A 141,564-nucleotide genomic window follows, 5' to 3' on the forward strand; every position below is an offset into this window, starting at 1 on the left:
TAGTACAAACAAATACAGCCTTTAATACAACAGTCTTTTCACATTAAGCTTCTGAACAGGGAATTATCCTCCTACTCTAGCTTCTAATTTCCTCTTCCTGTCCCATATACAAAACATCTGGGTGCGGTTGTCTGATGAGACCAGCTGCCTTGGTCTCCCAAGCTATTTTACCTCTTCCTGCCTGTTGCATGAGCTCTGCTCATTTTAGAGGAGGAGGGTGGTGAGTAATTTTTGGTCTGGTTTTTCATGTCTGTTTTAATCTCAATGTTTCTAAGCCCTCAGAAGTCAAATGAACACTGTATTTGTAGAATCAGAAAATTTGAAAAGAAAATGCAGTAAGGAAGGAGCAGCAACTCAAAAGATGCTTAAAGAAAAGCCCCAGAGCTGAAGCCAGAAGAAGGCTCTTTGTAATTTGCTTTGCCTTGGAGTGAGGCAAAGCTACCTAAGTGTGATGAAGAAAGGAGGATTTTCAGCCAAACTGCAAAGGAACGAGAGCTATGGGGAGTTTCAGCTCTGAAAATTAGACCTGATCTGAATGTGAAGACTAAAGACCTTAAACCAAAGAGAATCTTCTTCAATATAAGACACAAGGAGACTAGTAATCATGTGGTGATCATGACTGAGATCCAAGAGACTGGAGGGAAATGCTTAAAATAGAGGAAGGAGGAAGAGTATGCCGAAGTTATGCTGGGTTTTAGCTGGTGGCTGTGTATACATTAGGTTTCAGTGATGCTGATAAAGATTCTGTGAACGTGGGGAGTCAACAGAAAAGTCTTTAATCTTGAAATGAGGCCAAAATTAGTTAAAGAATAGCATAGTTTGATGTAGTACGAATCAGAAGTCCCAGAGAAAATGGAGGAAAGAAGGGGAGAGTCCTTCTAAAGGATCAGTTGAAGAAATAAGACAATTGGAATATGAGGATGTCACTGAAATTAGGGGTTTGAGGATGTAAATATTTACTTGAACATATGTACTGGAGAGTGTTAAAAATAATGAGACATGGAGAGAATGAAAATGGAACAAGTGTTTGTGAGATTTGTCTAGGAAACAGTCTCTTGAGACTCTAATGACATCATCTTTATTGAAATGTGAGGAGGAAAGCCACATTAGAGAGGATCTTGGCTGGAAGGGGTGTGAAAAAAACCCTATGTAATGGTATTAACATCACAGAATGAGCCTAAAGGAGATTAAAGAAGTCAGTTGCTGTGTTTCTGCGTGGTTGGGTTTTTGGAGCCTGCATTTTAGGAGGAAGAGTTCATTCTATATTTTAGTTTTAAGAGAGTAAAAAAGAATGCAGCTAGAGCCTGAGGGGTAGGTTCAGAAGGTGGTCATGAGCTGGCTGCAGGAAAATAGATGAGAAACTTGCTCACCTGCAGTAAAGACCATGTGGAAGGGATGTGGGGGTAATCACTAAAGGCAAACATAAACTCGTGAGAAGACCAAGTCATGATCCACTAAGCTGCTTTTGAGAGCTTGCCACAGCCCAGTGCAGTGAAGAGGGAAGGAGAGAAAGGCAAAGAAAATCTGAATTGACGTCACTAAAAATTGCAGTCCAGAGACTTATTTGTGCTGGGAGAGGTGTTCTGCTGAGGCAAGACCATAAGAGGGAAGGATAGGCTTCTGGTGGGGAAAGTCATTCTAATCACAGGCTTTTGCCAGATACATTCTTGAGCACAAGAGCAGGGGTGGAGGAAGCAGATGTTTGAGCGACTTGGCAAAGTGGACAAAAATGTTGAGGCACAGAAGACTTAGGAGAGGGGGAAAGAGGGAACAGCATGCAGTGAGGATCAACAGCAATTGGAGGGGAGCTTGAGAACAGATGTACAGTTGTCTGCCCTTTGCTGATACTAGGCAGGTCCTGCCCTTGAGAAATGTGATTTAGTAAATAATAAGAATGCATCCAGATGGAATGCAACTTACCAGCATCTGCTTGGAAAAATAATTGGAATCAGAAGGATAACTTTACAACTGTCAGTGCAACTCATTATACTGTCACCAAAGAGCCACGTTAGGGTGTGTGGGAAGAGAATCCCGGAAACGTTTATTCATTCCTGCGCTTTCCAGCAGACTCCCATGCCAGAATTTGCCAAAGGGGCAGAGACGAGTAGGAAGCCCTGGCAGCTGAGGGTAGAACAGAATGGTCACTTTAAAATAATTAAAAAAAAAAAAGGGGGGTGGGGGGCAGCCCATAAAAGAGCATCCAGTTTTCCTAGGGGAGGTCTGTTATTCTTGCACCTAGTGAAGCATCCAACTGAGATGGGGTGCCCCAGATGTGGAAAAAGCTAAATAAATAGGGTTGCAGCTGCTTTTTCTCCCTGCCCTCTAATTTTGTAGAGGTAAACAACAGTCTCTAATGACATCATATGATTTTTCTTCACTTTTTTTTTTCCAATTTTACAACATGATGGTATTTCTTAGCATTATGTTTCCCATCCAACATGGATTCCCATTTTATGACCTCTCCCACATTTTACTGAGAGAAACAAGATTTGGAAAGAGTTTTTAGCAGAAAAGCCAGTACTGTCAAACACATCTGTAAACATTCAGCTCTGCTTCACACAAGAGAGTTTCATCTGTGAATGCTGCATCTAGGAATCAAATGCAGAGATAAAGCAGGATAGTCTCAGCACCTACTTATAGAAGAATGCATAAAGTGCTGTAAATTCTGCCACATGTGACAATAGCCACATGACCCAAATACTAAACTATTCACATGAGCCCATGCAAACAGCAGAAGCAAAGCAAACAGCTTAAACCCAACATAACTGAAGATGAAAGCACCATCAGGAAACATGACAATGAGTCCTGTGTCATTTCATGTTTCGTGCAACACAAATGTGTCACCTTATCTCTTAGATTGCTAGATATTAATAAAACATACTGCCACACTTGAAAGGATAATGCTATTGAAGGAGAGAAGCATTTTGTATATTCACTGTGTATTCTTTAAGAACTGCAGACCAAAGTCATGAATGGCATCTTAAACCATTTTTCACACGAGGAGCCCATGTGTCACACAAGATTTCTTGTTCCATACCGTACTGTCCTTTCATGTTAGGCTGCTTCTTTTTCAGTACAAGGATATCCTTTATTATGAGGCGCCTTTTTTTTTTTGAGGTTACTTTTGGGTAAAAGAATGGCTTTACTGAGCTCCAGTGCTTTAGCATTGTGTATTACAGAAGCAGCTCTAATAGCTTTGTATGCATTTTAAGTTCCCTGTCCTTTCCTTCTGACTTTGCTCTGTGGTTTCCCTAGGAGTGTGACAATTCCTGACGAGACATAGTGAAGCTGGGAAAAAATCCTGGGTTTATTCCTTGAGAACACTTGAAAGGGATTCAAACACGTGCAAAGTCAGATAGAACAGAACAGTGTCTGTTCTGGTGGCTGGGATTTGTTAAGAGCAAAATTAGGGCAAATCCAAAATATTTCATGATGATTCTAGCTCTCAAATGCTTAAGCCGTGGAAAAGCAAGTTTTTGCAAATTCCTTTTCCTTTCTCATCACCCTGCGCTCCAGTGTCTGGGTTCTCCTTCCTCAGTCCCCACCCTCCTTCTTTAGGACAACCAGATTGAAGCCTGGAAACTTACCAATGCCTATGTGATGATATCTCTGCTATCAACATTCTGGGTAAGGCACGATGTGGTCCATGATCTGGGTTTCACGTGTCCCTGTTGAGTCTCTGCAAAACATCACAGAATAGTTGCTGGAGGATGTGGTCCATAGCCTTGCCTGGCCCTGGGATTGCAGACATAGATTATTTCTGAAGCCTGTCTTGCTTTAGCCTGGTGAGTTTAAGCACAGGCTCCTCCAATCAGTTTGTATGCTATGCAAGTTAGGATGACAGCAGGGGTTCAGACTTTAAATACAACCAAGACTGGGGGGCCTCTGGGTCCTCCCTACTTACATGTTTTTCCCATGGTTCGGCTTCTTCAGTGGGGAACTCCCCCAAAAGAGATATATGGCCTGACATTTAGCAGAGTGGCAGGCAAGCCTGTGGAGTCTGCTAAAACATTTGTGGGAGTCTGGAAACACTTTAGAGGCTGATAGATAAGAAGTTAGAAACATCTGAAGTTTTGAGGAGGAAAACGTGATTTATGGTGACTATGAAGAGCAGGAAATCAAAACTGTTAAGAAATCAGCTTCAGGTCATCATAAAGTTTTGATCCCTAGTTTCACATTAAGAAACAGAATACTACCAGAAAATCATGCCTGTGGTAATAAATAAAATTAAAAATTAGCTACTATATACTGCTTTTCATCTATAGATTGTGGCGATAAGAAGAACACAGTGAAAGTCTAATTTATTGCAGCTAAATAGTTGACTGTTAAACATTTCTTTTTGTGGGACTGTAAATTCTACCTGTTGACATGAGCTCAATCTTAGCTACTTTCTGGACTGGATTGCTTTATCGTTTAGAATTAACTCCATGCAGGCATTTTGAAGAGTTATTGTTTCTTGCAAGTGTATTATGAAAAGGAGAAATCCCAAAGGAGAAAAAGAAATAAATTGGCAAAAGGTTTTGGCACTAATTGTAGCCATGGCTGCATTTATTGTTATACAAATCAATTAGGACCATATTTTGTGAATCTTAATTGAGGAAAACTGCCATCTTTCTCCTAAAAAACTTGATCTTAGAATATGTAATTTTTTAGTGACATCATTTGTCTACCACTACAGGAAACACTTTCTTTAGTATACTCTGAAAATATACGATGCTGCAAGTGTACGTACTGTACGTCTTTTTAATATAAGTAATAAAATTCTAAAGTGCTTGTTGAAACAAAATGCTAGTGAGAATCTTTGTATTACTTAAAGTCTTGGGAGTTTGTCTTATATTTACCCACAGATTCTGGCCTTAACTCTGAAGAATTACTGATCCTTTGTTTTCATTGTCCCAAATGACACCATTCAACTGGGCTTGGGGTTCATGCAATGAAGGGCAAATTTGAAAATTAAGTTCTTTACAATTCTCCAAAATTGGTTTCCCAAGTCATTGGTCTGAGTTGCAATATATGTTTATAAATATATTATCTATTTTAATACCTAATGCAAGAGTCCAAGTTGCTACAAATAATTACTGGAAGCATGAAGACTTGTAGGATGATGGCAATGTAGTGGTGTGGGTTGGTTTGTTTGAACAATTAGTAGGGATATATGTCCCTAAATGTGGCTGGAAGCTACACTTGGAAGCAGGCCCGAGCCCACATGCTTAGGCATGTCTAATGGTTCAGTGGATCATAGAAAACAGACTGGTGACCCTTAGCTGTTGAATCTTTTTAGAGAACTGTGGGAAAAAAGGAGGCAGATGGAAGCATGGTACAAATCTTTGATTTATTTGAGTCATTGGTATTTTTTTGCCAGATTTCTTCTTCATCTGATGAGAGTCATATGGAGAAGAATATGTCCTTTTTAATTTACATGTGACATGGATACCGACTGGTGACAAGACTTATTTATTGTGGCTAGAATCCGAAGCCAGCCAGATGGTTTTGGAAAGTTTGGATATGAATGTAAACTTCAAAGCCCTGAGTTATCATTAGTGGGATAAAGGTGTGCTAATGTACTTTGTACAAGAAGGACTTCTTAAAAAATTTAGATCGCGGGATTTCCCCTGGCATTCAGTGAGGTCATCCTGGCAACCAAAGTGATTGGGCTGATAAAAAGGAAAAGCACATGTTTATTGCTGTCCTTAGGAAGAAGAAGCTGAAAGGGACGAGGGTGGCAGGGATCTCATGGGGAAAAAGAAGGTTTCTTGCGAGCACAAAAGGAGAAGGACTGCAGGAGGTGCTGCTCTGGTAGTCTTTTGGGGGGAGGGGTTGAAGGGAAACTTCTAAAAATAGTAAAATATGATCGTCCAGTACTGGCTCTTGTTCCCATCACCCCCTTGAGTTCTGCTTTCAAGATTTATTATATCACTCTTAAATCTCTTGGAGTCATTACAATCTTGCCTTTCATCTAGTCTGTATATAAATAATTGATCATCATAAGGATTGAAAACTGTGGAAATGAAGACAGCTTAACACAGATATTCTTTATGACATCAATTACAGGGGGAATCATTTGATGAGAACAGAGAATATTTCAAATGGTACAATAATGCTAGCTCCTAAAATTACTTTGTATTTGAAATGAAATGTGTACACTGATTGGTTCTGTTGCCAGTTTATGGAGAAAGTATATTACGGTTCAATGAAAAAGATGGTTAATTATCTGCACATAGGCCCCTCCCCTACTTCTCTTTTACACTAGTGTAATTCTGTTGAAGTCAGCTGTGTACAAATGGTGTAATGCAGTGATGAATCAGGCCTATATTTTGTAAGTAATTTATTGCAAGCATTTACAGTACTGATAGAGGAAACATTCAGGCGTGTTTGCTGCTGAGATTGAAACTCCCTGAGCGTGTGTTCTGTTGGCAGCAGTAACGTGCACTGGGCCAGGAGTGTCATAGGGTTAAACACTGAGTACTGCAACAGTAGCTTAGCCCAATTATTGTATTAAAAACTGATAAGATGCTAAAAATATATAATTAAGTGTGTTGAAAAGAAGTCAAAGTTCAAGTGAGGTGGGGTTTTTTTAGTGTAGTGTTGACTGGTGAATTTATATATTTGGCTTGACTGGAGAGGACACTTCCTCTTGTTAGCTGTCATGGTGACATTTTGTGTTGTTCCACTCTTCATCTGTGTTCAGGCAATGGGTGGTTTGGACCAATATTCAAACTGAAAGGAAGTGTAGCAGTATTCATGCTGTTCTAGGAAGTGTGTAATGGTGTCTGGAGGACTTGTCTCCAGTGCCTCTGGCAGCTAGGAGCATGCCAAGCTTGTGCAGAGCAATAAAGCCATCTCATTTTATCTGTCTGTGGAAAGAATGCCATGCCAAAAATGAAACCCAGTGTACTTTAATCTGTGTGAGCAAGTGATAGCAACTTTGTTGTTAAAAGTTCTGGGGGGAAAAATCTTAAATGTTTCATTTTATATGGGCCACTTCTAGAACTAGACATCAAACAGAAATACTTTCCTTTATGGTGGATAGTCCCAGGAAATTATAGGAATTGAGCTGTGAAAGCAGAGTTAAATGGTAAGCTTGAGTTGCTGTGCATTTGCAGTCACTGGAGAAGGTCCCAGTTAGCAGGAGTGAGAAAGGCAGTATTAGTTCTGGGATTGTTTCATGTGTTTTTCAGGAGTAAGAACTCTAGTTTGAATTAAGATATGTCTGTTCCATTACTCTTTAATCTTTTGCAAGAGTTGGTGTGGTTATATGTTGTAACTGCAAAGACTGGAGAACTGGAATGTGAGAAATTGCAAAAAACCTTCTTTTCCTGGTGATAGTTAAACATTATCATTTGTCTTGCTCAGAATTCAATTCAGAAAAATACTGAAGTGTGTGCTTTGAAATCATAAGGTCTTCAAACTGAAATATTTCAGTACCAATTTTCCACAGATACTATGTGAATAATTTACATACGGGTTGTTATGGCTGCTCTTTCTGTCCTTTGACTCTTGACCAAATTATCACAATATGCCTTAATAGTTCCTTTTCTTATTACTACTTGTTAATTTTAGGGGAGACCCCAGTAGCTTGCATTACTTACACTGTCCATGTACTAGTGTTAGTAGGTACAAAACATTTGGTTTGCAAGCAGAACTGTGCAGGGATTTGCAAATAGCGCTTGGATGTGTAAGGAGTTTGAAGGAGATGTTTGATTTTGTGAAATATTTCAGACTGATATAATATTTTATATTATAGGGCTTTTTTTCTTTCCCTGTTTTTGCAGAAGCTTTTGTGACCTTGTTATAATTAGCATATCGCTGGGGAGGGGGAACCCCACAACCTAGTGTTAGCAGTGAAACCTGCATTTAGCCAGGCATAGCAAATGAGCAGGCATGCATCGTCAAGATAGTAAGTTAGAAGGAGGGCTGGACATCTAGAGGATCAAGAAGACAGAAGATAAAGGAACTTCTTGGGACAAAGAGAAGTTCGGAGACAGAGTAGGCAGCAGAATAGGTTGCTTGAACTGTCTTGGAAAGAAAATGGTGCTACCATTTAACAGTAGCAGCCATTCTGAATATCGCTTTCATGCACATTTTTCAGATCAGGCTTGCACAAATCACAATCTGAATAAATTTTCAGATTTTTGCATTTAGGTGGTTCTTAATTGTAATTTTACATAAAGAAAGGTAAATTGCATATGATTAATGATAGGGTTTCATTTTCAAGAGTTTGATCGCGTTAAGTTAATGGGAACCACGAAGTGTAATACAATATCTTGTTGATTTAGACAGTAGATTGCTTTCTGTATTTCTTCATTTGAGAGACACAGGTATGAAGAACAGATGTGCAGATGTTAGCCTGGTGTGTAGTGTGCCCAGAGGGAGAAATGTAGGTCAGGGATGATTTTTAAAACATATTTCTTTCTGAGGTGTGGGATACAGTACCTTTAATTGTTGTATTTCTGAAACTTCTAGATGACATTTCTAAATTGCTGCTGAGAAAACAAGCCCTTCCATGGCCATAATATCAAAACGAAGCTGTGCCTAAGGAGTAAATGTAGGATTTATTCCCACTGCTGAAAGATGTAATTTTTGTTTGTTATTTTGGAAAATGTTCAAGGTTGGTTTTCCCTTACAAATCATAGCATAACCTCTGGGAAAACAAATATAACACTTTTAAAGTTGTGTTGTTATAGTTACTGAAATGTAATGCAACCAAAGTCAAAGGTGAGGAAGCTACAGTATGTCAAATTGATTATGAATAGTGATGGACATTCATATGTAAGGACATATACAAGAAGAGATTTGAAGGTGTGAAGTAGAGTTGGTCTATATAAATTCAAGGACAAGTTACATCTGGTGACAGTAAGTAGTAAATTTTGTCAGCCATTCACTTAGGCAGCTTAATCTAACTGTAATAAACAGCCTTTCAAGTTCCTTTAGTTATTTCAAACCCTGTATTTGTACTCAGTTTATAAAACATAGCATTATTTTATCAGTTGCTGTGGTGTATGTGGGCCCAGATCATACTAGGACACTGGTTAGGTGTCCATTACATTAGGTTATTTGCAGATGGTACCAAACCAGAAATTATACTCAAAGACAGCACTGCATGCTAGTGCAATGCCATGGCAGATTGTACAGCTCTCTGCTGTCTGGGACCACATGCAAACCTGGGTAGAGCTAGATGGAGGTCTTTCATTCATTGAAAATTTGTCCTGTCTTAAAATGATTGTTAAGTCACGCTCCTAAAGTGGGTTTCATGCCATCAGCTTCAGCTGCCTGCAGTTTGTTGTCCTGGAACATGTTCTGAAATTGAGGGATGAACTAGGGGCACACTGGCAGTGCCTTGATCTCTCCATTTATGCTAAAGGAAGGATGCTCAGATGGGACTCTTCTGTTAGACAGCCGGCATTAAGTTAACCTCACCCTACCTGGGTAAAATGGGACCAGACTCCAGTTATTTCATGCTCACCTCTTTTTTTCTTTTTCCCTTTTTTTTTTTTTTTCTTTTGACTGTCCATCTTGTTTCAGACCTTTCCTGCCTCCAAGGACTGATTGCTTTCCTTTCCTCACTCAATATTGATTACTTGGCTGGCTTACTGTGCTTCCAATCTCCTGGAAACCCAGGGTTTTCAGACAGGAAGGTATCTTTTAGCAGTGAACTGTGCTGGTCAATATTTTCCTCATGAGCAATGCCCTTACTTCTCCTTTTCTCTGCAGGAGAATGGCTTGAAGCCACAAGTTTCCATGTGGTGTGACTATATTGGCTATATAGTTTCTTTGCTGCAGCCTCTATGTTTTTCTCTCCCTCATCTATATTAAAAAGTGGGGGGCAATCATGGGTATAGCTCACTTTAGAGATGCTTTAGGCTAAAAGTATTAATGTTTTTAAGGCTCTTAGAATGCCTGAGCAGGTATAAACCTTGACACTGTTGTAGCATTTGTTGAGAGTTTGTGAAATTGAACAATGTAATTCTGTCAACAGTTTTTGTATTTAGAAAGTTGTGACCCATCACTAAATTCTTGTATGAAGTTAATTCTTAAGTGAAGAAAATATTTAAAGGTTTGCAGTTTAGAAATTTGATTGAACTCCTAGAGCCACTGGGCTAATAAGAACTTTCTCCTCAGCCAGCTCTTACAGCCGAGTTTGTTTAGATATCCACATAAAAATGTAACTAATACTTCTATAAAGAGGAAAGCTGGAGTACCTCCATGGCAGAACTTTTGGAATAGCTCTGCTTCCTTCAGTTCCTTTCCTATTAAAATCATTGGAAAAATCTGTTCTCGACTTTAAGGTGAGCAAGGTTAAACTAGCACAGAATGTTTTGAAAATTCCAAACTGGTAATTTAATCTTCAGATTTAACCATAGTGGCCCTTGCAAACTTTTTTTTTCCAAAGCTGCACTCAAAATAAACGATGTGTTAGTCTCTAATAAATGGTCCTTAGTAAAAGCATGTATTATGCTTCCTTTGAAAAGTCATTTATTTCTTGTGGTGGATTTCTGATTCAGCTGTCTCCCAGCATGCTGTTCCAACTTTTTTTCACTTCTAAGAGTTTGTATAAATGTTGCAACTTGCTGTGTTTCTGTACAGCAACACATGTGCATCTGTGCATAACAACATGAAGAGGATAAACAGCATGGTTGTCTTCAGATTGAAAAATACTTTCTGTAGGTTCATTTCTTAGAATCAGCTTCCTGATTTCTTGCTTATTAAATCATGTAGTGTTTATGAAATAGGACTCCCAGTCTGTCAGTCAGAACTCTAAAGCCTTTCACAGACCATAAATTCACATTCCAGTAGTTATAAATAGAAAACACTATTGCAATGGTTGTAAAACTCTCTCTCTGATGATTGTGTGTTGTACTGCACCAACAAATCAGAAAAAGAGATGGTTGGGATACTGTTGTCAACATCTTTTTGCTCAGAATTTCCACTGAGCCAATAAGTGAGCTTGTGCTGATGATTTGTAGTATCTGTTATCACCTTTCGTCAGACTCTGAGGAGAAAGGAAATACAGGATATTCCAGATGGGAGTCTGGTGCATGTGCACTGAGGAATCTGTTTGTTTCCTCTGATTGTTAGTGAAGGACAGTGGGGGTGCTGCTGCTCATTGCATTATTTCTTTTACTAATGACCATATTCAAGTGACTTCTGTTAATGTGCTATAATGTACAATTCTTGTGGGATAAAGTTATTTATATTTTTGGTAATTTTGACTGCTATTGGACACCTTGCAACACTGTAGATTAGAAGCTGCAGAAGTTACTCTGCAGAAGAGTACATTTCCTTTTTAATGCTGATCCAATGTTCCCCACCTTTTCCTTTACATTTTTACTTATTACTCTTAGAATCAGTCTCACTAGGTTACTAACTTCTGCAATGCCCTTGTTAATCAGTGCTCATACAGCTTTCTGAACATGTTTCCCAATTAAGTTTCTGGCCTCTTTATTTAAAAGAGAAGTATTTGATGTTGAGAATTAAATCTGCAGCACAACAAGGGTTTCTTACCTCTATTACTGCTGTTGTGGAATGGTATATATCACCTTTTGGGTTTGGTTATTCACTCATGAATCATTCATACTTCTCTCATATATCAACCACAGAACACCTGTACTGATGGTAGGAGCAATGGCAATGTATCAGAAAGGATAAGAATGACACAGCCTCTTTTGGGATGGGCTGTTTAGCTGAGAAATTAAAAAGGCAACACAACACAAGCTGAGATGCAGAAGCTGGACGAAAGTTCATTAAAAAGAAATGCCTGACTGCGTGAAACCAATGATCAGTCCAGCCTTCATCTGTCTCCAGCAGAAGCCACAAGTAGGAGGGACTATTTAGGGATAGGATACAAACTTGGCCACTTCCATGGTCTGTTCTCAGGTTCTGTCAGCATCATAGCTGGTGTATTACAGATATTAGGGGCCCCATACCTGCATAGCCTTTTTACTGTTTATGGACATGTTTCCCATTAACTTACCTCAGTATCAACTGTTCTTTGAGTGAGAATATCTGCTGATACCAACAGACTCCTGCGGCAGCAAGTTCCAGAGGTTCACTACTCACTGTGGAAAGTACTTTCACTTCAATTAAGTCGGTCTAATATTAGTTTCATAATGTCCTCTACTACTTTTTCTAGTATTGCAGATCCTGTTTGATCCTGCATGCATTCAGCTATCCCCTTTTTTCTGATGCTTTGATCATCTCATTTTTATCTTACCCCTTTCAACAGAAGGGTCCTAGACTATAACAGTGTATGAGATACTACATAGATGAGGTACCTTCTCTTAATCTTCTGTAACTTCAATACAAAATTAAAAGAAAACTCTTACCTATGTGCTAGAACAAGTATGTCAAGAGAGAATCTCCTGAACAACCTTAGCAGTAAAGGTACAAATAGTTCACTGAGTGTCTGTGGTGGCATTATCCTTTTTATGCCTTTGTCATCAACTGGTCCCACTAATCACAGGATAGTTTCCTGCTTTTGATGTGTTCAAAAAATGTTTTACCGTCGGTTTGAGCATCCTTTGCAAGTCACTCTTCAAATTCTTTTTTTAGACCTCCTTATTTCCTGTTTACATTTGAGCTACTTTGTTTTATGGGATTTTTCTGTCCTCACTTCAGAAAGCTTTCTGGTGGTTTTCTTGGGTTTTTGTTTGTTTGTTTGTTTCTGTAGTGCCGATCTTCTGCCTTGAAAGATTCTTTTGCTTTCCTATTGAGCCATCCATGCAGAGGGAGTTTGGACTACTTTGTTTTCTTAGTCTGTGTCACAAACATTATCTAAACTTCTAATATAGTGCATTTCATTCTACAGGCTTTATGTAGACTTCTTGGCTTTTGAACTAACCTTTTCAGAGTTCTCTGGAGGGGAGAGGGGGTATTAGGTTTTGCTTTTTTATATCTGCTAATTTTTAACAGACTTTTTTCTTGAAATTGAATAGTCACAAACTAAATGTATTTAGTCTTCTTTTTCTAATTTTAAGTTGTAGTGTATGATGATCACTAATTTAGAACACCTCTCCCATTAATAAGCTGTTGTCCTGTGCACCAGCTGAGAGAAGCTCCGGTATGGCTTTTAAGTAGCAAGTGTTTGTGTGTCAGAAAAATTAGATTTCTGTGTCTTGATTCAACTTTAACTCAGTCAGGTGAGGTTAATTGTAATCTCTTTGAGTTTGGATCTGACCTAAATTTTCAGCTTCTATTATTTCATGAAGTTTTTACTGTGTCAGTGATTCTGAGGTTGTTGGAATAGCTATGCTATTATTATCAATGTCCATGCTTTTCACTCACAAGGATTGCGCTTCTTTTTCCCCCCCATAATATTTTTATGCTTTGCCACTGTGTAATAACCTTCACATGCAGTGCCTCTACCTGATGTGGGTGTCCTATTCCACCATTCCTATCAAGTAGGTAATACCACATCTTATCCTCCTTTCCTCACATGCCAAGAAGCCTGTTATATCAGGGTTGTCCATTTGATGCCAAGCATTTTAGCTCTCTCTCCAGCTTTTCAGACGTCTAGTATTAATGTAGAAGAACTCCCAAGTATTGCTCTTACACCATTTCTTATTATTTTCTCTTCAATTCAGCTGCAATAATACGCAGCTTAATTTATCCTTCCTTACTTATGGACAGTGTGCTGCTTACTTTCCTGCTGATGCTTTCAGAAATGCACTTTACTTATGACCAGCTCATGGGTTGCATCACTCTGAATTGAATGTTTCTGCCCATATTGGCTTGTCCTCTGCTTCTAGGTTTGATGCTTCTCAGTAGCTGTTTTAGTTTTTGATAGCCATGTGCTGGGTTTTGTAATGAACAAGTAGCCCGTCCCTCTTGCAGAGGTTTGTCCTGTTCCAAACAGCTCCCTGGTTCCCAGTGTAGCCAGCTTACTGTTGTCTACACTGTCATGTCTTTCATGCCCTGGCACTCTGGATTTCCTGTCTTTTGGGCCTTGTGCACAGGTTTTTAGAGGATGCTACTATGCAGATCCTGCCCAACTCCTTTTAAACAGTCTGATTTTGAACCTTCACAACCCTTTTAAATCATGGTACCAAAATGGTTAGCAACTATAGGCTTTTCCCCTGCAGCATGGGTATTTTCACCTGGCAGACATTAGCATGGGGTCTTGGGCATCAGAAACAGATATCTAAGCATGAAAAAATAACTGTCTGCTTCTAGCTAATTCTTCCTATCTTTGACAATTCTCTTCTGGTGTAGAAGCATCCTGAGAGGACACAGTGACAAAGACTTATGCTGTGGATTAAGATGATAACATGGAATGCTTGGATCTGTTTCATTACTAAAACTAATTTCATTGGCTTCTCAGTTCAGCTAATACTGCAACACCACTGGGGAATAATGGTAGTTTGTTTGCCCATACAAGAGAGACTCCTGCCCAGATTGCCAGGCATTAGCCTTGGGCGATGCCTTCCAAATAACCCAGACTCAGGGCTGACAGTGTTGCAGTGTCAGGGGACATTAAGTTAGTTTTCTGCTAGCCTGTCCTAGCTGGTGCAAGCAGCAGCAACAGCAGGCTTGAAGGAAAGACATATTCAAGGGATCTCTGCAGAAAATTAAAGATTCACCACTGTCAATGGATACTGAGAAGAAGACTGTCCTTTTTTAAAAAAATGTCATAGAGAACAAGAAAAAAAGGGGAATTGTCTTGGTTTTCAGTATGAAAAGGAACATTTTTGGAAAGGAAAATTTTGGCAAGTCTTTTTCAAGGCAGATGAAGAAAACAAATCAAAGGATAAACCTGGACCTTCTTTGAGAGGAAAAAAGATACAATGTCAATTGGAATGAAAATGTATTTTCATTGCTAACATTGGAAATTTTTTTTATTTACTTTGAAAACTTATGTCATTATCTGTACTGGAAGCATAAAACACCAGATCTCTGAAGAGATTTAAAAGCTATGCAAATGTTTTCAGATTTTCATTAGAGGAGAGTTTCCACAGACAAAAGGGCTTTCAGAACATAAAAACCTTTGGCGCTTCAGTAAACCAAACTGAGTTTTGCTTGACAGCTGAAAGATATTCCCTGTGGGTCATTTATGCTCCTGTCTGCAGAGTTGATTGAGTAAATATGCAGCAAGAAGGAACATTCTTATACCCTCTGTCTGGCATCTTCTGGTTGATATTTTTAACTTAAGGCAGATACAGTTCGATAATGTAGCTTGCACAGCTTGCCAGTATTCATCAAATACGGAAATGACTTTGATAAATACACCTTGCTGCATCTTCAGTTTTTAGCAGCAGTCATGTTACATTTTAAGTTGGAAGAATTCAAGTGCAGACTTCTGGGAGGGTGTTAAATCACCACTGGGGCTCTGGATAAGCAGTCAGTTCCTAAGAGGGAGCTAAAACACTTTAGGCATAAGTCTACCTGAAAAGTCTATGAAAACTCTTTGGTAAGGTGGCAGGAGATTAAAATCAGGAGCTTTTTTGCTTTGAAAAGGGTAATGCTCTTTCAGTCTAAGCAGGTATAGTTGCCAGGGGTACTTGATCTATGACAAGCTGTGTGAGGGGTTTTCCTCTGAGGGCCAGAGGCTGGTGGACAGCTGGGTGGGTGGCAGGGGAAGAGAAGTGATCTTCAAGTTCTAGGGACATGTCGAATGAGAGCTTTACTTTCTCCCTGCTGCAGACTGTTTGATCATATTTTGAGTGTGACATCTTGGAGACCTCCTTTTGTGATAGAGGAATGTAAGTTGTCTTCTGCTTTCTGTAACCAAATGAAACTCAGTGCAGACATTTGTATCACTGTCCGAACACTGAAGACTATTTCCAAGATGACACATCTGCATTTTGGCCCCAGCTATTATTAGCTGATCCATTAGTGATGTTATTAGATACATGAACATAGTAATTAATTTTTTTAAATGTAACAATTCAGAGATGCCAATGATGTGTTCATGGTTTTTTAATAATGATTTTCACAAAGCTGGAGTTGTATTTGTTACAGGGATGTTTTGTGATCATGTTTGGGTGAAGAAGTGGATGATAATGCCAGAAACTGAAGGGAAAATGTTGTATCTCAAGCTGTAAAGAATTTAGGTTTTGAACAGCTCTCTAGTAACGCATTACATATTTCCTGTGGGGGTTGATGTTCGTGCTAAAACCTTTCACTTTTTGTGAATATCTTCTTGGATTTACAGCAATTACTCAACTATTTACAAGGGACAAAATATGACCCCCATTAATCATAACTAATCAAATTCAGCATGTTCACTCATAAAGTTTTCTGTCAATGTTTTCACTACTTTCATCCTTACTCATATTTTCCAAGCTAGTCATGATTCAGAAATTAATATTTACGACTACCATGTGCTGGTATCTGAGAGCTTGCTTTTTCCTTTTTTTTTTTTTCTTTAATAGACATTTAGTTTAACTAGTGTGTAGCCTGGAGAGATGAGCTACTCTAAGCTAGAATTGCTATCTTTCCATTAAATTAATGTTCACACAAATTTCAGGACAGACAGCTTCTGGAGGTTATAGTCTGTAGGAAAACTGGGGCAGAGGGAGCTTGCACTGTCTTGTAAGCGTACCTCAACTCTGCAGGGTTGAGGGAAAGGCGTAGACTTCATGTCACTCCTACTTAGTCATCTCAAACTGCGTCTAGGTAGCAGGTAGTACAGTGCAGTTTTTAACTTCTTGAAGTCATTTGTTAAAAAATAACTGTATACTCACTCCTGATGCTTTTCTCTGTAGCAGCTGTTAAGATACAGTAGGAACTTTGATTGCAACTTGCGAAGTTGTCACTGCAGGCTGATGGCTGGCTCCACTGGTGGTTTGAGGTCTGCATGGTGCTAAACAACAGAGGCATGCTGTGCTCTGGTGTGTACTTGAAGAAAGGCCATTAAGAGCTGAAATGTCAACAGTGACCCCACACACCTGTAATAAATGTAAGCTTTGTAATTAGTAGCAAGCTGTCTCAGAGGGCTAGCGATAGTTACTAAGATTAATTTTCACTATGGTGTGCCCAAAGTTCTTGTATGACATAAGGCAACCAGTTAATGTTGTCAGGAGAGACTATCAAGTTGCAGCATGTGTGACTTGATGATAGAGCAAAGCTCTAAGATTCTTGTGGCAGCAATTATCTTTCCATGTGTTTTTCTGGAGCTTACCACACCCTGCAAGAGCAAATAGAATACATATAGAGTCACACCTTCATTGTGAGTATTGTTCTTCTGCTTCATTATGGATCGAACTTATGTAGCAAACAATATTTACAGGGTAAAATAGTACCAAATTATGTATGTGTATATATATATGTATTACTTATAAGTACTGTAGGTGTAAGAAAGGGAGTCAGTGAACACACCCAGCAAAAGAATCATGCACTGAGGAACTCTTCTGCCTCTCTGTTTCAGGCTTTACTACTGCCTGTGAAAGGCAGGTGGCTCTGGGATCATGTAAAGAAGCCTCAGATGAGGGTAGCTGACACTGGAGCACACTTTAAGCAAAAAGACATTTCAAAAGGCATCCTAAAGCATGTCTAGACTGGAATTTGTAGTTGAAAGGAAAAACTATTATCCTCTAGGTTGAAAAGTGACCCATGGCTTTAGGCATTAGTGATTTTTGATAAATGACCTGGTCGGTCCTCTCCCTGGTGTGGGAGGCAATTGGTTTCCACTGTAAACCTGGACTGTAGACAATTTCCTTTATCGTATTTGTAGCAATGGTAGCATAGCCTAATACAACAGAAACGAGAGAGCTTTTGAGAATTTATTCCTGGTGCCTATTTGTAGAAAGAATCTGAAATAATAATATAGCCCTTCAAACTTAAACTTTGAATATGTTTACTAACATAGGGTATCTTTTTTCTCCTAGTTTATGAAGTAGTTATGTTTTCATGAAATACATATTAGCATGATTTTTGGCATGTTATAAATGTGACATTGCTATCGCATATGAACTGTTTTGGTCAAGAGCCATGTTAACTGCCCCATCAATTACACTTCTAAGTGCCTGTCACATTAAAAAAATGTGGCTCTGGGCCCCTTAGGGTTTTTCCTTCTTTTAGGCAAAGAGTTTTTTGTTTTCACTCACTACTTTTGATCTCCTTATCATTCTGGAAATGTTCTTGCTTGCATTTAATTTTGGGGGGGGTTGGGTTTTTGGTTTTTTAGTGAGAGAAATATCTTTGTGTGGGAAGCAAAAGGAGCATTGTGAGATCCCAAACTCCTTGGGATACTGAAAGAGCATTTAGAATTTCTTATGGATGGGTTACTATTGTGAAGAGAGCAGTTAATGTCTTAGACATAGTTGCAAAATTTCAAAGGTAATGGCTATTCTGTCTTATTCTGTATGTTTAAAAATGTTTACCATATTGTGCAGTGTATTTGTTAGCAAATATTGCCATTTCAGCTATGGTCAAATATATATTTGCATATAATTCCCCCTTAGTATATTTTTGTGCAGAACAACTTCGGAGAGCCTAAGAAAAAATATCTATGCCACTTCAGAACACACAGGTACTTAATTCTGTATGTTCAGTAGACCAAACATTATTGAAATGAATGTGGTGGAACACAGCTGGAGTTAAATGAACTTTTGTTCTCACAGGGTTGGCTAGATTAAAAACCATGAAAAAAAAAAAAAGTTAAAAATCCTGTGTTTTTAATAGCTCCAACTACAAGCCTATATCAAGACAAGCAGCTGGCAAACATATGACATTTTCTGCCCCTACAGATCTTATAAAAAGATTTTCATGTTCATCCAGCCATGTTTTTCTAAGGTTGCCTGCTGGCATATCATTCCTGAAGGATGCTGTTCATCTGGGAAGGTTGTTAGGGGGCTGGCAAGGCATAGACAATGCCCAGTGACTGGGAGCAAAACACCCCCAGGGAAAGCTCAAAGCTTGTACCCAGCCTGTAATGGGCAAGTGTTCAAACAGGAACCTGAAGAGGGTTCTCTGCAGCATTGCTGCATGTTCTTTCCCTCACAGATAAGCTACCAGCAGAACTCAGTGCTTCCTTCTCTACTTGTACTGCAGGACTGTACAACTGTATGAGAACCTCATGTAATCCTGAGAGCCTCTGTGTAACATTATTTGGCTTATACATCTTTTATTATGTTTGGCTGTTGGTGAGAGTCAGATGAAAATTATTTCCAGATTACAATAAAGCAACTTCAAACATAATAACTGTTGTTAGATCGTTGACCATATTAAAATAAAATTTTAAAAGGCTGTACATCAAGGCTGAGAGAAAACTGTTTAAAGAAGAAAAAAATGTGTAGCATTATTGCTCCAAACATACTGCTGAACTTTGGGAAAAGATTTGTGCCACGTTTCTTATGACAGTAACATCACAGAGGATATAAACCAGTCACTGGCACTCTCTCAAGAAACACATCACTGTAATTCATTATAACAATAGCACTGTGATATTTGTTCATAATATTTTTGAAAGCTAGGCTATGAAAACAGTATGCACTGACTGTCAGTGGTGATGTATCATTCTGTAAAAGAGAACATACATGACAAAATGTTTTAAATGAACTCTAAAAATATACTCATGAGTTAAAACAATTTGGCTGGTCTTGCACTTCATGCCAGGAGGGGCTTCCTGGGATATGCTTCTGGATGACCTTTTTGAGGACATATATCAAATAGTCATGTATTTATTATGGTCCCAGTCAGTCTTCAATAGCAATGATGAATGTTGTGCAGTGTACACAGTCATTACAGCTCTGTTTCCAGTTGCTTGTCTTTTCTATAGAAAACAGAGTGGCCTGTGTCATGTCAACCCAATAAACCCAACTTTTACCCACAAATGTTCTCAGTGGCATAAGGCTTTATCTGACCTGGCAGTGGGGTATGTCAGGAGCCCTGCAAGGAGGCTTCTGTTCTGCTTCCCCAGTTGTGTCTGGGCCTGGCAGAGTCTAGGGGAGCAGTCTGGCTCTTGTGAGCCAGGCAGCATTATAAACCCTCACAGCTTCCAGTAGCATGCTGGGATTCACTGCAGCTCTGACGTCAGTGTAAATCTGGATTTCTGGGCACTGAATAAAGAACCACCCTTATTCTGTGGCTGAATTGTCTTGATGACATGCCATTTTTCCATTTTCCCCATCAGCGTGGGGGGGAATATAAGCAGCATTTTGACATTCATTCTGACATTTGTTGCTACCAGACATGGGCTCGGTCCAGTTCCTGCTGAGAGGAAGTCTACAGTCCTGGAAAAACTAAAGAACAAAAGTAGGCTCCATTTTAAAGGTACTGAGATTAGGCTGAGACTGAGACCAGTGGCAGGCAAAGCACAGGTAAGTTTCCCTGTGTTTCTCACTTCAAAAACAGGTGAGATTTCACAGTAGTTTTGGAATGTAATTTCCAAGGAAGGGAAATAGAAACCACAACCCGTCTTCCCTGTCTCTCTAGGAAATCTTCCTCCTCTGTCTACTCTAGTTCATTTCTCCCCAGTCACTTGGTTGCTCACTGTGCTGGGGTGAGAAGGGAGAGATGAAAAGAAAATGGAAGGCAATTGCATCTTACCACCATCCACAAAGCTTCTAAACAGAATTCAAACTTGTCTGGTGAAAAAAGTGGACAAATCTAAAGTTACTTTTTAAGCTCAGTTTTCCTGGCTTCACTACCCATTGCATGAATGCTTGGATTTGAAAACAATAAATACCATCACCACAGGAAGCCCTAGATTTGAATCGTGTGCATGCACAGCTATTTATGAATGATACATTTCTACTTCACCACTTCCATCTAAGGTAGTTGGCTCAGTTTAATAATGAAATAGCCCCTCCAGAAGTCTTCTGCTAGATCAGCTTATTGTTCTTGGGGGAAAAAAAAAAAAAAGGGAATCTCAATGCAATTCTTCTGAAAGATTTTTTTTAAACAGAAATTACTTAGATAAGATAGATGCCACACTAGACTTACTGTGCTGTATTCAAGGACTAAAGGTTAAAAACATAAGAATGGAAAGAGGGGGAAAACTGGTAAACTGAGATGTAATAAAAAAAAATATAGGAAAAACAACTAAGGCCATGGATAACATGAAGGGAAAGATGAAAACTGGAACAGAGCTGTTTATATAGTATTTTAGGCAGAAGATTAAATTGTACCTTTAACTTCTTTGTCACTCTCCTTCCATCTCTCTTTATTTATACCTATAATTATATATTATTTATATATTATCCATTTCATCTCACAGGCTTTGAGGTCCTGAAAGTGTAACAATATTTTGCCACTTTTTTTCTCCTGTTTAGTTAAATCTCATGTCTATGCATTTCCTTAAATTGATATACCTCATTGACATGAAAATTTCCTATTCTCTTTTCTTACTGAGTGCATTGTTTACTTGGAAATATTACCAGCTATTAAGAATTTATGTGCAGGTACACACATTTTAATCATATGGAAGATGACTGATTCATGCTGGGGTTGCACCTATGCCAAAGGTTACATCAGTGATTCTACTAGATAATTTAGACATGTAATTTCAAGCACAAATAACTGTCCAGGCATATAATGAAGTTTCACCTGCAACACTAGAGTCAAGGCCAAGATGAATCTGGCCAGAAGCCAAGATTGTACCCTTCCATTTTATAGGTCTGGAGGAAATACAGGGTATTACTCCAGATCAGGGAAGTAAGAAATTCAAGACTCTTATTAGCACTTAGGAATTGTTAAAGAATCTCTCTGGTTGAAAATGTCAGCATCCTTGAAAAAAAAATTTAAAATGGAAACCAGTTTGGTAGCAATTTTGTTCCCATTTGAACGTTGATCAAGAAGACTCAGTAATCATTTTAACAACATTAGTAATTACTTCAGTTTGAATAATTAATAGGAAATATGATGTTTATATTGAAGTGTAAAAAAATCAAAGACTGATTTAAAAGTAGGATGTGGATTAAAAAGAAAAGACTGAACATCTTCACGTGGCCTAAATAATAGTTGCTTAATATTTGCATACAACTCAGATAGAAATTCACATATTGGATGATTTGTAGAGAGAGAATATATAAAGTAATAATTGAGATGTAAAAAACTCTGAATATAATTGTCAAACATATTGTAAACACTGTCCAGATGACGTTATGGGATCATCCATACTCTTGAATAAAAATTCTAAAGAACAGCCAACAGCATTTCAGTATTATCCAGTTTGAATTGTAATTCCAGTCTCAGTTTTTAGTTCTAGACCAACCCTAATCTATTTCTATGCATTGTTTTCTCAGTCTGTTTCTGATACTGATCTCAGTGATATAAGCAATTTTTTTTTTTTTTCAAAGCAGAAAGGGGAGGATATTTTTTATACAATATTGTATAAATAGCTGAGGCTGTGAAAAGTGTCTGTGTCACCGGAGAAAAACAATGGATGTTGCTGTTTGTTGTGAATATCAATAAACATTTGGAATAACAAATACTTAAAAGAGAAAGGGAGAAGGGCTTATGCAGAATTTTACTGTCAAACAGCATATCTAGCTCTGATCCACTAGAACATCTAGTCATGCAGACATTACAAGTTTCTTAGGGACTGTGTCATAAGCCATATTATTATAGAAATCTTTTAACCTGCAAGAACTGATGACTTCATTTTCCATTTCAAACTCAGAGGAAAGTTTGTTTTCTGAATGGGGAGAGCTGTGTTACTTCCAAGCTTCATGTTTTCAAATCATTTCTCTTCCAATGTCTTTGACCCGTCAACAACTGGGTAGATGGCCAGAATGCAAGTACTGTGTGATTCTTCACCTCCATCTATGCTCTTTGTGAAGGTTCTTTTCTTTCTTTTCTAATCTCTACAATAATTTATAACATTTCTTCTTTAAACATTCTACTTTCTTAAACGGCAAATTACATTTCCTTGACCTCTTCTGTATTAAGTGCAAAGGACAGAAAAAAAAGTTTTCCAACCAAATGAGTGTTCTGTCTCAACTGAATTTTAATAAATGCCTAGAGTTTATAATTGATACTTTCAAAATGGTCTCAAGGAATTTAAAACAATCCAGAATTTAACAGCAATCAACAGAATTGAGACAAAATGAAACTATTATGCTGAACTTATCGAAAAGCTGGGTTTAAATTGATGCTGCATATTATTCATTTTGACAGTTGCAAATTCACATTAAAGATAGCAGAGACCAAAAGACAGCAACTAGAAGAGGAAATGCTAATTTATTACTTGCAGAGAAACAACTCTGAAGCTAAGCTGTTCAGTTAAAATTATGAAATACTTTCCATTTCCAGTGTACCTTTGATCCACAGAAGCCCCAAAGCACTTTGCGAATTATAAATACAGTTTTAATTTCCTGTCGTAGTAGGTGATAGGCAAGTGTCTCGGGGTGGAAATGTAGTAGACATCACTCAATAGCAACCCTATCCAAAGACAAAATGAACAATTATTTTTAAGTAAAATGGCATGGAAAGGTTACATTGCTAAAGCATGTATCCTTATCATACTATGCCACTTGCATTGGAATAGTGAATGAAAAATTCCAGAATCAATTCCTGGGTGTAAATATCCTGCCTGGTGTATGATTGGAGACAAGTCTCTTAATTTCCTATGCTTCATTATAGAAAGGGAATAATACTGCATAAATTCAGTGTTGTAGTGCTGATAGCAAGAGAATGATGTAGTGTATTCCTTCTTAAAGGAATTGTATCACAGCATTTGGGAATGCTGAAGTAATACAGCTCTAAGAATGCTCTGTAGTATTATTTTAAAACATTCAAGTGGAAAAAAAACATGTAAACTGTGTAAATGCAGACTACTACATAATTTAGAAATTTATAGCAGAGGGATGTAAAGGCTGATGTTTTGCTATGCAATAATTTCAGTTGCCTATATAAAAATAATGTTACTTCCAGGCAGCTGACACTCTGGAGAGCTTTGTATACATTGAAAGGCTGAAGAGGAGTGTTACACTTGTTAATTGAGCAAAGTAGCCAGTATTTTTAAACTATTAAATCTCTAGTGATATCACTCTTTAATGAAAAACCATTAGATGCAAACACAGTGCCTTGTAATGATTGAAAAGAGAGTTATCAACTTTCTAAAACCCTTGAACAACTCATAACTTAAAGGCTTGATGGGGGGGGAGCATTCTGATGATATCATGCTTCTAATGTTTTGTTTCATGATGATGTCATTTAATTCCTAGCGTAGTGTAGATGAAAAGTCCTAAAACTCCGTTTTCTCTCTAGCATATTGAACAATCTCTTAACTGACATCTAAATTGATTAGCATTGTTGCTCAAGGTTCAATCTGGTATCTGTTCCCCTTAGCAGGTGACAAAATGTTACCTGGAGAGCAGCGAGGAGGGGGATGAGTCCCTCAGAAACCTATGGGGTGCATCCTTTCCCTTAGGAATATTTACAGGTACCATGCTAAAGACTGGGGATTTTGAGTTGGTTACTTTGGATAATGACAAATTACAGAAATTGTGAATCTAAATCTTCAAATATTACACTTCTGAGAAAGTGCACAGGCACCCCCAGGACATGTGCAGTCAGACATTAAGGCAGTTTACAGGGATAGTCTTGCATGGCTGTAAAGCTGAGACTAAATTCCTCAGACTAGCACCTTCTCATGGGATCAGAAGATATGACTGCCAGAGTTGGCTCAAGTATATCACAAAAAATAGGCCAAACCACTTCAAGAATTAATCAGCTGTATGATTTTAGGACTACCACGATTTATAGGCTAATGGATAACCATCAGAAGGAGAAAATACTGTATTAAAACAAACAGTAAGGAAATTTAGAGCCCTTATGTCTCTCCTGGCTTACACTGATGTAAATCAGGATTAGTTGCACTGAAGTCACTTGACTTACAATAATATAAGTAGGGAGAGATTGGGGAATTTATGCTCCCTTTGCAGTACCACACAGATAGAATTAAGTCATCTTTTTGGAAATGAGAAATGGATCATTTCTGAATCATTTTGCAGGGACTTAAGAATGGCAACCAGATGCTTCATTCAATGAGATTTTAGGTGGGGAAAAAAAAGCCTTGGGAGACTTTTACAGTATTTCTCAAGAGCATGTGCTATGCATTTGCAAGCTTTAAGTTTGTGAAATTTATATACACTGTGGACTATATTAATTTCCTAATAAATGAAAATTATACATAAACAGAAATTCTGATGGCTTCCTATAAACACTCTAAAGTAGGCTGTTTTCTACAGTCAGCCAAAAATGCAATAAATCTACAGCACAGCACAAGAACTTTTCTGCTTATCCCAGGTCATTCACTATTTTTCTGTTTATGAAACTACTGCTGAGTGAATCTCAAAAGGAGACCAACTACTCACACTGGGCGAAACTACTGCTGAGTGAATCTCAAAAGGAGACCAACTACTCACACTGGGCGAAGCACGTAAGTCTGGAGTCTTATTCTGTGAATTGACACCTCCAGTCAAGGCAAGAAGGAGGTGCCCAGCCATGTGATGCCTACTCCCCTCCAACACTAATTTAAAAAAAAAAAAAAATCCTCAAAATCCACCAGACAACCAAAAACACTTCAATAGAGGGTAATGAACTAGCTGATATCATACCTAGTGCAGTTGGAGAAAGAGATGCATCAATGCAGAGAGAGGCCTCTTTTGAGAAGTATTTTCCTAAATTGCTTTTGTATGCATCAAAACCTGGATTTTGCTTTTCTCTCCCACTGATGGACAGTTGCTCCTGCAAGTAAGTGCAGTGGTTTGAGGGAATCTGCTTTCACAAATACAGTCCCACAAGTAATCTATCAGCTGGCTGATGGATTATGCAACACACAGTTAACAAACAAGACACTGGAGCAGCCTAAATTCATATTTAATTTGGACACAACACTGGCCTCCAAACTACAGTTTTGTTTTTTTCATCTGCTTCCTAGACCATGAAACCAAAAATACTCTCTCCTGGAATGCACAAGCAAAACTGAATTCTCAGTAGATCCCAGGATGTGTTCGAAACTAGGAAATTTGTCTTAGGAAGAAGAATTATCTTACAGCTTGAAAAAGTGTGTCCTGTTGTGTGATTAATACCTGTTATTCAGGTAACTGGGACTCTCTAATGCTGAGCATGTTATTTTTCTTCTTTAATACACCAATGTGTTTTGGAAACCCATCATCCTCTGGAGTTCAGGAACATAGTGAAGGTGATTGTCAGGACCCCTTCATTCACACCTCTCAGTTATCACAGAAATGGGGCAGAGATGCATAATGAACTTCGGCTTTTACCAACAGATACAAGCCTTGGGCATCAGTTGTGCTTTTCCTGCCCCTAGTCATACATTATCTCCTGCTCTGGCACAGCTCGTCTGGGTAGCACCATCCCTGTAACTACTCACACTTTCACCTTTCAAGTGAGAGCATCCAAGTATCTCTCAGCATGGCTGAGTATTTTGTAATCGTTGCAGTTTATTTTGAAAAGTTCCTCACGAGCCAGTGTTATCCCCACCACTGAGTTTGAAACTATGCAAACACAGAGCTAGAAGGCAACTCCAGCTGCAGGAACCCCACAGTGTATGTGTGCAGAGAGAAATGAAGGAGGGAGCAAGGATGAGGCAAGGAGACAGCGTGATGCCCACTTTACATCAGGCCTTGCAGTGTCTGTGTCCACTCAGTGAAAGTGGAGAAGGCAGGAAGAGGTTTCATTAGGCAAAAGTGTGGTTCTGCACTGGTACCTCTCATCATGACTTTGCAACTAGGGACTAAAGCTTTTTTTCCCCTTTTTTTTCAGGGACCCCTCTCTTAACGCTTGCCTCCCAGTCCTGGAAAGCCTGTCTTCACCACTGTGGCTGCTCTGGTGAAAAACTTCTTGGAGCTTCTCTGCCACGGAGAAGTGAAAGGCAGAGCTGCAGGCAAAAAACACAGCATCAGCAGTCAGTTTTTTATGGCTTAAAATCTCAGAGTTGAAGAGAGATAGGACTTTCCTAGGTGGGGAGTCAGAAAATCACCTCTGAGAGAGATGCTGATAGAACAGAGGTGGCGGGATGGTTTACAGAGCAGCTCTATGCACCTGCCCATCCTGAGGCTGGATACTGGTTGCTCTGGGTAGCTCCCACTGCCCCAAACACATAGACTTTTGTTGCTTCATCATATGGTGGAGAGGCCAGGTGCCAGGAAATGATAAACAGGAACAAGCTAATTGCACTCCTTTGCCTCTGTTTAGACCAAAGTGCTCTTTGGAGTAGAATTGTGGAGGTCTAAGCTGAAAATCAGCAGTTCTCAAAGGAATTCTGTATTGGTATTCAAGCCTGTAGTTAAACTTCTCAGTTAAGTGTGAAAATAAGAAATAGTATGCAAAATTTTTTAAGTGCTTCAGAGCATAAAATACACTTCAAACAATGTTAAGAAGCTGATTTAGGAAATCCTAAGTACGAAGGGGAACTTAATTTATGTCATTCTGGTTTTATATATTTGGTGTTTTTTTAAGATTTGGGACCAAAAAGCAGCCTTAATCCAGACTTTCCTTGTTAATTGTTTTAACATGGCTTAAATATTGATATTTTTTTAAGTTATTGTTAAGTATGTGAAGAACTATTAATCCATTAGTGAAGGTATTGATATTCTCAAAGATGTTCCCTAATCTCCTTCAAATATTGATTTAATATTATTATAGCATGGCCAAATACTCTATTACTCTGCCTAAATTAACATTTTTTCAAGATATATTTAGGAAGGAAATGTGTGTTTATTGATTGTATGAATAAAATTACTTTAATTAAGGAAACAGGCCTACTGCCAAAAATGGCATACATGACTATTAGTGTCGGCTGCTTCCTACAACAGCCCAAAAAGGCATCATCAAAAGCAGATGCTTAAATTAGTTACAAGTACATCCTGGCCAGACAGAGGCTTGACCACTTGTAGGATAGATTATCCTTCCTTTGAAAGCAAGCCAGGACACAGTAACACTTTAAGTTTTTCTACCTACCATAATTTAAGACTTTTCACCTCTAAATTAAATATTACTTTAGTGAAACTTGATTCTCTTGTAAAGTGACATGGGAAGCTCCTGACAAAACTTCAGGTTAGTGCTTGGAGTAGAGGATAGAAAATTCTAAAGAAATGTTAGAAGTTTCATCTTTTTGCCTGAAAATACAGTTTAAAAAAAAGTGGTGACAGAAATAACTACTGAAAATGAAACATCAGGCTGTTGTGCTTTGTTTTATTTCATAACAGTGTTCCAGTATTATGATTTCCTTTCACAGCATTTTGCCTGAGAATTAGTTGGAAATCCAGTGTGTATTTCCAGTGCCATTACTATCTCATACAACAAAGACAAAATCCTCAAAAAATGGTCAGGAGTCTACAGTTTAGTAACTCCCCATAAGGGCATGATTTTAGGATGTTGTGTAACTGAGAAACCCATGTCTTTTCTGAACCCCAGCTTGGTAGTTAATGGGCTACTATACTCACTAAATCTTCCCCTAGTGCCTGACAATAAAAAATACTTTGAACATAGGCATTGTGGAATGTCTTTTTTCTGTTCAAACCAGAAATGGTTAAAAAATACAGCCTCTGAACACAAACCCCACAGCTGAGAGTCTTAAAAACCTGGAGGAGGGACGTAAAAGGGAGAATCCCACTACAGCAAGGGGTGTTACCAAATGAGCCCTGGGAAGAGTGATTATTGCTCAAGGGATGTCCTGGCAGCAAGGGCTGCCTGGATCTGTCTACCTTTGCCTGATGTGACAGTCGAGTCTCAGAAAGCCCTGTGGCCTGCTGGGGCTGTGACATGGGCTGTAATCAGGACAGAAACAGCCATTCACTGCTTAGCAAGAAGCAGGCTTAGCTGTGATGGTGGTAATTTGGCCTGTACCATGCTCATCCCTGCTGGACTTACTTTTTTCTTCTTTGGTATAGTGGGAGCTAGTTGTCTTGGGAACATGTTGGCAGCTTACTTGTGCCTGCATTGAGGCGTGTACCTGCGTGTGAACTGCGTGGAGAAGACAGTAAAGGGCTATGTTCTGGGATTTTTTTGATCTTTTTTGATCCATCAATCATTCAGGAGACCACATGTCAAGATGAGCTGTTTGTACCCCAGCCAGAAGAGAGCAGCTGTTGGGGAAGAAGCCTTCTCTGCCAAGCCAACTCTACAGCCCATGGCAGTATATCTGCCTGTGTAGCAGGGAATAAGAGTGGGGGCACATGCAAACACTATATGTGAAAAGAAGCATGTGGTGGGGCTGTAGCTCTGCCCTTCAGTACTAATGGGCAATGTGCAACTTCATTTTAGGCTGCAGCACAGAATGCTGAGTCTAACACTGTGATAATAGAACTATCCAGCTGAGGAGCCTGGGCACTTGAGGTATTTTCTAAGCCCTGACCTGATTGTAGCAGACATATTTATTCAGCCTTCCAGATTAAAGTTACTAATTTACCTTCAATGTGAAGAGGAGCATCTACAGACCTTCCCACCTCGTGTTCTCTGTGTATTACACATGTGCCCATACCAGCAGAAAAAATTTCAGTGTAAAATTACGTGCCGTGGGAAATGGAAGGAGATTTCTTCCAGTGTTCCAAATGGAAAGCAGATGAGTATTTCCTCTGGACTTTAAAAAAAGAAAAAAAAAAAAACAACCACCAAAAAAACAGAAATAGGATATTCCTAATTCTGGCAAAGTAGACTGGGACTAGCCAAAGTAGACTAGCCATGGAAAATTCTGAGCTATTAGGACTTAAAAACTTATTCCTCTCATTTTTGGTAGAGCTATTTTAAGCAATGGATACACTCATGAAGGATTAGCTGTACAGCTCCATTTCCCACCTTCTGCCCTGTGAGGTTCTTTGTGTGAGAGTGTGAAAATGCATTGCTGAAGTTGACCTTCTCTGCTCGGGCAAGCACCCTCTCTCTGAAACCATGAGGTTTCAGTATCCTCTGTGCATATTGTCAGGGGATAATGGATTCAGCAGCAATTATGGGATGACTTAGATAATTGCCACTCAGTCATTTTTGTAGCCACTCTATGTAAATGCCAATAGAGTACTTCAAACACCCTATATAACTATAATGTGTACATAGTATAGCTGTAAATACTGTGATTGGTATCTCAGTACATAATGTTTGCTGACACATGTACACAAATATGTCCCTCCTATTGAAAAGTATAAAATACTATAACATCACTTGCAAATCCAGCAACCAGTAGTAGCCAGAATTTACTGATGATTTGGCATATGTTTGCTAAACATATGCATAAGCCTTGAACAAAGACTGCGTGAGGGGTTCCCAAACCAAGACACAACCAGCAGCTGCTTCGGGTTAAATGATTTCAGTGGTTTAAAACCATAAAGGGGATCTAAATGCTGTAGTACACTGAGACACCAGTAAGGGGAACCCTTCTTGCAGTAAACCTTCAAGCTTTTACTGCTTTGATGGAAAACATGGTCATAAAGATAATGTGACATTTTGGTTCAAAAAAAAATTATGTTTAATCAGAAGGCAAAGAGAGATAAGCAGTTTAAAATGAAATCTGAATTACAATTTCAAATCTACTTTTTTTTTTCACTTCTCAATGAAACTGAATAGGAAATATGAATGAACCTGCATAAGGCAGGCATTAACACTCACAGTGATGCTAAAGAAAAGGAGGAAAGTTGATTTTGATGACCGGCTTTAAAACAATATGAATCACTCCAGAAAAGTGGCTGTCATCAGGCATTGTTTCAACAAGCAAAACAAATGGTTGATTTATTGCTTGAAATTATGTCATCATAAGTAAAATTTTACCTGTGGACAAGTCTTCTCACTCCAAAAATGTAGTTTTGAAACTTAGGCATTACCACGCTAAATATTCTCAAAATTTTTAAGCACGCAGATGAATCTTCGTACTTTAAATGCTATAGAAAAACTTCTGACACTATAGTAACTAATCTGTGTTGTTGTACAGTAGATGTTACATCAGGAGAAAGTAAGTATGTATGTGGATTTTTGTTCATGTAATATTCAAAATCACTATAGTCTTTAGCTGTCATAGTAGGTGTATTTTTATATTGCCCAGATTGTTTTAGAGGGATGAATGGAAATTCAGTATTTAGTTGGCTAAGTAACCTAACTACAGTATTTCTTACAGCAAATGAGCAATTCTGCAACTGATGTCATGCAACAGTCTGAAGGGACTCCTCTTTCTGTCCAGTGCCTGCATTTCCATTACAGTTAACCTGGAAAAAAACATATTTGTAAATCTGTCAGATTTACTCTTTCTCTATGAAGGATCTAGTAACTAACTTTATGAAGCCACTGAATGTACAGATTCAATGCACACGTAAAATCTCTAAATAAATACCACTGTAAATCTAAGCCAAAGTCTCTGCCATGCTTTCTCAAATGGCCTTCCCTCTAGACTGCTAATTAGCCTCTCTCTAACTTTGAATACTCCATAAATGCACTATGCTGATTGATAGTGCATCAATATTAATTAATAATTTACCACACTGTTGGAATTTTCCTCTACATGTAATCACAGCTGCAGCTTTTTCTAAACCTTTGTTTGCAAAAAAGGAGGAAAATCATTTTACTGCTTTCGCCCTATGTTATTTAGTCTCCCTTTGGTTTATCTGCAAATATTTGGAAAAATCTCTCTTGGATACTTCTGAAAATTCACAGGGTTTATATGGTAATGTAGTTCCATTTCACAGAAGCGTGCCACTGCTCCTAATTGGAGCTAGTGTAGCATGCTTCATGTTTTATTTATATGTACAGTACAGATGTGAAAGTACTCCTAAGTATCTGTGCTCTGTTAGGAACTGGAAGTCTAGCTTTGAGATAGAGCCCCCATGGGCTACCCCACTCTTAACCTACAGATCAGCTGGATGTGCAGCAGGAGATCAGCTCTGCACGGGTGGCCAGAAGCTTGTCATAGTCATGGCTCTGCCAAAAGGCAAATTTCTCAGAGTGTACTTAGTGCCCACATTCACATAGGCATTTTTGAAGCTGTCTATTATTTATATCACAATCGAAAATAATGTAGTTCACAACAGAAATAGCAACTTCCCTTATGTGTACTCTATTCTGATAATGCAACAGGTGCTCCCTAGGAGGATAGACTAGCCCAAATGAGGTACCTGCATTCTCACACTGATCATGAATCGCTTCCTAAAAACACCTTTGTTTCACGGGAGTCTCTTTGTGATACCATATAAGCACTTTTGTATAAAAATTATTCCCTGAAAACGTGCATTTAGGCCAATATCTGCTTTGTAATTATTAAGTCTCAACACAAGCAAAAAGTCAGGCCTGAGAGAAGAAGGATTAAAACCAAAAAATGTACATTCCAGCTGCATTTGGATGTAGCGTACCATGCCTGTCATTTAACCAGTCTTATCTCTGTGGTCCTGCTTTTGTGTGGAAGATCTGATGATTTGCAATTCATACTTGTTGCAATCCATTCCTGTTGCAATTCATACTGCTCAAAGCTTATACAATAATTCTCTTTTCCAGGTGGCTGTCAGCACCTGCAATGTTGCTGAAATGTCCCCAGAAGAAACTGCCTTTCCCCAAGACAGTATGAATCTGCAGGTTTTTGGTGACAAGCTTGAATTTATTTTGTTTGTGCCACTTCTCTGTTTTCTGAATGAGAAACCAGTATATAGCACCAGGCACATCAAATGAAAACCTTCCTTAGGGTATGTCTTCCAACTCTTAATTACTTAAATATGATAAAGTGTATGCTCTTAAGCAGTGTTCAAAATATATATGTATATATTTAATTTCCATTAATATTTTGTCTTCAAGGACAACCTCTTTAAAGCACAAAACCAGCCATTCTGATTTGCAGGAATTCTGACCAACGTCATAAAGTGAGGGCTGTGCGAATGTGGGAAAGTAGCTGGATGTCACCTACTTCAACTTTGGCCTGTGCAGTGGTATCCTTGTAGGTGATGTGGTAGATTTTCCCTAAATAAATGGATGTTAAAGGAAGAAGGAAATTGGCTGGCCCACTAGGCTCAAAAGGTTGTGTTCAGAGGTGCAAAACCCAGCTAGCAGGTGCTGACATTGGGGCCAGAACTTTCAACATCTTTATTAACAGTCCAGGGAGGCCATGATCTGCCAGACTGTGCATGACACAAAGTTGTGGGGACCAGTCAATAGGCTGGAGGGAAGGGATGCTCTTCTGAGGGACCTTGGCAGGCTGAAGCAATGGACTGACAGAGACCTTGAGGTTTCAGTGAAGGCAAATGCAAGTCTGGCAGCTAGGACAAAGTAATCCTATGCAACCGTACAGACTAGACAGTGGAAGCAGTGTTGCCAAAAAAAAGACCCGAAGATCCCAGTTGACAAGAAGCCGAAAAGCAGACAGCTGTGTGTTTTTGGGATAAATAAGGCCAAAAACACACTGCAGCTTCACAGCAAGATTGTAGCCATGCACACAAGAGCAGCAGTTATTCCCACCACATCAGGGTGGGTGTCTCCTGTTTTGGGTTTTCTGGCACAAGGATATTGGCACGCTGGAATGAGTCCAGCAGAGCCCACCAAGATGGCCCCTTGAGCATCTGACATACAAGTAGTGGCTGAGGGAAGTGGGAGTATTCAGCCTAAGAAAAGAACAGGGAGAGAGGATCTTACTGCTGTTTACAATGATCAGAGGCTGTAGAGAAGAAAGACTCTTCTCAGAGGCACAGAGTGATATGACCAAAAGGCCACAAATGCAAGCTGTGACATGGGAGAATTTTATTAGATGTTCACAAAAAGAGGAATTAGATGTTAACCACCTGTGAGGGTGGTTAAATACTGGAGTAGCAGCCCAGAGAGGTAAAGTATCCATCTTTGGAGGCAGTCAAAACTCGACAGGACAAGGCCTTGAGCAGCCCCAACTTGTTGGGCTAGTTTGGAGTACAAGGCTAGATCAGATGATGTCCCAGAGGTCCCCTCAAACCTAAACTGCTCTATGATTCTGTGATATTGCAACAAATTCCTTACTAAGTATTGACAGAATCAGTCAATATTACTCTGTTAGAGCCATTTACAAGGCATTTTGTCAAAGATCTATCTGTCTCCATACTATAGATTAATGATGTTTTCATTATCAGACTATGCCTTATAGAGGAAGTAGCTATCTCTAAAAGGCACTCTATTTTTTAAAACAAGGATGGAAAAAAACAGGCCAAGAACAGGCTCTAGCTGGTATAGAATTTTTCTAGAGACAGTGAGGATGAATTGGGCCTAAAATTTTTTTCTAGTCAAAGCAGAACAGGACTGCACAGTGAGAGCAATCCCATCAACATTGCAAACATAATCAGAATTCCAGCCTTCATCTTAAAATACCTATTTGATAAAGTGTGGGTATTGTAAGTTGACACGATATTTTGAATGAGCTTTAAATGGTGTCAGAAATCTCTTCCTTTGTGCATTTGTACTGTATCCCTGTAGAGGAGTTGCAACGTTGATACAACACTTGCACGTTTGCTCTTTACTAGTGACTACGTATTTTCAGTTAGTGCAGTGGTGCATTTTTATCTGCAGAAGGTGAATTACCTCCCCAGCACTATAGGTTTCAACCAAGAGAAATTAATGTATTATGAATGTAGTGGTTAGGTCTCCTCTGCATCTTGAGGTAACAACACACTGCTTTTGGGGCAAAACAGGAGTATAATCACTACAACAATAATGATAATCTGTTGCCTCTTGCACTGTGTTCAAGACAGATGGCCATATGTATCAAGTTGCTGAGTATGAAATTCTCCCAAGTATTTATGATGTTCTAATAGTTGGACATATTAGGATTTAATAAAGAGAAAAGCCTGTGATAGAAAACACACTGACAGTTCCAGACTCCTCTGTTTGCTCAAAGAAAGTTGGGGGGTTTTCCTCTTAACCTTAACTTTGTAATCTGCATAGGCAATAAAATCAAAAGATCACTGGAGTGCAAAAATAAAAGTACTAGTTTTGGAATAAGGCTGTACCAAGATAACTGTCATTAAAAGTTACTGGATTTTATACTAAAAATAGTCTATTGGATTTTTAGAAAGTTTAAACCCTCTCATGTAATCTAGACTTTTGTACTGTGCTAGAAACAGCCATTCAGAGCATGATCTTTCTGCAAGGTTTACCATGAAATTGCAGGGGCTTTTCATCCAAACATAGGAACGTCATATAAAAGACCTGAGCTAGGCAAAAAAACCCTTGCTTATATTGACAGTATCTAGAATGGTGAGAATGCAAGATTTTGGTCAAGTTCCCCTAATTCTCACAGAGTTTCCAGGTAGGAGAGTTTCCTCTCCAGAAATGCATGGAATCATCTAAGGGGATCTGTAGTTTTTCCCTTTTCAACTGCTCCAGAAACACCATAACAGGTTGCCTTGCTCATTTCAGGGTTCAGTTCTAAAGGGTTACTCACATAAAACAGGACTGATCTTGACCATAATGGTTGTGTGCTGGTCTCCAGAAAGTCTGGCCAAGCAAACTTGAAGTTCAAAACTACTCTAGGATGGTTTAAGCTTGTTAGCTGGGATTGGCCTATATGAAATACCGATTCTGAAGTTTTTCTGGTTGGATTCCCTGCAGACTACATGAGAACAGAGAATTCCACAGAAAACAATATGTAAAATTAATATAGATCATAACTCATTTAATACAAATTTCCCAGAACCCTCTATTCAAGATTATGATTGAATATCCTGTGTGACTTCTGTGAGAACAAAAGCTACAGATTAATTTGGTATTGTCCAGAAGGCATTTCTGCTCCTCTTTATTAAGGCTGCTGTGCTTCAGTTTTGTATACATCTAGTGGAACAAAGATATAAGTACTTGGTTACTTTCTCTGACTCATTTTCCTCTTTCCAGATCCTTTTCCTGATGTATCTTTGCTGTGGTGGGTCAGTAGGCAGGTGACTTGATTGGAGTGATAGGAAGACTGTGTATGGCTGGCAATGACAGCTCAGGATCATACTGAATGGGCTTGAAACAAAATAGAGATTGGTGTAGATGAGTTCATGTTCAAACTGACAGCAGACTGGGATGTATGGGGTGTATGGCTTTTGATATGATAAGCTACAGTACAAGATTTTCATGCCAGTGAAATATCCAGTCAGTATTCTCCACAGTGGGATACAAGACATTCCTTCTCAGGAGTGTGTATTTTTGCTGCTGCATACCAAGGCTGTTCAGCGGAATGTGATCTCTTTACAAAAAATAAGGGGATGTTTTGGAAATGTACCCATGGCAGAGATCCCCAGGGCCAGAGTGAACACCCTACTAGGAGTTCCAGAACACAGGAGGGTAGACTGTGAGTTCCCACATCACAGCTCATGGGAGTTTAAAAGCACTTCTTTCTTTGTTTTCTTTGGATTATTGGATCAGTAATATTCAAAGGTTAACACTGAGCTTTTAGCAAGTAGTTACCCACAGGAAAGTCATGACTTTTTTAATGGTTTCTCTGGTGCCAAATGCTAATTACAAGACTGTAGATATAATGTACTTTGTTCCTTTCATCTTCAGGATATCCCAACAGTTTTCAAGTAGCGAGTTAGCTACTACATTAATAGACGGAGGAATCGGCCATTGTTCACTCCCCAGACCTGGGAGCAGTTTGGGTTTTGTGGAGCTGGAATGTTGAGCATCCTTCGTGTTGCAGCTGCGTTTGCACTCGCTCTGCCGGCCTCCTTGCTGTGCCCTTTGTGCTGCCTCCCTATTCCCCCGCTTCGGAGGGAATTCCCCCCCTTTCCCCTGCCTCTGCTAGCAGCACCACAAAATTGATCTGGCTCCAGAACTCTGAAATGCCATCAAGGGAAGGGGATGTTAGTCACTTTGACTTCTGCTGCTGGAGTGACAGGGAAACAAAATGGAGGGATGTCACGGGAGATGCAGAGCACAGAAGATGTGGGAGCAGGGTTAACGTGGACAGTGAGGGGATGGGAAAAATCAGACAGCAGAAGAAAGGGAAGGAGCTGTAAGAGATGGGGAGACAGCAGAATATAAGTAGTGGGAAGAAATCAGAGCATGATTAAAAGCTCCTTTGCTAATTGCCCAGGGAGGTGGAGGGTGAAATCCAACAGGAAATGGTACAAGGGGCTTTGTGGCAAGAGTAAGGGGGATAATTAATGGGGATTTCTTGTGAAATAGGAAGAGGAAAATTGACCTGCTCCAAACAAAGCAGGAAATATTGGGAGGTATGGCAATTTCACAGAGTTCAAGTTTTCCTTATAGATCTGTCAGCAACAGCTATTTGATACTTGGCAGCATCAGCAGTATCAAACCTGAGAGTTCAAAAATCACAATTCTAGTCCTCCACGGGCATTGAAATTTTCTTTACAGTAATACATTTGGGGTTCTCTTCATATGTTTTTGATGCCTTATATGCTTGAATCCTCTTTTCATTAAGCTAAAAAATAATGTAAAAAATTGTCTGTGTTCAAGAAATCCTTAGAATTTGAGAAGGTTTATAAATGCACCATAACTGATAACAAAATCATATGAGTTGGTATTTCACTGGACTGTGACTAACACTGACCATATTAGATTAGATGAGAACTCCCATGGTCCTGGAGCATTTAATCATCTGCATATTTGATGGCACACTGAAGTGGGTCTGTTTCCTGTTTAATCTGATGCTGTATCTTGCCACAATGGGAACTGAGAGTGCCAGAGGCCTTGGCAGCTCCTCTTCCTGAGGGAAAGTGGCAGTGAGCCAAGACTGAGGAGGAGTGCCACAGAAGTAAGACGGTAAGTGAGGTAAGGGGATACAATCACAGACTAATCATGTCATGGATGGATAGTAATGTGGCTGTCCTAATCCATCGTTTAAGTGTGGTAAGCAAGTTCTTACCACGATTACACTGCCAAGACATTCATCTGCAAATGTATTTTGTTTTCATTACATATATTAATAACAGAGTGACTTTCCAGCCCTCCAAGTTAAGTACCCTCACACTGGACTAATCCCTTATCATCAGTATTATCATCCCCTTAGCTTGAAGATGTTCCTAGAATATCAAGCTGAATTAGTAAAATAACAAGCAACCATGAAGTTAAAGATGGTCTTTCATAGAAATCATCAACCTTTACTCATTAATGAAACTTCAACTGAGTGTATTTTTACTGGTTGCTATGTATGGAAGGAGCAATGGCTCTATCTACAAGTGTTATCCATACTTGGGAGATCATACAAAAAAATTCTTAAGTTTGGAAAGCACTTTCTACTATAGATACAAGACTTCAAAAGTATGAAATGCCTTAGTAAAGTGTTTCCCTTTTTTTAACACTTGGACTAAAGCATTTTTCATGATAAATTTCATTTCTGCACAATATAGAAACTGACTGGAGACATGGACATAAATAATGGCAGGAGTAAAGGACCTTTGAAACTTCTCTGCAGACTCTGCTGTGTGTGAGAGGAGAATTTTTCTGAGATACATACCTAGCAGCAGGGACATTTAAAATAAAACAGAGTGCAAACCCCACCCAAAACACACATTCCCCTACAGATACACTTCTTCAAGACAGGAGAGTAAGGCAGAGATGATGGGTGTAAGTCTTGCCAGTTAATGAGCTACACAATGGAGTTAGATGCTATGGGTATGAAGGCAGCTTAAGAGCTTCTGAAAGAATAATTCTATCACTGCTAAAGCATGTAACACCTGCTTAGGCAGGGGTTCTAACATTAGGGAGAAATTTTCAGCAAGGTCATAGAAAAGCTTCACATTAGGGTAGGTCAGATATGATGATTTTAAAAATCATTATAAAAGCAGATTGAATAGGAAATCACAATGAAAATTGGCTATCATGATAAAAGCTAGGTAGAAAATAAGTCCAATTAATCTTCCTCAAATGAAGAAAAAACAACATAGTTGACATGAAGCACTTTATTAGAATAAGCCATCTTTTAATTAGTTAATGGAAGACAACTTACAATGTGTTTGTTGGTCCATCCCTTATTTACTAATATTTATGTACTTGTGAAGCTGATTTTCTGTGAGATAGTGATGCCTGGTACCAGTACATGCAGTGGAAAAAAGGAGACCAGCCACTCCCATTCACTGTAGTAGTCAGTGAGGATACCACAGTGTTAATCAGAGTTGGAATCCTTCTCTGATGCTTCTTGGAGAGACTACTGGAAATGGAGCAAAGAGATTTTGAATCAGTCAGATGAGGAAGAGGTAGAAGGAACTGAATCTAAACTTTTCACGACAGAAAAATCTGACACAGGAACTGTGATACATTTGGGGAATATAAAAGCAAAAGTACATACAAAATGGAAACACTTATGTATTTTTTTAAAAAGACAACATAAGCCTGCTTTCTTCAGTGTTTCCAAATTAGTAGTTGATGCTCGAGCTCCATTCTAGACGTCTCTGAATCTTGTTTGCTCTTCCAGACACTGAAGTCCCTCATATGGGTTTGAGGTACCAGGTCAGAGCCCATGAAAGCCTCCCACTCCTCACCGTCATATGCTCTTTTGGTTCTAGCCCTAGTCCTCTGGGAGTTCAAACATCCTTGTCAATGCAAAACTCTCACATCTGTTTCAAATTACACAGGAAGATGATAATTTCATTAAATGCTTCAGTCAGATTTATAGAGAGTCCTAAATGCACTTTGTGACTGATACTGGACACTAATGCCTCTAGGTTTTGTTTGCAGAAAAGCTCACACTGTTATTACTTCTCTGGTCAAAGGTTACGCTTCCTGCTCTCTATCAATGCAATCAGCATGTGAGTGTATTCAGATATTAGTCAGATCACTTTTTCACAAGAACCACACTAGTGAGGTTCTGCCTGTAAGAGTTAGCAGAGTTACAGTTGCATCAAGATGGATGTGTTCAAGTCTTCCCAGTAGCTGGGACTATATACTTTCATAATTTGAGAAATTGTGGGAGTCTTTTTAGTGTACTTCTGTCTACTCATAAATAATTATCATCAACCCTCATACAGGTAGCCCATATAAAAAATTTTAGAAAACTATGTTGCAATAATCAACATTAATAAAAGCTATAAAATAAGCAAAAAATACATATTTGTCCTGGAAGAGTCTGTATTGCATGGCACTGAATGCCTTCTGATAAGGAGATAAAACCATAAGTCTGCAGGAGGAGGAAAGATCTCTAGCCATGAGAGTTATTCCATGTTAACTCCACAAGAACTATTTTTAGAGTAGCCACATGATCATTTGTCTTTTTTACTTGATCTAGTTCTTTTCTAGTTCAGCTATAAGAGTTCATTGGAAACCCAGTGTGTTTGAAATACCAGAGAGAAGATGCTCTGGAGCTGAGCTACTTTTTTTAGACCACCACATCATCTCAGTTCATGTGTCTGGGTGGTTTGAAATAATGTACACTCTAAAGACCACTTGTGTCAGCTGGACAGTGCTCTCACTCTACCTTAACTTGGACCATGTTAAAAAAAAAAAGCTTCTTTCTGTACTGCCTTCTCTTTTGGTTCCCTGTCCAAGATAGTGCAGCATTCTTTGTAATGGCTTGTGAAGAATACTTCCTCCTTCTATCTACACACATTTTTATTAAGATAATTAAGCCCCTCGGATAAATAATCAGTCATAACAAAAAGTAACTCTATGTGTAGATGGTGGTAGTTTCCTCTTTCTATGAACTTTTTTTAAGGTAACTAAACAAACCTTTCTGGGCCCATCTGCTCCACTAGCCACCCAACATTCTTCACCCCCATTTTCACCTTCATTTCTTCAGATAAACTGTCCAATCTTACATGATTCCCCTGGGGCAAACTTTGAAGGTCAACTAATTTAGCAAAGTGAAGTTTAATTTGCTAAAAGAAGGGATTATTAATTTGTTCTGGTTCCTTTTGTTGATTTTTCAGGTTTCTTATATACAAATCACAGATGCATATGGAAAGGACCAGGAAATATTAGTTTCAAATATCTGAAATGTATATGGGGAAATGTAAATGTTGAAATGTAACACTCACTTGGTCTTTGGCCTTTTTTTGTGGGTGGTGTTTTTTTTTTTTTTTAAGTTCTAAGTGTTTTTGTGAGACTTCTGCTGATCCCAAACATCACTGCTGGCATGCCTAGATCACAAACATCAGCTCTGACATTCATTCCTGATAAATCAAACAGCAGCTTAAAAAAAGAGAGAACTTTATACAAAATTAACCTGAAAAATCATTATATTTTATGGAAAATATATTTTGAGATTTAGTGTTATGAACTGAAGTCCTGATAAGACTTCAGCTGACAAGCAGCCAGTAAAGTCTTCTAGTACCTTATGAGGTTGTATCTGATATACTCATTATACTTCCAAATGTGTGATTACTACGAAAGTTATAGATGAGAGATTATCCCAAAGAATTGCCTCAGCTTTGCCTCACATATGCCTACAGGTTCACTGTGGCAGAGATCACTGATAGAACAAGGCCTTTGGTGGTGACTACGAATTTGGGTTAGAGGCAGAGTTGATACGTGGAGATAGAGAACACACCAAGTTGTGATATAATTTTTGTGTTTAGCTTGATCTCTGGGACTGTGAGGCTGTTTTTTCCCAGATATTTACTTCTTCAAAGCACAGACACAGTCTTTGCAGGTACTCACTGGAGGCTTCATATGGCATTGCCCCCATGGTACTAATCTTTATTTGACAACAGACAGTATATGAGACATTGGCTGGTCGATTATCCCCTGCTGTGTGCCGAAAGGGAGCAATGTGGATCCACAAGGAGGAGTGGTTAACAGGGCGACCGCACTGGCTGTGATGACCATGAGCAGAAGTTCACTGTTTGGCTGCTTTCATCCATGTGGGTATGGATGAGAAACCTACAAGTACTAATAGCTGAAACAAAAGTCAAAAAGTCTGTCTGGGGGGAGAGACAGGACTTCCAAACATTCAAGTTCATACATAAACTTGTGTATATTTGATACTGAAGAATTCAAAAAAGAAAACCTTATTTAGGGGAAGAAATAGAATATGATATGACTTGATTCCTGCTTTCCTGCTCAGACATAGGAAGTAGGCAACAAATGTTCTGCTGCAAGAGGAATATTTGGGGCTTACCACAAATACTAAATGACATCAGTGCTTTCAGTGCTGGTAGAAGTGCCAGTTGCTCTGAGTTGTATTTGTGCGCCTCATGCTCGTCACGGTGCATCACTGCACAGATGTTTTACAAAAAGGAAAAAAAAAAAAACAAACTAATTTCTTTAAAGTCACCTTTTTGACCATATTTTCAGAATCACAAACTTGCCATAAAACAGAAATCGTTTTGAAATGAAAAGTGAATATGGCTAAGAATTTTTTGCCTCAATACTCTGCCTGACTGCTTGAGTCATATTTAATTCTGCCTTAATTTGAAACAGCAAAAGAGGTCAAGAAATTTTCTGGTCTGAGTCTTACATTTGCAAATTTACAAGTAGCACTAAAACACAGCTAACTGTAGCAATTCACTATTCATTGTTTTAAGACGCTTTTCTGTCAATCATTTTTCCTTTGAAATAGTTTGACATGACTATATTCAATGACAATTTAACTGATTTTTATCTCTGATGGTTTCATAAAGTTGCCCACATGAGCTTGTAAACAAGCATTTAGATAAAGTTTATTTGTTTGTTGGCATTTTTTTCCTTGATTTCTCCCTTAGTCCATATAATCTCTTTTACTGTTCTTGCCACACTGAGAACCACCGAAAAGTACGTCAAACAACATGACTAACATTTCACATGTGGTTTTTCCTTTCTTCAGTCCTCTCCTTGGAGAGAAAATTGAATGCATAATGGAGTATTTTACTTTGGCAGAGTTTTATTGTTTAATTGTAGGGTGGGGTTTTTTTTTGGGGGGGTATATCTATGGCATGTGTTTATTTGAAAATCGCAGAATTACACCTTGTACTTAGAGCAGTTGATGATGTTTGTGCTGATGCTGATACTACAACAGCTCATTCTTGGCTAAATCCTGAAGTGTTGGGTTCTTCAAATGCAAATATTGTCCACTTCAGGGCACGGCCTAGTGTTTGAAACTTCACTAGCTATTCTCTAGGAGTCCAGGCAGGAGACAGAGGATTGGGTTATAATAGCACAGCCTTGGGTTATTGCAAATCTCTCCATGCCATCCTTTCTGACAAACATGATAGTATTGTGGGATCTTCCTTTGGTTCTTAACATTGTGTGTGCTTGGTATGTCAGGCTTCTGTTCTCTATTCTGCAACCACTTTGTAAGCCTCTTTTGAAGAAATGTATTGATTTTAAAATTGCTCTCTTGACTTCTTTATCATTGTCCATTTTTATTTAATTGATTTTCTTTCTACATAAGCTTCTGGAGACTCTGTGAAAGAAAAGGGGGGAAAAAGTCAAATAACAACCAACAGCTGATTTCTTACTTCTGGTTAAAGATCTCATGGCATTTCTCAAGATTCAGCTGATAGTGCTAATTTTCCAATCAAACTGTTTGATTAATAATGTTTTTATCCCCATGACTGGACCTGTTTCATCAGTATTCTCTTGTGTTGTATTTGTATGGCATATTGTATGTTGCTGCTAGGTGTTGTTAAAACATTATATTCTTGTTCTCTTAGGGAGTTTTTAAGCTGGGCAGAGTGGCTCATATGCACATGTTTGAGTGTACAACACCCACATACATTCTTACTCATACATAGTCAGTATTTAGTAATAAAAGCACTTTTCTGCTAAATAAATGAAAGTAGTATTAATACAAATGTCCAAATAGGATTGATTCTGTGTGTTTCATAGCATCTGCTATTGCTCTTTTTTCAAGGTACTACTGTGTTGAAGTCTGCATAATATTGTTATTTACAGATACAATACTGGAGCTTGTCTGAGAGTACCGATGTTGGCTTGTTTTGTTTAGTATTAAGTTTTAGCAGAGACTAACCAAACGTGAACAATATCTTGTAGTGAACAATATCTTGTAGTCTACATTTCTAACATATATGTTAGTTATTTTCAGTCCCTTGAGTCCATTTTCTATCAGATGCAAAAAAAGTCTATCTTATTTTCCTTGAATTTGGTAAAAACTACTGAAGCTCAACATCAAAGGTCAAATGTAGGTGTTAGAAGGACAGTGGTGACTTTAAAATTATGAAAACCTACTAAACTAACTCTGTAGTAGGAAAAACACCTTCTTCCCCCTTTCTGATTTCTGTTACATTAGAGGAGCATAACATGCCATTATTCTGTATTTACTCTTTCTATCTAGTTCATTTACAAGCATAAGGCACAAGAAATCAGCGATTAGTGTACATAGGTATGGAAAGACATGTTACCTGTTAATGTAATGAAGCAGCATAATTCATTCTTTGCTGTCTACATTATGTAGAGGGAAGCAAATGTGCATTAATCATGCAGAAAGCAGGAAATTGAGATGTATGGAAGGGAAGAGTGATATGATACATGAACCCATCCCCCAGACTCACAGAGCTGGCAACAAGTCCAATTTTGAATAATGTATATTTTGACAGACATGTCATTTGACAGACAGGGCTGACCAGAAGGGATGTAAGGAAGCAGCTAGTTATTAGCAAGAAAGAGGAGGGAACAAAGCGTTATTACACCTAACGCAAAATAATCCTGACCCAGTTAGCATCTGCTAACATGGAGGCATTGGCTGACAGGTTTCAGAGAGCAGCCATCCACGGGGAGTCATCATCGACCACTGATGGTTCTGGTGAGTGGTGCGTCCTGCACAGGTTGCTACCAGTGCTAGCACTGCTCAGCATGGCTCAGTCCCAGCTTCCTGACAGCCCTGCTCTGCACAATTCTTGCACAGAGACACAGACTCGGAGAGGTGGAGGGCATCACCTGCCCCTTGAGAGAAATGTGGATCCCAGGCTTGTAGTCTGCTTGCTGTCTCAGGCAAAGCTGTTGGCAGTTTGTCCTGTGGCAGAAGCAAAGTTCAGCCTGCGAGATGCCACCTGGGCAATGGGCAAGGGTGCAAGCTCGACAGTCTGCTGGGGCAAGGGCAGCCCAGGGGTAAAACTCATTCTGAGAGTAGAGAAACACAGAGAGCTCCCTGCTCCTCCACTCGTCACGTGTAATCTGTGCCCATGCTTCCCGTGTCCACGTGGTTCACAGAGGGAAACAAACTCATTCAAAATCTGCTGTGCCAAGCAGAGCAGCACTTGAACATTTCTCACTAAAACTCTGTCTCCTGGCGTGCAGGACCAGCTTGGCACTAGCTGTGCCAAGGCAAGCAAAACAAAACTCTGGAGTCTGCTCAGCTGGTCGCTGTCGGAGCCATATCTTGGCATCCTTCTTCTGTCACCTTTTCCCCAAGGCCCAGCATCAAGGCAAGAGAGGGATTATCTGGGTGCCACTTTCCTGATGCACTCCATGCTCCTTCAAGAAGGGATATCACATCCCAGAGAGCATTAGTGCTGCTTTGGCAGGCCTGAACTCTTAATTCCTGGGGTCTTTTGCAGGGTTGCAGTCCCTTCACCACGTGCTGTTTTGCAGAGTGAAAACAGGAGCTGAATGGGAGCTGATCTACACCACAGTACAGCTTCATTTTAACCTCCCTCCTCTTCTTGGTGGTGCAGGTTGATGGGGGTGGGATGTGAAAGTGAAAATCATGACTTCTGCAATACAGTACTGATTTGTGGGCTCTGTTCTTCTGCACTGGCCAAGGAAGATGTTGCTGAAGGGGCCCACCATATGCTTCTGCATACTAAATTTTAATTCACAAAAATGCTCCATATGACATTCATATGTACTTTTATATATATATATATATACTGTTATATATACTTTGAATTGAATAAGGTCAGAAAAATTATGGAGATTAAACATGAAAGGAAAATCAAAGAAAAGGCAAGCCCAGATGATGTTCACCAGTCTAGCATGCTCAGTGTTACTTTTTTATCTGCTACCTATTTTTCTACTGGTTGTCACTTACGGAAGGTTAATTTTTTTTTTTTTTATTATGAGTCTCATAAAAAATGATCACCATTTATTTCATTGCTGGTTTATTTCCTTTTCTCCTTTCAGCTCTGTTTTTTTTATATCTGTCTTGATTTAGATTTTGTTTGTGAGAATTTATTTTGCTTTTCTATTTCCCCAAATTCCAAAGTGCTTTATACTTAAAAGAAATCAAATAGATCTTTCTAAGGGGGAAGATATTTATCTTGCTTATGTAGTCTCATACTCAGGCGAATAACATATAATAAAAATAAATCCATATGGAGAAAAGTGATACTTATGAAATCATGGGCATAAGCATTGGATAACTCTAAGCCCTTGTGCTGGCTATAGGTAACAGGTTTTTACATTTAGCTTGTCATTAATTATTTTGAGTCTGTTAACTGAGAATTATGGTTCAGTTAATCGCACACAGGAGTAGACTTTGCTACTTTTTCTTGGTTTTGATCCTTCTGCTCTTCTCTCTCATTTTGCATTTTCCCCACAGGTCCCCTCACATCAGGACGAAATCTGCAGGTCTGTTCTGTTTTGCTAGAGAAAAATTATTTTTCAAGAGCCCCTGGATGATATTTCCAGTCACTTTTTTTGCCACATCATTTTGTCTCCAGCTGCCAGAAGAAATTTGAAATGCATCATAGTCACTACTCAAACTGATAACATGTGAGAAGTCCAGAAGAAATTGTTTATACAATTTCTGACACAGTATGTCTTGTAATGCTGCTCTGTGTCATGTTCCATAGTTTTATGTCCTAATCTGACATTATGAGATTACATAATGCATTCAATCCTTAAGCAAGTATTCTTTTGAAATGTTTGACAGAGTTATGGCACTTCAGATATTATTTCTTATTATGGACAGATAGGTCAAATCTGCAAACAATTTAATGGCCGTACATTGCTACCCTTGTCAAATCAATCCTCCTGGCAAGGGTGCTATCAGCAGTAGGAACATTTAGAAGTATAATCCTTCAAGGTGCTAAATATACCAGTACTCTAACTCCAAGTGGAGCTGAAGGCTCTCAGCACCTCACTGAAGAAGGGCTCCAATTAACCTACTTTTATAGTAATCCTGAATGCATGGACTTCCTGTGCGTATGTCAGGATTCAAACTGCCCTTCAGATTCACTTCATTGAAACCTGAGAAGCAGCTATGCAACCGTGGACTAAAATGGCTCCATATGCTTCTTGGCTCCAGTATGTGCTGAGAATTTCTTTTTTCTTTCTCTCAGCTGAGAATGCTGCTCTCAGTTCTGCTGAGCTTCAGTGAAATGTGGTATTCTCGTTAACACTTTAACCCTGATCCCAAATAAATCACCTCATGCCACCATTTAGCTTAGCAGCAGCAGGCAAACTGAAAGGATTTGATGTGTCAGAAGGGGACCAAACTTGACCCCTGAATCCTAGCAAAGAAGTGTTTCCTTGTTTAAAGAGTTGGAGAAGAGAACAGTGCCTGAAATGCATGCAGCCTTGTGGAGTAAACAGTGATATGGTTAATCCTCAAACAGGTTGTCCAAGAAAGGCCTGGCAGATCTGATGGCTTCCTTTGTTGGAGCACTGACCTTGTGCATGTGTACATTAGCTGAAGTGCTATCTGAACTGGGAGATCACTGGTCTCTCATTTTATCTGGTTTGCTGTCTGATTCATGGGGAATTCCTCTCTGACTCATCCAGATGAAAGTCCTAATGTAGGAAAGAAAGATCACACTAAGAGCGAGATGCTGCATCTGTGAGATTTCCAGGATACTTCTGGGTTTTTTGAAGGTATCATGGAAAGACCAGCTTTCATTTTAGGAGTCCGTAATGTCTACCATAGTCCTGCTGCTCCCCCAAACTGCCAGTTTCATACCTTCTCCCTGAATACCTATCACAATTTCCATCTTCTGATATGCTGTGAAAGTCACAAGGAACTTCCCTTTGGCCGGGAAAGCACACCAAGGGGTCACCCAATGCAAACAGCAGCACATGTCACCAAACTCAGCACAAGTGTCCTGCCCCCATCTCCCCACACTTAACCAACACCCTTTGGACATGTTTCTCTGTGAAACATTTCAGATATGCAATGCAGGGTTGAGGGAGAATGATCAGGGTCATGACCAAGAAGTCTGAGAGGGAATGTGCGCGCCTGGGAGGCACTGGGCGGTGCAGCGTGTTCCCTCAAGCCTCATGCAGGTGCACTGAATAAATCAGCCCTAGATTGCTTCAAAGTATGCAGGAATTTTTTTGTAGCCAGAGGAGCATACAGTAAGGGTGTCTGGGAATGAGAGGAGGGTCAGCACTAGCTCTCTATCTTTGCAAAAATTAAGTCTAAATCAGGGAATATATGGTGATTGTAGGGACTCCCAGATAGTCTTGGAGTACCAGCTGAAAGAGGGACATCATCAAAAGGCAGCTCTCAAATTGGACCCTTCTCTTTAGCCAGAGTTAATAGGAATAAGATCTCTGAATATGCTGCAAATGATGATTTGTTTCTGACTCTGCAGAGCCCTGCTGTGAAGAGCCCTGGAGCCATGACATATAAAAAAGGGGAAAAAAGACTAAAATTGGCAAAGAGAAAATAAATTCCACGTCCTAATGCTGACAGTTTAGATATGTGGGGGTTTTTTTCACAGAAACCAATAAAATAAATGCTGTAAACAAAGAGTTTTAAATATTTCTTCACTGTAACATGATGTTCCCACTTGCTAGGAAGGCATTTGTGTTCATGGAAAAAACAAATCCATACACCCTTATTCCAATAGATTATTTGAATATTCCAATGAAAAAGTTAATTTTATAATTACACATTAGTGGTGAAGTAGCATTTAGCTATAATACCACACTTGTGTTGAGTAGTAATGTCAAAGCTAATTTTACCTTTTAATAAGAATAAGTCAGTACAGTGAGAAACACCTTTTGTAGCACATTAGATATTTGCAATTCCTTCCAATATATTTGCCTCTTTCTTCTGAAGAGACCTCATTCTATTTTCTTCTTGTTATTCCAGTTTATTACAGCAGTATGAACTCTGAGTTTGTGTACAAATATTCATGTACACACATACAATCTTTAAGCTGATTTGAATAACTCTGGCTTATGAATAAGTGCCTCAGGAGTTCTTGATAAATCTCAGTAAAGGCATGCTATAAAAACAGAGGAGGTTTCTTATTAAGTATTTCCTAATTTGTTAAATAATTCTGGGTTCTTCTAGGAAGTTTGCAAGAAGGGACATTTCAGAAATTAGTATAGTGAAATTTGGGTGTTTTAATACTGTTCCTTATACACAAAGATACATCATCTTGTTTCTGCTTTTCTCATATAGGTTAAAATCACCTATGGTGATTGATTGGAATGGTTAAAATTGATGGAATGGTTAAAATTACCACAGATTTGTAATTATGAGAGTGTGGTTTGAACTGCTCACAGTTCTCTAAAGTCTTAATCAGAATAGCTGAGATTTGCTGTGGCTCAAAATTATTTTCTTAAATAAAAATGTTTAACCATTTCTGATAACAAGATAGCAAGTTGAGAGAAAACCACATCGGTTTGCTCCCAGGGAAGTTGTGAGCATACTTGTTCTGCTATTCTGCTACTGTGTCTGTTCCTATTCTTGTGGAAAAAATCTATCACACTCAAGCAAAGCCTTCAACAAAAGCAGGGTAAGAATAAACTCCAAATAAACCATTAAAACCCATTTTTTTTTACCAGTAAAGTAAACCAGTTTATTTGACCTTATTACAGTTCAGTACTGTAGTCTCTGCAGATGCCCCTCCACCAGTCACTCAGAGCCTGGCAAAAGCATCATCTCCAGGACACAAGTGAGCATCTCCTGCACAGTGGCCATGGGACTCAGACACTGTGGTGCAGATGAATTTTATACAAGCTATAAATTATTTTTAAAGGTGTATGTTTTAATAAACAGTTTCATTTGTTACAATAATTTGGGGATTTGTATTCTTGTAACTGATGAACATGTTATCATAGTGTTTATGGTTTAGTCCTGTATAAATAGCACTCAAAATTGTATATATGCATTATCTTCAACTAACAGAGCACTGCAGTGTATGCCTAATTTAAAGTGTTTAAGTAACTTCCATGGAACTTAGGGGTAATTTTAGAAACTGTACTTTGAATGTTTTGACAAATTTGATTAGATATCCAAGGAGTACCTCAATCAAGTTCACTTGCATTCCCATAAATATAAACAAAACAATTACTTTAACATTATATATACAGATGCCATTTCTGCAATTGTCCATTAGCATCAAGATGTATCCCATGGGCTAAACAAACTCTTTGGCAGTTGAGATTCTGTGCAAGTTTCACAGCTGAACAGATTACCTCATGGTTTTGGCCATACAAATCACTGAGTACTAAGCCTGTGATGCCTATGATGACTAAAAGTGAGAAACAGTTTAGTAAGTAAATGCTTTTGCATTCATGTATAACTAGAAATACCACTTCACAGATATATTCAATAGAACTGAGCCATGTGATTAAACTTTATCTTTCCTTTCTGTGTATGATCTACTGGTTTAAATATTTAAATGCCTGCTAACAGTTTAATACAGGTTATCTTGATCACACAGAAATATAATCAGATTTAGTTCCTCGGTGTACTTATCTGTATCAGCTCTCACATATCCACTTACAAAGGCTATTGTCTGAACTCCTGAAAACAAAATCTCAATGAGGAGCTTCTTTTTTTGGCTAAGTAACCGTGTCTCCTCGTGGGGAAATGTGGAAGTGTATGTATACTCTAGGGAGAATTTCTAAAGAGATGAATGACCAAGGAGTTTGCATTCTAAATTTCCAGATAGCTGAAGTAAAGAAGGACCAGCAGAGAGTCACAGCTTCAGAACTGCTAGCAGGAGGTGACCACTGGGGTCAAAAATTGGAAACCAGGACCAAGCTGGCTTGTAATTTTTCTTCCCTTAGTTTTGTCTTTTCTGAGACTTTTCTGAGGCTTTTCTTCACTTTCTAGTAGACTTCTCTCAAAAGCAGAAAAGTTTGCCACAAAAATAAACCTAGAGAGAGAGATGATGCGAGGCACATAGAATAGATTCTAGTCTGGAGTTAATTCCCTTTAGGTAGAAGTCTGTTGTGATCCTGAAATGTTTAGAAATGTAAGCATTACATTCAAATGGGATCTTGGAAGCAGGTTGTTGCTTGCAAGTTTGTTCCAGCCTGCAAGCCTGCTACAGCTTGTAAATTTAATTTTAGCTCTGGAACTTGCTCCGGTTTTGTAAGGTTACTAAAAACCTGAAAGAAGCCAGAATTCTTACATGCACCAAGAATAGCGTGACAGTGTTTTCTCAAGAATTCATATCCCCCAAAATAGTGCCACCCCAACACCAAGGGCCTGATCCAGGTTTCCACACCTGTCAAACACATGCTGAACCATTGCTATTAGATAGCAATTACTCCCCACCACTCTCCTCCCAGCAGCTACAAGGATTTAATTAGTGAGTGTTTCCCAGCCCCAGAAACCAGGAGACACAAAGAAGACCAGTAGCCAAAGTTGCTTGGTGCAACTATTCACACTATGCCATGCTTTGTTTTGTCTCTGCTGCCTGCATTGCAAATTAAAAAAAAAAAAAAAAGGTTTTAGAAGGTAGAGTAGTGCTGGTTTACCTAACAGCCTGCTGCTTGCAAGTATTTGTATTTGAGCTTATTGAACATTCATTATGTATCAGATACTCAGCCTTGTAAAATTGATCCAGGAAAGGCTCCCTGCATCCTCTGGGCTCCTGCCTTGCTGGTTGTGTGTTCAGGAGTTCATTGCTTTTGCCGCCACCCTCGAGCAGAGAGTACAGAAAAAGCTCCCCGAAGCAGCCTATTAGCAAGGGCACAAGAATAGCTCTTTTTCTGGCTGTTAATTCAGACATCATGCAATTAGTCATATGAAACTGTCCTCCTTTGCAGCTCTTGTGGAGATTGCTGTCCTCTCAGCTCCCTTGAAAGTGATCATGACGTGTCTTCTTTTACTTAGAGTAGATCATAACCCACGAGCAGGCTCATTTTGCCAGCAGGCATATATCATAGAATGGTTTAGGTTGGGAAGGACCTTAAAGACCATCTAGTTTCAAGCCCATTACCACCAGCAGGGACACCTCTCACTAGACCAGGTTGCCCAGAGCCCCATCCAACACGGTCTTGAGCACTTCTAAGAATGGAGCATCACAGCTTCTCTGGGCGCTTTGTTCCAGTGCCTTACCACCCTCACATCACATCACTGCCTGGCACCCACAGATTGCTGTCTATAAACAGAGAACCTTTGATATGAAGGCAGCAGGCATGGGAACACCCCATGATACCACAATCATGGTTCTTGCAGCCCTCCTCTCTGAGGCTGTCCCACACAGCCTGGCTGGGTTTTTGTGTGATTTCCCAGCTTTAATTTTGATCACATGTCAGAGCTGAGAGTGGCACACTGGCCTTGAAAGAGTCCTTTGAAAATGCCTGTGTAGGCAGTCCTATATCAGTGCCAAGCCTAACTGCTCCAGAGCAATGTGCATTTTAAGGAGAAACAGCTTTGGCAGTCTATCAACTTTCTTGTTTGTTACTGCTGCATATTTTATGTCACCACTATATTGCAAAATGAATACTCTATATTACAAAATTAATATTGGAAATGTCTACTTTGCATTTTATGGACTTTATTTGTGCTTTGTTTTCCTATGATTGTCTTATTTTTGCCTCTGGAGAATTAATAGTATTATTATCAAGGGCAAACAAGCCTGGAATTAATCTGATTTAATCTTTAATTATTACTTATGATGGTTTTTAGATTACATACCAGCATTGCTGAATGCTGTTTTACAAGCTAGAACAGAGAGATGCACAGTAAGCTGGGACACTGGGATTACTCCGAGACATCCTCAGTGAGGTTTTCCAGCAATAGCAACAGCCATTGCGTGTTGTGAGGTTTAGTTTAAATTGCTGTTGCTCTAATCAAGGCAGCAGGCACAACACTTGGACAGGAAGCTGAAAAAAATAATAAAAATTTTAAAGCTGAGCTGAGAGCACCCACCTGGATAATTTTGTGGTTGAGCACAGCTCAGGCCTCCCAGCCTTCCTCTTTGGCAGCAGGTGTTGTCTGGAAGGTTACACAGAGCAACTGCTATGAAAAGGAATAAAAGGGGAACTGAAAGAAGATTACTGCACATATGTTTAGTATCATCTGTGCGAAGGCTTCTTTTGAAAGCTGGTAGGGCTGGGTTTCCCCTTGAGCATACCTGGCTGCCTTGCTTGCAGAAATCTTGAACAATACAGATGACATTTTGGACTCTCTGAAGTTCACAGATAAACTGCAGTTGGCATCAGTGAGAGAGAGGGAGTGAGACTCAGATTTTCTCCTAGTCTTTACTTTCTGCATGCCCTGGGAGCAAGGGCATGGATATGTCTATGTCAAACATCCTGCTTTGAAAGTCTGCTTGGAACGCTGGGGATGACCTGAAGAAGTTGAGTGCAGGCCTAAGAGGGCAGTGATCCTGCATGAAGTGAAATAGGGATGTCTTCGTGTAGGGAAGCAGACACAACTATTGAGATCATTTCTAGGCTTCCTGGTTCATGTATGCAGTGAAACCCTGATGTTTAGCACTCTGTAGGCATCAAAATCAATAGTGGGGCATCACCATTCTGTTCAAGATAGGCTGGCAGGCCCTGGGATGCTGCTGTCCTCAGCTGTCTGCCTTACTCCAGGTTGGGGAGGGAGCTGGAGCTGCGTCTTCAAGTCTAGCAAGGTTGAAAATATTCGTTTTCTACTTTGCTCAGAAGAAAAAATTATTTTTAAATTTCTCTTTTTCTCTCTCTTTTTTTTTTAACTTGAAGAGTGATGATGATAATAATGAAGCTAAAGGGTGACTAAACATTGAATGCATATTGTTTAAATTAAGATGAGGCTTATAACTCCTGGCAGGTTCCAGACAAATTGTTCCTAAAAACTCCTTATTGCTTATTGTTGCCGACATTTGAAATTTAGTTTACATAAAGATCTAGGGGTAGTGCTAAATAATTACACTGTAGGATAATCTCTTCTTCTTATATAAGTGTGTAATAATTTAAAAAATCTATCTATGGAGTAGTTCAGGAAAAACTATTCTTCAACAGCTATTTTGGGTCAACTCAATGCATAGTCTATTACAGGTATTACTTCTGCTGCAGAGTAATGAATCATATTTGCAGTCAGGAAGTCACTTGTGTAATTGTCATTAAATATAACGAATACAGGGCTATTTAAAGAATTTCAGGATTGTCTCGTGTTCTGGAAGACACTATTTGTCTGGAGAGGAAGAGTAGAAGCCTCTCATTTCAGCTGCTCTCAGTGGTTTAACATGGAAGAAAGGGCAGTATCAGGATTTGTGCAGTGGGATATAGTTGTGCTTTTGTAATTCCTGTATAAAATTAAAAAGGGGCTTCTTAATTGTGAAAATTGACTTGTAAGCAGGATGTAAAAGTATAGCGAATTCCTCTGCATGTTAAAGCCTACATTATTGATTTTAAAACCATTCTCTTTAATTATTTGTTCTGAGTCCTATGTTAAAACAGGACTAAACCCTATATTGCAAATCAAAGCCAAGGCTCTGAAAATACTGATTGTTGCAGACAAATTCCCCAGTGCTTCATTTGACAAAAAGATGGATTAGAACAAACTACAGAGTGTTATTATTGCCACCTATATGAAAGACTGTTTCTTTTATTTGTATTAATTACTGATTAGTGCTTTCTGTGTCTTCAGCTCTTTCAGATGTTTTAAATGAGATGTATTGCTTTCCGTAGTTTCTTATCTAAAGGGAACCCTGACAGAAAACTGGTATCTAGCCACTGTGCACAAGGAAGTCATTGATGTGCTTAGACGCTGTTCTTCAGGGAAAACCCCGGGTGAGAGTCTTGAAGAGGTAAAAATAAGTTCACAGATAATACTGCAGACAGATAATTTTCCATCCAACAATAATGTCGTGAGTAAATATACTCTTTTAAATTCAAGTGTAGAAGGAAAAGGGAGCTGAGCATGTGGGACAACTTGGGTGGGTGGTGCTTGGGGAGCAGCCCAGAGCTTGCAGTGATCCAAGCTGTAGGAGGAGAGTGGGACAGCCCCTTCTGGATGGCTGCCCCATCCCACAGAGCTGCTCAAACCACTCCCCTGGGCAAGCTGGCATCACTGACACTGTCTGCCTGCAGTAGTGCTTGGTTACTTGGAAAGAAACACAGCAGAGTGGCTCCTCTCCTGGTGAACTTGCACGCTAACTGGGACAGAGAGGTGTAGGAGATGTCCTAGCCTAAGGCTTCATAGACTCAACTGTGTGATTTCTGACTGCCCAGTCAAACATTACGGGTCAGACAACAGCCCTTGGGCTTGCAGCTGCTCTCAGTCATTACAGCCTGGTGGTTTAAATGTTCTCAGCCAGGAAGGAGAACTTTCTCATACAAATCCCCTGAGTCTTACTGCTCAGAATGAGCAAAGGCCTTTTCCTCTGCCTGGGAAAAGGTACTGGAAGAAGAAGCAATTACATACGTAGGTGGAAGAGGTTGAGCTTAAGAATGTTAAAATGTTACTGAGCCCTTGTTTCCCCATGAAGATCTCAAAACAGAAAAATCCAAGGCAGGTTGCCAAGAGTTAGGGTTGCAGGTTCAGCATCCTATCCAAGAGTTTAAAAGAGAAAAAAAAAGAAAAAAAAAAAAAAATAGGGCTTCCTGAGGTTCAGGGGTCTGGTTTTATACATTTCGTGCATAAAAATGATCACATCATCTTGGATGCGAGAAAGTGAGGCACTTATTTAATATATCAACTAATATGAGACCAATATTTTGTCAGGTGGCTGCATGAAATTCAGTGGTGAGTCTTTCATGGCCCAGGTTATGTTAAAAAGGGTAGTTTTAAAATAGCTTGTTGTACGTCATCAGCTGATCTGTCATTTTCCATAATTCATGAGCACTGGGGCAAGATTAGACAATGGAGTCTTGAGTGAGAATTCATTAATTTCCTCCATGGTTTCAGAAATGTCAGAGGTGTAAAGCTGAGAATAATAAAAGTCAAACTCCTTAGATATATCTACTGTGCTAGGAAGAATATTACTCTGAGCATCTCTGATAGTATACAGTGTCTTAGCGTGCATGTGTCTTTAATTGGTATGCAAGGAGTTTATCTGCTTTACTGCCTGCACTTATCAGAAAAGATATAAAATGGGATGGTGATAATGGCTGCCTTCAAAGAAAAAGATATGTTCTTTCAAGGGTGTAAGTGCAATAAATCTTTCTGGTTTAAGGGCTCACTGGAAGCAGAAAGATTCTGTTCTGCTGACAACTGAATGTGGGGAATTTTCCCAGGGGAAAACAAATCACATTTCTCTATTCAAAATATAGTAAAAAGTCACTGAAATGTGATACTCCAGAATGTATATTACAATATTTCCTACTGACTCCTTTACCAATTAAGCACACTCACAGAATAATACATTTCTCAAATGGTTAATAGAAGGTGTCTTGCACTGAATACATTTAGAATATACTTGTGAACTCCCACAGTAATCTGCTATTCAAATTTACAAAACAAAAGATGAAAAATAAGTGGTCAACTTTAGGTCTTTGTTTAAACTATACCACAGGAATTAATTTGTCTGGAATAAAAGAAACAGTGCCGAGTTCATTGCTATTCCAGAACCATTCTATGCATCTGTGGAAAGCACAGTTAATACTACAGGTACCTACCGGGTCTTGAAGGGATCTTTTGTGAGTTTAAATCATTTTATTTACTTTAGAAAAGCCCACATTATTCATAAGAATCAAATGTTGTGCCTGACTGTTATAGAGAAACAAAACAGACAAGGGTGTTTTAAATTAATCTGTCAGTATGGTGCTTTCCAGTGCTCACTTTGTTCACGCAGCCAGGAACTGATGTTTGCATGAATTTAAATAATTCCTCTTGCCTTGAATAATGACCATGAAAGTTGAGTAATGGTATCTAGGAAATATCCCAACTTTTGAGGAGCTGCCTCTTATCTAGGACTGTTTCTCCTCATCTCCCCCCGCTCCTAATTGCAGGGAGGCACTGCACACAGCATATAACTAAACATAATACAATTTGATTTGTGTTGCAGTGTTCTCTCCAAAGAACAAATCTGTAAAATTACAACATGTGAAAGCTTAACACAATGATATAAAATGGCAGTGGCACGGTTCATATCTTAAACTGACAGACTGATGGTGATTATTGCAAGGACAATGCCCTGCATATGTCAAACGATTTGCAAATAATTTATGTCACCTTATCCTCCATTATTGTTTTTGCAGAGGACATAAACTGTGTCACTAATATTAAACTGTCGACAAAAAAAAGCCTACCTCAGCTCTTTCCTAGCTGAGAATGCAAAGACATCTGCACAGAGACAAACATGCATATGGCCATCATTTGTCCAACATCTTACACATTGTGAAGGTTTTTTACTTGAAATGCCAACCTATGTGGCAGATGATGTATGTGTTTCTTCAGTCCTGTGATTACCAGCACAGAGCTGCTCTGCAGTGCTCTTCACCTCATCAGTTCCACAAGCTGCACTCCAAGGTGTGTGAAACATTTGCAGGGAGATGGCATCTGACATGCAGCAAGGCAAAAGCATTCTGGTGTGAATATTTGACTTCAGATTTTGTTCAAATCAGGGTCAGATTCTGACCTGGAGAAATTAGTGTGGGTAGAGATTTAGGACTACAAAATAGCAATTTGAAAACTGGAATGAATATATTTTAAAAATGGGGAAGCAGAGGAAAGTGGTGCTGTCTCCTGGGTGTCTCCCAAGGGGCTGTAAAGGAGAGGGGAAGGGGGAGGGCTTTATAAATGACCTGGGCTTTATTCTTTGGGAAATAAGCAGAGGACAAGGCAATCCTAGTCACTTCTATTTGTTAAGTTGCATCATCTCAACTGCCGAGTTCTTTGTTTAGATTTTGATGGTTCATTTATTACTACCAAGAAATGCCTTTGAAGGGTGATTTTCAGAGGCTGTAGTGGTTTAAAAAGCAGCAAAGAATGCAATGTGGTGGTTGGAGCGTGAAGATGGGAAACCAGCTTCCAGCCTCCTGCTCTAGACTTCGCCCTGCTCACATTTGGGACAAATTACTTGCAACTGCCGTGGCTTGACTTACTCTTCTGTCAGGCAGGTTTTTCTGTCTGACTCATCCACTTGGTTAAGTTTGCCAAGTATTTCATAATCTTCGGCTAGAAATCACTCATTTGATTGCAGATCAGTGACATTTGAAATGAGATGCATCAAACAACTTCTGTTGGCTTCAGTGCAAGAGATGGCTCCAAATCACTGCGGTTAGCAGGACAATACACTGACAAACTCAGCTGAGTTAAGGACTGAAAGGGAACTCCATTCTCTTACTGCTACTAGTTTTTCATTTTTTGGAAGCCTCATTTAAGCATTTTGCCCTCTTAAGCCCCTCAGGAGTGAACAATCTGCTCCTTGCCCTTCCCAGCTTTTCTCATCCTGCTTCTCAGTAAATCACAGTTTATGACTAGATTGATATTTTTTTAGTATTATAATGCAAAAATGCCAAAAAAATTGAGAGAACTGTATTACCTATATGGATTTTAATCTTACTTTCCATTTTTCCAATTGACTTTTGCCAATCTTCAAAAAAACTCCAGTTAACACCAATTACCTTGTTATTGGAGTTGTTTTTGATTACTTAGTTAGAAAAGCAAATTTCAGGCATCTGAGCCTAAAGCTTGCAGGATGACTCTCTTTGCCTAAATAAATCCTAGAAAGCATGCTTGTTTCTCAAGTCCCGCTCAAGTGATTTTACTGGTACAAGGAATCTCTTTCGAAGCAGAGAGAATAAAGTCCACAGGTGTGAAAACCTTCCCCAGAGTGCGACCCTTCCTTTTCTCGGTGCAGGATGACCCTGAAGCATCAGAAAAGGCAGGGAAATCACAGAAGGATATCAGGGAGAAGGGGCAGCAGGACAGGCCCCAGGAAGATGCACTGAACCAAATGAAAGCGCCTCCATAGAAACAGGTCTGCAGGAGCTGTCCTGTGTATGTCAAAAGCATTTCCATCAGATGACGGGCAGCCTTTTCCACAGCAGTGATTTTAGGCTTTGCCTCAAGTGTGCTTTGGCATAATAGCAAGACTTTGCACTCACACTTGCACGTAATACACAAGTCATGGTTAGGTCTGTGGTCTTGATACGCATATGCAGAAACCTACCTGTCTTTTACAAATTGTTATAACCTATGAGAAAATGTGCTGGAAAGAAGTTTATTTTAAGTAGATAAAAACATACCCTTCCCATAATGCCCCCAAACTAACTGATCTTCATCAACTGGTTCCTTAAACATGCCTCAACACAGACTTAAAGCTGCATACAAAAGAGATCTTGGTGATAGTCAGTAATCTCAGCTATACACTTCTTAGCTAGGAGGCATCGTAGATCAAGGTGCTATGCACTTCTGAGGGAAGGAGCTGGTAAAAACTGCAGAGGAATTTTAGAGAGGAATTTACAGGAATAAACTTAGAAACAGCAGTGGACTTAAAGAGAAGTTTTCATTATCTTGACAAGAAAAGAAAGTGGCCAGCCCTTTTAATCTAAGAGTCCAATGGGCAACATCTGAGATGAAGGATAATTTTCACAAGATAATCTCGAGCAATAATCCTGTGCATTCATGACAAAACTGTTGATCTCAGCAGTGAGAGAATGGTGTGACTAGAAATAGATACCTTCAGAGTCAAGTAAACCTAGCCAAAATTGTACTTCGTAGCTAAAAGTTAAGAGAGATTTCACCACCCATGGGATTATGAGATGGAATGATGGATTATGAACCTGAAATGTATGACTAGGGATGTGGACTTGCTGCTGACAAAGTTTTGGCAGGAAGAAGTGATAGAAAATGTAAATTCATGCTGAGAGAAGACAAACTTGGAAGAGGTAGATGCTCTGGGGACTGGATCATGCCATAGTTTGACAAGACCAGCTAGATGATGCCATAGTTTGACTAGACCAGCTGGTCTTTGCAACTCTACAGAATTTGTCATGGCTAAACTGCACTGGTTCCTCCCCATGGCACCTGCAACAAGGTTCACTCAGATACCTTCTTGTGGCTTCCTGCTTAGCCTTGAAAGATGGTCTTTTGTTTGCAACAAGCCCTTATCAGCTGCTGCTTATAATTTCTATGAATGATCAACCTTTTCATTCTTGTTTCAAATCTGTCTCTGAACTGAGAACAAACACAAACCCTGGAAGACTAATGATTTTGAGCAGTGCTTGTAGGGAAGGTGACCATCATGCCATACATTCTCAAGATCTCTTACTTTCTTCTTAAATGCAGAATAAACTTTTAGGTATGAAAAAAAAAATCTATATGAGAAAGCATTTATGTGACATAAAGCTTTCTTACAAAAACATCTTTACTAACAAACTGGGTTCCTGTCAACATAAATCCATATAGGAGAGGGCTTGTTGGCTTATTGTTGGCTTATTGTTTCAAGTCAGCTTCTGGGCACATGGCTTGTAGACAGGAGTTACTTTGGCTGCCATGGGTGTCGTGTGGCATGGATAGCAGTCCATCTGTGTCAACAGTGGGAAGTTCTTTTCCTCAAATATTAGCAAATTTGAGGTCTACAGCAATAGATGGGAATGGTTGATGCTCTCTGTGGAAAAAGCCTGTAATTCTTTCCAGATAATGAATCAGTTGGAGCCAAAAGGGGTTTCCTAAGTTCACATTATTTTTCTTTTTTCTTCTAAGTCTCAACAAGCAAATAATCAACAATCAGCGTTTCTGCATGTTTTCAGTGGTGGCCCATCTCTCCCAGACTGAGTTCTTCAACCATAGTAAAGACTAACATTCAGTTTTTACATCTAATTTGTGAACCTATTAAACAGGACTTCTGTGAGCACTGCTACACAGTCAGCTCCTCAGGTTCCCAAAATATTTTGTCAGCCAGAGTGGCTTGTCATGGTGACTTGATGGTTTAGGGTTGTAGCAGCACACAGACCTCATTTCAATGCAACCACTTCCATGTCAATGCAACCACTTCCATGTAGGCCAACCCTTTTTGTATTTACATGTGAAATACTTCTGATCACACAGCTGTCATCTGGGGGCCCTTTTGATCCCTTATGTGGCTAATGGCCCCAGTATGGATACAGTTACCTGGGTGTAAACTTCATTGTATTTGATGTCACTGATTTTCTTTCCTGAACCTGTTATTGCCTTCACACAATGGTATTTTGCCAGGCTGGTAACTGTTCCTATGGCAAAACTTTCCAGTCTAGACAAGCTCTAGAAGCTTAAAGTCATTTCATTTCTTTTGAGGCAGTTACATAATGGGGCTTGAGCTCCCTGCCAAATGTTACTTTTTACGAAGTTGGCACTGGGGATGTGGAGCCAAGTATCACAAACCTGTGAAGCAGATGAGCTTGTGTTAGCAGTCAGCAAATGACAGAAGAGAGATCATCCAGGAAAGTTTCGAACTGAATCAGGCTATAGCCTGACTTTGCTAATGCTTTTTACTTCCTACTCCTACTTTTATCCTAAGATCAGATAACAAGTAGCATTTTTTCTTTGTAACAATTCATTAATCAGAGAAATGATCCTTGCTGGTGTTTAGATGTTTTACTTAATTTGGTACTTCTGGCCTGCTGCCCCAGTAGTGCCAAAATTATTATTTCTCACCCAGCAGGTGATAAATAACAACTTCAGTCATGATTAATACCATGAATTTCTCAACCTGACTAATGCAAAAACTTCAAACCTGCAGAACAAGTGGGTGCTAATTGTTGTGAGAGACATTGGAGCTGCACTCTGCTTATAAAGAAAGAAAGCCACAGGAAATGAAGTGTTTTCTAGCAGCACAGCTGATCCTAAGAGGCATCATTAAGTGCAGCTCAGCAGCATTCTCCACGTGTATGGCTGTGCTAGCCTCTTTCTTTCCGCAACACTGAGCTGTAAGTACATTTGAAAGGCAGGAGATTGCCAGGTTATTTTTCTTTCCTTGGGGACGAGAGGGGGAAATAAAATAAAAGCCAGCAAAAGCAGCAGATTAATATCTAATTAACACCACTCAATACTAGAATTTTTATAACTGATATGTGAAAAGTGATAGATCCTAGTAAAAGCTACTCCCACCAAAGCCCCTTCACGGCTGTCTTGAAATCTCATCACATCATAAAATGTAGCATCAGAGACTCCCCAGTCAGGGAGAACTTTCCTCCGAACAGGAAAACCAGGAGATCTGGAAGGACTGTCAGCTGGAAACAGTGATCCAATATTACAAATTAGCCTGTGGCTGGGATCCTGGCCACTTTCAAATCACAAGCTGGTTTGCCACAATCTGTGGTGGGACAGGGTGGTCGCTCCGTTTTCTGTGCTGTATTTACAGTGGCACAGGGTACATGGGATCCATAATTCAGCCACATGTACAGTGCTGTGCTGGTCAGGAAAACAAGACTTCCACAACAACTGGAATTGGCACCACACATTTCTGATAGGAGCAGACACCAAATCCAGCAAGGGCATAACCAGTTAACTCTGCTGAGGGGAGTCTGTGCTGAGCAAGATCAGTCCGTTCCACAATCCCAAAGAAGCATTTCAGGAATGGAGGAGCAGTCCTATTTTCACTTGGACTTTTCCAATTGTTTTAGCTCCATCAGGCACAGAAAGTACCTGTTACTTTCCAACATGAGCATTTAGCTCAACTTCAGCATGTCCCCATGAAGTTATTGTCATGGAACAAAAATACTGCAAGAAGCAAACCACAAAGGGTGATTTGTACATTGCTCAGACTCAGTAATGTCTATTCACTTGTAGTTCTGAGTGCCTTTGTGATTTTGTGTACTATTGTGATTAACTCCTGCAGTTTCTGCTGTGCCATATTCAGATGGATGTTAATCCATGGTGCAGTTGGCCCTGACATTCTTTCTGTTTGAAACCTAACTTTTGTCTTAATTTGGGGAAACTTTAGAAATTCCAGCTGTCTGCTTTCTTCACGCAGAATAGCCTCTAGGAGCTTTGTATTTTTAAGCCTGAAAAACTAGGAAAGAAATCATCATCCACACTGTCCTGCTACATGAAACAAACCATAGGTCTTCCTGGCCTGATTCCTGTCTCGGGTGCAGGAGTTGAGCTTCAGTCATGGGAGACCTAAAAAAACTCACAACGCAACAGAAAAATTTTCACAGACTGCACACACACAGCCTTGTCTACTGGAGTGCCACTCAGACCAAGAGAAAGCCCTCACTGCTTTGCTTTGGAGAAAGCAGGCTGGTTGTCTTGCTCAACTCCCTTGCTATAAACATTATTTGGTTTGGGTTTGTTTTTTTCCACCCTTAATGGTTTTATTGCTGGTCTTGTTACAATTTTTCATTCTTTTTCCAGACTGTGCACAGTATTTCAGTAGCTATCAGTGTCCTTTATAGGACAGCAGCTTCCCAAAGTTAAAGCATGGCTTCTGAGCTTTGGTCCTTGGAGCTCAGCCCAGTCTGCTCTGTAGCACTAATCATGCCACCAACGTCATTTAAAAAAACATAATGGTTTCTTGTATTTATGAAGTAAAAAGTATGTCATTTGGCTAGGATTTTAATAGCTATTTTCAACACTGGTAGCAAAGCCAAGATTTTCCTTGCAAGTTTCGATATTGCCTAGAATGAGATGCAGCCTGTACCACAAACCAGCCCTGTAGCAAACATGCCATGTAGAAAGAATTCTCTTCTGTCAGGAAAGTAAGGAATGCTTCTTTTCATTTAAAATTTAATAATTAAGTTATCCAAGTCACACACAAGGAAGGTGGTTAAACTTTCAGAAACTTCAGTGTAACTTGAGAGCTCAGTCTCTGCTTGTCCTCTCACTTCAATATTGAAAATTCCATGATTTGCCTGTCTCTGTATCATTAAGTGTAGTCTGAGTAGCTCAGGTGGATTTACACAAACTTTGTTTGCAAGAGATCAGTATCTTTTGCCCAACCACTTCCACAGCATTTATTTTCTAGATGAGACATTCAAAGCAGATTAATGCATATGGCTACCTCTGAGTGGTTTTTTTAGTACTCTGAATTTATAAACCTTGCTATATGTTACTGCACAAAATTTGCAGTAACTCCCTGTTCAGCATTCAAGGTGTTGTATTTCCAGTGCTTGCTCTGCAACCTTGAAAGAGGAGGAATACATGTCCACTTGCATTTTTTCCAACTGCCTAGAAGTTAATAGGTGGGTTTAGAAATCTATTAAGTAAATTACTGCTATAGTTCAGTCTATGGTACCAGAACTGCTAAAACCACAGAAGCTAGGTTAAAGTCTTTCCTCATGAATGGTGCTCTGCAATTAGCAAGAGGTAAAAGAGGAGTTTAATTCTCTGGATTAAGATACTTCAGTTTTCACACAGGATTTCCCCATCACTATGGCACTGCAAGCTTTAGACACTTACTAGAGTGTTTTTCTCTCAAAGTAGCATATATCACAATATTCTCTCCAAACTAAAAACAAACAAACAAACAAACAAACAAACCACAACAAATTCTTTTCCAGTTTTCCCAGAAGTTGAATTAACACAGAAAAGGAGTTTTGAAAGAACCACTTTGACAGTGGAAATGGTCACAAAGCAGTCAAGAGTAGATGGGTTTTAGTTTTTAAAGGTAGTCAACATACACGTGTGAAATTTTAAGACTGAAATCAGGACAAGGGAAATTTTCCTCTCCAGGCGAGAGTGTTTTGATGAAAGGCCAGGACCCCCTTACACATTGATACTTAGTGGATTTGACTTCAATAGGACTTAAAACTGTTGTATCAAAAACCAGCAGTAAGAATTCAGCTCCATTTTCCAGTTGTGCTGGAAAGAGTGGCACCCCCAGTAGGAATGAGTAAGGAGTAGTGGTTCAGGAACCTCAGAGTCAGGGGAGACCCAGCCAGTCCAAGGTACGCAGCTGCTTTTTGTTCAGTTCTTAAGAGAGAAGAAAATTGCAGGCAAAATCTCATGACCATTGCATAACCAGTTTAAGCCATTAAGTATTATGACACTGAGGCATACAGCCAGAAGAATATATTTCATTCTAAGAAAACACAATGGTTCCAACTAGCCAAACAGTCTGAGCTGGTTCCCAGTTGTGCCCATGACTTCCTGAGTGCACAAGGACTCTTTCTGCCACCAGCACATTCCTGAGGTGGTTAGTGCTTTTAGGAATCCAGTTTTGGATTAAAACCAAAGGAAGGAATGACAGTCAGAAGCTACTTTGACACAAAATAACAACTGACTGAATAAGTTCACACATTTGTGTGCTGCAAGGCTCTAAGACTTTTTTTTTCACCCAATTTCCTAATAAATTTTGGTTGAGGCAGATAAACTTTAAGATCTCTAATGAGTCCTTTCATTCTAACTAGTAATTCTAACTAGTTTATCATACAGCTGTCTTCCAGGTGTCCTGCCACCAGGATCCCACTCATTAACTACACAGACATTAAATTTTGTAAGAAAGGCATTTGGAAAGATCAGAGAGAAACTTGAAGTGTTTTATTTTTTTAAAATAGATACAATATTCTTCCAAGGTCACTTTACAGTCAGTGGCATATAGGCTAGTAAAATAGAAGTGCTCATACAGACGTTTCAGGTGAAATGTGCACGGTATATTCTACAACACAAAAATGGCATTTAACATTTTTTTCTTACTCGAGAATGATTTGGCAGCTTCAAAAAGCTTAACACACATTTCCATTCTCAAAATCAATTTATTGAATAAAACTCAAAACTGCAACATGATCCACCCCAACCACCATGCTTATCTCAGCAAGGACTTCTTAGCAGAGCGGGCTGCAATTGTGGAGCTGTCTTTATCATGACCCTCAAAGTACTGCTGCTCTATTCGTCGACAAAAGGCTGTGAGATTACTGTAGTTCTTCACTTTTTCAGAGAGTTCATCTGTGATTAGTTGAGTAGTGAGGATTGTGAACAGATGTCCAAATACCAGAGCATCTAATTCAGTTGGTCTGTAAAATGAAACAGAAAAAAAGAACTGGTATTTTGGAAGGCAAGTCCTGATCAAGAAAAACCCTGCTGGAATAACCTTTAGATAGCTATGAAATTTAAGAACTGGGATGAAATCAGGCAACACTGAACTGACCAAATGCATGAAAACTGCGTATACAGTACATCAGAAAACTACTTGTTCTCAGTATGGCAATTTCTTTGCCTTTGGGAGCTTGGAAATGTGAACACTTCTTAGAGTGGGCAGAGTTACTGATTCAGTATCAAACCATGCTCCACCTTTTAGTTCAGTAACAAGGGCAAATGTTTATCAGGTCTTTGGGGTTTTTTTCTTTTTCTTATGCAGATGTATATTAAAAAAACCCCAATTATTATCTCACAAGATAAATAAAAAGAGGAGGGGTGTGGAAGCATAAGACCCCTATTTCTTTTTTTTTTTTTGTGCTTTTCAACAGTTGGGAACTATTCAACCAACAAGAAAAGGAGTTCCCAGTGGCAACAATTGGAAACATCTCTTGTGAAAGGGGTCTACACAGAGGAAAATAGATATTTTGGGAATGTTTTCAGTCCTGCCTTATTTTAGGTGCAAGACTCCTCAATTTTTACCTTGGACCTTTGTATATAAGTAGCCCACGTGCAAATAGGTTTTTTCCCCAACAACTTCAGAGTCCTGCTTTACTAGTGTTAAAGGCAAGCAGCATGAGGCTTTCCTAACTGATAAATTTTTTGCCTTTTTATTTGTGCATCACTAAGCACTCTACAGTGGAGATGCAGATCCTTGTATAACAAACTTAAATCTGTCAGCAACAGGTTGCTTTTCTTATTTACCTCCCACAGAGTCCCAGAAGCCATAGACTGAAAAATACTGGACTAAAACCGCATACTTTTTGGGTAATATTTCAGATAGCTAAAAAGCTTAAAGGCTGAAACTGTACCAAGAAAGGCTGGTTAACAACAAACACAAAATCCCCAAATTACAATTCTTTAGAAATACAGAATCATGTAGAGAAGACAAGCAAGAGTAAACGGGGAAAAAATTAACAAACTTACAGAAACTTTCTTTTTAAAACCTTTAAATACTAATTTATGAAATTTCATGTTTAGATTCCAGTCACACATTTTTATTTTTGCAATTAATCACACAGCATTAAAATAAAACAGGAGTTTTATATATATACGTATCCATGTATGTATGTAGGTGGGTATATATCTATATCTCATATTCCTGGATGCAGTATTCCAGTAAAGAGTAACTTACTGCTTATTGAAGAAATATGGTTGTGTTCCTAATCTCTGGGAGAGAGCCTGACAGCACTGATCTACATCTTCAAGCACCTATCAAAACACACAAGAAAGAAAGATCCATATTGTCAGAAAATCTCACCAATGCAAAAAATAACCTCCTTCCTCTATTTGCACTGACAGTGAGAACAATGAATGTACCATGTTAGAATATCAAAAGCTGTTAAAATCAGTCAAAAGGACACAGTAGGCAGGTAGCTAAGTGTTACTTAATTTAACATTTGATGTAAGGAAGTTCTGATTAAGTGCTTCCCATAACATTTATAACTAAGCTTAATGAAAGGTACTAACTTGTACCTCAAAACTTGCTGCAATCCTGCAAAGCATGCCTCTTAACATCATACAGGAAGTGGCAGACAGGACTTACAACCAATTTTCAGGACTACAGCCTAAACTAACACCAACAGAGATGTACACTGTGGTAAAACATCCTTCCTCCCACTCCACTGGGTTGCACATAATTTAAGATTTATTGCTACTGAAGGCAAATACCTGACTCCAGATAATATTTTAAGTCCAGAATATACATTTTAATACATCCGTTTCAGGAACGTGCTACTTTCCAAAGCCCTTAAAAAAAAAAAAAAAAAAAAAAAAAAAAGGAAGGGTAAAGAAATAAGCTTCACCTTTCACACTGACCTGTTCAAGTGTCTTTCCAGCCCACCCGATGGCTTTCATCTTTCGCTTCACCTCCCACTGCTTCTGATAGGACAGAATGCGGTTAAGAGGCCACGGGTAAGGGGAGCCGTACCTTGGGTGAGTAATCTTTGTTTAAAAACAGAAAGGCACTGTGTTACAATATAAGAAAATACAGATACCTCTTGACAAAACAGACAATATTTACACAGTTCTGGCAGAAAGGGAGCTGTAAAAGAGAAAAGGAGTTGCATCTATGCCATAATTATTTGCACAGAATCTGTACTATGCAGCATAACTATTTAAAGCTATTATTTCAGACACATATACAGACCCCATATCTATTCTGAAGTCAGCTACTTCCAGTAACGACACAGCTTCCCTAAAATGTATATGCAAGCGAAATTAAAGTGAAAAGACTGTATCATTAATGGTATAAACCTCTATGTTTCATTTATGAGTAGGGACTTGCAGTTGTGAGCAAAAGTGTTTTCTCATTAAATTTTAATTAAGATAAATGCTGCAGAACCACTCACCTCCTCTACTGTAACATCATCACACCACTGGAGATAGAGCTAGGAAGAGAAAGAACACTTACTAAAACTTCCTAATAAAGGAGAATACAGAGACAATCATTCTTCAGTAGTAGAATTTTCTTTTCTATATTAGATTAAATTTCCATTTCATTTCTTCTGTTAGACCTCTGAATGTATAAAAGAAATTAAAACTGGAAGGCAAAGGCCCAGTTGCTAGTCCTTACTGCACCAGCACTAAGATGAGACCACTCCCACTGCCCACGCTGCTCACAACTGAGCGCACAGGTCACTGGCCCTCAGCTCCTCAGCCACCTGTATCCTGACAGAGTTCCCAACACTGCTCCCATGCTGGGACTCTCTCACCTTAACTTGCCAGGCATGCGAACTGCAGAGGATCTGAGCCTCCCACTACACATGTGAGCATGCATGCCACGGGAGGTGATAGTGGAGTGCCTGCCCAGCTGTGGGTTGGAGTAGGATCCCAGAAACCACTGGCATTTTCCAGTCAGTTACTCCTACAGCTGTGGTGACACACCCCAGTTAGGTGAGGGGAATCTTACACGTGACTTGTGTCTACAGGAACACTTCAGCAAGCAATCCACAGTGTACAGAGAATTTATTCCTGTCTCCTTTCACCTCAAAAGTTGACGACCTAATCTAAGAACAGCAGTATTTCCACCACAGGGAAAAATCCTAAAGCTTTCTTGCCTATAGCTGCTTTTGTAAGTGTGTGGAGTTACTAGGGCTTGTTTTACCTCTGCTGTCAAGAGCATATTATTGACCAATTCCATGTAGGCTTTCATCTCAGCTTTTTGGACTTCATCCAACCCATCACTGAGAGAATGGCCCTAATGGGGAAAAAAGAAAAGACACACATGTAAGAAAGGATATTGTAATATTCAACAACATATGACCCAAGGACCTTTAAAGTCAACGAGCCTTGGCTCAGACCCTGATCTCTTACATAGACATAGGTACATAGATTACATAGATAACTCTCATGTAGTTCATTAACAAATTACATTTGAAATTTTTACATACAGTATCCTTTAGAATTAAAAATAAATCATCATAATGTAACTAATATAATCTATAAAAGATCTAAGCTAATCTACAAGAAATTTGGACTATCATCAGTCATAGATGAACACACTTAGCACACAGCTTCCTGGTTAGTGTATCTCTGCAACAAGAAGTAAACACAAATTTACATCTGTAATGCAACTTCATCAACTGCTCAGTGAAAACACAGTAATTTTTAAAATAGAGGGGACGGGTGGGGAAGATGGGGAAACAAGGGCAAATTTGAACAGTATTTGACACTTCAGGATTTAGACCAGTCACTTCTGGGTTTAAGAGCTCTGAGACCTAGAGATGAGGCATGCAGAAAAACAGTCTCAGAAACTGGTACAGCTATCCTGCATAGAATTTACTTCCAAAATTTGAATAAATGACAAAGAAAAACATTTTTACCTCACAAACACCTATTTCAGGATACCTTTGTTTTAAGACAGCAGTAAATACCTATACTGTTTTAATAAATTCAGTAACATTCCAGAAGAGCACACTAAATCAGCACAACGCTAATCAGGATTAATATGGTATTCACTAATTCGTGAAAAAAAAGTGCTATTACCTTTGCTTTTACAAACTGGACTATGGGTCCAAGTTCAGACACTACTTGATTTCCCACATGAATAAAGGGTACTTTGCCTGCAAAAGGAGAAACGTATTGTAGTAAGAGCTATTTTAACCTGTAAAACACCATTTACAATTTTCAAAACAATTAAATACTTAAGGTATACCTGAACATCAGTGTCTGGGTTGTTTTTTTTCAAATGAGCACAGGTAAAGCTAACATACGTAACATACATAGAATGTTTCTAACAACAGACACCTTCCTCCAGATCTTCCTTCTCCTGAAACTCTTCTACATGTGATACTTGCAATTGTGTATTTCAAAGTTATTGAGTGAGATCTATCGACTTGTATTTTAATAATGGATTTTGCTCCGCTGGAAAGACTTAATTCAATGTTCCTCCAAAGTACAGCTGGGAAACCCAGGAAAGCAGACAGAGCCCTTGAGGAAAAGGCGTACACAACGTATTCCCACCATCCCTTCTAAGTCACTGGTGGGGAAAGGTCTGCTGAAAGGATGATGCAGAAGTGGAACTGTGCCCAAAAAAGCAAGCAGCGGGAAGGGTAAATGCATACTCAGCAAGGCAAGGTTTTGACTCTTCCCCCTCCTCCAGTCCTTCAGATTTCCAACAACTGGGCCAGCCTGCTCCTGTTGGCTGCCCCTGTTTTTACTCTGTTGTGAGCTGGCATTTGCAAGCCCCCATGGTCCTGGGATCAGGAAGACATTCTTGCTATGAGACTCTCAGCTTCATAGTCTTGCAGGGAAAAGAGATGCAAGGAGCTTCTCCAAAATCATGGAAGCAAAATGGGGTGAAAGTTTAATACTAGCAAGGCTCAACATTCAGTCTATGAAGCTGAGCCCTGAGGGTCCAGCTTATCACCTTCTCTGCTTGTTAACTCTTCTTATACAGAGAACTAAGCCAAAGCTCTAAGGCAGGCAGATACAAGAGGAAGCCCTGCGCTCACAGCAAGCCGTGAAGCACGACAGATGTTGCCCTGTGCCCCTTTTCCCAGGTCTCAACGTGTGAAGCTGAGAGCTCCTGCTCCAATCCACTATAACCAGGCTGCTTTTCCTGTAAATCTTCAGTGCAATTGACAGATATTAATCTTATATTTAAGACTAAATCTTTTAGGATTATTTACATGATTGAAATAATCCATAAAATGGAGACAAATGCTGGCTGTTTTGTAAATGTCCTCCCGCCCAAAGGCAGTAAATGAGCCTGCCCAGTGCAGAGGGCACAGCATCCTTTTTACCTTCCTGCCTCTCTCACCATGGACAAACTCCACTCTCAACAGACAGCCCAAAGTGCAGGATCAGTATCTGCTTGGCTGCGAATATGCTATTGGTGATACATTCACTCTTTTCACTGAAACACAACCTACTGTCCAGCCCAGCTCAGCTAACATCAGATTCAGTCATGGTTTTTATCATAAGCTTCACTCCTCACTGGCTCGATAAGCCTAAGGGTAATAAATGAAGTGCATCACACCAACAAAGGCTTCATCTGCATCCACACACTCCATGTGCAGAAGGAAACACAGATCTCTGTGCTGCAGACTTCAGTGATTTCAGTCAGACTGTACTTCACGTATCAAGACAATCCTTTGATATCATACTTTTGACTCCCTCAGGATGGGTTTTGTCATTAAAATGACTATAAGATAAATAACCTTCCCCCCAAAACAATGAGATGCAGATTTTTGCTGCTGCAAGACAGAGGGTGGTGGGGAGGGAGAAGGGAACAAATAAAAACCTTCTCTGAATTATCACTAAACCAATATAAAGAAAGGAAAAGAGGCAAGTAAATAAAACCAGTAAGGATTCCAGGAGTAAGGGTAAAAAGTAATGTAATTCTACCTACATTTAAAATTGAAGCAGTATCATTTTCCCCCTTGTGCTCCTTGTTTTCAGTAGAAGAAGGAAGTGTTTGGATCCAAATTACATCAGATGCCAGCAAGTGCAGACATGAGGTTCAAGAGGCAGAGAAATGAGAGCCCGAAACTGTCACGAGTCCTAGTCCTGCACATGCAAGATGCTCCTGTGTGCATGATTCAGCTTTCAAAGCTCTCTTTATTTATTAAGAAATAATTTATATACCTGCATATTTTGCAGGTTTTTCACTCCTGCCAAGCAACTGGGTTTTTGTTGTGTGTGGTTTTTTTTTTTTTTAACTAGCCTAATTTCACTGCTTTAACCAAAAATATCAGCAGCAGCATCAGAACGCACAGAGGTGGCAGACATATACTGACAGGTGCTTCCACATGGCAGTCATCAGTCAGAGACAGAGAATCAGTAAATATGTACCTCCTCACACAACAAAAATCTGGAACAGAGTGTGAGGACTGACAAACTTCTGCATTCTGTAATTCTCTCTGATCTTTAGGCAACCTTCTGAAGCTGGTCTCTGGACATTTTTAGGCAATCAGCCACCTCCAGCAAAAGGTAGGCTCTGCACCCTTCTAATACCTAATTTTTTGGTGGTGGGTTTGCATTTTTTTCCAGACAGTCTCGTGGATCTGAGGAAGATTTAAAATTACTCATAACAGTGACAATGCACCCTTTGGTCTCCTGTATCAACATCCTGGCAATCATCTCCCAGACAGGGTAACAATAAAGAACCTTTCTCCAGTGTTGTCTCACTCCAGCAATAGGCAAATATAACAGTATTCCCTGAAATATTCCCTGCATGCAGAACAAAGCCCCTTTTAGACAAGTATGTCTTTCTACTTCAGGACATTTGAGAGAAGGTTTCCACCAGGCACTGAACTGTCTGAACGCTTTGTACAGGTTTTGCAGTCACAGGCACAGTTACACATTGTGCCTACGTCACTTTGCATTTCACTGCTTTGATTGTTTGCAGAGGAGAAACTGCACTGGAGGAGGGGGAAAGGCAACCCACACACAGTAGCACTGACCGACTGTTATCAGCAAGACAAGGCACAGTTGCCATGGTATCAAAATGGAGGTATAACATAGTAATCTAAATGAAGGCCACACTTACCAGATGGGGACATGTATTCGGCATTCGCCCTGCAAACCACCCGGATTGGCAGATTGCACATTTGCAAGAAGGCCTGGAAACAAAGAAACGCATTTAAAAAGCGTTAATACACCAGTGACAAACAAATGTTGTGTTTTCAATACCTCTGACTTTTTTAGCTAGTTCCTAGCATGCACTTTAAAGTATAGCTCCTTACATACTGCTTTTAGGAAGAAAAAAGGGCAAGTAAAGAAAAATTAGATTTTTTTAACTTAGACAACAATTTATCATTCAGTCATTGACTGGAATTCTTCTAATGCAGTTCCATCTATTTTTACTGTTTTTTCAAGATGAGCAAAGAAGCAGTCGGTATCTAACAGACACAATTAGTGCTGTGGTTGTACAAAATGAAGTGACATTTTGCCCCTCCTGAAAATCATAGTATTTACTTCTGGCTAAAGCTGGTTAATCAAGTTCATGTTGTTTAACATGGCAAACATATATGGCACCTTCCCACATTATAATCACAACAGTTGCCAGAAATTTTGCTCTATGATACTGTCAGCAAACAAGTCTGCTTTGGGATGAAGAATTTTTTTTAATATAATTTAAGGGATTCATGGAGAGCAAAAGGATCAATTTACCATTTCCATCTGTACTTTTAGATTCAAAGCATTCTCAGTAGGATAACAATTTCTGTCAGCACCTGCCATCACCACAAAATCCATAGTGTATTTCTGCTGAAATACCAAAATATCAAGGAAAGTATTTGCCATTTGGACAGAACATGGCAAATAAGGAATCTTAATCTCTAGAGATTCTCACAACTCAGTAACTCCTATCATTCATTTTGTCTCCACAATTAGGCAGGTCACAATTCCGGATTCCAAAATTATACCTATTTATCCACCATGACTTGAGGTAAAAAAGGCCCCTAGCAAGAAGGCTCCCACCACGAAGAAAAATGCTGCTGTAACACAGCACTTTCTACATGAGCCTCCTCCCTCCTCTTCAGATTGCAGGATCTGGCAGTAAACTGCATTCTCACAGTTTTAGCTGCTCAGACTCTAAACACAAGACATGCAATTGGCTCATCTCTGCACTAAATGAGACCAAAAGGGATGAACTGACACTGGCATCAGCCCTGTTCCTAGCTTTATGGCTCCTGTCATATCCATTAAGCAAAGAAAAATAACCCAAACAGCACCTCTTCTCTCTCCTGTGTTCTTCAAGGGCTTTATTCCCAAAACCCTAACCCGATCCAGGGAAAAACAGCCAAAAGGTTTGGTCCTTTTCCAATCAAATTGAAGAACTGCACAGTCCATTATGATATTTGGCTCTCACAGGCTTACATGACCTAACTCAAATCCAAATCTCAATTCAAAGAGAAAAACTGTGGTCACAATCTGCTACATAAGACATTGATTACAGCTGGTAAGAGCCTGCCTCAGAACTGGGAGGATTTCTATATATTTTGATTTCCTCAGCCTTACTTAATGTCCTGCTTGGGAGCCAAATACTATACGTACACACACTGATAGAGAGATAGCAAATATATAAAGAGAGGGTAGCAGTCATGGTCAGCGTAAGCCAAATACTTCAGGTCCTGCATTTTTTAGCAATAAACTGGTCTCCAGAGTGTTTCATTCCAAATAGAACCTGTTTAAGAATGCAGCCATCACCAAAGAAAATACAAGGCATTGGCCACATCTGACACCACTTCACTGACCAAGTCTGTGCACCCATCGGAGGCCACCAAAAATTGAGGATCTTGCTATCTTGGCACCCCAAGCAACATGCAAACAGTAAGGATACCCAAAGGACTAATTCTTCAGTAATTTAAGGCCCTGGTCTGATGGAGTCCTAGATCTCTTCCTTTGCCTCATGTCTTCTGCTAAAGTGGGGCTTCATATGCAACTTCTTCAGAAATAGTCAAGAGATAAGAATGCAGACTTTGATTTAGATTACATGCATGCTTCTATGCCACTGATGGACGTGAAAAACAAACACTAACTCAACTAGTACACAGACTTCACTCTTCAGAAAGCTCTACCAGTAGCTAACAACAGTACTGTGCTGCAGTGGAACGGATGGCACCAAACAACAGCTCCAAAGAATTTCATCTTTGGTGGGAGGAGTGAACTTCTGCCATACTACTTAATCCTTAGCTGTTGGATTTAATTTCAAAAAAATGTGAGGTTTCATCTACTCTAGGCTTATCAAATTAATTTCTTTCACACTAAGGCACTAAATTAACTCTGCAACTCTGCAGACAGGAATTTTTTAACTGCTGTGTACTATTCAGACTGCAAGTTCAGAAGGAAAAAAAGTCTAGACTGCACTAGAACTACGGCAACACGTGAAGCTGAAAAGCTTACAAGTGCAGAGACAAATTTAAGCAAAACAAGATGATTCAGAAAACTATTTTTACTTTTTTGTATCAGCATATCAAAAATGAGACATGCTGGCACAGAACACTTAGGTTACATAAGCTGCTTCAGCAAATTATGGGCAACTGTACATTGCATTGTACATAGGCTCTTACATAGTACAAGGTTCCAACCAAAAAGTTTTTTGACTCTCAGAAATAGTCCTCAGCGCAGAAGCTAAACTATAAAATCTCTTCAATGTAAAAGGGTCTAATGAGTTTTTATCAAATCTGACCTTTTTTTCTCTCCTTCTCTTCAATAAACATCCCCAGAGCAAGGAATATCAACCCTTACTTACATCCGGCAGGGAAATTCCACCTCAGTCTCTGGCCTAGTGCAAAAGGGACACTGACATTTTGGCATCTCAAAAATGCAAACACACTGGATCCATGTGCCTTTTTGTATTTTGTAAAGAAAAGAGGAGAGAGGAGATTGAACTAAATTTGAGCTATAATGTGGAAATTATTATTTACATTAAAATGTTTGCTACTCTGCATAATAAAGCACAGGTTCTATTAACCTTAAAAATGAGTCAGTCTACCCTCAGTAAAGTTAAAAAAAAAAAAAAAAAAAAAAAGAAAAAAATGTAAGAGTAAACACCAAACCAAAAAACCTGAGAAAACTTCCTCAGAATAGTCATCTTCAGTTCTGATGAATGCTTCATAAATGGGAGACCAGACTGAGACAGAGAAACTGAAGAATGATTTAATATTAAAATGGTGCAAGCCTGTCTGGCTCTGCATTCACCCTAGCAGTCCCCCTGAAAGGTTCTGAACACTGACCACTGGCTTCTGGAGCTGCCTTACAAGGTCTGTTCCAGCAACCCCCTTCAGCATCCCTGTGCCAAGATCCCTCCACTTCAGTCTTTGTCTACATGTAGGATCAACTTTTAAGATGAGTGGTGAAATAAACCTCAGTATATAATATATAGTATTAATAATATAACCTAAATATATAATACAATAAACCTCAAAAAACAATTAAAAAAACCCCAACCTACTATAACAGCTTTAAAAATAGAAAAGCCCAGGGAATTAAAAGACCAATATGTTGAGTTGTAACTTGTATCGAAAGCATAACCTGTTCAATTTTAAGTGCTCCTTACATACTGTTCTGCAGGAAAATGAAAGATCCACAACATAAGACAAGTTTAATCCTTATTGGATCTATGCTGCTTAACTAATCATTATCTAGAGAAACAGGCCAGTATCTACTTCTTGATTCATCTTAAGCTAATGGTTCACTGATACCCTTCAAGTTGACTAAAACACTCATAAAACACTCATGAACCGATAAAAGGAGACAGTACAAACCCAAACTATGAGGACTGAGCTAAGAAATAAGCCTTGCAATTTGCATTGCTATGAGAGTACTCACATTCTTTCACAGATGTAACTGACAGGCTTTGGAAATTATTTGCATAAAAAACACAGGTGCTTTTGACTTTTCAAACACAGTGAATGCATTCCATATTTATGGAAATGAGTTTCTTCTAGAAAAAAAAAACATGGACAAAGATCACGACCAATGCATTCTTATAAATAACCACTGGCAGAAAACCTTTAACTTTTCTTCTCATGTATTCAACTAGATAAACTATATTTTAGGCAATAACTGATGTTAGACAGTAAGTGGCATGAACTATTACCAAAATATTTGAAATTGCCACAGATCAAAGAAAGCCTACAGAGACAACATAGGACAAAGCAGCAATTTTTTTTTGAGTCTTTATTTCATTTAATGCTTCAGTCCAGTGATCAAGGGAGGATTTGTTCCCTTTTTGACCACTCATGTAGAATGTCAAGAATCAGCACATTTGGTGTGCAGATGGCATCAGACCGCCATGGCTTCCTACTCTGATAAAAGATGCCATGGAACACTGATTACTCCATCTCAGGGCATCTCATTTCCCTTTGGGTACCTCACACCCACAATTTGAGAAGGCAAGTAAACCCGCGCTTTTCTTGTGAGAGAAACCATTAGCAAATGGGAGTGTGCTCAGCTCCTCTGAGTCCTTTTGGAGGGAAAGACAAAAGACTGAAGGCTAAAATCACCCCAGTGCAGTTCTGCTGAGATTTACGCAGATATCAACACCCCTTCAAAGACACAGCATCAAAAGCTGAGCAATCTGAAAGATCAAGGGCCCAGGCTTATTTTAGTACATCAGAGATTATTGTTAACATCATAAATTTGGGTGAAGAACTTAAAAAAGGACTGAAAGGAGCCAACTAAATTTCAAGTGATACACAAGCTAGTTAATCACATCCTTATGAAAATTCACCTAAAAATGGTAAGCAAAACAGTAAAAGCAAAACTAGAAACAAGATACATAAGTGACCACAGCCTGTCATACCTTGCAAAGATACTTGAAATTCAAAAAACCAGAATTAAATTTCCTGCTCTTTTCTCCTCTGTTAAAAAAAAAAAAAAAAAAAAAAAAAAAAAAAAAAAAAAAAAAAAAAAAAAAAAAAAAAAAAAAAAAAAAAAAAAAAAAAAAAAAAAAAAAAAAAAAAAAAAAAAAAAAAAAAAAAAAAAAAAAAAAAAAAAAAAAAAAAAAAAAAAAAAAAAAAAAAAAAAAAAAAAAAAAAAAGGAACTATCAAAGAACAAAGAGGGTGACTATTATAGGCCACAACCTGCATCTCCTCCAGCACCCGGGATTCTCACACGATAATACTACAGCAGCTGCAATTCTTCTGGAAAAGTGCACGTTACTTCATCTAAAGTTTTCTAGACCAAAGTAATTCTGAAGACGTTCACTGAAAAAGTTCATAAATACTTTAAGCTATTCCAAACAAACTCTAAGCAGGGAAAGAGACCTGGATTCCTCCCGGAATGAATAAACATGGGGGTTTTTATGCTTAACACCTATCCGAAGAGTTAACTAACTGGATCAGTTCATAAAGAGCACTCTTATTTACCCTGACCCATGTTAGAGAAGATTCAGAGATGTTTGCCCAACAGACTTTACACAAATAAAGGAAACTTCCTTCAAGTATAAATATACAGAATTCACTACAACTGAAGACATCAAACTAAATTGCTCAGGCTTTTAAAAGGAATAATTTCACGGTCCATACTATTTAATGCAGCATAAAACAAGAATGATTAAATCTTCAGATTGGGAAGAACGGAGTTTATTTCCCTGGCATCAGCAAGAGTGCCTTCTTTATCCATATATTCCACTGATTATCTGTGTTTTGATAATTTTAAAAACTGGGGCCAGATTTCTTGTGCAGTAGTGACACTGGTCAATGGATGAAGCAGATGCCTGGAAAACTGTCCAGTTTAGTAGCTTATGATTAGTATCTCTGCCACAAACACTTGAAGTTATTTCCAGAACAAAGTATGTCCTTTCTTTGGATGAAGTTAATGCAAGAAACAGATAAAGGCATTAAAAAATAAAGATTTGGCTTAATATGGTCTGTCAGCTTCTCTCCCACACATGCCTCTGCCTCTCTTTCCTGAAGGATAGCAGTCTCCTTTCTCTCACTCTTCCAGGCTCTCTACCTGTAGCATCACTTACTCTCCTGACACCTGGAACGGGAAGGGAGAAATTTATTTTTGGCAGTGCCACCTCTCTTCTTCCAGACTGAAGCCATCGAGTCTACAGAGTTGCTACTGCCCCTGCACACCTTGTTTTTAATGGGAGACCTTGCTGTAGACAGAGAGGTGGAGGGTTGCTGCACATCCATGAGAAAGGGAGAAGAGGGAGGAAAAAAGGTGCCACCAGATGAATTATGCCTGCCCTTCCCCACCCTCCCAATATATACTGTTATAGACTAGGAAAAAAAGTTGTGGGACAACAAACTGAAGAAAAGTATGTATAAGCCTCTCAAGTGCCTTTCCTGCCCTACTGCACATTGGCCCTCAGAGTCTGATGGTTTGTATTGCACTGTCTTCTACTCATAGAGAGCAGAAGGAGCCACTCTGTTTTCAAAGGCGCTTGAAACAAGTAAGTTCCTATTTTCGCTGCGAGAGTAAAGGATCAGTAGCCATGTGTAAAAGGGCTGATAGGAAGCTTTGAGGTGACACTTGTTACAAAATTAATCAACAATCTTATGCCTATCATTCATTTCAATCATGGCAGGTGACACCTTCTGTCAGAAGTAAGGAGTACATTTACAATAGCATTGCTTAAAGGACACAATCAACATAAGGCTTGTTTCTTCTTATAGCCCACACAATTTAAAATTCAAAATGTAAGTAGTATGTTGGATTTTACTTATCTAAAAAAAATAATCAGAGCAATCACCTTTGTGCTGATTTGGCACAGTTCAAAAGCCCAGAGCCCAGAAACCACAGCCAGACACAGGACAACTCACCCCACCCTCCCCTTCCTCCTCTTTTCACACAACTGACATTCTCATCTCCGCTGCTGCTGCTGCCCTTGAAACAATGCAAGAAAGGGATGCCATTGTGCCTTCTGATGATGACAAGGATGGAAAGTGACTGTGCACGAAAAACGGTGGCAAGGAGTAAGAGAAGGAAGGGAGGAGTTTTGTAATTATTCCTACAGTTAATTGTTTCAGCTGTGATTTTTACTCTTGCTCTCCTTTCCTCTTTGCCCTGCCCAGCTAAGGAAAGGCTGTTTGGACACCATCAGCTGGACACAGAACACACATCAGGCAGTGAATCACCCTGGCAGAGCTCCATCACAGCGTTCTACTCTTCCTCTCCAGTTCCCTCTCAGAAAACACATATGAGCAAACACATATACTCATTAAAAATGAGTTACAACTTGATGTAAATCATATCCAGATTGCAGTTTCTGAGATCAGAGGCAAGAATGAAATCACTTATGCCAAGACTTAAATAGTTCACAACTTATGCCCCCACATGAGGAACACTATTTTCAGATGGCACAGTCCAGGCTTCATTTGAAGAAGATACATTCATGATTACTTTTTAATAAAGAACAAGCCATTCCAAGCCATCTCTTATTCAGCAGCACTTCTAAAGGAACTCACACAACAATGTTATGAAGAAAGAGTGAAAGGCATTTTATGTTTTCATTTTTACGTTATTTCATGAGCATACAAAGAACAGTATGTGATGACAACTAAAGAGTTATTCTCTACTTTATTGCAGGAACACATTTCAAAATTAAAAACCATGAACAAATCTACAGAATAATTCAGTTTTCATATCAAACAGCTGCAGACCCTGTAACTGAAATAGTGTGTCTAAGGTTATAAATGAAAACCGTTCAGTATCATTCCTTGAGTGACAGATTAAATTCCTAATCCAGTTATGGTAATGGCCACATGTGTAGTTTAACATAAATTAAGAGCTTAATTATATTTGTGACTATTTTAAACAAAATAACAAATTCCTCTGTACCTGTGAACGTAATTTATAGCAAAGCCAAGTTCATTCTCTAAAACAATCTATTTTACACTGCAGCATGGCACTGCTCTAATGGCATAATGTAATTCTTATTGCAGAATGTGGAAAGAGTGGATTCACTGGTAGCACAGAGGTTTTGAAGATAAATGAAGATTCTATTCATTCAAAGGTAATTTCATCTTAGAACTATATGAAAGATGTTTCACTCACAAACAGTACCTGTATAGCCTGTGTTTTCAGCATGTTTTCAGTAACAACACAATGCTGCTAGATTGATTATGTTGATACTGCATTTCTCACCATGAAGAATTCCAGCTTTTATTCTCTTTAAAAAAAAGGGATTGGCAGATTTTCATTTCAGTACCAAGCCTTTGTTTAAGCCTCAGCAACAAGTACAAATTTCTGCAAATGTTTTGTCTAGAGAAAAAACAAACCACAATTCATACACACACACAGAAAAAAAAAAAAAATCACAAATCTGTCAAGCACAATTAATCATGTGTGATTTACACATTTATTTGATTACTTGTTGAAGTAAATAAGCAATTGGTCTGTGTAACACAATTTTAAATTGCCCAAACATCCTTCTGTCATTCGGGACTAAGAACAGACAATTCTAAAAGCACTTCCCTCAGATATATTAAGACCACTTACAAGGACATCAATTGCACAAGCAATTAATTCATATCTTAACGTAATGAGCTGCAGGCTCTATAACCTCACGACATCTATGAGAATTTTCAGAATCCTGAACATTTTAGACAGCCTTTTGAGCAAGTCTATGAGACTACCTGCATAAGGATTTCAGAAGAACCTGTAATAAAAGAGGCAGTCTCAACATCCACATTCCTCCTCCCGGCAAGTTGGAACAGTTCAAAGAGATGCTCTGAGCTGCCATTAGAGGCAAGGCCTGGCACAGTGCAGCTGTATTAACCCCCTCCCTCCTACTCAGCCAAACTACTTCCACTCAGGCACTAAACAAAGTGCCTTTACCTGCACCAGGCATCAATAAGGAGACGGAGCCTGGACAGGCCCTCTGCTTCAGACTGAAATATGGTAATTCAGTCTTAATACATTTAAAAGTCCATTTTTCCCTCCTTGAAGTTGTGGAGTTGTTTTGTTATTGAAATATAGTTGTGTATTCATGCAGTAGTTTTGGTGGCTTTTTTTACTATGAGAAGCCTGGTAAGTAGGAATGCTGTATAATGGAAGGTGTAAAATAAATACACAGAGAATAGTTTTAACCATGAGTCATGTTACACAGAAGGGGTATGTGTTTTCATTAACTTTGATGAGAAGAGTGCTGAATGTCTCACAACAACAGAGCCTACATTCTGTGTACAAATATCCTCCTTCCAATAGCTGAATAATCATTACTGATTAGTATTTTCCCTTGATTTTAATTCATTTGCAGTGAAAATAAAATTTCATTCAGTAGCAAGATTTTGTACTCTAAGAACAAGTGGACTTCACTTTCAACAGGACTGTATAATACACTACTTCAAGTTAACAAACAAGGAGTGCAAACACCAAGATGTACCAGAGGTAATGCACTAGTTCACTGGAAATTATTTTGCACTTTCAGCAAATATAAAGAATCTGAACCCAGTAAAAGACAAAGAAATTACTAAATTAGTCTGTTTCCAAAATCAGCAATGGGAAGAACAGGAATTACAAAGCAAATAAACAAAAAATAAAATAAACAACCCTACCAGAATCAACATAAAAGTTTGATAAGATGACAGGGATTTTTGTGTTTGTTTTTTTTTTCACTATTGAAGGCACCACCACAGTTACTTAGCAATTCCCAGAAGATTGTTCTCCCCTCTCTTATCTGACATTAGGAGTCCAGATTTTACTGCACAATGAGAAGCCATAAGTCCAACCATTATTAAAACAGCAAGACTCAATCAGCTTCCCGTGTTCAACCCGCAACCCTCACTACTCATTAATTACACATACACTGAGAGTAGCTTGCTCTGCCTGTCTGCTTGATCTGCTCCATTGACAAGAGATACATGAAGTGCCATCTGTATTGCAGGGCTGGCAACTTCCAAACAGTCAAGTTTTACTCTGACTAGTTACTTACTATGGTATTGGGTTGTTTTCATTATTTTATACATAGATATCTGCACGTATGTCCCTCTGAGACCTATCCCAGGGCAGCACTATGAAGAGGTGCTACAAGGAGATTTTAAGAAATATTGAAAAACTGGTTGCAGCACTTTCAGAGTCTCATTGTGAACCATGTTTCTCAAAGATCTGATGCCAGCTGACTCCACATGCTCTTTTGACAAGACAGACTCAAACTTCTGATACTTTTTCACCACATGGAAGTTCAACAAGCCACAAACAAGCTTTTTATTTTATCTTTTGTATCTGCTCTGGTGATATTCATGTGACCCAAATCAGTAACAGGGGGAAAAGGAATGGTAATAGTGAGGAAAGAAGTCTTGGGTACCAGCTCCTATTTCTCCTCCTATCCCTCATTTCAAATTTTTCCTCAGAAAAAGACACACATCCCAACTCCTACTGCCCTCCTCCCCAAAAAAACCACCAAAACTGTAGCAAAAAGGTATCTAGTAAAAAGATAACAGGCTCTCATTAAAATAAAATTCTGAAAGACAGGAAGTCATCAATTTCCTTATGCAAAACACACTGATATATTTAAACCTTTCTGATTATTAGGCTATAATACATAACTGCATATCCTAGCATCATTTCAAAACAGATGAAAGACACCAGGGACAGTTATTCTTTCACAGTCACAACCATGTTACACAAATTCTTAAAAATGTATACAATTCCCCAACACAAAATTGTTCTATAAAGTTTAAGATCAGATATCTACCAGAGTCATATTTATAGTCATGGCTACTATCAGCTGTCCAGCTAAAGAATATTGAAGAAAAACAAGCTTTTTTAATATATTATAGTTAATTTATCATCTAAGTGACATGTGTAGGATAACAATGGACTGGAAATAGTATAGCAAAATGATGCATTAGAAAAGGAAATTTTTTGCTGGTGGGTTGGGTATTTTTTTTGTGTTTTAAATACAAGCCACACATACATGCATTGTTAGATGGTAAGAAAATTCATGAGAACCACAAAAAATACAGTTGCTGGAGCAAAAAGGAACACTGAGATCAAGTGAGCAACAAAAAAAACCTTATTTGCATTACCGTGAGACACAATATACAACATACTGCCCAAACAAATAAACACTGCCCCATTTATTAGGTGTATCAAAGATAACTCCTCTTTCCAGGAAAGGATGAAGATATGTTCTTGCTGTGATAGAATTTACTCTTAGAGGTATTTCCTAGATTCCCAGACTGGAAGGAAAAAAGTTAAGAGATCCTGGAAGTAGTTACCATGATCAAACGATCCTAACCTTTTACGTCAATTACAGCCTCCAAGTGTCTCACTTTGGCTAAATGAAAGGTGATTTTTTCAGGTAGCCCTCAAAGACTGCTTGCTGGAGCTTCTCTGAGCTAGACTGCACACAAAAAGCAAGAAGCATTAGAACAGTGGAACTCCCTGCTAAGCAAAGCTGCAGCAAAGTTGCTTTGAAGAACAAGAACCTTACAGACATCCTGCTCTCCACCACTTCTGACAGCCAGGCCTTCTCTACTAACGGGGAAAACGTCCCCTTGAGATTTGGGGTTACTGAACCTAACAAGTTAATGGAGATTACACAGATTTCACAGCCACAGAGGTGCTATTAAGTCAATTAGAGGTGCAAGTTTGTCAATTATATGGACTATTTCTACAAACCACATTGGATCTCAAGTCTGTATACATGATGAAATTGAAAAAACCTATCAGACACATAGAGAGATGTGATGGCCACAGCATGAAGCAAATATCCCTTGAGTCTGGGGCAGTATTAGCTTTGAGAATTAAATAAGCGGCAAACATCATGCAAGATGTTGCGAGACAAACGTGCATAACAAGTGACAGAAGGTATGAATCATGCACAGTTCCCACAGTAAGTAGACAAGCAGATACTGTACAAACATAGATCAATATAAATAGGAGTAAAAGTAGCAGCACTCTACATAGGACTTTCAAAGTCCCCAAGTCCTATGACAGCATAAAGCAAATCAGATGCAGGAAATAAGTCATTGATTTTGGCAGAAATAATTCTTAAATTAACCATTAAGCTAAATACAGCTACTTTAGCTAGATAATAATTAAAAAAATAAAATGCAATTAACACCTTTGGTTTAGAAAATACGACATTTTACCTGAACAGCAAGGGAAGATGCATTATCAGAAAGCAAAATTTGTTCATCTGTTGAAAGAAAAAAAACCAACACACAATTACAAAAAAACAGTGCACATTTAGCTACTGACCTGTAACTGTAAACCACTCTGGCTTGCATTTCTTACACATAAAACAAGAAGCACATATATAATTATTATGCAGCTAGACCAGAAAGTCTGTGATATGAATATTAAAAAAAAAAAGGATTTTTTCTTGCAAATGCAATTGCACTTATCATATATTACCACCAAAATACAATAAAAAACACTCACAACTAAAAATCCAAATGCTCGACTTTTATGCCAATTATGCTTCTAATCAAAGTTAAATAAAACTGCATCTTCATACCTCCTCTGGCTAAAAAGTAAAAGTACTCAGAAACCTATAAAAGCAGCTTGCAGTTAATATTGCACACCGTGTCTAGGTCTGTCACACAAAAGAAAGATGACAAGTTCACTGCAATAAAAATTCCATGCTTAGAAGACTAGGGCTGCTACCTATTAGTCTTCATTACTTTGCAGTCTTCTGACAACTGTAGCAGGCTGCTGAGCCCCAAATGGGGGCCATAATGTGATCTGATGATATATGAAGAGCTGCTAAAGGGAGCCTGAACCATCCTAGCCTATACATTTTAACAGTTCCTTTTTACAGAGAGCCCACTTTACCACAAGACTTCAAAAATCTGCTGCCTCAGCTATTGGTGCAGTAAATCTGCCAACTGTGCCTGCAACCACATCATTTTACACTGCCTACAGCAGCCAATATAATGAGTCAATAATAAACCAAGGACCTTATAGGCCATGAATAGCTGGTTTATATTGGCAGATGCAAGCATAGCTAAAACCTCTGACCAGACAAACAACACAAAGGACTCTTTTAACAGTTTCTGTGCTTCCTTGCAGTTAATTATCTTAGTGCATATTTAATGTGTTCTCTAAAAATAAAGTAATTATTAATTGCCAAAACCAGTGTACCCACCCTTCAGTTGCTGATACAATGCAGCATTTTCAGGCCAAGGCTCTGCGGCTGTGGAAAGAGAAGAAATTAATTACTCAAGACAAACAACAATGTGCTTGCAAATGCTAACTGAAGACGAATGTTACCTAGAGCAGGAACTTAAACTGCAAAGATGCTGATGCAAGATTTAAACCTGCCCTAAAAATGTACCACTGTCACTGTCTTCTCCCATATGTCTCTCCTGCTCAAAGAGGGACATCGCAGAGCAGAAAGTCCCAAAATGTAATGTTACAAGAGCTAAAGTTCAAGCTACATTACAGAACGGCCTTGTAATTCTCAAGCAGCTAAAGCAGCTATTTTCCCTCCACTGTTAAGGACATCCTTGTGCACATTCCCATCCTAATTCTGGCCACTCCCAAGAGTGACTATTTATTAAGATACTAAACAAAGAATTCTGGAGAGAACAGAACAAGATACAGAGGAGAGAGGCACAAATCTCCAAACCAGGTGTGAAGAAAGCTTTGGAGAAATGGAAAAGCTTTCTGCCTTTTAAAAGCTGTGTCCTCACTGGTCCTATATAATACCCACAAAGCTAGCTCCTTGGGCATCTCAGAAATGTACCCACCAGGGTGACCTGGGCTAGCTATTGCTTTAAGTTATGTACAGATCAACCCTAACATGGGAATGTCAATATGCATTCAAAAAACTGCATCATCAGTAGCTCAAAACAGTTGAGCAGTTGTTAAAAAAAAATGAGGCAAGGAAATAAAAGACAATCACATCTTCCAGTTGAGAACCATTGCATGTAATCAATCATACACCACTGAGTTTATGGGAAGGCAAAAAATAATAATCAGTACCAATTTACTGTTAATAGTAGCATTAAGGTAACAGTTCATCATTGCTTTGTCTCCATTACATTCCTTGTTAATGTCTGATTAAAAATCTATTATTAAATATCAGTTCAAACCTTGCATTCCACCCAAAATAGCTATTTGTAAGCAAAATTAATGCTTCAATTATGTAAATTATTTTTTTTAAGCAATAATGTCTATAAATAGCTATGTGTAGTTTAAGCAAGTCACTGGCTTCAGTAAGGTAATTCTTTGCATTTCTGCCTTTTGAACTCAAGGAAAAAATTTTCTATCATTCCTTTTGGATATTCATGAAGTATTAACTTTTATGTAAGTCACACAGAATATAAAGCTTAAAACACTGTAAACAGTTTTGTGAAGGTCACTGCCCCTAACATTAAGGTACAGAGCCTATCAGAGCTATACTTGTATGGGCATGAGAAAGCAACTAATCACATTTAAGTGTCATGAAAAAATGTTTTATGTTTTATTGTAGCAGCTATTGGTTTTACACCCCTCCATTACAGTTTTGCCCTGGAGTAAAAATTCTTGAGGTGGAAGTGCATTTACATCTTTAAATAAAAAGAGACTAAGATAGTGTCTGTAGTACTACAACCTTAACCATTTAAAATAATTTATCTAACATACATTTCAAGTCCACTGAAGTCTTGCAGGAGTAAATGGAATGAGGAAATTAAGAATGCTATTACTATATTTTAGCAAACTTATCAGTGCTGGACTCTGAGATACAGAAGTCACTAAATCATGAAGGCACATTAATCTTGTAAATGCTCCAGCCAAACAGTGAAAACATCCTTTTTACATGCCCAAAATGGAACAGAGAGTTTCAACTGCATGGGCCCATTCCTACTGAAATTTTTTGCCTGATTCTCTTCCGACTGAAATTTCAGATTTTTAACTAATTCTTGGATTCCAGCCCAACAGGAACTGGCCTATTTTTTACACAAGCACATGGCTGAAATATATCAGGACCATGGAAATCGAGCAGACTCTTCATTTTCCAACAAAAGAGTTACATATATTTCAAGAAATTCTGACACTAATTTCAGTCTGATTTTGGCACCAAACTATATGCAACCATGGAAATATAGAAAGAGATATATACACAGACACAACAGCTTTTTGACACACAGAATCCAAAACTAAACCGCTGATAAGGCATGCCATATCCATGCTATAAACTAAAACACAAGTAGAATATTATTTGTATCTTGTTTGCCCTTATCAGCTTGCATCTTACTTCCACAAGCTGCTGATCACTGATACATTTCCATGAACTGTACCTGTTGACCCTAATTTCATTAGTGATGATACCAAATCACTATCCCATGGCCTTAGTACGCAGGAGCACACACCTAGCTTGAGGAAAGGAAAGGACAAGACTAGTTTAAACTCATTCACAGTTAGCTGTGTATTAACACAGCTTTTGACAAGTAAATGAAATGAGGACAAACTGCCATACGAAAATCTCAGCCTTTGTTATTAGTACACCTTAAACTCCAAACTTCAGCAGTTCTAAGAAAATGAATGAATAATACCCCCTGCACTTGGTACTTGACAGTCTCCACAGGGAGGTCACAATTCTGACCAGGTCTGGATGAGGTAGACACATGCTCACAAGCCTTGAACTAAAGCCTTCAGTTCATTGTATGCAGAACAGATCAAAGATAGCTGATTTCACTGTCCCTAAACAGACTGGATTTTAAAACAATCGGTTTCACATTAAGATTTACTTATATCCTAGGAAAAAAAATTCTGCAGTCTGCATTCAGAATTGCATCATCTTCAGTGATACTAGGGATACAAACACAAAGTCTGTCCAATTCTCTGGAAATCAAATAATTAACTACCCATTCACTTTGATGCCTTACAATTTCTCATCTCATCTCTTCCAATTACTCATTCTCCTTCTTCCAAGATGTTTAAGAGTATGAAATAATTTTTTTTCTGATGGAGCAAGAAGTTTAAATACACACTGCAACATGAGAGGTCCAGGCTCATAAGGTACAGGCTAAATTTGAAGTACCAGCTCCCATGCCACCTTCAATTAGCTGTAAGGTGAAAACATGCAGCTAAGGGAGACCAGAGCCTTGCTGGGGAAGAGAGGAGGAATCGCTGAAGGGTTGTCACATGCCTCCACAAGAGGAGAAAGTGTGTAACATCTTTAATGGACGGCAATGACTCTTGCCTTATGAATGTAGGTGAAGACATAATTTGTAGAATAATAGGCACTAATATTACACGCTGCTTCAGTTCTGTCATATTTCCAATCCATCAAGTTGATTAATGCTATAATAACTCCTCACAAACTTATCATTTGTGCACTAATGAAGTCAAATCCAGTTTATCCTTCGGCAACTATAATCTTCTGGTCTGTAGATGTTCATTTTCCTGCTAACCACGGCTACTGTGGCGCTTGGTATATAAAGAGAAAATTAACAAATGTGATGTCAATTCAGCTTCAGAAGCTTTCAACACAGAACCACATTTATGTGTTAGATCCTACGCAACAGACATTTTTATCATTAGTTGCTCACAGGATGAAATAACTGCCTGGAAGCATGCCCTACAGGAATAGCTTCTCTACATTTCTTAAGAATAAGGAACTATTTGGTTCTTCCTTCTGCCTCCATAATCAGAGGAATTACTATTGTGTGGTTTTCAATGGCTCTGTCTCTCAAGCTTGCAGTCTTTAGTAAAAATTGTTTTCCCACCCTACTGAAACTCTTCCCATGGTTAACAAATTCAAATACTTAGTCTTTCATGTGGATTGTCTGCTGTTCAGGACAAGCAAACCTCGTACCATTTATTGTCTTTCCCTACTTCTCCTCTACCACACTGCTTGTTGATAAAAACAGTAACACCAGTTACAGGAAACAACCATCTCTGGGATCAGCGCCCCCGTTAACTTTGGCTGAAAAGAGTTCAAAAGTTACAGGGAAGTAAAAATTAAAAGGAGATGGACACTGCATAAGCCTTGTTATCTTAGGTGCTGAGAATTCAGCAGATACAGCATCCCAACAACTGGAAAAGTCAAACAGCAAGCAGACCACCTACACCAAATCTTCTTTGGTTTTGTGGATGACTAAAAATGCATGAAAATTTCACTAAGCTCAATGTGTTTGTTAGTCAAAGTGTTTTAATTATTAACAGTTTAGCATAGAGAATCAGATTTCAAGTTGATAACAGGGTTCTTAGGTGTCAAATTAGACTTTTAGAAGAAAATTCTGTGAACCGGTGTATTGCATGTTCCCAGTGGAGTTTTAATTACTCATATTTGTAACTATTAAGACAGATTCCTAACTCCTCACCTGTCATGTCAGAGAATTACAGAAAATACATAATTTCTGCTCTTATAAAATAAACTTCCAAAATACAGAATGAGAGTCATGACAGTCACATCAAATTCTTTGACACTAAAAGTGTATTGCATTAGTTGCATATTTCAGATTTTGTGGTGAAATGTTTTACTTGACCAACATTAGGGCCAGAGACAGATATTCAAATAGCAATTTGATTTCAACATTTCCAGATGTTTCGGACTGACATTTCAACAGCAAGATTTTATCCACCCAAATACTTTTGGGACAGTAAGAGAAAAGAATGCACATATGCTGTAAGAAAAGATACTTTAGAGCACTGGACCCCACTATGAGTAGGGGAGCAGCAGCTCACCCGCGGCCTACACACATCTCAGCCCCAACTAAAGCTCTCAAAATAGGACATACTATACATGCACAGTGGTGAATTTTAATTTGAAGAATGAGAGGTTGCAACAACATTCCCCCAAGCAAGAGGATGCACCACATTCCCAAGACGCTCTACAGTGCCTCAGTCCCACCAATTCCTTGCCTGAGCTGTTCAGGGTCTATTTATGAGTGTATAAAACTCAGTCTCAACTCCTACACTCTGAATTACTGGGAACCTATTCATCCTGTGTCAGCGCTGCCTGGATGGATGGGGGAAATAGACATTTTCATCCACCTTCCCCAAGCAGCTTCACAATGATGAAAGAGATGTAATGAAATAAATGGTTTACAGTTATGCCTTTAATCCTGTTACTTAAAAAAAAATACGACTCTGACTGTGAAAATAGGAAGACACAAAACACTTTGCATTTTAAATTGTGGAATATGCTAAACACCAATATAGCTGTTTCAGCGGTCTAGTACGAACAGCCAGTTTCAGCAGTAGGGTATGAGGTGTCAGCTGCCCTGCCAGTCTGCCATTCATTTAGCTTGTTGTCAGACTGGGGCATTCTTGAATATTAGCCACAGACAGAATCCAGAGACCTCTGGATCCAGGCATCAAAAATGTTGCCTCCTGAATGAGAAATTAAGTTATCAACAAGTTAAGAAGTTTTTGTAGGAAAACACTCGACTTGAAATTAGGTTGTTTTCAGCTCTTAACATTAGCATAGAAATCTGGTAGAACAAGAACATTTCTCGAAGGCAATGCAGACAGAAATAATTTTCTGTTACAAAAGTAGCCAATGCCTAATAAGAATCAAGGCTAAAGAATTAATACCAAATCTTACTATCTTATTGATTATTTATCAACTACTGAAACTAAACAGTGAGAAGTAAATCAAGACAATTTTTGTCCCAAATATCCTACGAACTAAAATTTACCAAATTCTCAGTATGCCACCAATTTATCCTTTGGTATCTTCTTTCTGCTCTGTAACTCAGTAGACTAACAATCTCTTCCATGGAGTTCACTGTGTGCTGTTGTGTAGGTGAGGCTAGGGCCTGGCCTGGGAACATTTGACCTTCTCAGACAGAGCAATTTCATGAAATGTTATGAAGTTTTTATGGATCCTATAAAATAATGACTACTTCTCTAAACTCACTACATTTGTATGTATCAATTTCTTTTATGTTACACTCTACTTAAACACTTTGATATTAAACTTACATAAAAAAGGAGGAAAGCTAAAATATCTGTATTTACCAGTTTGGTTCACATAGCATTAAAGGCCTGCTAAAATAGCCAAGAGCCAAGATAACTTCCATTTAAAAAAGCAAGCAAAAATAGTTGGCATTAATTTGAATCTCTGTATTGCAGTATTACAGCTGGAGAGATTAACTTACACATTATTTTCACATAGATTCCTTCAGCCTCTCCCTAGGTACAAATTTGATTAAAATATAATGAGGATTCTCAACACTGTTTTCTCACAAGAGTAAACATTAAAGAGAAATTTCGTCTTACATCTGGGCAACATCCACATCCAACAACATTACTTACATTACTTCAAACATTATGAAGCAAACACCTTAACAATCAGCAGGAAAACAGCTACCCTTTTTGCTTTCCTAGGACTGCTGATATGAGGGGGACCTGCTGCTCTATAGTAACCCAAAGAAAAGCACATGGAAAGCTGTCCCCCAGACTGCAGAAGGAAGGAGGATTATTAGCCACTTGATGTTAAAATGCATCAAAAAAGAAGCAGTTGATCATTCTCTTCTAATATAGATCACTCATAATTTAAACTAGCAAAACATTGTTTAAAAATAAAAATGCCAGGAACTGGTGTGTTTCCATATCTTTATTTCAAGAAATAAATGGAGGGTTACATTTTGACTAATACAATGAAGCTGCAGCCACTTTGGAACCAAAGCAGTTAAAAGTACATCTCTCATACATTAACAGTGATCAATAAAGGAAGTACAAGAAAGTTGTGAATTAGCTTCCTTAAGACCCATCAGTTCAACCCACCCACACTGACAATGTCATGTATTGGCCTGATCCTGCAAACTAACAAGGGCCAAGAAAAAATTAAAGCATCAGCAACTCCCTGGCTCTGGTGACACAGGACCAAAATGTGTTTCACAGTGCCTTGACAACTGAAAACCAACTTTCACACTGGTTAAACACTATACATTAAATCATGTATCAAATTATTACATCATTTGCTTAAATCTGTCCCTGGCTTCCTTCACAGAGGTATTACAATTCAGATAAATCATGACTATTCAGTAATTATTGACTGAACAGACAGTCAATGTAAAGACTCAATCTCAGCTGCAATTCTCAAAGTTGAGTTTCCTGTAGCTGCACCACTGTGAGAGTCAGCATGTGACATTACTGCAGCAGCCATTTAGCATGACACAATCTGCTTCTTCACCCTCCAGGAAGACTATTAATTGCATGTATTTAAGCATTAGTCCAATTCTGTTACTGTCTTTGAGTTGACTTCCGAGTGTTCAATCCATGGTTCAATCCTCTAGGGTGCTCAGCACTCTCACCACTAGGGCAGGCCACAGGAGGGAGATCCTGTCAGGAGAGGAAGCCAAAAAATCTTTGCAAAATCAAATCCATAAATAAAGGTTGTTCCTAAATCAACATTTGGAACATCTTCAGGAAAATCAGGGAGTGTTCCAGCAAAGTGATCTCAAAAGATTTATAAATAAAGTCCTGACAAGCTAGAGCTTTTTTACTTATTTCTGATATTCAGCATAAATGCTTCATCTCAAAGAAGTTCTGTAATTCTTAATACTTGCTTTTTATAGATCTCTAAATCAATCCCTTCGCTTTGTGCTACTCCAGTCCCTTGCCCCTCTTTGGCCCTGACCCAAGAAGTCAAACTTCACAAACAAGAGCTGTGAAGAACAGGACAGTGGAGGTAATTCATTAATGTCTTAAGTGCCTACTGGATTGTGACATTTCTTAGCCTTGATATCTATATTTGTATATTTGAAATCAGTCCTTTGACAGCTCTCGAAGATTGAGATTCCGTCTTCTCTGTGGTAGTCTGAACTCCTCCTTCCTCAAGGATGTCCGCAAGGAGTCTGACCATCACCTCTGTAAAACGCCGTAAGGAGTTCCCTGCTTTCTCCTCCACAGCACCCCTGCCCTGATCCACAATAAAGATCCAACACATCTGTCCCACCAGACAGGACCCCAGTATCCCATACCTGCTCCAAAAGCTGCTTCCCACGCACACAGTTCCTGCTCACCCAGCCCTGGCCCCTCTGGCCTTACATTAAGGCTCCCCTTCACTCTCTCTTTTCTATCTTGCCCACAGCCCTAAGCAAAGCAGCACCAGTCTTGCAAAGGTGTTAAGAAGAGCTGAGATCTCTAGGCAGGAGAGCTCTGCAGGGTAGAAATGCAAACAAGTAGCACTGATGCAGTCAGCCAGCCAAGCACTGCCATGAACAAGGACGAAGAGGAAGAGGCTCCTTTAGGGCTCACAGTCTTTTAAGTCGGCCCAAACCAGACAATGGTATTTGCCACAGCACCCCTCATCTCTGGGAAACACTTCAGACTCCCTCCTTCAAAACCTGAAAACATTTATTCTGCTCTCTTAATCATATCCTTCCTCATTCCTTTTCCACGGCATTCAGTGAGAACGCTCCAATGCATCCAAAGTTTACCCCAATACACATGCAGTTGAACTTTGAAAGTTCTTGCTAGGAATGCAAGCACTGAATAGTTTTCAATGTCATTACATCACAGCTAGAAGGCAGAACAGTTAAAAATTCCCATCTCTCAGTATTTTTACTTTCAATTCAGTTATGTACACTTCAATTTTTTTGGCTGGGCTTCCCCTCTCCCAATAAGGCTTTTCCTACATTCTTTGCAGCATCGTTTCACAGGTTTTATTACTACATCTATATAACTTCTTCCAGTTTGTATTAAAACATCCATGTTCACATGGTATCTGTGTGATCTTCCAAATAACTAAAGACAGGATTTAAAGGTAATAATAATAAAAGATTAAGAACCTGGTGTGTACTTTCTCTCTGTCCTCCCCACGCCTTGCATGCAGCTGCAGTTTCTCACGTTTAAAAGAGACAGCTGAAAATGCCCAGCAATGCAGCAACATGTGACGCCTGTTCAACTAGAGCAAAGGACAGCAACCAAGCTCTTTCATTCACTCTTGTTTTGAAAAAAAAAGTGACTCACATGTTCCAAACCTACAGGAACAGACCAGGTTAGTGCCTGAGGACAATCAAAGAACAGAGTATCCAAGGACCAAAGAGAAAAAAAAGAGGAAAAAGCAGAAAAATTTGATTCCTCTCGAAAGTCGTTACACTATGACCTCCTTGAGCTGAGCTCCTGAACAGCACTCTCATCCAAACCTCCTGTCCTGGTTTCATCAGCTGATGAAAGCTCACTAATTCAAAACTGGACAATATCATATAGGTGATACTTTTATTTCACTAATTTTGTTACTGTTATTTCGAGACCAATCTCATTTCTGGCATGAGAAAAGAAGACATTACTTTAGCTGAAAATATGTAACAATAAAATGGCGATTAGAAAAAGATTGCTTAGTCTTAATGGAGCCAGAAACATCTACAGAAGCATACTCTATTATAAACTGTAATTATACTGCTGCTTAAAAACAGGAAATAACAATATCTCAAAATGAAATATGTACTGTACTATAATAATTGTGAAAGTAATGTTTTCCCTGACCTAAAAAAAAGACTGGATAGGCAATCCCCTCAAAGAATTAGTCCAAATCAAGTCGTGAAACATGTCTGAGCACAAGTTGGCAGAGGCAGTGTAAGAGACTTCCTCATTGAAACTGAACAAGAGTTAAAGGATTCCTTTTAGCTTGATTACCAAAAGAGAAGCACACATGTAAAAAACGCTGTAAGATAAAATCACACAGCCTGACAAATTTGGTACTTTCAAATAAATTCAAATATTTCACTACCATCACCTCTGCAGCAGGCTTAAACAATCTGTGCTGCCAACAACCTATTATTAAGCAAGAGTAACTATTTTTTTCACCTTAGATATGCAGGAAATGTGCATTTACCTATGCACATTTTAGGCACAAAATGCATATTCAGTTTAAATTTTATGTCTTTATGTGTGGCAACTATTTAGGTGGTCAAGATTCATCCCCTATATATTTGTTGTCAGCCAAACTGCAGCTTGTCTCAATACATAAAACATGCACGTCAAAGATTTATTTGTGCTCTGGCATGTCACACTGGAGGTAGACTCACTATAAATGTAAAATATCTAAAGGCAGAAGGGCATATGTTTTTCAAACTGGATTCATTTCCCTTAGTATTAAAACTAGCCTAGGACCCTTGGACGTAACAGCAATAAACAGAAGTAATTTTCCAGAGATCAAAGGACAAACAAGGATATTATTTTCTCTCTTTTGATCACTGATCTAAAACTAGTGGTTTTGGGGGAAAAAAAGAAAAGGTAAAGCATACGGAGTAATTTACTGATCAATTAAACATATATTCACCAATCTTTTAGAAATTATCTGAGCAGTCAGCTTCTCAAAACTACTAAAGTTGGAAAGATTAATGTTATGGACCACTTGAAATCTGGCACTCTAATTCTTCAGTGCTCATTTCCTATCCTGTTAATATGTGGCTGACGCTGAGCTGCTCTAAATAAATTCTCCACCATATTATTCAATTAATATCTTCTACAGTTGAGATACAGTATCAACCTCTATATTTCTGAACAAGCAAATGGCTGAATGCCACACTAATGCAAGCATTACACTCCACGTGATTCACTCATCGCTTTGTATTTAATCACTGATTCCTTAGAGCAGCAGGCTATGCTCAGCACGTTCAGGTGAAACCACGTTGCACAGAGAGGGTGCTGAATTACTGCAGCAGTGCAAGTTGGCTGAGCAACGGATGGTCACAGAAATGCTGAGGCCGGAGGGCACTTCGGAGAGGTTCAGGGTAAGCTGCAGCAAGTTGCCCATCCGTACTGAGCAATCTCCAAGGATGGAGACCCCACAACTGCTCTGAGCAACCTGCTACAATGTTAAATCACCTTCACACTAAAAAGTGTTCAAGATGTTTTCTATGTTTCAGTTTGTGCTGAGGCTGTGAATAGGCATATCAGAAGTGAATGTACAAGGCACAGCTAAAGTGAAGATGGGTAGCACTTTAAAAAAAAAAATTCAAATACATACACAAAAAGTCAGTGTGTAAAAGAAAGTTATGATCCCCTTCCCTTCTAAAACCCTCCCCTCAGCTTTTAAAACAGTTCTAGAAAACAAACTGCGCTGGGTTGATTGTCTCAAACATTTGCATGCAAGGACCCATGCACTACAGCTGCTACATGTTAAGAGCAGCAGCAGCTCATTGCAACTGCTACGACAAAGCGACATCTTCATGAATAGGACCCTCAGTGATAAGCCAGTGAAATTTCATTTTTATGAACATGAAAAAAATTCTCAATCATTCTTACTTTTCCATCCATAATAGAAAGGCAGTATTCACAACCACAGATATGGAGTAAGACACTATTAAAATATATGTCATTGTTAAGTGGTATTGCAGATACATTTTTCTTCCCCACAAATATTCCTAGATTTGGGGGATATTTATATCTTCTTAGTAACAGAATTAAATATTCCCTTTGTCTGTGTAATGTTTCAAGAAATCTAGAAGTGCAGTGGGTACTGGATAACTTTTTGTTCAACTGAAAAATGTTCCCTATGAACAAACTGAGTGATTTTACCATTATTTAGTTTCCGACCTGGTACATAATATGGACAAGCTGAAAAGGTCGCAACCCCCTGGCAAAGGCATTTTTTATTTTTAAGGCAGGTAACTGCTTTTGAAACTGACTCACTATTGGAAAAGCAAAGACAATGCCATAATTTGGTTTTAAAGAATGTTTCAGTGGACAGGTCTGCAACAACAATTTGTAGAGTACCTTGAGTTACAGTAAGTAGCTGCATATCCTGCAGAAGCGCAAGATTAATAAAACAAGCACCAACCATTTCTATTCTGCAAAAAATGGAGAAGTACTGCCGGTATTTTTATGTTAGATGCTTACATATTACTTTACCTATAAAAGGAAATGAGTATTACTTAACCTGTGACTGACAGGTAAAAGATGAAGTGCTACAGCTTTAAGCTTACTATATTGTAGGAGGGTCCAGAAGTACTTGAGCAGCTCTGATGCCCTCAAAGCACCACCTTAATAGTAAATTGTTAATACAGGAGTCTGAGACTCCTATAAGCAGCATGTCACTATCCTAAATGGGAGGTAAGAATCTCTCCAGGAATGGAAGAACACTTCAGCACAGAAGTAAAGAGACAATTGTTGTAAAACTTTGTCTTCTTGGTTCCCATTCTTCAAACATGCATTTTCCTTGTCCTATACTTAATTCAGCTTTCTCATTGTTGTATTCTACAACAATTTGCTTGTTTAGAAGGACGCTGTTGTGAAATAAGAGCAGTTCCAATAAGAAGGCAATGAGATGCCTACATACAGTACAGTCTTGAGTTTGTATTTGTAATTCCAGAAGAAAAATAAGTATTAGCAAAAATATAAATGAAGGCCCCAGAGCAGAGGAAGGCAGGAGAATCAAGATCTATTCACATTTGGCTTTTAAACAAAATATCCTTAATGACAAAATAAAAAAAATCTACTAAAGAGATCATTAAAGGCAAGTAAATGGCATGAAGCAATTCTGACCATGACCATATCCTCCATATCCTGATGATTCAAGGGCTCTACCCCTCAAAATATAAACATGGTTTGTGCTAACATTTATGAATTAACAGCTGTCAACTCAAGAGGCCAGCACAACCTTCAAGCTTGTCTATGGGTACCTTTGCAGGCCTAGATTAAAGATCTATCACCTTCACATGACCTACAAGTCAGAGTACATTCATAGCAGAGAATCCAACTCAGACTTATGTTTGGGCCTCTACCAAGTGGCAGAAGACCCAGCTGCTGGGATAAAAGCTCACCTAACTCCTCAACTGGTCAGTATCAATCAAAATGCTGTTCCCTTGCAGTATTTATTGTTTGTGAGCTTGTGCTGCAGCTAAAAATCAGTAACAGAGAATAACAAGTGAGGAGAAACACGACCAACGCGCTTATTTCCAGCATGCAACATACTAACTGTATTTTGAACTTTGTAGCCAAGAATTATCCAAGGTTCATGTTTTGGGTTTTTTCTTTCAGAGCATATTAATACCATTTTTTGCTAAATAACTCCCCAGTGATACATATTTGTGTTTCATCTCGTGGGTCACGTCCAGTTTGCACAGCTCAGCTTTAGTGGACCACAGGAGCACCAACAGGTACCAGAGGTCCCGTCACACTTCTCAGCTTCACGGGGGGACACAGGACACGCGCGGCGCTCGGGAAGGGGCTGACTCCGCACCGAGCTCTCCCACACAGCGGGACTCAACTCCAGCTGAGAGAATTATAAGCACGACGTGGTTTTCTTGCACCACTTAAGCAAATTAGGTAGCTTTTCAGACATGGAAGTGATTAAATGAAACTGACGATGCTCCCCGGCACAGCCGGTGCTGGGGAGCCCTGTCCGGTGAGGAGCTGTGCGGGGTGACCTGTGCCCGTCCCCAGGCGCCGGGCTCTGCACGGCACCCCCGGCCCGCCCTCAGCCTCCCCCACCCGCTGCCCGCGGCTCCCCGGCCCCGTCCCGCGGGGTCACCCTGGGCACGGAGGCCGCGGGACTCGGGCGCCGCCGCCGCCGGAGCGCGGCCCGGAGCGGGGAGCCCGGCCCGGAGCGGGGCCCAGCGCGGCCCCGGCGTCCCGCCCGCCCCCGCCCCTCACCGGCCAGCTGAGTCACGAAGGCCTCGGCCACCAGCGACATGTCGCGCAGGGAGGGAGGACGGGCGGACCGAGCACACGCACAGGAACTGGGCGCCGCGGCGCCGGGGGGGCCGCGACTGCATCCGGGGCCGGGGCGGGGCCCGCCGGGTGTGCTGGGGCAGAGCTCGGCCCGCGGCATTGCACGGCACCTGGCCCCGAGATTCCGGGTTGAGAGCAAACCCTCTGGAACTCACAGCCGGGGCCGTCCCCGCGGGGCACTGCCCGCTCGGCGCGGCGCCCTCAACTTGGACACTGACTCGCGAGGGGATCGGGAACGCAACTCCTAAATGAGCCCTGAGGTGTCCTGGGGACAGTAGGTTATCCCTGAAGGGTACAGCTGCCTTTTCGTCATCCCGGGTTGGGAATCTTAATTCCCGAAGACAAACTCTGCATTTTGAAATGTACACCTTGCCTTTAAACAACCATTAATTTTTTAGTCTCAGTTCTATAATATTAGAAGTACCTGAAGTTTTGGAAAATTCTATAAAATTACATACCAAATATGTTGACTGCAGGGAAGATAAAGGACATGTGAAATTCTTGTTCCATTGTACAATGCCTCTTGATCCTCATTTCTTTAGCCACGCTTTAGTAAGAATTAAAAATATTTCATCAAATAAGACTTTTGCTACTGTGAAGGATAAGTACTAGAAGATATGGACTACATAAATGTATTAATGTCTACAAAGTATGTGAAAGTCCTTTGGTGACACTATTGAATTACTGAGCATCATTACTAATTATATTCTTCACATAATAGTGGAAGCGGGCTATTAGAGCAGTAACAATAGCAGAAGAGCCAGTAAATACACTCTAACAATGGACTGTGGACTGGAAACACAGATGTGAAAGAGACCTGATTCTTTTAAAATGCTGATGAAAGCTCCATTTCTAATTACAGATATAAGTTGACTAGCGTCAAAATTACAGAAACTCTGAGCAGTCCTGAGAAGTTGAGTGGCTTTGTATTAAGAGATGACAAGAGTCTGAACTAGGCTGGTGTGTGCTATATGAGTCCTTTCATCACCAGCAGTATTTAGGAGGCTAAAAACATAAGACATGGTGCAAAAGGCTGAGCTTGAACTAGGTACGAGCTAGGCCAAATGCATATATTAGCACCCAATTAAAAAAAAGGTTTCTCTGTAGAGCTCAGTTTAATACAAAGAACTTGTCTCCAGAAATGGAGGTGGGTTGTGTTAAGTCAGGGAGCAAAAATCAGGAAGTAATCTAGCAAGTATCAACGAATACATATCAACAGAAATCTACTGACGAATCCAAACAATTAGCCAAAACGTGACAAAAACTGAGCAGTGCTCAGGCCATGCCTCCAACGAGTGGCAAGACACAGATGCTCAGGCATCTATCTCTGGGATAGGAGATTGGGGCAGTGTTTTTTGGTTTTGCATTCCTAGTCCTCCTTGCTCCCATTGAAAGGACTGCTCTAGCAGAGTACTCTGTAGGAAATCCTCTGGGGAGATCTCCAATGATGATAGCTAGTAGCAATGAAACCAGCTCCATCATCACCTTCACCTTTATTCCATATGCCTCTGTCCTCCCCCAGCTTTTTGAGGAAATGCATCACTGTTGTGACCCTGGCTTCCTGCAGGACCTGCATGGGAATCATTTGTTCAGCTGGCCTCATCATTAGCAAACTTCTTTCTGGTAATTCTTGCTCCATGCCATGGAAAGATCCCCAGCTTTCATAGATCTTAAGGAGACCCTAAGGTGCTATTCCCTCTGATTTCAGTGTGGAGGGAAGGATGCACTTTCAGGTAGGATTTCTAGGGAAACTAAAAGGCAGAATTATGCTGTCCCTTGGGCTTTGCATTTCAGAAAGTCAGCCCTTAATAAGGGGTACTTTCACAGACATGCCCAAAAGATGGAGTAGAGTTTTCTCATAGCCTCTCTCCACATGGGCTGCCTTTACCGTGTAAGGTGTTAAATGCTAGGGTTAAACTGTCCATTGGTTAAACAGGACTAGGAAGAATGCCATTTTAAATAGAATGGAATTTGAATAAGATTAATATTCTGCCTAGAAAAAAAAATACTTCTTATTAGTTCCCTTAGTATTAGTTAGACAGCTTTTTGTAGGAGCAGGTGTCCAGTGAGAAGCTCCAGAGATAACCATGGAATTCAGCAAGCGACCTTGGAGCTTGAGCAAGAGAGAAGAAAAACTGCTAACTCTGCCAAAGTGAGACTATGCCATGTATGCCTGAGACCAGAAGCAATTCTGAAGCAAAAAGACTGTTTATATTAGTTCCATTTAAGGACTATATATTGGTCAGTTAACTGATGGTAATATGTTGCAAATTGGTTCATGAAGAGTTTGAATAGTTTGAAAAATGTGCAGTTGTGTGATGAAAAGTTCCATGCATTCCACTCACTCTGTAATCTGTATATCCCTCCACCAAGTATGATAAATTGTAGCACTTACTTGTAATAAAAAAAATCAGGATTCAGTTTGCCCCAGCTCAAACAGAGCTAATCTGTGTCCTTGTAGTATCTTTTAGGCGTCGCAGCTTTTAACATCTTTTATTCCATGTTAATATTTTTTAAAATGTATGGCTATCAATAGCATATATCTATACTTGCAGTATGATTCCTTTGCTGGTATAATTTTTAGGAATATTTTACAAGAGGAATTATGGGATGGCAATACATCTCATGGTCTCATGCATTTTTTCATCCTGTTTGCTTTTTAACACTATTGTTAGCCATTCAAATTACAGTCTAGGTAGTCATATGTATGGCAATACATAAGATTAAACAAATCCCCAGAAAATGGGGGCATTTAAACAAGTTTTTCCAAATTTGAGAGCACAGATCTAGGTGTCGCACACAGTTCTCAAGTTCATGAAGCACATTATGGGCTAAGTCCATTTTAAGGTGGATACAACGGTATTATGTACTGACAGGAAACACTCCTCCCCAGAGCACTGGTGAGGTGGTAGAGGACACTGCAGAGTTGATCTGTGTTGCAGTATAACCTTTCTTCAGCCCAACTGACAACCAACTGGGGCCACATGCTGCTCGACAGACCTCATCAAATCACTTTCTTAGCACACTAGTGGGGACCTTTGCCCAAACCACTGCTCTCCATTTCCATGGAGCAGGTGTCTAACAAGCCAGGCCTTTCCAAGACACAGGAGGAGTACTGACAGTCCCAGATTTGATTAGCAATGGTTGTCTCAAACAGAACTGCACAGAAATCTTGCTGATGGGTGAAACCTCAGAAGACTGCTTGTGTGGTACGGCTGGAATTTGAGAATAGGCCAAGCAGTAGTGAGAGACGGGGAAAAAAACCATCACTGAAATGCTTTCTTCTCACCTGGCCCGCAGCCAGGCTCTGCCTCTGGTGTAACTTAGGGCATCCTGTGGGCTGCTCTGCATTATGCTGCCTGTCAGTGTCTTTAAAGAGCAACTATGGCTGCTGGGAATGTCTACAATGAAGGAAGACTTGAGTAAGTCCTTCCCTGCCAACACAGCCAGTGCCAGGCAGCAGCAGGAGGGTGTTTTTAGCATGACTTTGTGCCAGAGGTTCTCTGTACACTAAACAGTCTGGCAAAGTACACAGACAACAGAAGCAGATGAATCTGGACTAGTATGATCAAATGGATCTCGCAGGGCACTTGGTATACCTTTAAGGCAAGTGTTTGCCCATCAGCCCATACAATACACTGTTCTTCAGTCTGAGGAATGGTGCCATATTTACTCAAACATGAGACAAGTTACAAGTTTTTCAGTTACATGCACAGTCCTGTGAGTTTACTAAGGAAATACCATTTTATATGAGAATCTGAACTTAAAATTGAGGCCGAACTCACCTCTGCAGCTCTATTTACTTCCCTGGGAAGCTGGCATATACATTTTGTTGTAGTTTGATTTGTAGTTTGCTTGATTTGACCATGATGGAGTAAGAAATCAAGTTATTTTTGTGACAGTTCAGGTGTGTTACATTAGATTTTCATATTGATAAAGTTAATTGCATGCTGCTGACAGTATTCTCTTATTTTCAAGATAGGATCAAAGATGTGTAATTGTTGTGTAAACAGGATAAGGTATGATTTCTAGGAACATACATCTATGAAGATGCAATAGTCAGAGTATTAACATTCACCACTTTGCACTTACAGAAGATACTGCATACTTAATTGACAAATAAAACAATGCTGATGCATTTCCAACAATCCACATGAGGATAGAAAGAGTTTTCATAGAGTTTTAAGAGGTACAAGAATAGCATTTCTGAAAGCAAACAGGCAATCACAAACTGTATGAAAGCAATTAGATGAATCATTTTCTCCTCCCTTTCTCACCTCCTTTCCTGCCCTCTTTTATTCAGCAGGGTCAGATTATCAGGGGTGCCAGGCCTATTTTAGCGCATCTGTCATCCTTGCAGCTGTGTAAACTTCACTATTTTACTCACTGAAGATGTTAAAGCCCCCAGGCTCCTGCATATCCCTGTCATTCACAGCAGCTGCTGAGGAGGCTTTCCCAGACTCTAAAATAGCTGTGATCTTGAAGTCAGACCTTAATCTTCCCAGCTTTACCTGAAAGCTCTCACAGGGGAGCTCCGCAGTTGGGCAGCACAGGGCAGAGCCTTTACAGTCCATCCCACTGCTTTCAGCCCAGGGCATCAGGTACCTCCATGGGATAGGGACATCAGCTCATAGGTTAAAGCCCAAACAAGGGAGAACTATGGGTAGGCAAAGAGGACAATTACCCTGGGCTGAGCTTTAAATAGATCTGCTGGGCCGGTGGGCAGGGTAGGACAGTGTGGGGTGGGGGGTCCTAGGTGGGGCTGGTCAGGCTCATCAATGCCCCAGGACCCTGACAGTGCATCAGCTGCACATGTTTTTCCATGCAAGTGGTGGGTTTAGAGCAATAGGTTTCATACAGCTTATGCTTTATGGGATCAGAATTTGGCTTTTAAAACAAAATCTGAGATCAGAGGGGCCTGAAAGCAGGAGCTTCCAGAAGGAAGACAACAAACAGTCAATGGGACTTTGCCCTGGCTTCCCTGCCTGTGCTACTGCACAGGTTTGCACTGCCTTCCTCTACCCTTCCTGCCAAACTCTACCTTCGATTCCCTTGGATCCAACCTGTGTTAACAGGCTGTTTCCAGGCTTGTCTATATCTTTTTAATCCCTAGCTTACCAGACACTAACAAATCTTTTTTTAAAGCATGGATCAGGGCTTCATTGTCAAAATGGCATGAACGTCAAAGCAGTAATCATGACTCCAACTTGCAGTAGTGGTGGCTGTAAAGGTTCATCATGATATTTGTGTAGTTTGTACTGCAGCAAAATCCAGATCCATCCTGTTAATGAAAATAAGAATAATTGTTCACAGTTTGACTGTAGGCACTGGTTAGGCAAGTCTTCTCAAACTCTAAAGATGTTATCTGGAAAATTAAGGAGCTGCAATTGAACTCAGTTTCTGGACAAGTGTGGTAAATACTGAGGAGGTTTATTAATTCATCAAAGCTCCTTGTGAGAGGGTCTAATTCCTTTTCTGGAGGCTGGTATAGAAAGAATTAACTTTCTCCTTCGTCCTGTAGAAATGATCATCACAACTGCCTACCCTGCATGGAGGGAAGAGGCAGCTGTAATGAATTATTTATCTGTAACACACTGTAAGAAGGATGTGCTGTGATTAATTGTAGAGCTGGGCAGGAAATGGCTGCCTTGTCCCAAAAGATTTTTGAGTTTAAAAATGTGTTGCTATTCCACACTGGGATAAAACCAAAACCCTTTGCGAGATCTAAGAAAGGAAGAGAAAACAAGACCCACCTACAGAAACCCCTCATCAGTCATATGTGTAGACCTCTTAAAACACCTGAGAAGAAAGTTCAGTAGAGAATTCATCAGATGCAAACTATCTCATTCAACCTACATACCCCTGGAAAGTGCTTTCAGGAGGAGACCAACATGCAGGAGCAGAGACATGAACCTGGTTGATCTTGTGTGAATGCTGTCTTTGCTGAGCCAGGATGGAGTTTAGATCTTGGCTCTTCCTGCTGTTCATCTCACTTCAGCAAAAATCATGATTGCTTACTGCCTTGGAGAAGCAACTCATTGTTTACACTAACTGTTTCATTTTTACAGCTAAATGCTGCAAAGCTGAATGACCTTTCACAAAACTTTTACCTCTAGGTATAAAATTTTTACCTCTAGATGGGAAACCTTTTCTTAAAAAGCTTACATGGAAGTGCCTTTTTATTTTCTGAATCATTTCTCCCATGTGTCTCATAAGTTAGAAGCCTTTCTCTAGCGCTTTTTTTTTTTTTTTTTTTTTTTTTTTTTTTTTTTTTTTTTTTTTTTTTTTTTTTTTTTTTTTTTTTGTCACCACTTTCAGTGTAGACATGTATCCTGGCCATACAGGAGCGCCATTCTATATTTTTAAGGGAGGCTGAGAACCGATTCATTAGATACAACATAGCAGAAACTTCAGAAGTTGAATATATTCCATCTAAAATAATGTTCTTGTTCCATAAAAGGAACAAAAAAAAGCTTTGCCATATCTTCGATACAGCTGTAGAAGTTCATATTTGACATAGTTTCTCCCCAGGGTATAACTGCGGTAAGGAAAAAAAAAAAAGCTGACTGAGATAACTTGAATATACATACATTAAAAACATATGGTCTTTTTGGTTGCAGGTATGAGCTGGTATCTCCTGAGACTTTTGAGGAGATGTGGCCCATCAGATTGATCCTGTTCCTGGCACTAGTAGAAGGATGTGAGAAAAGCACTGACTGTTTCCTTTGGTCTGTTTAGAGACCAAAGAGACAGAAATAAAAAGCAGTGCAGCAACAATTCTAGAACATTTTGCAAATAAGATGCACTTTGAAGTTTTTTGAACACTGGGACATGTAAAAGGAATGCCTGGTTGAGAAATACATTGAGCCATATGAGCCATATTGTTTCTGAGTCTGCAGAGAACACAGGCTAGCTAAATTTCAGCCTAGTCCAGCCTCTGAGTGGGGGGTGAGCTCTGTTGCAGGCCTTAGATCACAGGTGAGAGACACAACAGCATCATAGACAACACTGACAACCTGCAGACAGGTTGTAATGCTTTTTTCCTTTGTTTTTATTTTTATTTTTTTTCACATTTATTATTACACCAGAGTTGTGATAGTCATTTTCTTATATGGCTCTTGCTGCAACAGTGTGAAGTCCCAAATCAGATTACGAAATCTGTTTGATTTGATACTACATTTGAAAATCAACCAGAACCACTAGGTGGTCCATTTTTTAAGTGAGATGTGACATTAGGAGTGTTCAGTAGCCATGCCCCGTTTTTTTGAACTTTTTGCCTGGTCACATTAAAATGAAAGTCACGGTGCTGATTACAATTATAAAATTTTACAAAATCTTGGACCCCAAGAGATCACCCCACTGAACTGTGTTTTGGAGTCCAGTCTCTTCCGTCATGAGAAAATGGGTTTGATAACCCATTGGGGTCATGTACCTACTCCACTTTTACTCAGCAGAATTTCCAAAGAGAAAGATAAACTATTGTATTGATAGGCTTTTAACACTGTTTCATAATTATCATTGGATTTGATACACTTGGATGTTGAAGGAAATGTTGCCCCACATAAATTATATAATCTATAAATCCATAAATGTGTGCATATTGAAATAATTATACTAATATCTATGCTTAAGATATGGATCTAACACTAGAGATTGCCAGGATTAGAAACTGTTTCCATTATCTGAACAGTAACTGAGCAAAATCTGATCTGAGTAGTCATTAAAAAATTTAGTGATATTTTTATCTGTTTTCAACTACCACTCTAAATTTTATTGTGTTTAATCTAGCTTACTTGTTAAAGGAACATAAAAACAGGCATTAGGAATGTAGATTTATTGTAGCACAGCTGTTAAGATGAAGAGTAATAGTTGGGAAGCCTTAGCTCTCAGATTCTCCGCTGTACTAATATCACCAAAGTCATATTACTGGGATATGGCTGTTTTTCATAGGCTGTATGGGTAGAAGGAACAGTTACTTTTGCCCCACAGAAACAGATCTCCTGATCTACTGACTTCACACATGGGTGTAATTCTGTGCACACCCACAGCAGCATGGATTCATGCATTGCAAAGGTCTTTGTTCTCTGCGTAAGGGCACAAGCACCCAGGTTAGGTGTCACCCATGCTGGTCAGTGTAAGGGTCTCTCTCTAAGGTCAGGACCATGGGCCAGACTGCTTGAGTTAAACATTTTCATAAGGCATGATATGCTATCCTGGTTAAAAATGCCATATTTTTCAGAATAAACTAAAATTTCTTGTGAGTTATTATTTGGCACACTATGCTTTCTGATGACGCATAGTAAAATCTGTTTTCCAGGTGGTGGGAAGTCTGGCACGCTAGTAGAAAAGAAACTGACTATGTTTGTTCCTGTATTTATTTGTTTACTTAAAATGCTGGCTTTCAATCTGCTAATCATCAGAGGCTGTTGCCTTTTGAGGAAACAAAAACACAAGAATGCCAAAATTGTTTATGAAAAGCTCTTGTGAGCCACTGATCTAAATTTTTTCAATATAAAGGAAGCCTTTCCCAGTTTACAAATAGGTCTCAGGACTGTATCTCTGAGATTTTAACACTCTATGCAGGCATAAGTTTAAGCCAAGGAAGAGTCACATGTTGCACAGCTGAGGTTTATTTTGTTCACTTGGCTGGCGCTCAAGAGCAACAAAAAAATTTCCGTATAAAGCTAAAATACAGTAAGACACTGGCTCTGGGAAGCATCTTTTTCCCATATATTGCCCAGAATTATTTGGAGGGCATTTTAGAGATGTGGTTGCGTAGAGGTGTGAATAACAGATGTTGTTTTGACAGGGAGCAGAATGATTTGTCGCTTGGTTCACCTTTCTTTCTTTTAACAGGGTGCCTTTCCCTGGCCAAAGACTCCTTACTTCACTGACATTAGAAAAAATAATAAAAACCGATGGTTGAGATTGAGTGAATCGCACAAACGTACAGCTGCATAGAGCCATTATCGCAAATAGAACAGAATGTGTTTCCCACAAACTTCAGACACCTCTTAATGATAACAGCCATGTCTCCCCTGGGGTTTCTCTCCATACCTATTTTCCCTTGGTCATCAGGGATTTGCAAGTGTTCTCGGGATCTCCTTGGAATTTGGGCTAATAGAGCAGCACAGGACAAATCATAAGTATGATTTATTAGCTATTAGAGACAAGCTCTTGGAACTACAAGGAGGTATTTGCATTTTGTGATTTTGACTGCAAAGACTTTCCTTAAAAGAAGTGGTCGTCTGTTCTCCTCTACTAGTAATTTGTACCATTTTCTGTGTAAACCACAGTTTCCAGGTTTTACCAATAAATAAAGGAAATGGCACACTTTTAAAAGGAGATTAAAATGTGGGGATTGGGTTGCATATTTTTGTTTTCTGGCTTACTGCTGTGTTCTTTCATGGTCAAAATAAACCTGTAAATGCAGCTCATACCATAAACCAGAGTCATTGTTTTGACCCTCAGCAAAGCGTTCCCTGTGCTGTGTTTGTGAGCCAGATAGCCCAGTGAGCCTGGTTTCTTGCCTAAGTTTGGTTTGCAAAAAGGTGTGATTTTCTGTTATTATGTGCTTATCCGAAATATATGAAATCTGTATATTCACATATACCACTTAGGAACAGTAATTTTACAACTTCTTTTCCTCTTGGAAGCCTTCTAAATCAGTATTTTTGTTCTGTTCCAGGCAAAATGGGAACACACAAAAAATTACTTTGTTCATATCACTTTGTAGCCTGTGGCCCTTTGAGCAATAGTCAGTATGCAAAAATTAATATACGACTGAAAGAGAATGGTCTTTCTGTGGCTTCTGATCATGTTTGAGGGAAACGAAGGCCAGGAAATAGTATTTACATAATTTTTGATAAATTATATGGTGGTGGGTATCTACTGAGGCAAGTCTGGAATATTTTGTTTTGATTGCAGTAAAAACTGCAGCTTGTGCTCTTACCTCTATCTGCTTAATCTAAAACCTGTTCCCAACTGCTAGGCATCAAATTGAGCATATGTGAAACACAGCTCTTGGGATTAATGTTAAATTAGTGAATCTTAGACCTTATCTATCATTTATTTGTCTCATTTGTGCATCCATATATATCACAGGCATTTTTATTTAATTATTCAAGAATTGGCACGTGACTTGCATTAGCTCCTTCCTCTGGGTTTCTTGCTGACAGAATGGTGCAAAGGAGCAGTATCTAATCCTCATACAGCTAAAACTGTTTGTGAAGAAGAAAGATCCTATCAAACTGGCCATGTCACGTGAGCAGAAATTACTTAATACTAAGTACCAGTTCTTAGGACAGAATATTGTTGTGTTCATACCAGCAAATTGATTCAGACTGCCATAAAAGAGTTGCAAGGTTTCATCTTAATTTGCAAGTAAATCTCTATATATTCAGTCTATGTCATTTTGATGGATACAGAACTGTGCATCGCTACAAGGCCAGCATATGTATTTATTTATTCAGGAAAATACATGTCATGAAAACACTCATTATGAAAGACTTAATGTGCTCTAATGGCCTGATCTAGCACCACTGAAATCAATGAGAATCCTTCTTTCCATGGTGGTAGTGCAGGGGCATGCCAGCAGTGTAGGAACCATTCCTCTGGCCTAAAGTGCCTAGCACAAGTGTCAAAATCATTAGGAAAATCAAAGGAAGACAAACCAACAACCCCACAGACGTGACAAATTTGGAGGTAACTGAAAATACAGCTGTTTTCTGAAGTTTGCATATGAAACGTATGCTCTGTGAAAGATGGGTCATTCTGGATACATGTCTAGGCTTATTTGTAGTATAAAAAAACTTAGCGCAGCAACAGAAGAGTTGGTAAAAACGTACCTTAAAAACAGCTGAAAAGGGTTGGTTACTACTTTATTTGCCTTTAATATTCAGCTTGCAAGACAAATTTGATTTACTTGAATTTTCATGAATTTTACCAGATTTCATTCTGCTTTAAATACCGTCATCTAAAAAAAAAAATAAAAACAAAAAGGTGGCAGACATTTTATTTCCTGGTTTTTAATGAATGATTGGCCTGCAGTATAAATGCTTGTTTGGTGTCATTAAAGAAGAACTGCAGACCACATATTTTGGTTGCAACTAGTTTAACACAAGTACTTCAGGCCTGAGAATTTTTCAGGGCTACCCCATGAAGTGAATCAGCCCAAGGGACATGAACCAAAACACTATGTACAGAAAGAAAATGTCCCTGTGTGCATGCAAAACTGTAAGCCTCTAGTGTTACTGCCCTTTCCCAGTACAGTCAGGATATGATGTCTAACCTAACACTTGTCTTGGGAAGTCCCTTTTCTAGATACTCACGGGGGAAGGGGGGGGGGGGGGAGTTGCGGGCACCCATCTCCTTGCCTACCTGACCCCGCTCAGCTGTGGACCTGCCACCACAACATCATCACAACTTGTCTGCCCAGCTTTTGGGAGCAGGTTCCCAGGGCTCCCACCAACCTCCGGTGAAGCTGCCATCGGCAGTGGCTCTTCAGTCCCTTGGCAAAAGAGAAGTCTTCATAACAAAGCCTGTAAGCAGAAGGGTGCCTGATGGAATGGAAAGTATTACAGAGAGTAAGTATTCCCCATATTGCAGACTTTCTGACTTGAGACATCCATCTTTATCTTCTCTCTGTGTTCCTTCTACCCAGCAAGCATCCAACAAAGACAGACAGCTGTTGGTGTCTGGTGCTGGCTTCCAGATGGGGACCCAGTGCATCTCACAGGTTCCCCTGAGGTCCATCTCCTCTGCTGCTATAATTTGTTCTTCACTCCAAATTCCAACACCCAGCAGAAGTCCTGAGGAAAGACCTGTCCAAAATAAAAGACTTGTCCACAAATAAATAAAATCACACCCACATAAATCCAGATGTCATTACTCTCCATGTTGTTGTTATGCATTCTCAGTCACAGATGGGAAAAAAGTCTTAAATGTGGCTCTTTCATCCACTTTGATACTGTTATTTTAGTTCTGTGAAAGATGAACTCAGGGGAAGTAAGGATCACTGGTGAATTTTGCACTTGTATGAGGTAATCAGTCATTGCCAATCTTTTTTGAACAAGTATCCAAGTAAAAGACCTAGGAATCCTCTTGGTCTTTTGTTGGCAGAAGTCTATGGTCAAACCCAAGCATCCTCCTGTGCTTTAACAGGTCTTGAGATTTTGAATGTGGTAAGATTTGTTGCAAACTGATTTAACGCGGCACATTTTGTTAACCATAAAATACAATGAAGCCTGAGAAAGCTGGATGAACTGAGAGTCTGGCTCTAGACACTGTAAGAGGCTTTACACTGTCCTTGCCTGAGCACACGTGAGAGGTGCTGGGAGTCAGCAGAGTGGCTGCTGGCCGGTCCCGGGACTCCCAGAGCCTCTGCAAAGAAAATCCCAGCACCTCTGTAGTTCGAATGGCATGAGGTGCTCCTCCAAAGACTTTTTTTCTTTTAAAATTTCCCCTGACAGTTATTAAACAGATTTTTAACTAAATCAGGCACATCAGGGAAAAGAATGGGGATGAATGAGGAATAAATACAAGCATAAACTCTTTTTTGCATCAACTTTGCGAAGGGCAGAGCAGAAGACAAGGACACTTTTTTCAAAAGGGGATCTTGGACTCATACTTGTAGCCGTGTCCATCCCTGTCCCCTCCCGTGAGAGGAAATTTCCTCCTCCCCTCTGCTTCTAGGGGTTTTTTCCCTTCTTCTGCACCAACTCCGTCTGAGCCTACGGATCTCTCTTTTCAAATGCAAAACGAAGAAGGGGTCGGGACAGTTCCCCGTGCACCCAGTGGAGGTGGCGGAGCCGCTCGCTGCCCTGCCCGGGGGAGCGAACCTTCTCCATAATCTCCCCGAGGCGCCCGCCCGCTGCTCCGGCCCAGATCGAGACACTTTTCCCTGAATCCTCATAAATAAAACTATACATAAAGTTGCAACAGAAAAAAAGCAACAGGGCTGCACCGCCGCGGTCCTGCATGAAAGGACCCCCCGTGTGCCGCGCCAGCCGCAGGTTCCAGCCCAGCCCCGACGCCCCCGGGGGCCCCTCCGTGGGGGGCGGCGGCGCCTCAGGCGGGGCCGCCCGGGGCAGCGGCGGGGCCGGCCCGCGCCTCCCGCTCCCGCTTCTTCTGCTTCATGCGGCGGTTCTGGAACCAGACCTTCACCTGGGCGTCGCGGAGGCGCAGCGAGCGGGCCACCTCGAGGCGGCGGGCCCGCGACAGGTACCGGCTGAAGTGAAACTCCTTCTCCAGCTCCGTGAGCTGCCGGGTGCTGAAGCTGGTGCGTGCGGGGCAGGCGGGAGGTTCCCCCCCGCACGGCGCCGCGCCGCCTGCAACGCCGAAAAACACTGCGCTTCAGCGGGGGCATAGGCAGGGGGAGGGAGCGGGGCGGGGGTCGGGGCCGAGGCAGGAGAGGGGCAGAGGGAAGCCGGGATGGGAGCAGCCCCCCCCCGCTCGCCGCCGCCCCACTCACTTCTCCTGGGCGGGCTCCGCTTCGCTCGCATCCACTCGAAGGTGCGGGGCGCCGCCGGAGCCGCCGCGGGGGCCGGGGAGTCGGGCGCGGGGACGGCCCAGGGGCAGGGCGAGATGCCCCGCAGCCCCCCGCCGAGGCAGGGGCAGGGGCGGGCGGAGTCCGGCGGCGGGGAGCGGCCGCTCTCGGGAAGGATGGACGTGGCGTATCCCGGCGGTCCGGCTTCGCGCGACGACCGGCTGCCGGGGCCCGGCGCCGCCGCGAGGGTGGCCGCGTACCCCGCCGCCTGCGGGGGGGGCGCGGCGCTGGCCGTGGTGCCCAGCGCCAGAAAGGCGTCGTCCCCTCGCTGCGGGTATGGGGCCCCACGGCACAGCCCCGGCGGCAAGGCGAGGGCAAAGTACCCCAGGTCCATGGCCCGCGGGGCAACACCGCTCCCCATACCTGCCCGTAGGGGCAATATTGCCCTAATAAGGGCCGGGAGCGGGGCGGCACGTCCTGCCCCGCGGCCAATGGGAGCCCGGCGGCGGGAGCCCGCACCGGGGGTCCCGGGAGCCGCCGGCTCCCCTGCCCACGTCCGGCTGCCCAGGGCCGGCGCGAGGCTCAGGTGGGCAGTCCTCCTGAGCACTCCCGGGATCCCCCCGGGACAAGCCGCTTCCTCTGGAGTCGACGGAATCGCCGCGCACTTGGAACGTTTGCCGGGAGTTTAGAGGTGGGTGAGCCGGCGCTTTCTCGCAGCCTGGCCTTCCGTCCGCGGGTACGTCTGCCTCTTGCCCTGCTGCCGGCCAGGCTCCTGGAGACTCCCATGGGAGCCCACGAGGTCCCGAGGAGCGGCGGCGCGTGCAGGCACACCCAGGCTGTCCAGACCCTGAGGCTTAAGGCGGTTGGGAGGGTTGTTGTTGCACCTCATGGCACTTAATGGTCTCGTTCCATCAGATAAGTGCTCTGCAGCCTCCCAAAAGTGAATCCCCGGGCTCACCCCATTAATGGACTTTCATTTTTCCCTTGGCAGTTCGGCATTGTTTACTGAGTGTTTGCCGTTGGCAGAGAGCGCATCAAGTTGCGCTGCCCAGCCAAACGTTCCAACTCTCTCTCTTGGTTTTTATCCCTACAGAGTTGCTGGAAGCAGGAACAAGGTGGAGGAAGTGAAACCTGAACTCTGAAAATAATTGTCTTTCCCTAAATGTCTCCAAGTGACACTTGATCATCCAGTCGGAGCCACACTTATGTTTGATTTGGATAATGATGGGTTTCATCCAACACCTCAGCTGATAACCATGCGTCAGTGCAGTTCAGAACAGAAAAGGACGTGCTGGGCAGAGCATGCTTGGCCTTCGAGGACTTGAAACTGGACAGACAAGCAACATGAAGAAGGGCAGTATCATTCTGCTTCAAATTAGACATGCTGCCTTCTAATTCTTAAGAAGTGGATGTGATCTCAGCTGGGAAGTGCAAGGGTTGTACTTTATTTGAAAAAATATTTCTCAATAAATGCAAGAAATTTAAATGCTTTCATCCATCATCCAGTGCTTCCACTCAACAGCTACAAGTTCTCAGCCAAAGTGCTATTTGCTGTGGTCAGAAAGAGGCCATAAATTTTGGGAGGACCAAACATGGTGCCATGGTGCCAACAACCCAGAGGCAGCCAAAATCCCCAGAGAAGGAAAAATTCCGTTGGGTCTTCTGCAGATTTCAGAGGGCTGGGCTGATGACAAGGAAGGGACACTGCAGGCAGACAGACCATTTCATTGACTCAGCCTCAACTCTTTACTGTAGACAGTTATGCTCTGCAGCTCAGCCCCAGTTGCCCCACCATTACACCCGGCTGATGATTCAGAGCAGGTCTGTTTGGGTTTTTTCCTGCAGGGGCCCTGAGAGGACACATCTCTGGGACAGACACAAGCCTGCAAGCACTCAGGAGCATTTCCCTGCATATGGGCTCTGACCAGCAACATGGTCTTCTATCAGCCCCATGTTCTCCCCAGCTCATATTGCCCACCTACTATAAAACAACTATTGCAGAACAAAGACTGGCTATACAGATTACTGCTTTAAGGTTGGACTTCAAGTTTACAGGCACAGCAGTCACTGAAAACCCAAAACCCTGAAGCTACATGTTCTTCTGGCACAGACTTGTTCACTCTTACGAGCTGTGCTGCCCTGCTGCACTAGTAATAGAGTATCACCTAAACTTCCATTTTCAGAGCTATGAATTAGAAAAACAATTTAGATCAAATGCACCTTGTTGGGAAACATACATTCTGAGGGGTTGAATTCTGGATGATGCAAACTTGCTCAGCACACCCATGGCAATCAGAGCAGTTTGGAAAATGTCATCTTCTGAAAAATCAGAAGCCTGGAACACCAGGCTTTCTCTTCAGCAGAGAAAAGGTGTCCATGCAGGAGAGTATCTGTGCTCTTCAGTCTCCTCTGCTGTAAAAACTCCTGCCCGCAGGGAAGGAAAGAGAATTGCCTCTACAGTAGGGTTGCTGCTTTACTTGAGTCTTCTGTTTGCAGAACACAACTGGTTTTATTACGCCTAAGACTGTTTTAAATGCTAGAAGAGCTGTCTCTGTTCACACCAACATATGATCTTTCCATTTACCCAGCTGGATTCTGCTACCAAGTTTCTTGTTAATTACCTGTTTGTTTTTGCAGGACTGTTCAAGTGTGTCAAACGCAGAAATCAGTGGCTAAATACAGGCAAAGCATCTCTTCTTGATGTCCCGGCTTTTGAGGGAGGGCTTTTTCTACACCTCTGAATTTCACAGTGTTCAGACTTAAATAGCTAAGTTCCAGTGATACAAAGTAGAACAACTGCAGTTGTTTTTTTTACAAGGAGTCTAATGGGAGAAAGGAAGGACTCCCTGGAAGTCAGAAGGAGGAAAAAGAAAAGTGGGTTAAGAAGAAGAGTGTGAAGAACATGATGCTGTCAAAGGCAGTTTGAGAATGGCTGTATGAGCAGTGGAGTGAAGGCATTAGTCAGGGAAGCTGCTGGGGCAAAAACCTCTGTGAGAACAATAGTCCAAATGAATCCTTGTGTCACCATGTTTCTGGAAACGTGGGCCACTGCAAAGCCTGAGATAGCCACTGTGAAACCAAGACATGATGTAGGAAAAAGCCTGGCCAAAAAGCCCTAGGTGGTTACAGACACTTACCAGCAATGCCTTAGGGAAGCTGCTTGAGCAGCATATGTGTTGAAGGCAAGGGCAGCCCTAAGCCACAGACACCCCTTTGAGATTGGGACATGTTGCCTTTCCTCTCTGGAGCAAGACTCCCCCCTCTGCACTTGTCACAATAACTAACTAACAGGAGATCAAACATATCCCTCCTCAGCCCCCAGACCTGGAAGGTCAAGTTCAAGCATAGCCTTGCCTCTCTGCTGGCACAACACTGCCAGCGGGAGGAAAGCTGATTCTCAGTGGTACCTGGGGATGATGTACATCCATGGTGCGGAGACAGCGGGTGGGCATCCTGAAGAGAGGTAAGCAAACACTCTGGATTTAAGCATAAACCTGTTAACACAGACAAACCACGAAAGGCCCCTGACGTAGGGTCTCAGTCCTGCCCTGCCATGTTACTCCATGGCTCTCGGGCCTTGGGGCTGGGTTGTGCTTCTGCTAGATGGGATTTCTGCTCAGGTCCCAGCTGGCTCAGGCCCAAGCAGAAGCAGGAGGAATCAATGTCAAGTAAAAAGTGCTCTTTGTGTGATTGATGGCCTTTAATAGAGCCAGCCCACTCACTCCCCTCCCAGCCCCACTCCCAGCAAGGACCACAGCTACCCACTGCTGCTTCTCACAGGAGGACACAGAGATGTTGCCCATTCAGGGATTAACTTGCCACTCAATCCTTGGAAAGTGACTACAGTGAATGGAGCTCTGATCAAGCCCATCATGCACTTTTTAAAAGCAGAGGTCATCATGTGGTGCCCAGCCAACCACCACAGCCCTAATTGCCCCAGCAGCATCAGCCCCTTTGAGCTGCCTGTCTGGCTCCAGCTTTTGTTCCCAGGCAGGTCTGCAATGGCAGTGCTGGATGTCTGGGCCTGTCCAGTGTGCAGCACACTGTGCCTTCACCAGCCTGCCATTTGTGTGCAGCCGCTGTGCACACATGGTAGGCTGACACATAGAAGGAGGGCATTGCAACCTGCAGCTCCTTCCCTCTCTTGTCAGCCGACAGTTGTGATCAAGGCAACTTTCTAGTGGTAGACCAGCAGACCCATACCCTTTGCCCTGTTTTTTTTCCCTAGTCAACTAGACCCTTTCATGCCTGGACCAACCAGCAGGCTGTTTCATTGGTCTTCTAGTGGGGTTGAAGGGATGCAGAGTAGTCAGTGGTGGATCCTGCCTTCAGAATTCTTACCATGTAGCTCCAGTGACCCAGCTGGTCCCCAAGAAATTCAGGGAACTTCTAGTAGTTGCTGGTAGGCTCCCTCTTTCTTAGCCAGCCTCCCCCCTGCCTGTCCTTGCCTCCTGGGTGTACAGCCAGCTGCCTCTTCTTCATCTTTGGACAAGGTTGCTTGCAGCCCCAGGTGACCCAGGTGTGGTTTCATAATGGCAGCCGTGTAGGATGCCATGGAGTCCCTCCCTGGCCTTCCCAGAGACCAGGGCTGGAAGCCTGCACTGTTTACCCGTGAAGCACTTGCTAATGGAGCAGCAGATATTTGGCTTTGTTTTCCCAGCCCTGCACAAATGACACCTACAAGACTGTGATATTTCTGGGAGCCCCTGGCTGTGCCTGTCTAGGTTCCCCTGCCCTGGTGCTGCTCACCAGGCCAGAGGCAGTGGGACATGGATGAGGCTCCCTCAAAAGAAGCAGGGTGCAGAGGGGCAGTTCAGCCCCACACTGGCTCCAGGGAGGTAACACGAAGCCTCATCTGCTTTTTGCAGCAGGGAAACAGCTGCAAACCCATTAAATCCATTACAGTGGGTTACTTGAAGGCCAAACCAACCTGCTAATCTGAACAGGAGAACCTGCATGGCCTTGGCGAAGCTTGGTGCACTCCTGACATCTCTCAACCAGTGCTGTCAGCAGCTCCTTATCCCAAACACTGCAGCAGCACTGCCAGCATTTAGAGGCCCTGACTCAGTAACCCTTTTATGGGTCTGGAGCAGATGGAGGGAGCAGGTAAGGAGAGGAAGGGGTGCTATGGCTCCTATTTGTAAAGAAAGGCAAGGGTAAGATCAGACCCAGGCCTGGCCTTGGCTGAGGAGTTGTGTTTTAAATAGGTGACTGGAGTTCATCACATCAGATGCTGTTGCAAAGGAGCAAAGTTCCTATTGAGTGTGAAAGGGGGTTGTTTATAATTTATGGGTTTTAAATGATGAGCCAAGAAAAAGTCTGGCTTGTGCCAAAGTGTATTTCTCCTCTGGATTGCTGATGCTTGTACAAACATTGTAAAAATGCCAGTGATCTCGCTAAAGTAACATTACTTCTAATAATTAGGTTATCATCACAGACTTCTATCGCATTACAAACAAGACGCCTCTGCCAGAGTCATGGAGAAGAAAGTGAATTTATTTACAAGAAGATTCCCCCTTGCGCATGCTCCTCCTCCTCCTCCCCCACTGCAAGTCTGCAGACCCCGTCTTTCTGCTCAATATTAAAATAATTCAGGGCAGTGTGCTGCAGTAACACTGTGTTTGTGGTCAGGGTTCCTCTGAAATCCCCTTCTTCCTCAGATCTGGGAAGGGCTATCTGTAAACAGCCTTTTCTTTCTTAGCAGATTTAATGAAGGACTAACAGTGTAAGTCAGAGCAGACACTGAAGAACAGCCTACAGAGCATGAAGCAAAAGGGAAAAGAGCACTGGGCTACCCTGCAGAAATGCTGGTGCCTAGATGTTTCACAGACAGAAGTAGGTGATGCAAAATATACTGTGTTTTCAAGAACACACAAAAAAACCCTACATGGACAATTTCAGTTGTGGGTACATTGATTACAGAAAGTTTTGAAGAGACAAACATATATATATTTATGTAATATTATATAAGTATAAATCATGAGTAGTTTTTAGCATTACTTTTTATGTTGTTTGTACATTTTGTTTAGTCCTGGATGGAGTTTCTAAGAAACAATTTGTGTGAAAACTTCCATAGAAAGCAGTTCTAGGGCTTAAAATGGTTAAAATATGTCTCCAAAAAAAAGTAGTTTATTCTGTTCTGTTTTGTTTGCAGATCTATGAAACTTATATCTGAATTTGTTTGGTTAAAAGTGAAATTTAACAAAAGACACACTTTTCAATTTAGCACTGCATTGTTAAAATCGCCCAGAGAGGAAAATAAAACCCTAAGTAATATTTTGAATTGTCAGTTATCAGCCGAACAGAAATACCAGATGGTGAAGAAGAAAGAAGGGATGGGAAAGAAAAGAAGAAAAAATAAAGAAAACTTGTCTGTGTTGACCAGGATTGGAGGTGGTAAAATATTTCACACAATAGGAATGCCAGGTCCTGTCATTAGAGGATGGAGTAGGAGCTGCAGTGTTTGTCAGAAAGTGACGCATCAGACACTTTAGTGAGGAATACAGAAGTCTGGATTAATCTTTAACTCAACACTTTTAGAAAGAGATAAGAATGCTTTTCTCAGAGCGACATGTACTGTCAGGAAGAGACTTTAATAACAGTGTTTACAAAAGAAATAATTCTGTAAATCCAGCGAGGGGTTCGATACAGCCATGTAACTACAGAGGAGGAAACACAAGGGTTCAGAGCATCGTTCCCTCTTTTTTTTTATCCTAGTTTTTTATCTTTTTTTTTTTTCCCCTTCCCCTTGTTAACTGTCCTGTTCGTGTCAGAGGGAGGCGGCGGTGCCCCTCTGCCGCGGCCAGGCGGGGCAGGACCGTACTCGTCGGGCTCTCGTCGCTCTCGGGGGAGCGCGGCGGCAGCACCCGGCCTCTGCCCGCACCCCGTCTCGGCGTCTCCCTTCGGCTGTGTGTATCTGATTGTCAATTTTCTTTCAAAGTTTATTTTTATGAAAAAAAAAAAAAAAACACAAAACCAAAACAAAACCAAGAGGAAAAGCTTGGGCTTCCAAAGATGTCTAAAAATTGATTTATGGTTAGTATGAAGACAACAGTATAAAAATAACAAAGGAGGCGGCAGCTGCTGCACGGATTGCTATGGAGACCCTAATGAAATTAGCACTATCAGAGGGTTTCTAATTTTTTTGCGCTCTAAGCTTCTAATTTCTATTTCAGATAGCCAGAGTGTAATTAAAAAAAAAAAAAAAAAAAAGCCCACCGAAATAATAATATGTGCGATAGATACCCAGCCAATAAATAAATGTTAACCTCACCGAGGTTTTTGTATGCAGGATTTGATCTGAAACAAGATGGCCAATAGCTCCGCTTTGTAGATTGCCTCATCAAAGCGGCTGAGCTTCCAACCAAAGGTGGCTTCACCCGGCCGAGCCAGCTGCCAGCCAAGCTACCGAGGCGCTCGAGTGGGGCCGGCCTGTTAGAAATAAATACTTTAAAAATACTCTCAATATTTTTTTAAGTGTAACGGCTCTTTGTGTGATGCCACAGTTTGTTTTACTCTATTAATGATTTACGACTTGCTGTCTCAATTAATCCTTACATAAACTACAAACACCAGCCACTGTTACAACTGTTCAAGACTACTCTCTCAACTAGCTCAGACCGATTATACTAAATAGGTGAAATGTAAGTCACCAGGGACCTGAATCGCTCTCCCGAAGTATTGGTGAAGAATCTCTACAAATAGCCACATAAATACATTAAGACGAGGATAAATAATCAGTGATACAAAAAATGTCTCGCTTAAAATAATAAATACATATCATTTAGTCCAATGTGATCCTTACGTTACGGAGGAATTCATAAATTAATTTCTCTGAAATAAGCTTACACGCGGGCGAGTTCCCACGGCTCACGACTGGTCTAAAACACCTCAGCATGACGCGCTGCTAACACTACGGCATCTCTAAGACTTACCTTCAAGTACATCATTACCAGCTTATCAGTCCCTGGGTTGGCAGTATATTGCACTGTCATGCTTAAAAGAGCTCTAAGAGAAAGGCTCCTGCTCACGGAGCTACTCGGGGGTGCAGAAAAAAGAAGGGAGCTGCTAGGGGAGACAAATCCACTAATACTGTTGGCACTCGAGAGCACAGTAACACTGTCCCGTCAGAAAAGTGAGGTAATGGAGAGGGGAGCGGGCCCCGCCGGCCGCCACCCCGCTACAGATGCGTGAGCTTGGGCGCCTCCTGCATCCGTCCCTGAGAGTTGTGGTGAGAGGAGAGGTCCGTGTAGGTAGGGTGGGGGTCGCAAGGTCCGTGGTGGTGGCCGCCGGGGATCTGGGCGGCGCAGCTGTAGTCCACGCTGGCGGAGGAGGGGTGCTGCAGGTGCCCCAGGTTGAACATGGGGCCTGAGGCTGGCATCGAGTCCACGAAGTTGCCCCCTACGTAGACGGGGCTGCCCTGCAGGCTGGGGTTGGCGAAGCCGCCGCCGCCGCTCTGCATGGGATGGGGGTCGTACTCCGCGCCCGCGTAGCGCTTCTGCTGCGGCAGGCAGCTGCTCAGCGGCGCCGTGTAGGCGGCCAGCCCGTACATGCTCTGCTGGGACTTAGCGAAGGAGGTGGGCGAGGGCGCGTCGTAGCTGAGGCTGTTGACGCCGGGAAGCTGGCTGGAGTAGCCGACGTGGTTTGGGCCGCTCAGGGGGGGGCTGCGGTCCGGGGACTGTCCGACGGGGGAGTGCATGATGCCTTTGGCTTTTTGGTCCTTTTTGTACTTCATCCGGCGGTTCTGAAACCAGATCTTGATCTGCCGCTCGGTCAGGTTGAGCAGGTTGGCCATCTCCACACGGCGCGGTCGGCACAGGTAGCGGTTGAAGTGAAACTCCTTCTCCAGCTCCACCAGCTGCGCGCTAGTATAGGCTGTGCGCACCCTCTTGGAGGCCGGCCCGGGGGGGCTCTTGTCCTCGCAGCTCTCTCCTGCGGGGAAAAGGCACAAAGAGACGTTGGTCTCCCCAGAAACTCCCCCCTCCCCTTCCTCCCGGGATCCCTCGGAGTCCCGCCGTCCCCTCTCGCTCTGCCGGCGCCCAAGGAGTGGGCACAGGGAATCCGGGGTGGCCTCCCCCCCTCTCTGCCCGATATACACACCCTCCCGCGGGTAGCTCCCCCCAGAGACCCCCAGCGGCCACCCGTCCAGGCGCTGCCAAGAGCCGTCGGGGCTGCGCCTGCGGCCGCTGGTCTGGTGGGGGAGCGAGGCGGGAGCACCCAGGCTGCCCCACCTACAGCGCCCGGCAGGGCCGGGACCCCCGAGCGGGGGATGGAGGCGATGGCAGCTGGAGGACTAGGGGACAAGGCGCGGGACCAGGGGGCTTTGGCCGAGGGGCTCAGCCCCGCCCTCCCGGCCAAACAACGGACCGGGGAGGGGGTGTTGGGCTACCTGGGGGGGCGCAGGTGGTTTTCTGCTTGGAATTCTGCCGGGACTCCTTCATCCAGGGGAATATCTGCTTGCTGAGAGTGGCGGTGGCCGAGCCCGAGGAGTTCGGGCCCCCTTTGGCTTTTTTCGGAGGGGGCACGCTGGGAGGGGGGTTGGGCGGGGAGGAAGGCGGCAGGGCCGGGGGCTGCTGCTCGCCCATCCCCGGGGGCTGACTGCCCCCGGGGCCGCCCCCGCCCGGCCGCATGCAGCTCCCACTCAGCTCGCTGCCCTTGTGGGCCGGGGCGCGGCCGGGCGCCGAGCCCTGGACGGAGCAGGCGGAGCCGGGGTACTCGCCGTCCAAGCCGGCCTGGCCGTAGGGCTGGTGGGCCGCGCCGTAGGGGTAGGCGTCGGCCTTGCTGTAGGTGTAGCCCCCGAAGAGCCCCGCGTTGTCATAGTAGGCGGCTTTCTGCATCCTCTGCTCTGCGATCGCCGAGGCCCGCGGCCCCCGCTCAAATAACATTGACCGCCGCCCTGCGCCTCACGTCGTCGGCCCAGGCCACTCGCAGCCACCTGGGGAGGGAAACAGCAGGGACACAAAAAAGGCTCAAAAAGGAACCCTTCACTCCAGCACCTTCAGCCTCAACCTCCCCACCACGGGAGGACTGAGAGACATCAAGGAAGGAGCAGAGGACATCAAGAAAAGAGCAAGAGACACCAGATTAGGAGCAGGGAAGGACCAGGGTCATCAGGCAGGAGTCCATGCAAACTGGGGCACCCCAGACAGAGAGCAGAATACACGAGGGAAGAACCGGGGCACAGCAGTGAAAGAGTCACCCAAGAGCGATGGTTCAGGGGGGAACGGGGACACATTGGCAGGACATCTACAGGCCACCTTTTGAGGCATTTTGGGGCATGTTTCATTGCTTTGTTTTGTCTTTGGGCCGTTCCCTCTCGAGTTTGGCTAGATCGTCCCCCGCGGTTCTAGGTAAGGGCTCTCAGTGAGCAACTGTGCTGGGTGGTGTCCCCAGAGACCCACTGGCCCATTTCGGCCGGGAGCCCCCGCGCCCCCCGCCCCACACGCGTGCGCACGGCCGTGCATGGCTGACATGATGGATGGAGCCCGGGCTGCGGCCGGGCAGAGGCAGAAAAATCCCGTCCCCTTTGAAAACCCGCCCTTCTTCTTCCCCTGGATTCCTCCACAGTTAAAGTATAACCGGCACCATTCACTCTCTTCACTTTGCACTATAAAGGAAGTCGCAGGTCAGCTCCCCTATTTTAATTCTGTGATTAATTAAATTTCCTCACCCAGCGTTTCTCGTCCCTTTTATTTGTAGCCAGTAGAAAGAACCTGGGACATTTGAGATCATTTTTAGAGGGTTCTTTTCTTTTTCCAGCCTGCAAACTTATGACGCTCCCCTGTGCGCCCCCCTAGCTCCCACATCAGGCTGCTCACACCGAAAACGCAAGGTCCCCCTAGGGCAGATATATTGGGGCACTGCTGTTACCTTCCTCCTTGCTGCTCCCAAAACTTCTCTGCTTTTTGTACAAGATGGAAACTGTTCCGCATTTTTGTTGCGGCTTTTTAATATTGCCTCTTCCTATTTTTCTTGTTGGATAGGGCTTTTCTCCGACTTTTTTGGTAATTTTGTAAATTAACACAGACTTCACCTGGCAATATAAGTGTATCTTAAGACTTGTTGTATTTCTGCAGGATTTAAGTCTATTAAAGTACCAGAGAAGAGTAGCTAGAAATTTTTGAACACTGTCCGATAATTATAATTATCCAGCCTATACTTAAACAGTGCTATCGCAGTACTCCTCTTTCTTCCCCAGCAATTGGTCCCGCCAATTGTTCTCTAAAATTCACCGGGAAACACATTTCTATAAGTAAAAATAACCTCAGCGAGTTGAGATCTGCGGCCCCTATTGCAGGTTTACCCCGTGTCACAAACAGCCGGAGTCCTTTTCTTCCCTGAACAAAAGCTCGGGGTGATCTTTGAAGCTGATGGAAACGGGGAAAGAACTGTATTTCTCTCCTGGAAAATTTCAGTTTAAAAAGTCTACGGGAATGGACGATGGCCATACAGATGAGTTTTAATGTGCTGTGATAATCTGGACGAGTCTTGAAAGTATTTTTGTCCAAATATCTCTGTCACTCGTTTCCCACTTCTATAATCTACATTTTCGAGAGCAGTCTGGACTGAGGACTTTTGTTAGCACAACACTGCCTTAAACGTAGGCTTTTATGTGCCTTGTGAAATATAGTTCCCAAAAGAATACGCAGAATCTTAAGAAAGAATATTGCTGTTAAGCTGTTAAAAGCCTTATTTCTTTTCTGAAATACCAACTGCTTGTGAACTCTGCTTGAACCTAAAAAGGAGGCTATGGGCCATAAATCACATGGACAATGCTCAACTGTTTGGTGGCTCATCTCTAGATCTTAAAAAGAGAGAGAGAGAGAAAGAGTGAGACCTTTCTAGGGTTTGATTTTTCTACGAGTACAAGGCCCGGGGTGATGTTTTTATAGGTAACACCAAAGCGGGGGCTCAACACTTGGTGATTTGACCAGAAGCAGCCTCTAGGGAAAAAAAAAAGAAAAAAAAAAGAAAGAAAGGAAAAAAAAAAAAAAAAAAAAAAAAAAAAAAAAAAAAAAAAAAAAAAAAAAAAAAAAAAAAAAAAAAAAAAAAAAAAAAAAAAAAAAAAAAAAAAAAAAAAAAAAAAAAAAAAAAAAAAAAAAAAAAAAAAAAAAAAAAAAAAGGGGAAAAAAGTGACATCCAAATGGTGAGACCGAGCTGTGGGAGGTGGGCTTGGAGGCACCGAGGGTAGGAAACCGCGAAGTATCCATGTCTGTGTTTCAGATTTCCCTTCCTCCTCTCCAGAAAGGTTTAACCTCATCTGAACTGTTAGGCGTTGCACATGATAATGAGACTTTTTGTCCTGCCACTGGTTCCAGCGCTTTTGGGGGACATCGACCCTCTCACATCTCTGACCGGGGAGCAGCCGGGAGCCCACGCGTCCACCCGCGCGTGTGTGCAGAACGCAGCTGGCCCACACTGACACCGGCCCGGCGCTGCCAGGCGCTTTCCTCCCGACACTTTTGTATTAAGCAGTTCTCTACTAAAACTTCCACTACACTTAATTCTGCTTCGGATCAATATCTAATATGATACCGAATAAATAAGAGGCGGTGAGAGCGGGCAGCGAAGCGGTTATTAAAGCAGCCGGAGCTCTCAGGGTGCATATCAATGCACCTGTCATTGCGGTTTGTAACAAAATTTATGACTGCTAGCGCCGTGGCAGTAAACGCTCCGGCCAGGAATGAAAAGGAAAACACTTCCCAAGCCCCGGCACTTTCAGAAGTGCAAAGCAGCCGGCGCGTAGGAGGGAGCCCGGCAAAAGAATCCCCCGCTCGGCACGTTTCCCGGTCGCCGGCCTGGGGCAGCCCTGTATATAAGGAAAGCGCTGGAGTCGCCACCGGACCCGGCCGCGGGCTGGGCACCCACAGCTGGGGCTGCACTTGAGCCTCAGCCTGGAGATGTCTCGTCTTTGAGGGCGCTGAGAGCTCTGGGGAGCGCGAAGGGGCCCCGCGAGATACGGAGCAGTGGCCGCTGTGGGGCCTCTTAGACCAGCTACGGAGTCCCCTCAGGGAGCCACCCGCTTCCCGCGGCTGGGTCCAGGGCTTGGCTGCTCCCCAGCCAGGCTCGGCTCCCGCGGAGCAGGGGCCGCTTTCTACGGGTTGTTCTTTATCTGACGTGGGGGGCGGTGGCGCGCCCCGGGTGCCGCCGGCGAGGGCTCGACCGGGAGCCGCCGGGCCAGGCTGTGCTCCCTGCAACAGGCCTGTCGCGATAGGGGAAGTGAGAGATGGATGCAAAAGGAAATTTAGAGAACTCACCACACTTATGTTTTTTCTTGGTTTTTGACTTTAACTGTGTGAGTAGGATCTTCAGGTTCCTTTGGATAATCCGTGGGCACGGACCTGCAACAGAAGTGATAACTCTCAGCGGAAACTGCTTTGTTTTGGACTTTCTTCCTTAGGACTTTGTTAATAAATGCACATCTCGTCCTCAGCCCCTCACCGTATCTCTCCGTCCGCGTCAGATCTTTTACCAGACAAAGGGCAGATGTTTCTCTTCATTTATTAATAGCACTTTGAGAGAGGCGGGGAGCAAACAAACGAGCAAAATACTCCGGTTGCGGGTCGGACCCAGGTAGAGCGGCCTGCAACAGCCGCTCCGACGGGCCCCGCACCCCGGCGGCGAAGCCGCGCCTGCCTCCCCGAGCACCCAGCGCGGGCCGAGACGCGGAGAGGCAGCGCACCAGGGTCCAGGAACGCCTTTGCAGGGGAGCTGCGGGCACCTTCGATGGTCACAACCACCGTACCCGCATCCACGACCCGCGGAGCTCTCGGCGGAAACGAAGCTAGCGCGAGTTTCTCTCCATTTCTCCCCCCAGACCCCAACTAAGACAGACAGAAAGATAAGCGAAGAAGCCCCAGCACTGAAAATACACTGCAAACATTTACGTCTCGAAATTAGTATTTTGCGTTTGGCTGCGCAATGTGTCGATTCAGGACTTTAAGAACTTAAGAGTGCCAGAAAATCCCCCACAAAGAAGCCCAGGTCATTATAAAGACGATATCTAGCCACCATAAGCCTTTGAAATGACCTTTGGCTCGTACAGCAATAACTCACCACTTAATGAACAACCAACGGAAGCGCCTCCGATAGCTCACAACACAACAGACCTTACAACTTTCCACCAAGTCTTCTCTCTCCCTAACCAAACTCAGTAGGATGCTACATTCCCCTTCCAAATCACCTTAATTTATGCTGGCAAACAGGAGTGAGGGAAGTGGAGCTTCATGATTACACATGATGCTCTCTCAGGTTCCTGGCCCGGGCCTGTCCTGGTAACGTCTTATATAATATATTCACGTGGGCGTACGTCAACTTTAAGTGCCTTATTTTTTTTTTCAAGATAATTCATTAGAAATAGGCACTTTACAGGGTGTATGAAGGCAGCCTAAGTTGGGTTGCACCTTAGCCCCTGAGCGGAGAGATTATAATGTTGCAAACCGAGTTATTGTTAGCCGCTGTTGATTAACACGGTAAGTTTTCATTTTGTGCTTAATTAATTATCGACTTCTCATCCCTTTCCGTAGCAGCTTCTCAGCCTCACAAGCAATAGGTTTCTTGCTCTAGACGTGCTTTGTTTAGACAGAGCTTGGCCAAATACCAAGATTTCCACGGCCACAGGAAGAGCCCGCAAAGTTTGTACTGCGAAGAGAGGAGTCCGGGCATGCTGGAGTTGTGCTCGGCTCCCAGCGCTGGGAGAAGACATTGCCAGAGCTAAACCCAGGGAAATCTTTAGAATTATTAAGGCATGGGACCAATATAGGTATTATTGAAATTTTAGGTGAAGTTATAAGTGAGTGCTTCCATCGAGCCAAATGAAATGCTTCTTGCAGTAATTGGATTCAGCTGACTAACTTGCCAGGCCAGCAGCTTGGAGGCATACAGCTAAGAAAAATGTTCACTGCTTTTAACTTCTGATCGAGCTGAGCAACACGCAACAAAATATAAAAATAAAAAAATAAACACCTTAACTTTCTCCCTTTCCCTTCACCTCCCACCCTGTTTCCCGCGGGGCACTCCGACCCCCACGGAGGACTCGCCCGGGTGACTCGGGGCGGGCAGGGTCTCCTACAGCCTTACACATGCTCCTGCTCGACAGCACAACGCCGGGCTTTACGCAGGGGCTCTACAACAGACAACCGAGAGTTCACCCGGGCTCCACGCAGGCCACCAGTCAGTGGAAACAGGCGTTCCTGGGAGAGCCGGGCTAGTTGCAACAGCCCAAGAGGGAGCTGAGATGTAAGTGTATGCGGGGAGGCTGTGTGGTCGCTTCCAGACCCCCAGTTCGCCCAGAGAGGCACCGGTCCCCCCCAGGCATCTTCCCACAACCTTATTGATCAAACCACACAAACGCAGGACAAGAAACTTCTCAGTAGATAAATATCAAGCCGTGCTTCAAACGGCGTGTGTAACTCGAAGGCATGAGCATACCGGTAATAGCAGCACTAAAACAACTGGGGGAGGAAAACAACAGCCACTAAGGAAAACGAATGCACGGAGAGGGGAAAGGTTCGGGAAGACACTTGGCACGAATATTTAAGAGACCCTATGTAAGAGCTACATTACCAATGAGCCTATTTTAAATCGCCCTTTACAAATCAACACGGCTACCCCCTGCCCGGCTATCCACGGCAACGCATTAACGTGATGCTCAATCTTACTTTAGCAATGGGAGCATCTAGCAAAGTTGTCTCTCCTTCGTTTCTTTGCTTATTTGTAATTCCCTTCCTGAAACCACCCAAAATTGGGAAAAGGATAGGATTAAATTTAATCCCCTAGCCTTTGGAAAGGACTCCACTTTTTATTTAAAGAGTATAATACAAAGAAGATACAGCCTAAAACGTTCAAGGAGGTGGAGACCACTCCATATATTTGCAGCCACTATGGGCAGATATTGCAAACAAATTCCAGATCATCTCTTAGTAAAGGCGATAATACAGCCCCTGCGGTTAAACGTCCCATTTTGTCATGCAGTTGCTTACCTGTGTATCAATTTATCATAAACCTGGATTCCTCACTTTTCAGGATCTGCGCTTGCAGTTCTTAGAATATATCCTTCACCCTTTGTCTGCAGACAATACTCTCCTAAACCTGATCTTGCGGTTTTACAGACATTTCCATACACCAGAATTCCCGATAGAACGAAAACAGGCTCAGGCTCAACTACCAATAAAAGAGAGCGACTGGAAATCGGAATTTGTTGGGCTTTAAAAAAAAAAATCAACACACAATCCTTTAGCCATCAGCCTCCTGGAACCAACGACAGCAATTGGCCGGCCCCTGGTTTGTTTTGGTTTTAAATCGTGCGGCCATTGATGAATTTTGGGGGCGAGCAGGAGAAATCCCTTTATAATCAGAAATATAGGCACTGCCTTAAAATACAGGCATATTGGCCCACGTGATCGCAGAGCAGAGCGCCGGGGCCGAGGCTGGCGCGCTCCCCGCGCCCCCGCTCAGCGGGGCTGCTGCGCCGGGCCCCGCGGGGCGGGCGGCCCCCCGCGCCCCGGCCCGCCCGGCCGCGCTGCCCAGCCCGCGCTCCTCCCGCACCGCGGCCGCGCCGCCCGCACTTACGCGCCCCGCGGGGCCGGTGGAGACCGGGAAAAGGTGAATTCCGCGGGATGATCCCAGGGCGCAGAAATTCCCAGCGGAGACAGAGGAGGTATTTGGGACCGGCTGCAGCCGAGGGCCTGTGCCGGGGGCAGCTCCGCAGCAACGCTGCTCTGGCGGACAGGCGCTGGGGCCCACTGGTGTGCGCGAATTTTTGCTTTCTCCGTACCGGGAAGATGCGGGGCAGCGGGGACTACCCGTCTGGAAGCTAAACAAGCACTGGGAAAAAAACCCTTATGACACTTGTGCGTGTGTGTGTCTGCCCTGATCCTGCCTCCCTTCTCTGTGTATATGAAGAGACATAGAGCAAACCCGGTGTATATCCGTCATGTGTGCCCACAATGCTCCCTAACAATTCCAGTTCGGCAAAATATATATATATATATATATATACAAATATATATATATATACACATACATTAGCTCCTCTGTTTGATTTTTCTAACATATCTGTAGCTATAAATACACCACACCTAATCTAACATCTGCTATGATTTCATTACCATCCGAAGCATGGGGATGTGACAGTAACGTATTACCTTACAATACTAACCATAAGTGCATTGTAACATTTATCTAAATTACATTGCTTTTCCTGACTTTGCAAACCAGTTATAAAAAGATTGGAGTCCAGTGATGGAAACATAAGTTCAATGTAAATTATTGTGTACGGCTTCGGATTTATAATCCTATATTTCTTCGAAATGATGCACTTAAATCTCGCCTCAAGTAAGAGGTAATGGTTCTTTATATCCTTTTCCGTCAGCCATATATTTCGGTGTCTGGGTAGTTTTGCCGAGCCCCCCGCGCTCGCGTGTCTGTGTGTACATACAGCAACCCCTACACGCACAGCGTGTTCTGCATACTTGTGTACATACACACAAAGCCGAACATAATTCCGGCCGCTGTTTAGACATTTTGGATGACGGAGAAGTCTTTCGCTTCCTACACAAAAGTGCGAGAGAGAAGCTGGACATGAGCAAAGAGCATGAAGAGGATTCAGAAGAAAATGCCTTTTTGGAGGACGTTTCGGAATCCCATGGAAAAAAGCCTCACAACCCTAGGGTGTCTTTTCAGAGTATAGGGATTTAAAAAAAAAAAAAAATTAACGTGAAAAATGGAGGGGACGGCTTAAAGAAAGAAGCACCTTCGCCGCCACCAGAATTGAGATATCCTAAAGGAGACTGAAAAAGTATTAAGGAAATGTTAATCCTTTGGCTGGTGGGACTCCAGCTTTGCGCGAATTTGTCTCCAGTAAAGGATCTAAGACTTCTTCAATCGGAGCATATGTTCATAGAGCAATAAAACAGAAAGATTTACAGTCTCCGCCCGCCCCCCAGCAGCCTCGTACCCTTTCAGGAATTACTTATGATGATTTATAACAACAACTCCGGCAATTGTCAAACTGATAAAATAGCCCGGGCTATATGCGAGAATAAACGCTCTTATGAAAGGGCTACGATTTATGTTCAGGTCCATTTTACTGCTTGTCTTGGTGGAGTTTGGTTTCTTTCCCGGCCCAATAGGATAATATAAAACTTCATTGATAAAAATGTAGGAGTTCTCCTGAAGTAGCAAATCTGTTCCTTAGTCACTAGCAAAGCACATAAACATTTGTCATCTTTGAATAATTGAATTAATGTGTTATTGTTTGAATGTATAATTCATAACATAGGAAACTTTGTCTCTGTCCTGCCACCGAAACGGAAGCAATAAAAAGCTGCAATCTAGGTTTTTTTAGAAATTACTCCAGCAAGGGATAATAAAGAATATCCTGTTTGCAGAAGGTATTTCCAGTTGATTGGGATTTCACAGAGAAATCTCAGACTCGTTGTCCATATTCTATGGAGTTGACAAGGAGTGGCTTTGTATAAAAACACAAATCCTATTTTCCCCTACTCCGGGCTATTGATCCGGGACTCCAAAGCCGGCATGCCCGGTTCGGGGCTGGATTCGCCCGAGGTCCCCCGCAGCCCCGCGCCTGGCGCCGAGTCTCGGGTGAGCAAGGACGGCGGGCAGGGCAGGAGCGGGTAGGGCGGCCGGGGCAGCGGGGCCAGAGCCGGCCTTTGTGCGGGCGGCAGGGGGAAGGCGCGCTCGGCGCTGGCTCCGGCCCCGCTGTCAAAGACGCACGGCAAAATTTACGACCCTGCTTGCGAAGGAGCTGAGGGCCTTTCACCGCCGCTGGGACCGGGCAGCGGCTGCCCTGACAGATGCATTGTTTCCTCCGCGCTGCTCCGCGCCTCCCCGCGCAGGCAGCCGCGGCCAGCGCCGCCACCCCAGGAGGCGGGCGGGCGGTCAGCCTCCTTGCTCCGCGGTGTTCCGCGGCGCTCCGCGCTCGTCCTCTTTCCCCCGCTCCCTGGGAAGCAAAGGTCACCGCTTGCGCCCGGTCCGGTTCCCGGCCGCTGCCGAGCTGGAAATCAGGAAGCAGCGTGCCCTATTTGTCAAGTGTTTGACAGCTGAGTTCATTAAGGCTTAAATAAGGAGAAATAAAAGTAAAAAATATTTACGTACCGGGCGTCTCTTTTTCAGCAGCTACCAAAGAGCTAGGTGTGCAGGGAGAGGAACTGCACCCTTTGTATATTATATTCTTGGGATCTCTTCAGTTTTCAAGTCTGATAGAGTCCTTTGCTTGGCAGATTAATGACGACTCCGTGTTTCTTAAGGGACGTGCTGAATTAATTATTTCGCAAATCACGTGGTCAGGACTTGTAGAAATCTATTCTTATCATCTTCCTTGCACTTTGAAATTCTGCCTGTTATGACTGTTCCTAGCAAGATTATTTTGGTCTCTAGGCTTGGGGGGAAGGAGAAAAAAAAAAAAAAAAGAAAAAAAAAAAGGAAAAGGAATCAGGGGAAAGGGCTAACAAACATGGCCGTTGGAAGCGGTGTGGCTCTGCACCGAGAGGTCCCTATTTACTGTACTGTACAGTGAGTGGGGTTTGCTATTGACTCTGCCTTTCCTCTTCATTCTTACCTTAACGACTAGTGGTGATATAATATACAGAACTGTATTGATGTATCGGGAGTAACAGGAGGAGCTATTAAACGAGAGAAAGTGTAATCACAAAATATGCCTCAATATTTAAAGTTAGCGACTGTGTGCTTAGAAAGGCACCCTCACCCTTCCCTCCACACACTTGGGCAGTAGAGGCACATGTCTTCTGCTGTGCACCCTGCTCCTTGCCTGGGCTGAGCCAGAGACTGTGTTTTTGGACTCGTGCCTTGACCACGCTCCAGGAGAGGACAAGCCCTCAGTGACAAGTACTTATGACAAAAATAGTGCAATCGACTTCTCCTGGCTAGATGTATGTCTGAGGTGTTTACACAGGGGAGAAAAAAAATGTTTACCTTAGTTGCACGGGAAAGTTTAAAATCTCCAAGTTTGTGTTTTCTTGTGATCTTTCTTTTGTATCCACTGTCAAAATAAAGATTACTGCTCAGGAAAAGCTACTCTCTACATTGCAATTTCAAATTTCCATTTCTTTCTTGAACTGGTTCGTTCCAGGACTCACCTAAAAGGCACACATCTGCGTGGGGATCGAGGTGACTTCAGGTGTGGCTCCTTGCCTCCTACCACACAGGCAGAAATCCGGGAGTCATTCTAGGAGGGCTTGTTAAATGCAAAGCAGCAGCAAATGGATGACAGGCACTTTTAACTGCAGCCTAAAAGTAAATATAGACTCCAGCTTGGCCTAGAGTCACACCATTATGGCTGGGGCAAACAGCAAACCTGTTCAAAGGGACATTTGGAAGGATGCTATGCAGAGTCACTCATCTTTTAACACTGTAATGATGGGAGGGACCAGCATTTTCACAGAAGAGAGATCCACCTTGTAAGCACTGTTTGTTCAAGGTACAAACCAGAATCTATTTCGCTACACCTTTTATTATTTCAGAATTATGTGGAGGTCTTACATCAAAACTACAGGCGACAGTTAGTATAAATAACGCTTTAATCAGTGGCAGCAAAACGTCAGCAAAGTCTATAAAAAGCATCACACTTTAACAGAGATGAGAGTATTTGCTGAACAATGCGACCGTTTAACAAAGGCTCCAATGCACAACGTTCACTCATGATAAACAAAAATAACCAGCTTCACTTCGTACACAGAATATCTCTGGAGAAGGGTTAAAACCACTAAAAAATAAACCTCAGGTTCGTTTTGCACAGGAGATAAGGACTAGTGAGTGCTCCTGGTCACTATTACAGACATTCCTGACCCATCAGAGCACTGGCAGCTGAAAACTACTTCTTTTTGGTACTTTCTGCCTCCACTTCAAGTATTCTCCCATCTTACAGCGCAATTACACCTATGTAAACCTACAGTGCCCCGGCCTCGCTCAAAGGGTGCTTGCAAACAGGGTTGTAAGAGCTGTGCCTGCTGAAGCCAACACTCGTCCCGGAGTTATTAACATTTCAAAAGACAATGAGACAAATTCTGCTCGCAGCTACATCCCTGTTTGACTTCAGTGGGCGGGGGAAGGTAATCTGGGAGCAGAAGTTGGTCCTTTAACTTCGAGAGCCATCTCGCCATCTCGGTCGATTAGAAGCACAAAGCAAGGATTTGCTTATCCAAGGCCATTATTTTCCAGAACTGTACCACAGATGCCAAAGTAGGTGTCTCTCTCTCTCATACACAACACATTTGCCCTGCTCCCAGCCAACTTATCACAGACTTTAAGTAAACAGCGGGGGTCCGGCTGGGGGATTTTCAAGAAGAGCAGCTAGAGAGGTTTTATTTCTCACACGCCACCTTCCTTCCCCCCCACACCCACCCACCCCCGCCCCCCTTAATTTTCCTAGATTCGTATGAAGAGTGAAAGGATGGCTTTGAACAGCTCTGGAGAGGAAAGGCCACTACCGCAGGAACCTGATGTAACAAAACTTGAAAACTTGTCTCAGGAATTCCCTCCTCAAGCGCTGCTGCTAGCTGCTCTCCATACCAGAGAAAGGGAAGGGTAGTTTGGGTCCAAAAGGTTAAGGGTTTAGAGGTCACTCTTCCCGGCTGAAATACAACTAATCGAATAGAAAATTTGTCCTCTGGGTGAACCTGTTCCTGCAATTTAGCCGAACTTCAGTAAAATACCTTTTCAGCTTCTCAACGTGAAGGCGTCAGAAAAAAAGACGTCTTTACTATGTATGAACTCGGTGCTTTTTGTCATAGAAACAATGATGCGAATAATGCGGGAATATCCATCTTTAATATCACGACGTGGAGACATTCAAGTATTGCCATGTGCAAGTCTGAGAACTGGGCTAACCCTAAGGAAGAACAAAGAGTTTTCTCCAGGCTCTAAAACAAAAGACCAAGTCTTAAAGACACTTTGCGGACTTCTAGGGATGAGAAAAAGGCAGAAATTAACTGCTGGCCACAGTTAACGCTGCAGAATACACCCTTGTTGAAAAGTTCGCCTTTTGTTTTCGGATTCATTTAATCCCATTTTGGCCACTGTTTTCCCGAGCGAGCCCAAAAGCCTTGAGTTCTCGATGGTAAGCACCCAGCCTGGAGAAGGGCACATTAACTCACCCCCTGCTTTTCCTCCTCCCTTCGGTGTTTGCTATGAGTTTCCTTCTTTGCCCCTTTTCTCTTTAATAAAGGCATCACCTCGTTACAATTTCGACGATATGGTTCCTCTCCCAGGCTGCCCTGAGGGTATAGGAGATAAGGGCTGAGCTTTAAAATCGCCTGAGCAGAGGTGTAAGTGGCTGAGGGAGCTGGTTTGGTTGGCTTTCGTAGTTATAGCGCACTAAAACTTTGGCAACCAGCAGTCAGGAACAAATCAGTGAGTATTAGACGAGCTCTATTCCCATGCAAGCCTATCCTCTTTCCATGAAAGCAACTTGCTGAGCTTTCCAACCGTTGCAGTCATGTGTCATGGTTTTCTTAAAAACAATCACTGTTCTTAAAACAAAAAAAAACAACAACGCCAAAAATCTAAACAAACCCAAACCACAAAAATCCAACAGACGAAAATAAACCTAAAACAAAACAAGGCAGCAGCCAACATAGCCTATCTCTCTTTAGCAGAAAAGAAAATTGAAATCTGATTGAAATAATGTATTCAGTCTTCAGCTTTGAATGGCTCAGGTTATATCAGAAATCACATTAACTTTTCACCTTTTTTTTTTTTTGGGTGATGGTTTTATTGTCTGTTTCGAGTTTGTTGGGGTTTGGTTGTTTGGTTGGTTTTTTTTTGGGGGGGGGGGTGGTCTCCTCTCTTATTTTTTTCTCTTTTTTTCCTTTTTTTTTTTTCCCTTTTCGTTTTTAAATGAGGTATTGATGGTTTAAAGCACAGCGCTGACTAGCAGACTTTGGAAACAGATTTCAAGCCTGTAAGCTCTGGATGGCACATGGTAAGGAGCAGGGACGCTTTTCCTATTCACAAAGGAGGGAAATAATAAAAACTAAAAAGGGGGGACAAGAAAGTTGTGTACGTTCACACAAGTAAACATTACATAAGTGATCATGAGACTGGGAAGGAGAAACACTGTGTTTCAGCTCCTCTTCCCCGTTTTTGGTTTGACTATTTTTCTTTTTGTTTTCACTCTTCTATGTAACAAATAAATAATTACCCTAACACTATCAGAACATAAAATAACCCGTTTTCACTTAATTCCTATGCACACCTTCTGAGACGTTATGGAAATGAGCAAGTATTTTCATCACACCAAGAAAGGTAAAGCAGCACAAAAAAAGTTCACATTTACTAGTCTTTAGGTTCAAATAAAAGACTATACTATGAATTTCCTGTCCTCAACTTGCCCAAAATGCATCCGTGCGCAAATTACATGGGATAAAAAGACAATTAAAAGTATAAATCCCAGAATAAAGCATCCAATCTTCACTTTTGAATTCAAAACTGAAACACAGGACAGTTTCATTTTCAATGATTTATTACTTTTTAAGGACAGAAGGTCTCATTTAATATTTTCCCAATTCCCATTGCCTGCGTGATGGTTTGGTTTTTTCTCTTCCCTTTCTCTTTCTTTCCCCTTTTTTTGTTTTCCTGTTTTAGGTTGTGCTAGAAGAGGCAAATAAAATAAAGTCCAAAGTAGCGTCATTTTGTCTCCTTTGTACAACAGTACCTTAAAGAAAGATGACAGTTTCTCGTGTCCTTAGCTGCTACATGCAGGTTCTGCTTGGGCAGTGTCAGTTATGTACAGTACTGGTCAGAAGCGAAGGATGAAATGGAAAATTTCACCTCTTCTACAAAGTTGTCAAGTCAGTCTGATGGTCCTTGGAACCAGTTTGTAAATGGGGGTTTGAACCAGATGAAGAAGACCTGCCCTTCGTGTTGGGCAGTTTGTGATCTTTTTTCCACTTCATTCTTCTGTTCTGAAACCAGATCTTGATCTGGCGCTCAGAGAGACACAAAGTGTGGGCTATCTCGATACGGCGGCGCCTGGTCAGGTACCTGTTAAAATGAAATTCTTTTTCCAGTTCTAGGACTTGCTGTCTGGTGTAAGCTGTGCGGGAGCGTTTAGGTTCCCCTCCGTTGTAATTGGGATTCACTGGGAAAAAAATACGGAGAACTTTACAAAGCTAATCTTGATTTGCCGTTTCGACTTTACAAAAGAAAACCTTATGAGCTGCGAGCATGTGGCCGGGCTGGATTCGTCCCAGTTGCTTACAATGGACGGGCTGCTCTCCCCCACGCTTGAGGCAGGCACTACGGGCACACGCAGCTAGGTAGTCTGGGAGCCTCTAGCAGGCTCCTAAAATGGAGTTTTATCCTGCATGGCAAAGCCCCGCGTGGCCAACAGCCTATTTCCTCAGCAATAAAAATTTATGGCGAGTGTAATTGGCCACCTCGGCTTAAAAAGCTCGTCCACGAGCCTGGCAGGGACTCGGGCAAGCGCCGCTGAGGACGATCGGAAGCAGGGTAGAAGAGCAAAGTAAGAAGAGGATCCTTACCCGAGTTTACATGGACTTTCTTCATCCAGGGATAAACTACTGCTGGCTGCTTAACTGCGGAGCCGTTTGGGGGTTTGAGGGCCGGCTGCTGGCTGCAGGCTCGCGAGTTGGACATTGGAGGCGGTGGACAATGCTCTGCTGGGCCGGGGAAGTGGCTCGCCGGGCCGGATTGCTCCTGTCCGTGACCCCGTGGCTGCCCGGCAGAGCCTTGGGCATTGCTACAGCTAAAGGGCTGCTCGTTGTAGTTTGATCGTGGGTAGAGTCCCTGGTGCTGGAAATCAGAGCCCTGCGAGGCACTGTAGTACTCGGCCCCCTGCTCGCCTAGGTAGCTATTCTGCAAATATTCCTCGCAAGGAGGAAATTTGGGATCCACATACTTAGAGTTCACCATATACGAACTCATGGCCATTAATTTCTGAAGGTAGAAAATACTAATTTTTCTCGTGTTGTCTTTTTTTCCCCTGCCATAGAGCCCTCCTACTTGCTGTCAACTGAATAAAGTTAGGCGGGCATGTGACCGGCCCGGCCAATGGGGAGCCGGGCGCCCACCGCCGCATTTCCCCGCATTTCCCCCGATTCCACTCAATAACATCCCTTTAACCGAGTGACCCCCCTCTCCGGCGGGCCGCACCCCCAAATCAGGTACCAGAGGTGTAGGGGTACCCCGGGGAGGCGGCCGCTGCCCTGCCCACAGCCTTTTGTCTGAGCCGGCTTCCCCCAGCCCCGGGGGATGCAGTCCCGCCGCCTGATTTACCAGCCAGCATCACCACCGGGGTTTAGTACCTCGCTTTAAATAAAATTTAAAAAAAAAAAAAATAGAAAGGAATATACGGAGCGATGAGCTGAAGCGGGGTTTAAAAGGGAGGAAATCGGTAAGCAGCAGAGGAAAAGAAAAGCCATCAAAGAAGAGGGTAATATGATGTACAATAGATCTGTCCTGTCTTTGTCTCGCAGAGGTCATCCAAAAGTTACCAGAATTTAGTTCTGCTGAATAAAATTAGGCAATCAGTAACTTCTCATTCACTTTCAAGTCTCAATATATACGCGTGCATACGTATGCGCGCACAGACGCAAACGCCAATGTATAGATATAAATCTATACATGTGTGTGTGTAAAATCATACAGATGGCAAGAAACAGTTCACTTTTAACTACAAAAGTTCAATCAGCTGAACTGGAGACGTCATTTAATTAGGTTAAAAGTATCACGGGTTTAATTTGATAAATTCGGTCTTCATTCATCAGTATCATTCCTGGAGCACAAATAAATACATTCCAGTGAGACGAAGGCTGCTTTTGCTGCTTTCGTAAATATTTTGGTGCGATCTGGACCCTTGACAGGGAAATTTTGCTAACTCTGGCATATCTAACTAATTTATGAGTATCTTTTAAAAGAGTCATTCACTGATTGGTAGATAATTTCTTTCTTCTCCCTGCCCTCCCCCCCCCCGAAAATTTGTAACTTCTGGTGAGATTAACTGTTTAAATTCACAGATTTTCAGTGAAAGTTAGGACTGAAAGACAATTGAAGTTTTTAAAAAAAGTCCTAAAACCCAGCAATTAGGAGCGAGGCAGCAAAACTTTCATAATTTTGAGTGTTCAGCACGCATATGCCTCTTGATTCCACCAGTATTTAAACTTCTAACCATTTGCAGAAAGGTGAAGTTTTTGCATCGACCATATATTCCCCTAGAATCGAATCTGTGACTATATGAATATCACACAAATTCGGTTCTACAGGGTATATATAGACAACGTAATAACATTCTGTTCTCATCTATAATATAGCAGGTCTTTGCAATTCTCTTAGTCTCTTACTGTCTTCTGAGGAATGCAAACTATTCTGCTGGGACCCAGTTCTGAAATATGGATTTGTAGGAAGGTGGGATTTCGGAAAAGATTCACTCTTGTTATAATTGCTGCAATAGAGCTATACGAGTCTCCACCAAATCATAACGACGAATTTCGACTACCAAATTCTCAGAGAGACCTGCCGCTCTCTTTAAATCCTCTGCCGTTTACGTACTCGCTACCGAAAATGGACCTGATCGGTCAAATGGTGCTATTTGGAATAATAATGGTTAAAGTAATTTAGAAAGGAGTCTTTAACTATTTAGACTAACACGAATCCGAAGAGATTCTCCATAATCAGAAATCCCCCCAAGCCCCAAATAAAAAAGGAATTAAAAAAAAAAAAAAAAAAAAAAAAAAAAAAAAAAAAAAAAAAAAAAAAAAAAAAAAAAAAAAAAAAAAAAAAAAAAAAGGCAAAAACGAAACAGAAGTAAAACAGCCGACAACAGAAACAGCAGTTGGTGAAAAAGATGAGATTAAAGGCTGGAGTTAGTTGCTCTCGGGAAGAAGAGAGTTTCCAAATTTACCTTCATCCCATTATGCTGGTCTAGCTATTATCCCCATGAGCTGCCCGCGAGCCGCAGCCTCGCACCCTCCCAGGTTTTCCCCGCCGTAGCGTTTATGGTGAAGGGCAGGGCGAGAGGTCAGCCGAAATCATTTACAAACATATCACAAAGTTTCATTATTTTTACTTTGTCGACAGCGGCACACAGGAGTACAAAAGTTCATGAATTGTGTCTGACCCAGCTCCTCACTGCTGTCCTGCGGTCAACCTCTTCTCCTTCCACTATTTAAAACAGGCACCATAAGGACAAATAATGGTGCGGGTGTGATACATCCAGCCACTGCGGAGGGCAGATTTGGGGGTGTTGCGCTTATCCGAGCGATGTGTACCGGTTTGTTTGCCTGGCTCCAACTTCCAATTGCCTGATCTGGGAGATCCTATTTTTAAACATCTGGTTTCTTACCACTGCGGTGGTGCCTTCTCCACAGCAAGTGCAACTCAAAACGACTTCATGTCCTCAATCCCCCCCGTCTTATTTAAATCTCCACACAACTATTTTAAGCGCCTCGCCCCACTTTCTCCTCCTTTCTCAGAGGGGAGGGGGATACCCCCCGCCTCCGCGGGGGTTATTAACCACCCGGCTGAACTGGCACGGTAACATCCCCCGCCCCCCAGTGCGAGCTCGCGTTTGGGGCAGCCCCCAGGAGCGGACAAGCCCGCCGAGGGCTGCCCAAGGAGAAGTGAAGGGTCTGGGGAAGCAGCAGCTCCCCGCTCTGCTTAATACTACACATTTTCATATTTGTTAGACGCTGTGACCTGCGTTTCACCTTATTGCACGACTTGCTCAGACAGGTCAAAGCCAAAGAGTTATTGATGAACAAAAGCGTTATATATTCACCTCCTGTTCTTCTGCCCATACAAAATACTTTTGATCTATCAGGCTTTTTGTATTCTGGTTCTTAATCAGTATGCTAAATGTACGTTAGCAGAAAACAAGTAATCCATACGTCTAAGGCCGGCCTCGGAATAAAATTCCAAGGGCATCTACGTAGCGCAGGGCTGAGCTACGAGGGGAGGAAAGTTACCTATGGAACATAATTAAAACTGCAATGCTGAAGGCGATTCTTTAGTTTGTATCTATAGGGCTTGAAAACCAATATAGCCTCGTAAGGCAAAAAGACAAGGAGAAGCTAGGCACAGGCAGTGAGATAGATTGTTTATCAGGAAGCAGGGAGAGGAAACGGGGAAATGCAAACAAACACAGTTCCTCTACATGCTCCCGGTCAGAGCGAGACTGGCAGAAGCAGAGAGGGCAATATACAACCTAATCTCCAAATATTGCGATATTTGGAGAAAGCTTTCTTTTCCTCTTTGAGGGACGAGCCAGTCTCAGCCTGGAGCACCAGAACTGATGGTCGAAGCTCCTCACTAGAGCCAGAAGGGTTCAACAGCATTTCCTGATGCTCACTTATCTGCTGCCCTCCTCTCGGTCCCCTCAAAGCAGCTCAAGCAGGACCATCTGGGGTGCGAAAACCCCTACAATAAAAGATTGCCCTCCTAAGCTCTGATACCCGTTCCCATGCCTTTATAGCATTTAAATCCACGTTAGAGCCTTCCCTGCCCGGAGAGACCTAGCAGCAACGGTCAGCTCTACCGCCTGCAGCTGGGCTGTCCCGGCTGGCCAGCGCTGACCGCTCCCAGCTCCCACCACCTCTTTCACCCAGTCACCAGGCTGTATCAAACGAGGGTAACATCAGAAAGCAGGCACAGCTCTACTTGGGATCCCATCTGGAGAAAAGGGTGGGAGTAGCCAAGGTTATGAGGCGCTGGGACACAACGTGATCCGTCCGAGTTCTGCACGGGGAGGCGCTGTACAGTCCCACCTAGTTGAAATGGAAAAGC

The 141,564-nt window shown here is 41.4% G+C and overlaps 4 protein-coding genes and 1 long non-coding RNA gene across 6 annotated transcripts in view; 1 reads left to right on the forward strand and 4 right to left on the reverse strand.

Moving 5' to 3' along the window:
• Positions 1-65,206: 65,206 nt before the first annotated feature.
• On the reverse strand, positions 65,207-99,340 carry MTX2 (metaxin 2). Its single transcript, XM_027878463.1, has 10 exons — positions 99,222-99,340; positions 85,828-85,875; positions 84,830-84,876; positions 72,822-72,894; positions 69,815-69,891; positions 68,934-69,026; positions 68,179-68,217; positions 67,646-67,771; positions 66,963-67,039; positions 65,207-65,706 (listed from the first exon to the last, which is right to left on the reverse strand). Exons 1-10 carry the CDS (start codon positions 99,259-99,261, stop codon positions 65,499-65,501), a joined length of 828 nt encoding a protein of 275 aa, XP_027734264.1. The 5' UTR covers positions 99,262-99,340; the 3' UTR covers positions 65,207-65,498.
• Positions 99,341-99,426: 86 nt separating this feature from the next.
• LOC114054900 lies at positions 99,427-108,652 on the forward strand. The gene is made up of 3 exons (XR_003570611.1): positions 99,427-99,591; positions 100,822-100,922; positions 105,920-108,652. It is a non-coding gene; the product is annotated as an uncharacterized LOC114054900 (long non-coding RNA).
• A 3,715-nt stretch (positions 108,653-112,367) lies between these two features.
• On the reverse strand, positions 112,368-113,179 carry HOXD1 (homeobox D1). Its single transcript, XM_027878510.1, has 2 exons — positions 112,771-113,179; positions 112,368-112,627 (listed from the first exon to the last, which is right to left on the reverse strand). The coding sequence occupies exons 1-2, from the start codon at positions 113,177-113,179 to the stop codon at positions 112,368-112,370; spliced, it is 669 nt and encodes a 222-aa protein (XP_027734311.1).
• A 6,488-nt stretch (positions 113,180-119,667) lies between these two features.
• HOXD3 (homeobox D3) overlaps positions 119,668-141,564 on the reverse strand; it is a 29,746-nt gene continuing 7,849 nt past the window's right edge. Inside the window, exons 2-4 of the mRNA XM_027878452.1 lie at positions 126,042-126,125; positions 122,174-122,719; positions 119,668-121,716 (exon numbers count right to left, since the gene is read on the reverse strand). Of these exons, the coding sequence (XP_027734253.1) occupies positions 120,965-121,716; positions 122,174-122,669 (1,248 nt within the window). The 5' untranslated portion in view covers positions 122,670-122,719; positions 126,042-126,125 and the 3' untranslated portion in view covers positions 119,668-120,964. The remainder of the gene's footprint in view (positions 121,717-122,173; positions 122,720-126,041; positions 126,126-141,564) is intronic.
• The window catches only part of HOXD4 (homeobox D4), a 6,894-nt gene continuing 1,671 nt past the window's right edge, over positions 136,342-141,564 (reverse strand). Inside the window, exons 2-3 of one of the 2 annotated variants that reach the window (XM_027878456.1) lie at positions 137,307-139,424; positions 136,342-136,903 (exon numbers count right to left, since the gene is read on the reverse strand). In XM_027878456.1, coding sequence (XP_027734257.1) covers positions 136,599-136,903; positions 137,307-137,715 — 714 coding nt within the window. In that variant the 5' untranslated portion in view covers positions 137,716-139,424 and the 3' untranslated portion in view covers positions 136,342-136,598. Of the gene's footprint in view, positions 136,904-137,306; positions 139,506-141,564 lie in introns of those variants that run through there. The other variant, XM_027878455.1, reaches the window with a different exon arrangement.

This window comes from Empidonax traillii, unplaced genomic scaffold (genome assembly GCF_003031625.1).
Source record: "Empidonax traillii isolate 1590-97213 ecotype Southwest subspecies unplaced genomic scaffold, ASM303162v1 scaffold42:size1813164, whole genome shotgun sequence".
NCBI lineage: Eukaryota > Metazoa > Chordata > Aves > Passeriformes > Tyrannidae > Empidonax > Empidonax traillii.

Excerpts from the sequence above, each read along its gene's own strand:
- HOXD1 (XM_027878510.1), bottom strand. The coding sequence starts at position 113,179 with ATGGACCTGGGGTACTTTGCCCTCGCCTTGCCGCCGGGGCTGTGCCGT. Across the intron at positions 112,628-112,770 it reads GCGGAGCCCGCCCAGGAGAA|GCGGCGCGGCGCCGTGCGGG; the intron begins GTGAGTGGGGCG and ends TCGGCGTTGCAG.
- MTX2 (XM_027878463.1), bottom strand. The coding sequence starts at position 99,261 with ATGTCGCTGGTGGCCGAGGCCTTCGTGACTCAGCTGGCCG. Across the intron at positions 69,892-72,821 it reads CGAATACATGTCCCCATCTG|GCAAAGTACCCTTTATTCAT; the intron begins GTAAGTGTGGCC and ends CTCCTTTTGCAG. Across the intron at positions 67,040-67,645 it reads CTGGAAAGACACTTGAACAG|GTGCTTGAAGATGTAGATCA; the intron begins GTCAGTGTGAAA and ends GTGTTTTGATAG.